General features: G+C 38.5%; 4 protein-coding genes across 14 annotated transcripts in view; 2 read left to right on the forward strand and 2 right to left on the reverse strand.

Annotated features, from left to right (window-relative positions):
• LOC129731240 (uncharacterized) overlaps positions 1 to 21,133 on the forward strand; it is an 86,029-nt gene extending 64,896 nt beyond the window's left edge. The window contains exon 6 of the mRNA XM_055691079.1: positions 1 to 21,133. This exon is cut by the window's left edge and continues 1,530 nt beyond it. The gene's annotated coding sequence lies outside the window, so the exon portion shown is untranslated.
• Positions 21,134 to 60,579: 39,446 nt separating this feature from the next.
• Positions 60,580 to 114,920, forward strand: LOC129731239 (uncharacterized). The gene is made up of 6 exons (XM_055691078.1): positions 60,580 to 61,957; positions 97,335 to 97,543; positions 97,624 to 97,759; positions 97,939 to 98,201; positions 98,438 to 98,570; positions 112,914 to 114,920. The coding sequence occupies exons 1-6, from the start codon at positions 61,894 to 61,896 to the stop codon at positions 113,063 to 113,065; spliced, it is 957 nt and encodes a 318-aa protein (XP_055547053.1). The 5' UTR covers positions 60,580 to 61,893; the 3' UTR covers positions 113,066 to 114,920.
• Positions 114,921 to 127,196: 12,276 nt separating this feature from the next.
• LOC129731238 (transmembrane protein 87A) lies at positions 127,197 to 139,633 on the reverse strand. 3 transcript variants are annotated; one of them, XR_008728986.1, is made up of 10 exons: positions 139,386 to 139,633; positions 139,037 to 139,097; positions 138,880 to 138,977; positions 138,628 to 138,819; positions 138,405 to 138,566; positions 128,814 to 129,097; positions 128,544 to 128,753; positions 128,217 to 128,488; positions 127,739 to 128,155; positions 127,197 to 127,647 (listed from the first exon to the last, which is right to left on the reverse strand). XR_008728986.1 is itself a non-coding variant. In XM_055691077.1 (9 exons), the coding sequence occupies exons 1-9, from the start codon at positions 139,485 to 139,487 to the stop codon at positions 127,935 to 127,937; spliced, it is 1,599 nt and encodes a 532-aa protein (XP_055547052.1). In that variant the 5' UTR covers positions 139,488 to 139,633; the 3' UTR covers positions 127,197 to 127,934. The 3 variants fall into 3 exon arrangements, 2 of the variants coding, with proteins under 2 accessions (XP_055547052.1, XP_055547050.1); XM_055691077.1 differs by having other exon boundaries at positions 127,197 to 128,155; positions 138,405 to 138,563; XM_055691075.1 differs by having other exon boundaries at positions 127,197 to 128,155.
• Positions 139,634 to 140,340: 707 nt separating this feature from the next.
• Positions 140,341 to 142,631, reverse strand: part of LOC129727289 (dachshund homolog 2) — a 109,991-nt gene continuing 107,700 nt past the window's right edge. For all 9 annotated transcript variants that reach the window (XM_055684971.1, XM_055684973.1, XM_055684969.1 and 6 more), the window contains one exon: positions 140,341 to 142,602. In XM_055684971.1, coding sequence (XP_055540946.1) covers positions 142,469 to 142,602 — 134 coding nt within the window. In that variant the 3' untranslated portion in view covers positions 140,341 to 142,468. The remainder of the gene's footprint in view (positions 142,603 to 142,631) is intronic.

A 142,631-nucleotide genomic window follows, 5' to 3' on the forward strand; every position in this document is an offset into this window, starting at 1 on the left:
TGTGTGTGTCTGGTGTGAATGTTAAGCAAAATTCATGCTTTGTTCTCGAACCGCCATCACTGGCTTTTACTGACTGGCACGGTGCCGTATCGCGACCGATGCGATCAGTAACGCCGATGTTTTTCCCTCCAATCAGGGCCCGCGTACAGGAGAGAAAAACAAACAGTACAATAACAACAACAACAACTACCGCGCGCAAAACGTCAATTTGTTTTTCCGCATATTATCAAGCGACGGCCCGGTAGGCACACGCACACAAATCCAGAATTCCAGAAAGGCGACCGAACCATCAATCGAGGCGGGAAATTATAGGGAATCCGTGAACGGTCCCGAACTGCTCGATCCAAGGTTCCCGTGATTGATTCCGTATGGTCTTTAAATATGGATCACGCACCGGCGGAGGTACTTTCCCGAAAAGAGCGCTACTAGCGCGCGTTAGTCAATCTTACTGGGAGGATTACCTGCGAACCAATTGTTTATGTGTATTTGGAAGGGCGCTGAAGGGTAACGCACTGTTGTGTGGAGCCGGAATATTGAATTTTTCATGCTTGATAGAATTCCGGCAACGAGAATCAAAAAAAAAAATTAGGATATCTTTTTATTTATAAACTATAATTGTGCCCAAGTAACAATCCTAATGCGATTTAGTGTTATTTAAATTTTATGGTAGTTTTATTAAAACATTACTTAATATACGGAGTTTTATCACAAGATTTTTTAAGAACTTGTGGTTTTTATTTATCAGCAGTTTCCAAGAGTGATTAAGGAACACTTGAAAAGTCCTCCGTAATACTTCTTCATCAATAAGTCTAATGAACCTGAGGAGCGGTTTTTAGCCCCACTTAATATCCCATTTAAAATACCTATGAGAAACTTCCATAAAACTTCATGAGAGTTTTATGATAGTTTTATGGTACTTATCTTTAAAATGAATCTATCTTGACAATGTGCCCAAAAATTGTTCTTAAAATCATTTTGTCTCATGAAAGAGAAAACATTCGTGAATGAAAAGAATCCAAAATAAACAAACATTTTTCAGCTCATTCAAACAACTTACTCCTTAAGTCAAGTCAACCTACATCATATTAAATCAAATCATTTAAGCGTGTATACTTTCGTTGTGAATAAGCATCAAAAAATGGTATGCATTCTTCTGCTTTATGCATTATGTTGCATTTCTTCATTTGGCTCATTCATGTTTTAAGGCCCTAGCCTATAACCGATTTTAGAAATTAAAAATATATAAAAGGAACAAGAAGTTTAAGCAATTAACCATGGGTTTGGATATAGCTTTCATTCCTATGAGTAATTCTTCCGGTGTCACCACCATTTGCTTGTAAACGTTGTTGAAATACTTCACTACATTATTATTGCTTGTGAGCTTTTGTAGCTTGCGTTTCTTTGGAGGTGGCACTGGATTGTCTTTCACTTCAGTATCAGGCTATATCTCCATCCGTTCGAGCTCATAATCAGCACGATGCTTGACTATAAACAAACAGCTGTCAAATGGGAGAGGGAGCTATCCTTGATAAAATTTGTTTGTCTTGAGAAGTTCAAACAAGTTTTATTCAAGCGCAACTATTCTTTCCCGAGAATTCAATAAGTAAATGCCAACTTATCGAGATACTAAAAAAATCTCATTAGTCTTGCACAAGAAGTTTTAGTTAGAAGCTGTCTTATGAAAGATTAATATAAAACCATCGACAAATATGGCGAACAGACTGCGAATAGCTCCGTCAAAATAATAGCCATTTGTAATTAAATAGTAATAAAAGACCGTAATTCTCAATGTTACTAATATTTCTGGCAGTTTAGTAGTGAATGTTGATCATGATGAACACAAAGTTTAGTAAAATTTTCCATAGTCAAGCAAACCTGAACTTAACGAAAATTCAGATATTTTTCTTATTTTCGAAATAAATTATTTATTTGGCAGTAATATCATGGCGCGTTGAAAATTACAAACTTTTGTGCCACATAACACGTATAAACTGAACATGGCAATTAAAAATTCTCATATATGAACTTGAAAATACGTGAAGATTTACTATTTTATTTAACAACAACGGTGACATTCATTTTTGAGAAGGAGTAGATCGATGGGGTTCGTTTCATAAATTGCTCTATGTTAATAATAAATAAACTCTGTTCCAAGCAAAATAAGCTAAAAAGAAGGATCGCGAACCTAATTTATAAAACTCTCGAAATTTGTTATAGTTTTTTCATGGTTCATAGTTTTTTCTAAATATTATGAGTAAATATCGATAAAAATATAGAGTTTTAAGGGAACTTTAGGAACTATTCTCGAGCACCTTCTCTAGCATGGGCCTCTTCGATTTTGTGAGGACTTTACGGCTGATTCGTAGCGGTTTGTGAGAATAATAAGATTTATGACCTGTTTTAAGGGACAAGCAATCAAAACTTCTTCAAGTGCATCGTAAAACTGATATTGTTACTTGGGGTGGATTAACTCTGATTGACAAAAAGTTACAGTAAATTCCATACAAAATTAGAACACAATTTGCTTCAAAGAATGAAGAAAGTTAGAGCGATTTGCAGCGCGCCTCGCCACGGCCGCATAAGCTAAACTTGAAACTTTACACGCGATTATCTCGGAATAGTTTTTTCCGGAAAATGACTTTGCCGTGATACTAATTGCGGGAAAACTACTAAACCGATTTCCTTCATCTTTTTTTTTAAATTTTCGTTATAAAATTCGCCGGTCCTTGAACGATCGCTTTTTGAAACATACAGTTACATTTTGCCACAAAAAAAAATTTTTTAATGCAATTTTTTGGGAAAAACGTTCCCGTTTGCACTAAAAACAAAATACTCATCAAAGCGATCGTTCAAGGACCCGGCACACTTCTAAACTAATGAAAAAATATGAGTTTTTTGATTTCGGTTGACCCACTAAGTCTCTGTCAGGATCACCGCAAGCCTCTGCAAAAAAATAGCGCTTCGGGGAAACAGCCATTACTGCAGTAATAATTGGTATATCTCAAAATCAAACGTATTTTTTTGTTGTTGATAAACTGTACTTTCAGAAAAATACTACTTTGATACAATGAAAATGGTGCTATGCACTTAAAAATAAATTCAAACTTCCCTCATTTTGCTCGACCAAAGAGGTATATAACCCCTTAAAAAGAGTGGAATACTGGCTTGAGTACCTACTTTACTTTACTTACTTTTACGGCGACAGACCGATTATCGATCCAATGCCGAATCCAGAATACGTCGCCATGTCACTCGGTCTTGGGCTGCTATCCTCCAATCTCCCCTAGCACATATTTCGCGGGCATCCTCGTCGACAGCAAACATCCAACGAGTGCGAGGCCTACCTCGATGTCGACGGCCTCTATCGGGATTTCTGCTGAATATAGTCATCGCTGGTCGTTCTTCCGGCATTCTAGCTACATGCCCAGCCCACTGCAACCTGCCGTGTTTTATCCGCCTAACTATATCCGCCGATTTGTACACCTGGTATACTTTATGGTTCATGCGTCTGCGCCAAACACTATTTTCTAGTTTTCCGCCAAGGATTGAACGCAAAACCCTACGCTCAAAAACACCAAGAGCTCGCCGATCGGCCTCTTTTAACGTCCATGCTTCATGGGTTGTAGAGTGCAAGTTTAGTACGGGTTTGCAGAATACGGGACCTCAACTGGTTACGTAATCCGTAGAAGGCCCTGTTTGCAGCTGCTGCGTTGTCACATGTCACTAGTGTACCCTAGTGTAGTGTAGTGTAAATGAATTCGTCGACTACTTCAAAAGTTTCCCCATCTAACACCACCTCAGCACCAACATCCGTCGGACTACCACGCTCTCTACCAGCCACCATGTATTTCTTTTTGGCAGAGTTAATGATGAGCCCTACTCTCGCAGCTTGCCTCCTGAGAGGTCCGAAGGCCTCTTCCACAGCTCTACGGTTAATACCAATAATGTCGATATCGTCCGCAAAACCGAGAAACATGTGAGACTTCGTAATGATGGTGCCGCTTCTTTGCACACCGGCCCTCCGTATAGCACCCTCCAATGCGATGTTGAACAATATGTTTGACAGCCCGTCTCTCTGCTTCAAACCATCTAACGTCACGAAGGAGTCCAATATCTTACCGGCTATCCTGACGCATGATGTAGAGCCTTCAAGGGTGGCACGTATCAGCCAAACTAGTTTTGTTGAGAAACCATGTTCGACCATAATTCGCCAACTCATAACTCATCTCTCTTTACTGTATCGTACGCTGCCTTGAGGTCAACGAACAGATGGTGCGTCTGCAGGTCGAATTCTCGAAATTTATCGAGGATCTGACGCAGGGTAAACATTTGGTCCGTAGTGGAGCGTCCCTCTCGAAAACCACATAATGCCCCGATAATTACTACAGTCCAGGCCTTTCTTGTAGATTGGATATATGAGACCCTCCAACCAATCAAAGGACAATTCTTCATTGGACCACACTCTCAGCATGATCCGGTGTGAAGCACGATACAGCTGTTCGCTCCCGACTTTAAAAAGTTCGGCTGGAATGACGTCCTTACCAGCTGCCTCGCAGTTCTTCAGCTCTTTCACTGCTTTCTAAACCTCGTCCATGGATGGTGGGTCCACAGCTTTGCCATCATCCTTAATCTGGCTTGAGTGTATCACCTATCACTTGAAAAATACAAACAGTTTTGAGCCGTTCATGTATGGTGAGAAAATATTGGAACTTCGCAAAAAGAAAAGGACTAACCTATAAAGAAGCAGCCCTCATAGGTCAATCTTCAGCTTAACACAAAGCCACGATCGTAAGGTTGACGTGAAACTACACAAAAGTCTTTTGACGATTGGTGGGGATAGCGCCAAAAAGACTTTTCAAATTAAAAATATAAGGAAGAAAACTATCCTTAAATGTTTGAAGCTTGTTTGACTATGATGGGTTTGGCTAAAGCCCAAAATAAAATATTTTAAATATACATTTTTGGATGTTAGCGAAAAAACAGTAGAGAAAAATGTTTAATCTTCAATCAATCACTTGATTGCCCCGATTAGAACAGTTGTCGAAATCGTAGATTTTAAAATGATTTATGTGAGGTAAACGCAGACTCGGATTTATGCTGCCAAGTTGGAATCATCCGTCTTACCATCCATTAGCACAATCATAAATTTGAGCAGAATCAGACTCCTGTATAGCCTAAAGTGCTACTTCAGACAGATGTTGCGTTTTGTAACTAGCTCCACCTTTTTGTTTAGTTTTGTTGTTTGCTCCAAGTTGCATTCCATGTTGGAAACCACCGAAAAAGGACCGATGAAGCTGTCACACATGCAACACTATAACCCGTATCGTGTTACGGTTTCGAACGACAAGCGATTTCTTCTTTTCGTTCTCAGTCACGCAACAGTTTATTATACTAATACAGCTGTGCGACTGAAGGACAACAAAATTCCGCTCTTGCTGACTGGTAACAGGCATGAGAATGAAGTTAGAAGTGTAATAGGTTTTTTTTTTCAAAACGAATTCAGCATTTTCAGCAGAATACAATGCAATACTTTTTTTTGAAATTTTGTGCAAATGTGGTGCTGAAGTGCTACGAAATTTTGATTTATATATGCGGGACTTATTACAAACTAGAGAGTAGCTGATGAATAGCGATCACCTGCGACTACCTTTCGCAAGTGGAAGACGTCGCACTGATTGTGATTGATGTCAGCTGTGTAGAGGCTGAGGAGGCGGCAAGAGCTACGAACGAAGAGCTCATTGAGATCGCTATCTCTGAGGTGAGAAAGGCACCTGGATCGGATGGAATCCAGAACCTGGCTATTAAAACGGTTATAAAGGCGGTCACGGGGCTGTTCAGGACGGTTATGTAGAAATGCTTAGATGACTGCCTCTTAACGGATATATGGAAGCGACAGAGACTGGTCTTACTGCCGAAGGCCGGGAATTCGCCAGATGATTCATCAGCATATAGACCCATCTGTACGCTAAACACGGTGCCTATGGCGCCTGTTGGGACTCCACTGACTTCGCGCTTCGGAGTCTTCACATGCCGGTATTCACTGCATGAAATTCCGGAAAATTATTTTCAAAATCGAGTGCTTGCTTACAACATGCAAGTGGGTTAAACATTCGTCCCAAGCTCCACAGAAGTACCGCTAGGCTCCATTCCGGGCCCGGTGTCGAAAAATGCCCTGCATTCGAGTTGGTGATCGCGCGCTCTGCTTCTAAGCTTGGTAAAGAACTGGACGCACCTCAGAAAACTGGAGGTAGCTCATCATGAGACGCAAGCGGGTTGGATACAAAACCGAAAAACATAGAGCTTTGGCTGTAGGATCACGCCTGGTTATCGCGGATCGTTCAAAAATTACAAGGCATCAATCGACGGGTCAACCACCAACCTGTCAGTGAAGCCCGATTCAATTTAGTTTAGTAGTTTGGTAATAGGTTTAAGAGGTGATGAGTGCATCAAGCACAAAATGGGATGCAATAATTAACGGTAGTTTCAGGGCGATAAAGGGCTGCAGATATAAATTTAAAACAAATGCACGAATATGCAGATTTACGAGAACGCCGCTAGTGGAGTACTTGTACTATCGTACAGGCTAGGGTTCTCGGAGTCTCATAATTTTTAAACAAGTAGATTTTATTGATCCATGAATGTAGAAAAATTGAAAAATCAAGCAATGCGTCGAAGAATAACAATTATTGTATGGTTATTGGCTCTATGTAAGGAAAGATAGATGGATTTGCTGCTACAGTTCCGGGTAGTGAATTTTTCCTTTCGATGATACTGAATATAAAAATCCGCTAGAGTTAAAGTCGACGAGCCGATAAAGTTTCCAGGCTAAATAGAATAATCGGGTAAATTTGTAGGGTCACTCCACGGAAGTCCACGCAATGCATAGTCAACAATTTATTTCTGTATTCGTCCAATTTTAGCAGCACTCTGTATTTGTTTAAAAAATTTTTGTTTCGAAAATTTGAGTCGGGAACAAACATTATTCACAGACAGGTTGAAGATAAGTGGACCGAGCACGCTCCCTTGCGGCACACCAGATGCTTTCCATGGTACGAAAGAGAGTTGCGATTGAATTTCAGTAACGTTTTCTCATTTTACGGGACCTGTTACTCATTTGGTACGCCAAATCGTTTTATCTCGATCTACACAACTCATGATACGTACAGATCACGACTAAATCTGAATCCTCCCAACCCACATTGATATATGGGAGAAAACAGATACATGATTAGACAACATCGGCCCTTAGAAGCGAGTCGCTTTTTTTTTTGTCGTGAGGGAAAGAGAGGATAGCAACAGGAGAATATAATGCAGACTGAGTATCAGCAGAGGTAAGGTGAGGTGATTGGGAAAGTGTGGTGGAAGGAACTACTTCGGCTGCGGTTAAGTTGAGTGGAAATAGAAGAGATTTACTGTCATTTACTCTCTTTTTTTAAACAAAAGAATCCTGATCATCAGCCAAATGAAAAAGAATAGATCGGGATTGTTCGTTTGCTGAATATTCTCCGAATAACTTGATATACCAGGTTGTGCACATCAAGAACTAAGTGTTGTGGTATACACTCACAACAAAAATATATTGTAAAAAGGTAGGCGAAGAGAGTGTACCAACAACGATACATATTTTTTCGCACACTGACGATGATGTCAGTGCACCTTAGGCTTGATTCTGTAATAATGAGATAAACTGAAAATGTAATAATGAGTGAATATCCTTAAAGATCTTCGTAGAGCTGCCGTACGAGATTAGCAGAGTTATAGCCATTGTACAGATTAATGGTAGAGTTCGAGGATATGTATGAAGTGATCGTGTAGGAAGTTCGACACGCACAACTGTTCCCTCCAGATGATAGCAATGTGGTATCGCAACTGACATACATTTGTAATTGAATTCATCTGTAACCAGTGTTCCACCGCCTCATTGCTTGTTAGCTTGCTACGAACACTTCGAGACAGCGCTTTTCTGGATGACAACTATGACTCGCGTAGGTCAGGTGAGAGCCTCTAGAAGTGAACACCAAAATATCGTAGCCACAAATGGAGAGCATAAACCTCAATTTTTTTTTTCTTGGTTCGTGAGCCTCGTGCATTTTGATACTACACAGTCGGGAGATTTTAATTTACAGTAACAATACGGGTGGTAGCTGATGGTAAATTGATTGGGCGACATCCATAAATTACGTAACTCAAAAAATCCAATTTTCGGACCCCCACCCTCTCATACGTAACGAAACGTAACGCCAACCCCTCCATAAAAATTACGTAACACTGTAAAAAAATGCTCATTAAAAATGCTAGTTTTTGGAGAGTCTCTGCAGAGATTTTTTGTTACGTAACGCTAATCTTAGAGTCAAGATTTCTTTTGTGGCTGGAATAGTTGGAGGTTGAAAGCGCCGGCGGATATGGTGGCGCCACTGAGTCAAGAGAATTGGAGACTTCCTAAATTCTATTCAATGTGCGTCTTGGCAAGGCTTCGGTGAGTCTTGCCGATGTTTTCGCCATGGAAGTGGTAAGAATTGGAAACCGGAAATGTGGCAGTAGAAATATGGGATTAGTTAAAGTGCATGCCTAAAAAGTCAGTTTGGCAAACTCTCCTTCAACTTCCGACCACAGGACTGAGATGACTTGAGCGGCAGGAAACAACACGTAGATGGTGATATTTGATATCTGAGTGGGGCTCGACTGTTTTGGAATGGTTTCTTGCTTCCATACTGCATCCCGAGTTTTGTGATGAGTGATGATTGATGAACGAAGTTGCTTTTAGCTTCTTCTTCTTGTCCTTGGCGTTTGGGGAACCCCGATTGTGACTTTCGATTTTGTTAATCGACGAACTCACGAAAGTAAATATGATAGAGGCCACCGCATGCCCCGGCAAGTCGGTGGCCCTCTCAGACTCTTTAAAGTTTGGCGTCTCTATTTTAGATGATGCGTCTTGGCCGCAAGAACTTTTAAACATTAATTTTGGCTAACCCGTCTGTAGCTCTACTATAACTGTTAGAATGTCAACCGTCCTAAACTACATATTCAATTGGTATAACCTAGAAGGACTGAACGTTAATCCTTCTAAAACAGTCAAAATTCCATTCAAAAGAAAGAGAAGGTATAGTTTTGCAACTCTCAAGTTGGGAAAAACACAGTTGGAGCTTGGGCATAAAATGGAACGACCATCTTGAGTATGCAATCTCCAAAATTAACGGTTTGCAGTAAGACAGATTTACTCGGCAATAGTGAGACCCACAGTAACATGTGCTTCGTTAGTATGGGACCTAAAAATGCACAAATACACCTTAGTTACTACCCAAGTAACACACAAAACATGTTAGAAAATAAGTTACAACGAAAATAGTTTTTTTCTATCTCTGTATGCCTGAAGGGCACTGGGTACTGAAATGCCACTGCGACATTCTTGCTGATTGTCTTTTGTGGCGGGCCCCGATTGCTGTGCACAGGTTACGGATTGTTCGTACTCATTGATGGAGTAGAACTGTTTTGTTGTAAACCTGTACCCCAATTAGGTACAACATAGTTGATGAAACTAATGACCTGCTTGGGATTGGAGCTCCATGCTTGGTATGGAGTTAAAAGGTAACTTCCTAAGAAGTTGTACCTAGAGGAAGCAAGAGCTTCGCAAGAGCAAAGCAAATGCTCTGAACTCTCTGGTTCAGATTTGCAGAATCGGCAGGTGTCGTTCAACACCACGCCGATTTTCTTTAAATGATAAAAAGCGGGACAGTGTCCGGTGAGGAGTCCCGTGATTATCCGTAGGTCACTACGATTTAGACTAAGTAGCTTTCTGGCGGTTCCAGGGTTCGGATAGATAAACTGTTTGCCTTGTCTACAACCCTGAGCCTGTTGCCATTGGGATACTATTTCTAGCCTTTCCCAAGTTAATAGTTCGCTTTTGATAGCGGAAATGGACGTACCCAGAAACGGCTCGGGACCAATAAACCGCTGAGCTGATCCCTGTCTTGCTAGGTAGTCAGCGTGTTCATTACCCTCGACTCCGCAGTGTCCGGGCACCCAAAACAGAAAAACTGAATTCTGTCGGGAAAGTTCCCGTAGAGTTTCAATGCATTCCCAAACAAGTTTGGAAGCGCATTTGACGGACTTAAGTGCTAGTAGTGCTGCTTGACTGTCCGAGAATATACCGATTTTCGCATGTCTGTAGTTGCGTTGCAGACATATTTTTGCGCAGATATATATGGCATAAACCTCTGCTTGAAAAACGGTGGGCCATTTTCCCAGGGAAAACGTTTCCCTGATACCGGGTCCGTATATACCAGATCCCGTTAGGGATCCCATTTTCGAGCCGTCCGTATAAAAACTGACGATGCCAGGTGGAAGATTAGGCCCTCCATTGTTCCACATAGAGCGGTTTGTTTCAATCACTCTATATGGAATGTTGGTCCTAACGTCCATCCAGTCGGAGACTGTGGTTAATAGCGGAGTTAGTTTGAACTCCCTAAGTATGCGAAGGTGGCCGATTTGGTCCCCTTCAAGTATGGTTTTCCTCCTTTGCAACCTTAGAGCGCCAAGCTATGCTTCCTTTTTCACATGAAGATGTAGAGGTAGTAGGCAAAGCATAGCTTCCATGGCTGCAGTTGGAGTTGTTCGCATAGCGCTGGTAACCGAAAGACATGCAAGTCTTTGAACTTTTTTGAGTTTGGCTTGCGCAGTCACTTCGTTCACCTTAGGCCACCACACTAGGGCAGCATAGGTGATTCTTGGTCGGGCAATGGTCTTGTAAGACCAGAGTTCCAAGTCTGGTTTCAGTCCCCAGGTCTTACCGAACAGAGTTCTGCAGGCCCAGATCGCTGAGATCGCTTTCTTAGCGGCATGATCCAGTTGTGCTTCAGATTGTGTTCAGTTTCTTGTCCAGAATAATTCCGAGATATTTGACTTCATTGCTGAAGCCCAGTCTAACTCCATTCAGTATTGGAGGAGTGATGGAGATCGTCCTTCGTCTGCTGAATGGAATTAGGACTGTTTTTAAGGGGTTTATGTTTAGACCCTCCTGTAAACACCATGACATGGGGTATTCAGAGCCGAAAGCTTGTTGAGAAGTGCGTCGACAACTAGTGACCATAACAAGGGCGAGAAAACTCCTCCTTGCGGGCATCCCTTGATCACTGACATTGTTACAGACGAATCTCCCAAGATTGCTGTGATCACTCTGCTAGAGAGCATTGCGTGTATCCAGTTCCTTGAAGTTTGGTCGATTCCCTTATGAGAAAGAGCCGTATCAATTGATGCAAAGGACGTGTTATCGAAGGCCCCTTCAATATCAAGAAAGGCACATAGCGCCGTCTCCTGATAACTCAGGGACTTTTCAATCAACGTCACTAAGCTGTGAAGAGCAGTTTCTGTTGACTTGCCGCTTTGATAGGCATGTTGGTTCCTGTTCAGCGGGCAGTCTTTAAGAAACTCATCACGGATATATTTATCCATTATTTTCTCCATCAACTTGAGAAGCGATGAAGACTTATGGGTCTGAAAGTTTTAGGTAGGGTTTTGTCCTTTCTTCCAACTTTGGGGATAAACACTACCTTCACCTTCAGCCAGTTATCCAGAATATGGCCCAGGATAAAGCTGGCTCTGAAGAGGTTGATGAGTTCGGACATGATAACTGCGGCCGATTTTTGTAGAAAGATGGGTAGTATGCCGTCTGGACCTGGAAACTTCATAGGGTCGAATGAGCTTAGAGCCCAACCTATTGAAGCTTCCGTGAACAGTCGACGGGTCAGCAGGATGGACTCCCGAGACGCCATATGTCTCGAATTGTCCTGCCGCAACCCATCACTATACAGTTCTTCGGTCTCTGTCGATCCAGGAAAGTGGGTGTTTATAAGAACCTCCAGCGTTTCCTTGGTAGTGACAGTGAGGCATCCATCCTCTTTTCTCACCTGTCCTAAACCGTTAGTATGGTCTTTGGACATCGCCTTTTGGAGCCGCGTAGCTTCCGGCATAGTTTGAATTTTTTCACAGAAACTAACTCTGGATTTCCGTTTAGCCTTGCGTAGCTCGGCGTTGTACTTAGTGAGGGACGCCCTGTAGTCGTCCCAGTTAGACGTCTTTTGCCCTGTTGAACAACCGCCTAGTTTCCCGACGAAGGTCACTAAGTTGATCATTCCACCAGGGTACGTCACGGCATACTGACCGCTGTGTTAGTGGACATTTAGCGTCGAAAGCATCCATGATTCTGTTTTGTAGATCATTTGCTGCCGAATTCAGGTCAACTGAATTTCGAATGTTGCTGTAACTGAAAGTTCGTGAATCGATCAGGTGTTCCTTAGAAGATTCCCAATCTGTATTCTTAGGATTTCTGAACAGCTCTCTTTTCAGAGGGTTAGCCTCTATATTAAAAACGATGTGTCTGTGGTCCGACAAACTAGTTTCATCGGAGACATGCCAATTTTTAATGCTTTCAGAAATAGAGGCGCTACACAGAGTGAGATCAAGGACCTCCTGTCTGATAGCGTTGATAAACGTGGGGTTATTCCCTACATTACATACATTGACATCGTTAGAAGTAAGGTATTCAAGTAGGCACTCACCCCTGGTGTTGGTGTCCGAGCTGCCCCCGAGCTGGTGTTGGTGACGGCTGCCAACAGCGGTTTGGCTGATTGATGGAAGTTGCTCTTCCTCACTGTTCGGCTTCGGTTGCAGCAGTCGATTGGCAACAGAAGGTCGTCGCGCACACTGTGGCGGTTTTTGACTCCGGGGGGTGCGACTTTTCGGTGGTTGATGCTTCACACTCTTGCGAGTCTTCGGCGGAACCGTCCGAGCAGCCGCGGCGTTGCGATGTTTGGGTGGTCACAGGGCACTCACGGGGGAGCATCCTGCGCATACCTTCCCAATCGCAGGGTTGCGTTTGGGTGGTTGTGGGGCACTCCCGGAGGAGTTTCCCACGCGAACCTTAAGCCCATTCGCAGGATCGCTTTGCCTGGGTGGTGGCAGAGTACTCCCGGAGGAGTTACCCGCACGTACCTTCCCTGACATTGCGACGGAGTTTTTCCTGCCAGTGACGTTCGGCCTTCCGCTTATCTTTCGGATGCGTGCTTTGCCGAAACCGTAGTGCAGTTCATTATTTCTACTCTCAACGAGTTTGGCCGATTCTTCGTCAATTTCCAGAACTAGTTCGACCAAGGTCTTTACCAATTTGCGGTTACAGACTCGCCACATTTTGGTAGAGAGATGGTCGTTCTGATTGTGGAGTGAACGAAGAATCTTCTCGTCCGGAGAGTTCGCACTGTCCGCGAAGTAACCGACATACCGTCTGGCCTTCGGCAGATCCTTCATGTGGTATACACGAAGTTGTGCTCCCTCCCATGGTACGAGAGAAGGTACCTTCCTTTCCAACCACTGCACTGTGTCGTTGTCGGCACAGGCAAGTTGCAGGAAGCCATTTTTTAGATGGCAACCGTTAAACTTGGGTTTGGTGGTTAGATTTTCCTGGTCCGCAATGTGATCGAGGATGGAGGTCCGGACAGCCTGAAGCTCGTCCGTTGTGAGTAGGAAGCTGGGGTGGGTAGCAGAAGTAACCGCAAGGCTTATAGCTCCCACCATGTCCCTATATGTGGCCTTCGGGAGCGGCTTCGAACCCGATGACCCCAAACCAGTGCCGTTCCGCAGTTTTTTAGGCTGTGGACACTTAGTACTGGTGTTTGAGGACACCAAGTCGTCCGACCGCTGTCGCTTGACGGCGACTTGGTTCGATTGAGCAGGCTGCTCTGTTGGAAGGAGGGCCAGCTTCCTGGCTTCTTCGTACGAGAGACCGGAGCGAAGATTTTTGCTCAGTCGCCGCCTTTGCGCATTTGAAAGTCGCTTGACAAGGGGTGCCGATGATTCGGGTTTCCCTTCGTCATCGGGCCTTGTCTGTGGACCGGGAACTAAGTCCATTTGACTTCCGTCATTCCCTTGTGGAGGAAGTAGGATTAAGGATGAAGCAGAGGGTCCTCCTTCCAGCGATTCGCTGTCAAGGTTGAAATCATCCTCATGCTCCATCTTCTCCGTTCTGCCCGGTGCGTTTGTTTTTATTGGACTACGCTCCGATGAGTCCATGGGTTCCGGCAAAGAAAGGCTGCCGGTGGCCGAATTTTGTGAAGTTTTGTCGTTCATAAAATTCCCATGAGTCGCTGGGTAAAGAAGAGTCCGCTGCATCAGTGACCCGCGTGATGCAGTAAGGGCTAATTACTGTGAAGGGTGCCCTGGTACTCCACAGGCTCCGTTAGAGGCTGGGTATTTCTTAAACCCCCCCCCCCCCACCACGTCATCCATCGGCACGGGTCGCATAACACCTTAGCTTAGGGGCTTTAACCATTGGATTTTACGCAACAGCCATGGTTAAGAGCTGTTGCAACCATCCTCCTTTACAGGGGCTTTGGACCCTCTGCTACAGTTCTCAATAATTCAAGTCTATTCGTAAAGGCTAAACTGAACCAAGAGAATCGTAACAGGCGGAGTTCTAAAAATAGTTACTATATTATATTATACCAAGTATATAGGTGTACTACAAGCGTAATTGAAAACTTGTGTCATTATATTGTGTTCGAAGTTGGTTTTCATCAGTAATTCAACCGAATTTCGAAAACAAGCCCGTTTTTTCTTGTTCTAGATATTTTTTAAATAACACGAGTTCAACAATAACAATATCCTCACTATGTCTTTTCGTAAGACATTAAATCATCTAATATCAACACTACGTACACGTAAATTGCTTCTCTTCAGGGCAAAGCATTCAGCAGCCACGGTAAAATTACTTGATCAAATTAATATTTGAGTTATTCGAACTATTTCTATATTTATTCGAAGCGGGTCAACATGCGCCATCTGAAGATAAACAAAACGCTTGCAGTGTAACCAATATTATTGTTATCGCATATCTAACTACGTTTTCTAGTTTTGTTAGATCTTATGTCCAAATAACGTTGAAACTATGCGAAAACAATTTCAATATTCAAGCGAAAGAAACAGCTCATTTTAATAGGTTGAATATTATTTTTTATCATCAATTTAGAATCAATCAAAACTGCCACTTATAAAAACGATTGTCGATCTAGTTGCACTGCGCAGACTCAACACATTTGCGCGTGTGCTGGTTGACAGTTGTCATAGCAGCAGATTTGCGCATTGCCGTATTAGTATTCGAGATGTATTTTGCCAATTCATCCTATCAAGTTGGCTTGCTTTCATGCAGTTATGTAATAGGGTAATCGCTCCATTATTCATTTCAACAGCTAGGTGCACCTATATTCATCTTATTTCTCTCGTTTGTCCAATTTACCGTCAAATTTCTAGAAATTGTGAAAGTAAATCTATTTGCTACTCGATTTTGTCAAGTTTTTGCAGGTTTCACGTTGAAAATATGGTAAAATTTTACGATAAATTGATCAAAAAGGCGTGATGAGATGAATATAGGTACTGAGATGAATATAGGTTACCCCACTTCATATAGTGTCGGTACTTATTTTAGTAGCCTTCATTTTTTGCGCTTTTCTGGTGATCTCCTCCTCTGTCACGACATTCGGACCGAGACGACTTTGATGGCTGGAACAAGTAATTATTGGAAGCGGCGGGTGAATTTTAGGCTTCCTGGATGCTGTTTAACGTGCATCTTGGTGAAGCTTCGCTGAAAACCCAAAATACGTTAGCAGGTGGATCGAACAGATAGAATTACTTGCATGCAAAATAAGGTGATAAAACTCTTCCTCAACTTTCGACCGCAGATTCACGATGATTCGAAAGGCGGAAACCAATATGTAGACGATGATACTCGGCACAGGCGTTTGGCTCGACTCAGCCGGAGTGGTTGAGAGCTCTCATAATGCTTTATTTACACCATGAAAGGACTTGCTTGTAGCTGCAGCGAAACCATAATCTGAATGAGGCGTTTTAGGGAACCCCGATTATGATCATCGATTTTGGTAATCGAAGAACTTACGAAAATAAATGGTACACCAATATTATATCTTATTGTGGTTTATAAAGTTGGTATTCGGAATAATCCGGGTGCAATAAAACACTTACAAGGCATTGTTCTTCCTACATGACTATTCATTTCATAACTATGGGATATGGTTTACAAATTCACTGGTTCAAAACATCCTTATTCTTCATTCATGTAAAAATCTCGTACTTTGCGCTTCACTTCATCCATTAGAATTTGTACAATCTCCTCGGCGGTCGCAACCGTTCAACCAGAGCCCAATATCTCTCGCTTTCGCGCAGCTGTAGTCAGTTGACTCCATCACGGTTCAAACATAATGACATGATGCCAAGTCAGGGCAAAACAATGAATTAATGTCATGAAAGCACTCGTTTTGATCAATGTCCTTGTTGATTGAGTCTATGATGATAAAAGATAAGCTATTTCTTGGGGAACTTGGCCATCTCTTTGTCCTGAAATACTCTTTCGTATCATTTCCGGCCATAACAATGTAATAAGCCAACCCTGGAAGTTGTTTGAAGGCTACCCCGACGCATTTTTCATCGTCCATTACGACGCATGAAATTGTTGTCGAAAAATCGCAATACAGTTTTCGAGCACGTGTTTTGCCGTCAAAATTTTGCTGATCGTCATAGTTGAAGACTTTCTCGACTTTGTGTGATTTCAAACCGTAACGCTTCTTTAGATTGCTGACCGAATCATTGGGACATTTCTACTTTTCGAGCCACAGTTCGGCTAGAGAGGTCTTATTCACCTTTCTGTTTGAAGAACCATCCGTACAACAAATTGTTTTGTCACTTTTTGGGTTTCCTTTCGACACTCAAAGGTTAAGAAAAACTTTTCAACACATTGTAGACTATGGTTTCATGTTTCACGTTTCAAAAAGTGAGGATTTTCGGTATGGGTAAACAAGGTAAGACCGCCCTGCGGGGTAAGACCGCCCACCGTAGTTTTACTACCAAGTTATAAAATAATTGAAAAATTTCTTTAACGTGTCTATTACAGTATAATTACATGACATTTTGCACGTTTTTCTGTTTTGATAGTGCACGAACGGTCGCAGAAATAATCAAAAACAACCTTTCAGCTGGCAACCAAACAATGCGCTATTGTTTTGCGGCAACGGGACTTAAGGTTTTTCAGTCTAAAAATCTATTGTTTTGTTCGTGAATATACGTTTAATCGCTTGCCTGAATCTATCTTCTTTCGGAAATATCGAAGGCCGTGAGTAATCTTGTAATTTTGACTACTTTTTCGGTCAAATATGAAAATGTTCCACTGGGGGTAAAGTCGCCCACTATACAAGGGGTAAAACCGCCACTAGCCCAACTGCTTGTTGTTTTACTTCAAGACCCAAATGCCTCGACACTACAAAGGGAATATTTACAGGATCAGTAAAGCAACTTCAAGCCACATAAGACATCGATGTTGATCGACCGTTTTCGATTTGGTTTAAGCTTTTCTAGTAATATATTTTAACAAGACTTATTTTTGAAAAAAGTAAACCTGTATGAAAATGGTGTTAAGGAACCAAAATAATTTTAGAGCCAGGACGGTGTGTTTGATAGGTATGACGTCTCCGGCAGAATTGAAAATAGTAGTTTTTTACTCTCGAAAAAAGTACACACTCTAAAAAAATTTAAAGAAAAAATATAGAAATAGAATTAAAAATATATTTGTTTTTCAAATTTTTTTGAAAAAAACATGTTTTTGCCTGTAAAATCTACAAAAAGTAAGCTAAAATTTTATGGTTGTTGGATCATGGAGTAATAGAAATATGAATAGCTTAATTTTTGTGAAGAATTTTTTTTTGGACGGTTTATTTGGTGTATGGAGTCGTTGGTAATTTTGTTCTTCAAAAAAAAAAACATAGAAACACATAGAATTGAAAATATAAATAAAACAAATAATAATTATTAGTATTTTTCTATACATAATAAGTCTTCAAAAAAATTATACAGATAGGTTTAATGAGTTTTAATTTTTAGCTTAAAAATTTTTCAATATCTTGAAAAACCCCAATTCTGAAAAATATATGTATTTTGAAAACCAAAAAAGTTACGTAAACATTGATTTGAACTTGAATAATCAGAAAACAAAATAAGTTAAAACTTAGAAAAAAAAAATTTTTTTTTAGATTTTTCACAGTGTATATTTTATTAAAAAAGAAAAAAAATACCATCTACAACTTTGTCAGAGACACTATACCAATAGAATCAACCGTTTCGGCCCTAAAAATATTGTTTATCCTCAAAAAATGGTGGGCGATCTTACCCCGCTGGTGGGCGCATGAAAAAGATCTGCACATTTTCAATGAATTTTTAAAATTAGAAAAAAAGCTGGAAAATAAACAAGAATATTTCAGTTCTTATTTTTTAAATGCGGGTATTGAATAGAAGAACCTCTTAGCGAAGAAAAAATGAAATTGCAGCCGCAACTTTTTTTTCTATAAACAGAATTGCTTAAGGGGGCGGTCTTACCTCGCTTACCCCTACGGCTGTACAAGATCCGTTCGCGCCCGTACTTTTCGTTCGTCGACGGTTTGACACATCCATGTCACGAACGTCATTCCCATACATTTAGCTTGAAGCCATTTTTCTCTGGCTCTCTGGCTCGATTTTATGTCAAAAGGCTGTCAGTGCTTTCGAAACAGCCGAATAAGCTTCGTTCATGCAAAATCAGCTGTTGCTGCAAGTGGTGTGTAGAAATCTAAAAAGCGAAGAATGTTTTTTTTGTTTCGTTCGTTCTCTAGATGTTGTGCAGGACATAAATAGATATGTCCAGACATGTTTCAACACGTTCTGGATCATAAATTCAATAATTATATTGATATGTATTCATTAAAACTTTTCACGCGAAAAAAATGTGCAACAGCCTATGCGGCACAATGAACGGAGCTTAAGATCATATCATTAACAGTAGCGCCATCATCATCGGCGGCGGCTTCAGGCCACAGTCGCCGTGACATGGGTCTGCGGTTTGAGCACTGTTTACGAAATGTCAAAACAAATCAAAGAAGGCGAAAGTATAGACCCCCAGTTATGTTCGACTGAAAAGAGTCGTTCATCGATTGGATATTGCTATTTTGTGCTCGGTTATAGGACTCTGCTTTCATGATTCTGTTTTCCGTAGTTCTACTTTCTGTGATGAGCCCATCAGGATCACAAAAACATAATTTATAAACTGTTAGTGACTAACTTGTAAATCAAGTTTCTGTGGAACATTTTCAGCAATTCGAAGAGTATAGAATCGGAAGTATATTCCACTAGTTTAAAAGTTGTTCACGATGAAAAAATTGCACGATAGGTTTGGTTGTTTCTTTTTACAAAAAAAAAGCAAAAAGTCAAAATATACCACAAAAGATCAAGACAGTTGTCGCATAATCTTACGAAAAAAAATCCACGAAACTTCCTCATGCAAGGGAAATTTTTTTCGAGTTTTTTTCTGTAGATTTATTAAAACACTGTGATAAAAGTTTCAACGATTCGAAATTCAATACTCGAAACAAATCACGGTTGCCATAATAACCGTTTATTTCGACTCTTTAACGGGCGACTATTAGAGCGTCCCCAAAATACTAAAAAGTTGCTTTCAACAAATTTTTCTGGTGTAATTATCATTCAATTTAGATAAGAAACGCTGAGTTGTGATGAAATATTCTGAAAATAAAACAAAACAAGCCTAGCTTCCAACCTGTTTCCTGTTATCATCAGATAAACTCATCAAGTGACATCAAATACCTCTAAACATATGATATTAATTGCCGAAAATTAAAATAATTCAAACATTTATTAGGTTTCACCTAACTAATGGGCACACATAACCTGGTTGGCATTTAATGCATACCACCATCAGCATTAGATGCGGCTCACATTCGTGAAAATATTTCACAATTTTTTCCCTTGTATCAAAATGCAAAATTCAGAGTGATCCGCACAATAAAAAACCTTCAATTCACCGTCGAAGCCCGCTTCAACGCTGCATATTTTATTCACATCAGATGGAGAAAATCATATCAATATCATTCGTCATTTAATTGAATTCGAGTGGTGAAAACCGATAAACCGATCGTACATTAATTATCTGATAGATTATGGCCAAACAGAATCATCAATCTACTCCCCCTTCAGCATGTCCCTCTTCGCCCCGTGAGCCGTTTTTCATACACACACACTTCTCGCGCAATCGATGCAAATGAAATCTCTATTTTATTTTTTAAAGTGCCCTCCGGCGAGAATCCAACACTATCGTGTTCCGCGCCATAATAATCGACCACACGGCATTTGTTGACGGGGTTTTACCTTTCATCCTTCTCCCAATCCACTTCTCCTCCTCGCAACCATGTTAGTATATTCTAATCCACCATTATCATATCAACACAAACATGCGACACCCGGCTTTGCGGCTGCTATTTTAGAAATTCAATGAATCGAATGATTTCTAACTTTTGGGTTTGCCGCCAGAAGCGCTGAAGGGGCTAAAGACGAACCGTATAAATATGAGCGCAATTTAAATCTCATCACTATGCATGGGAGTTCAGTTTTAAGCGGAGCGCCCGCAGGAAATTGCGCAACGGATATGAGATAGCGAAGGAAAACTAATTTTTTCTCCCCTCTTCCCCGGTCGTCCGTCCGCAGAATGTGAAACATCATTACCAGCGAGAGAAAGTATGCAACATATCGCGAGAAATCAGCAGATAAAACTACTGATTTCATATCACAACCAAACATATTGCCGATTAATGTAAGAAGTTAAAATTTCTCTAAGATGAAAACGCACGAAATTAAATGCGCAAAAGTGAAAATTATCAAAGAAAACTAAAAGTACTGATTTCTTTCGGAAAGCTTTTTGTATATCGCTGTGAGCAGGCTAAAATTTAAAAATAAAACCAGTGTTTCTCTAAATATTTAACAATCGTTCAGAAAAAACGTACTTATTTTTGATTTTCCAAAATGTACCCTTCGTTAAGCGTAAATCTGAAATCCAAATGATGAAGAGCGACCCGAGTGCCATGAACAAAAAAAAATCAAAAATCAAGCGATTAAACTATATATCAGATGAAGCGAAACATGATCACATCCCAAAAACTAGGTAACTATCGTGTGGAGCGAGAGAAAAAAAAATGCTTTGCAATCAAGCAAGCAGACAGAATCATTATTATGAATAAATATAAATGATTAAATCTAACTTGCGAAGACTATTTCCCCTTAATCCGAAATTCCAATCCGTACAGTTACTATGACTCGCTTTTCCACCCAACAGGTAAGTTTTTTTTGGTGAGAAAAGTGCCTTCTCTTGAACTCCAAGTGAGCTTTTTCGCTCGTTAGAAGAATCAATGCAAAGCTGCTGAACCATTGAATAAAAATTAGAAATCCAAATGCAACCAACCAAATCACGTACCTAACGATGATGACGACGACGACGTTGAGGATGAGAATAAGCCCGTCAGCCAGCCACAAGTTTAATAACTTTCGCCCACTTTATTTCTCCCATTCGGTTTTTCATTTAACCACATTCACCACTGTGTGCAGTGCAGTGCACTGGTGCTTGGTTGCTGGTTACTGGTACAGAACAAAAAAAAAACGTACTCCTCCAGTCCTATAATTACTGGTTAAACCTCGTTTATTTCGGCCAGTTCATCCAACCGACACGTTTCTACACGGGTGTTTTTTTTTTTGGTTACTGCACCACCCCAAATCCGGACCTTGATGCTTTCACGAAACAGGGAATAAGCCAAAAATGACGGCAACATTAGATGAGATGACTGGTGGTGGTGGTGGGGACGACTCCGGTTGGGGGGGGGGGGGGGGGGTGTTTAGAATCCGTTGGAATTATCGCTCTGTCAAGTGGGTGCATGCGTCGTTTGCTTGCGAAAAAAAAAACGATTTCGTTGAACCATCAAACTAATGGGATTCGAACGAAAAGTAAATTCTATACGTTTATCCTTTCCACCGTGTTACTTTGCTTTGAATATATTATCGGTCTGAATCTCGAGAAAAAACTGAAAATTTAGATTAATTCATAGGGGTAAAATTAGAGCTTTTTAACCGTTCCTGTGAATTCTGATTTTCCCAGCCGCATCGGAAGGCGTTATGTCTTCTGACACTTAAATTTTAGTTTTCACGTAAGCAAATGGAGAAACGACAAATCCGGCGTGCAAGTACTCTGCGGCATTTTGAGGCACTTCCAATGCTACTAGGGGCATCAAAACTCATATGAACAGAAAAAAGCTATAATCTTCATTTTTCCAGTGTGGGGCAGATTTTTTCCGTTTTTATTGATCGGCGTACTCGAGTCTTTGAAAAAGACGAGCTTCCTGCGGAAATTCGCTTCAACACAGGGGCAGACAAAAGCAGGTACGTATTTCTTGTCTACGCTAGCTTGAGCAATGAATGTAGACCTCTCCCTCCCGATCCTGACCCACCTATCCACTACTCTCCTGTCCCAGTTCAATTCACTCCGCGTGCCTGGATTAACCTAGATGAATCAGCAGATCCTCTTGTTGTCTTTTTACGGCTCAAAGCAGAACCGAAATGCAAATCTTAAAATATATTGCAAATTTTGAAAGAATAGAGTGCTTTTAAACAATCCTGAAGTGACTGTAAAATAATACAAAATCTACTCTGGAATTGGATCAAAATAAATCTAACAGATTGAGAAATTATTCTAAAATAATTCACAACTCAGTTTGCTCTAGACGGATTAAAAACTGTTCTAACAACAGTTCTAAAACGAGTCCAAAATTTTTGCGAAATGGACTCCAAGTCAATTCAAAATTGGCAGTAAATTAATAAAATGATATTAAAATGAGTACAAAAAATGTCCCGTGATCAGTTGGAGGTAATATTTTTATTGTTTTTTTTTTCGAAACGAAAAATTCATTAAAAAGTAGGTATGGACATGAGAACGAAAAACGTTTAATGGAAAAAAACCTAGTCGGACTTATTAAAAATCTCGCATAGTTACGATCAGAAAGACAAAACAAAAATGTAGCAGAAGCTGTTAGTTTGTTATGCGAAAAATCTCTCAGGTTGTGTTTTAAATATGATCCCGTTAGTTGTTAAAATAGCAGAAATTATAACAAAAAATATTTTACTAATATAAAACCCATATCAAACTTTGTTACTAACGTATCAGCTTTCTAACAAAATTAGATAGCATATAGAACAGTTTGATAACAACTATTGTTAGAAACAACAAGTTTTGATAGAGACGAAAAAAATGTTAGATTGGTTTTAGAAAAATTTCATTTCAGGATTTGTTTTTATAACTCATTCAGATTCAATTTTGTTTTCAACAGCATATGAAAATATACAAAATCATATCAATTTTTTTTGTTATTTGTATCTCGTGTTGAAAGAATTTTGTAATTTTTTAGTTATACTCTTCTGATCGGGGTGGCACATGCTGCACTAGTGTGAATGATTACAAAAAAAAACTACTTAAGCTACTAATTCACCCAGTGCACTGGTAAAACGACCCTTGCTATATCCTCACATCCCCATCTTTCAACCACTGCCAAGAACGTATGCATTACTAAATTTTAAACATTACTCATCAAATTATAAATTAGAATCTATTTTTAACACTAATCAAAACGAAAAAATGGCATTTCAAAAGCTCTAACCGGAAAAAATGTAAGATTATAGCTATTCAACCATTCCTATTTAATTTGGTGCCCCTTCTAGCTATTGCCGAAACGTATCAACTTGCATGAGAGTGTCGTATAACAATCACTCGCCGGGTTCGTCGCTTAAATGTTATGTTTATGAGGAAACTCATTTAAGTCTCTGAAAAACAAGATAATGGCTGACGACACCAAAATTCCCAGAAATAGTTAAATAGCTGTAATCTTCCATTTTTTCCGGTTCGAGCTTTTGTAGTGCACCTTCATAACTAATGAGACCTAATGAATTCAGTGGTTATCTATAAAAAATATATAAGTTTAAACCTATGCTTTTTTTTCTCTGTGTGGACTCATCACTGCGACCAGAGACATTTTGATCTATTGTGATATTGCCCAGGTGTTTTCTGTACTCCGCACTTCATATTATTGGCAGTATCACTATTGAAGTGAATGATACGCTTTTTTTTTAAATTTATATCCGTGCTTGTGTGTGAGAGTTTACCCTTACATTTCAAGCTTACTGCTCTACTATACCGAGCCTCTTTTCTATCCTACCAGAAGCAAAGCCGTGGTGCTACATTCCGATTCGGAACTTGACCTTCTGTTTACTAGACACAGACTTCGCAGCCAACCGTTAAGCGTACAGGACAATTGCGGGGCTAGCGCTACGATCCTACTGACACTAACAGTCTCTCCCGAGTCAAGACTCGAACCTACGACGACTGACTTGTTAGGCCAGCATCGTACCTCGAGACCAGCTGGGGAGGCTATCCTACCAATATCGCCAAATTACAATTGCCTGAACTGAGGCTACACCTAACGTTCCTCTCTGGCCAGGTTTATTCTCAGAGGGACTTATTATGTCAAGAGGAAGGAGTCTTATCGAAACCTCGTTCCTCGTGCCAATATCGCCATATACAATTCCCTGTAGAGGGTAAATATTTCTGAAATCAGTTTTATTATAAGAAGGACTTATTTTGTCAAGAGGAAGGAGTCTTATCGAACCTCGTTCCTCCTACCAACACCGCGTCACAATCACAATTCCCTGAAGAAGCACTCAATGCTTCATCTATGGTCAGGTTTATTATAAGCAGGACTTATATTTTTGTCAAGAGGAAGGAGTCGTATCGAAACCTCGTTCCTCCAGCCAAAACCGCGTCATAATTACAATTTCCTGAAGAGAACTGTTATACGTTACTCAGAACAGTTTTATTATAAGAGGGACTTTTTTGTTAGGATGAAAGTCAGCAAGGGTACTATAGAATTTAGCTTGAAGGAAGGGTATGTAGTAGAGAGCCTGAGAATGAACCCATGTTAAAGTCCTTTGACAACCAAATGGCCCGATTCTACTAAGATTCGAACCCACGACCGCTCGCTTATCAAAGCGGACTCTGTAACCTTGCGGCTACGAAGCTCTCTAACCTATGCTCTTGCATTCTCTTGAATTTATGGAAATACAACTTGTAACCAAAAACTCATTGGCTCTTATTTCCCCATTAACCATTTTGAATTTCTTTTAAAAAGAGTTGAATATTTAAAAAATTTCATAAATCTGGGGATTTGACAAGCATTTGCATTTAGTTTCGAACTCGTTAAAATTATTGAGCTGCTCTGAAATTCATAAATTGTTTTAATTTTTTTTTATAAAACCAATTTTACAACTTTAATTTACTTATTTCCTGACTTGGTAAAGCACGCGCCGCACTAGGAGCAGAAGGCAAATTGAGTTCTTGCTTGCTAGGTAACACGCACTCAAGCTAGCTGCTTCGGTCGACGACTCGGCACGTGAAGAATAAGGAATAGCACCAAAGAGGTAAAATCTCTTCGTTGGTGTTTTTATAAAGTTACATGGAGCGCGCGGTGTAGCCCCGATCCATTTTGCTTGCTTTTTTGCTTCGTGGCATCTCCGCTTCTTTGTACTCTGATTCTCCTTGCTATGTATATTACACGTTGAGCTAGCGCACAGTGAGCGCTGACGACGTTTGCGGGTGAATGGGTGACTATTTGTGTTGTTTTTAAAATTAAATATCATGAATTTAATGAAATGAAATTTAATGAAGTTCAATTAAATGAAGCAGCAATGCTCTGTTTAACAAAACCGGTGTAGCCAAGGATAGAAAAAAGCTCTCAAGTGATAATTGATCAGTAGACAAAACTGATTTTCTATTTCTGTTTTATAGTTTTAAAAGAACATGCGGTGAAAATTTTCCATCGCAACAGTTGAAATTACTTGGCTTTGTTTGTTTCGTTCTCACATTTGATATTTTTTTCACACGTGTACTGTCCACACGCGCGAACCAGGAGGCTAATTTTCTTCTTTTGAAAAAAATGAAGCAAGAATAAAAGTAAGGTGTTCTACTAGGTATTGCCCTTTAAGTATAGAAATCTTGATATAGAGTTAAAGAAACCATACGTTTCGGTAAATATTTCCTGTAATATGAGCTTTGAATTGTTTTATATTTTTAAGCCTTCAGCCAAACCATACAGTAGCGAATGATCAAGACACTATTTTGATACTTTCCGTCGTTTCAGGAAGCATAATCATCAATTATCAATTCACAACACGAGTTCATATTTCAAAAAATATAACAAAATTCCTATTCAAACTTGGTAAAGCCCGCACAGCATCTCGAGCAAAGCTTGATTGTAGCTCTGCTTCATAACCCACACGCACTAGCTCTAGGTGCTTTGGTTTTCACCTGTTAGTTATTAAATTATTGAATGAACCTCAGGTTCATATCGATTTCCAACTATTTTTAGTACTTAAAATGTTCGAGTGTACAACAATCGCAAAACAAATAATAAAGAGCGCATTTTATTATCTATTACTTACCTTACCAGTCAGCTCCAGGCCGAAGTGTCCCTTGCTGTTCGAAGAAGTCGTCTCCATTCAACTCAGTCCGTGGCTGCAGCTCGCCAGCCATGTCGTCTGCGGAGGCCCCGCAGGTCGTCTTCCACTTGATCGAGCCACCTTGCTCGCTGCGCGCCCCGTCGCCTCGTTCCAGTCGGGTTGTTATCAAGAACCATTTTCACCGGGTTGTCGTCCGACATCCAAACGACATGCCCAGCTCACCGTAGTCTCCCGATTTTCGCCGTTTGAACGATGAGTGGTTCTCCCAGCAGCTGATGCAATTCGTGGTTCATCCGCCTCCGCCATGATCCATCTTCCATCTGCACTCCACCACAGATGGTACGCAACACCTTTCGTTCGAAAACCCCAAGGGCGCGTTGGTCCTCCACGAGCATAGTCCAGGTTCGTGGCCGTAGAGGACTACCGGTCTGATCAGTGTTTCGTAGATGGTTAACTTCGTGCGGCGGCGGATTTTATCCGAGCGGAGTGTCCTCCGGAGTCCAAAGTTGGCACGATTACCTGCCATAAGGCGTCGACGAATTTCTCTGCTGGTATCGTTGTCAGCAGTCACAAGTGAGCCCAGGTACACGAACTCGTCTACCACCTCGATTTCATCACCGCTAATATGAATTCATGGCGGGAGGTTGACACTGTCTTCTCTGGAACCTCTTCCTCTCATGTACTTGGTCTTCGATGCGTTTATGGCCAGTCCAATTTTATTATCTATGTTACTTTTTATTTCATTTACTAGTTGAATATGCTGCTTATGTTGAACAGAAGGATGGTTTTCGTAAAACAAATGCAAATATGTCCTGTATTTTCGAAGTTATTTAAATACATTGGAGGGACATAACAAATTCGTTAGTTATTTTGCCACCCACGGATTTTTCGAAAAACCTTGTAAGAAATTCTAACCCAATGCACAATGGTCCAGAAACCAAATTTAGGGGGAAATTTGGGTCTAGAGCTCTATAGCAACATTTTAGAGAAAAACTTTCTTCTACAAAGTTGTTACATATGATAAAGCGCTCATTGAAAAATTATCAAAAATAAGGGTGACCAACATTTTCGCTGCAATCAAGTATCTAACTTTTTTATCTTTGTAGCTAGAAGTAAAAATTTTTTTCTACAATGTTATAGCTCCATTAATTTTAAGTAACTTTTTAGAAAAAAGTTTTTCTCTATCTTTGAAAACAACCGATTTATATTGAAAAAACATATTTTACGCTCTAACTTTTTTATTTCAAGTTTCATCTCAAAACTGTCTTTGAACGACTTTTAGAGCTTTTGAAGAGAAACAATTTGCGATGCTGACATCGTAAATATCTCAATTTTACTCAAAGTTATTAATATTTTTCATCAAAAAATATGCGTTTTTCATTTGTATGTCATTCTTTTTGGGGCAAACATAAAAAATATCTTTTGGTCTCATTTTGAAGGGCATACTTGACTCTTTAAATGGATGGACTTTTAGAAATATGTTATTCTTAAAATTTGAGTAAATTCAATTTAAAAACAAGCCGAAAATTTCAATAATTTTATACATTATGCATATAAAAGCACCCAGATTTATTTTTTGGTATTTTTTCTTATAACTAGACGTAATTACCTTTAATTTGACCCAAAAAGATCGAAAATCGATCAACTGGCTCAAAAGTTATGAATTTTTATAAAATTAAATACATCGAACACAGTCGTTTTTTATGGCCCCCCTAATTTATCAAATCTCAAATATCATCACATTGACTAACGTTTATAACAACAGCTTTTGATTTATAAAAGCATAATCTTGATTACAAATAGCATAGACGAAATGCAGTAAGCTCACGATCCGTAACGAAGGTGAATGATGTCACCCGTATTGCATTCATTGTTATAAATCAATAGATTTATTTTTTCATGCGAGTAAATATCACGCTGTTGAAATGATAATATTATTTTGGATAATTCAGTGTCGATACTGTAAGCAGTAGGATGTTGACACTAGCGGAAATCATTGTTACATCGTATACTCGTTTACTAAAAAGTTCAAACCACGCATCATCCAAGTTAGCGGATTTTTTTTTCTCGTTGATTTTGCTTTGTTTTCGCTGCTCTGCCGACAATTGCGATATTACGGTGGATATTAAGTATAATAAATGTCTAGTATTCCAATAGAACAAACTTTGTACCCGAAACCTAAAAAACATTCTTGAAAGAGCAAGACATGTTCACCATTCATTAGGGAGCCATATCAAATTAGAATTACATCAAAACGAATAAAGGCAATGCAAAATCATGTTCAATTACACAAGCAAACACTCACCCATCATCCCTCTGCAGCGGCCTCAGTCCAGCCGACCTGACGCACTGACGAGTGACGGTTCAAAACAGAACGAAAAAGATAAAACGTTCAAAGTGTCTCCCGGTGACAAACACAAGGTTACGGCACTGCATTCGTAGCTTCTTAGCTCTTGCGCTGAGCTGGGGCTTGCTACGAATGTCGCATGAAAAGATAATACGCTCGTGGTGATGGGTGCCTAGAGTTTGGCGATGTCACCGAGCGGCTCGGAGCGGTGCTTTTACCAAGTCTGCATTTCTTATAAAACTACCGATGACGATAATTTCGAAAGCAAACTACTATTTTTTGAGTCCTGTCAAAGTCACATAAATAAAAAGAAACATAAAAAGAAAAGCAAATATAGAGAAAGAAACAGAGAATTAGAAAAAGAGAGATACATTTAGAGGGGAAAAAATAAAACAAAAGGAGGAAGACAGGAAGAAAGCGTGCGGCCAAAAAAGTCAAAAAAAAATATGAGAAAGAAAGAATAATAATGGGAGGATACAGAATGATGCTTGGGATGAAGGTTGAAGGTTGGTTGAAATGGTGCGGATGTGGCGTGGTAATTTTAAATAACTGCAAAAATATTATGCTAAGCTTTAAGACATTTTATATGATTTTTTTTTTATTATAATTATATTCATAATCATTAGGAACTTTTGAATTCAGCGACTATTTCTCAAAACCAAAATACATCAAAACCCAAAATTTATTCTTCTGAATGTATGTAACGGTGTAGAGTTTTTAATAGAAAATGCCTCTAATTACTATAGAGATAGAAAAATCAAAAGAAGAAGAAACAGGAAGAGAAGGAAAAGGAAAAGAGAGGAAGGGATAGAAAAACAGAAAATTAGAGAAGGAAAGGAAGAGGGAGAGAGAGAGAGCGGATGAGAAAAAGGGGGAGTGCGAGAGAGGGCAAGCGAGAGGAGAGGGACCCATCCGAGTATGCAAAAATTTCTATTGTGTTTTTATAAAAATTGCTCATAAGTCCACCATCTTGGGTGTGTCCTCGAACGGAACAAGTAATAATCGGACAGCGCTATCAAAATATGGCGTTTGTGGTATGACTTCCCATTTGAACGTTTGTATGTAAGTGTCAACGACTTTGGCAGTATGAAGCCGAGCGTTGTCATGCAGGAATCACACCACATACGCAGAGCATGACTTTTGCAGCATGTATATGACCATATTAACGACGTAGAAGCAAGACCACCCAGTCCCCATAATTTTTTTCCATTGGGTTCCTGTAATAAATATATTTTCATCACCCGTCACGATGTAAAAAAGATGCCCAACGTCCTTTGGCTTCAAATCATAAGAAACCTAAGCTCCTTGCTTTTTAGTCATCTCCATGCATGCAATCTCTTGAAAGGGGTTGGAGGATACCTCCCTAAACCAAAGCAAGCTGTTCCTGCGTTTGGCATGAATCCTCATCAAGCAATTCTTTCAATTCTGCGTCTTCGAAGGTTTTTTGCCTTCCTAGACGCGGACAGTCGTCAACATCGAAAGCACTTAAAGCAGCATTTCCGGAAACTTTTTTCAACTCTCGATGCGTTTCAGCCATCGTTTTCTTTGAATTAAATGAGAAAAATAATACTTCCCGTAAATGCGGATTATTTTGCAATAAAATCTTTATCATGTCAAAGCAGTTTGTTTGCTATGTGTCCAAACATGGTTCATCACCTTTTAGATATGTCAAACTCACCCAGAATTTTCCTTTTTTTTGAATTTGTTTTTTCCAGTACTACTTCTCTAATTTCACTTTTTCTCCCAAAATTAGTTTTTTAAATAAACAATTTAGTTGCAGAAAAATTCTTCTAAAAATTTTTTTTAATATTTGACGCGGTTTCACGTTTTATTGCTGTGAGACTCCCAGCTAGTCTCGAGATACGATGCTGGTCTGTCAGGCCAGAATGATAGAAAGTACAGAATTACATAAAATTCTGTTATCATACACTTGAATGTTAAAAAGTGTATTTTTTGATAGGAATTTTAATTTTTTAACTATTAACGAGACCAATTTTAGAACACAAGTTGATACAAAAAGTTCGTAACAAAATATCAAGATTTGTTACAATCCTGATATTTTTAACTGATCGGGTATGCCAGTTTTGACGTAGAACTACGTTTTTCTTTAGCCTACCACATAGGGATGTAAATAGGAAAACTATTACCGAAAAGGGGACGAAATATGTCCCTTTTTAAATGGTAATAAATCGGTTTGTTTTCAACCGATTTCCTTCAGTTTTGCAGCAATTGTTTGGAAAACTATACACGCATCCACCCGAATGTAGAAAATTGTTGATTGATTATGCAAAGTATTGTATTGTATTATTAATATATTGTATTGATAATTGTCAAGCCTTGTTTAAACAAAAATTACGTCCTCTGATTGGTCGTTATATGATTGCTTCCCAAGCACGGTCGACAGAATCATATACCTTGAAATTGAAAACATGCTATTTGGCCTATATAAGAGCCTGTTTCTGCCGAAGCCGCTCATAATAGTTCTAGACAGCGACAACAGCTGTCGTCCTCCCCTAGCAGCAGCACTAGCCCTGTGGTTGGTCACCACGTCTCAGGAGCAGCGCGGTTCTTCTCAGCGTGCCTCGCCAGACTGCCATTATTATCCCGTGTTAGGGCAGCATGAAGATCGTCATCACCAAATCCAATTTTGAACAGCAAAATGCCTTTTTTCAAGGCAAATAAACAAGTCATTGAAAGTTAATAATTTTTGACAACGTAAGCAAGCATTCTGTGCGGATTCTAGCAATTACATCTGTCGCGGCCGTCTAATTTACAGAAGGTGAAATAGCTTCCACAGTGCATGTTGTCCGTGAATCTTAACTTCCCCACTGTTGAGGCAGCATAAAGGTTGCGATCAGCAACCGATTTTGAGCAACGAAATGCCTTTTTGGCGTAGAACTACGTTTTACTTTAGCATACCACACAGGGATGCAAACTGAAAAACTGGGACGAAATTTGTCCCTTTTCAAATGCTTATAGGTCGGTTGGTTTTCAACCGATTTTCTTCATTCTTGCAGCAATCGATTGGAAAATTATACACGCATCTGCCCAAATGCAGAAAAATGTTGTTTGAATCTACGAACTATTGCACTATAGAAAATTGTCAAGCCTTGTTGAAATAAAAATAACGTCCTCTGATTGGTCGCTTGCTTGCTGTGTGTGTATGATATGGTATCATGTGTGTATGTGTGTATGATATGGTATGATGTGTGTATGGTATAATGATATGGTATGATGTGTGTATGGTATAATGATATGGTATGATGTGTGTGTGTCTATGATATGGTATGATTTGTGTGTGTGTGTGCTGTGTATGGTTTTTAACTCGGCACGTTCTGCTAACTGCTGAATCCGGTTCACGAAATTCACAACCCTTCATTAGTAGACATTATAACTCATTACCCAAATAAAAATATTGGTTTTATCAATGTTTTATAGCGCTCAATACAGCCAAAAAAGCGCTATAAAACTTTGATAAAAACTGTTGTGTTACTAGGGTAATGAAACACTCAATGCATTTGTTAATAGTGTACGTAGTTCTACGTCATTTATGCGGTCGTGTCTTGGATACAACCTCCTACTTTTTCTTAAAATTCTTTAAAAAATCCGAATATATCATCCAAGTGACTGTTAATCGTAAGTTTAAAACACAGGTTTTGAATGATGTAAGTAGAAAACTTTGAAAGTCGTTGAATTTCTAATGTTCATGATGACAAGGTCAACAAGTTTATATCAATATAATTTGTTAGAAAAGTCATTACTTATCATTAGAAACTGAATGATAACACATATTTAATTTCCCTATCTTTTATTAATCATTAAACAGTTTTTCGAATATGTATTATTGACATAGGTTTGCAGAGATCTTTATTATAAAAACCTAAATTAAACCACCTAGCGGTCGGACTCAGCCTTTCTCATTCAAACTTATTATTTGTAAAAAAAGATTATTTGTAAAAATAGATTCACATGAATGCTTAAATCCAAAAAGGTATATTCACTCTTCGGGTTCTAAAATATTGATGTTGTAATTAAAGTATAAAATATGAAATTTGACGTAATGTTAGTGCTTCAGAAATAGCGAAATATAAGAAATGACTCTTAATTTGAACAATTTAATCACGAGCGATATCGGGAACGTTCAAATAGTACGATACCACATTTAAATCATGTTGAGGCCATATATATTGATCAAAGCAGCTATAGTGTTGAATAGTCTTTGAATTTCTTTTCTTTACAAAACTTTTGAACAGTATATCAAATTTTTATGAAGTTTGTTATTTGTAAGTTTGAGAGATGACTCGTTTGTATGACACTAGTTATGTTCAAATAAGTCGTGTAATACTTGAGATAATAGACTTTCGTTGTTTTACAAATTAAAACATAACGGTTGCTTAAGTTTGATTACAATCAGATGAAAAGGGAACGTATGGGGGAGCCAAACTTTTAAACCACGTGTTCAATCATAATTCATCAGTATATCCCTCACTAGCCCGTTCATCTGATATCAATATTGTTCAGATCGGTTGTGTAGTTTCTAAGATAATGAAGTTTCGTGATTTTCACATTTCAATACATTACAGACGAAGTTACAGTCCGATTACAGCAAAATTCAATAGGGTGTTATAAGGCAGCTAGACCTTTCATTTGACACTAATTTTGTAGAAATCGGTTCAACCATCTCTGAGAAAAGTGAGTGAGTTTTTGTAGTCTTCGGAATATGTTCCATTTCATAGCTGGATTTCACATTTTTAAACATAACAGGAAAAGTAATAATCCGTTCGCAAAAAAATCATTAGGGTCTTATGGGGCAACAAGACTTTCCATAGGACACTGATGAGATTAAACAGTTTCCAGAATACGTTTCTTTTCATAACTTCTGAACCATTTGTTCAATCTTCATAAAATTCAAAAGTTGAGGGTTTTTAGGTAGCCCGTTCATTTGAAACCAATTTTGTTCAAATTGGTTGTGTAGTTTCTGAGATATTGATGTTTCGTGATTTTCACATTTTGATACATAACCTCTGAACTAGAAATCAGATTATAATAAAATTCAATAGGGTCTTAAAGGGCAACTAGACCTTTCATTTGCAATTGATTTCATTGAAATCGATTCAGCCATCTCTGAGAAAATCGAGTGAGATTGGAAGAGCGTTACACACACACATGCAGAAAATGCTCAGCTCGTCGAACTGAGTCGAGTGGTATACGCAAGCTTAGGAGAATGACTGGAGAGCGACTGACGACTTTTCCCTCTCTTCACTCTAACAGCCTCATGCATGCGCTATTCATAAGAGCTCACATACAGCTACAGCTTAAACAAGGCAAAAAAACGGTGTTGTGTTGCGTACGACTGCTCATTCTTGCGCATGTATTTTGTTCGTTCAGACACGACAGCCTAGTTTGCTCATTTTGAGGATGTCCTGTTCCTGTTGACAGCCTGCTGATCGGCTGCGGCTGTCGTCGACTTGCATTTTTTCGTTTCTCCTTTTTCACAGACCGGTGGCATATTGAATACAAAGCAAACCGTTTCCATTGTTGATATTATTCCCCGCGTAAGAAAAAACGTGCTTCGCGCCATCTCTCTTTAATTCTTTCATCGGCCTTACTGTCGTGATCATAATCACCTGACATCCCGCTCGGATTCGTGTTAAAGGATGTCGGAAGATTATAGGCTGTCATTTACGACAGCTTCGAAATACCAACACACATATGAAGATGAAAAATAACAGTCCGTATGGAGTTGCATGTGTACTGTCGTCAGTTGCTGTCGAACTGTTCACCTAACGTGTGGGGAGCAGTACAATACAATGAGAGCCGGATCAGTTGAAAATTTGCTGTCATTGTCTTGCTGTCATTTTCATAACACTGGGTATACGACATTCGGCCCTTCTGAGCACTTTTATACCTTTAGTTTTTGCAGTGATTGCTATACCTTTCTAGGAGAAAGGCAAAAAGTGAAGTGATAGAAATGACTTTTAATTTCAACTTCAATCCCGAGCAAGGCCGCAAACATTGAAATAGTACAATATTAAACTTAAATGATGTTGAGGCCACATATTTTGATCGTAGCTATAGTTTTAAATAGTCTGCGGGTTTCGTTTCTTTCTATAACTTTCGAACCACATGTTTAAACATTATGAAATCCATTGTTTGAGGGTTTGAAAGCCCATTTATTTGAATTCAACTATGTTCATAGCTTCTGAGATATACGAGCGTTTTTCACATTCTGACGCAGCGCCAAAACTAAAAGTTTGATTACAATGAAATTCAATAGCAACCTAAGCGGCAAATAGACCCTTAATTTGACACCAAGATAGAAAGAATCGGTCAGACCATCTCCGAGAAAAGTGAATGCGAAAGAAAGGTGCACATACACACGTACACACCCACACACAAACACCTATACATGCATTTATGCAGAAAATGCTCGATTCGTCGAACTAAGTTGAGTAGTATATGACATTCGGCCATTTCAATCATTTTTCTACCTTTTAATTAGCCAGTGATCGTTAGGAGAAAGTCAATATATTTACTTTCATTATGTGATTTCACATTTTTATGAACAACGGACAAAGTTACAATCCGATTGCAATGAAATTCAATAGCAACCTATGGGGCAACTAGACCTTTCATTTGACACTAATTTTAAGAAAATCGGTTCAGCTATCACTGAGAAAAATGAGTGAGTTTAAACAACCTCAGGATAACTTTTCTTTACATAACTTTTAAACCATATGTTCAATCATAACGAAATTCAAAAGTTAAGGGTTTTGGGGACAGCCCAATCATTTGAAACCAATTTTATTGAAATCGGTTGTGCGGTTTCTGAGATATTGATGTTTCGTGATTTTTACATTTTGATACATAACCTCTAAACTAAAAATCCGATTACAATGAAATTCATTAGCAACCTATGGCGCAACTAGACCTTTCATTTGCATTTAGTTTTATGAAAATCGGTCCAGCCATCTCTGAGAAAAGTGAGTGAGAAAAAAGAGTTGCACTTACACACACACACACACACACACACACACACACACACACACACACACACACACACACACACACACACACACATACACACATACATACATACATACATACAGAAAATGCTCAGTTCGTCGAAAGTAGTCGAGTGGTATATGACATTCGGCCATTGGGACCACTTTTATACCTTAGGTTTTTCCAGTGATTGCTATACCTTTCTAGGAGAAAGGCAAAAATATTGAAATAATATGCAATAACGCACATGATCTATTTCTAATTCAACTATTGAAAAATTATTATGTTTCTACTTTTTCCCAACGAATCATTTCAACGGTCAAATTCCCCAACCGATAACAGGAAATGAAATCTCAGCTTATCTATAGAAATTTCAATTGGCCCTGACACAAGTAAAAGAGATTTTTAAGGCTGTTCGCACCTACGCGAGTTCTCATAAGCAATTGTCAATTTATGTGTAAAAACAAAAGCAAAAATATTCCCTTTCTTCACTTTCGCAAGTAAAAACCAAACCAATATCGACAGAGTCATCAGGGCCAATAAACACACTATCATGTCAACACAGTTCAGGACTAAACCCAGATTTATGCAAAAAAGAACAAACACAAATTCAAAAACCCACCTCTAGTTAGTGCACGTCCTTCGTGACCACGGCAGAGACAAAACGGGTCAACTAATCCTGCTGACAGCGCCTGTCACGCTAGTAAAGGTTTGTTTCCACATAATCACAACACGCTCCAGCCATTTGTATGAACCGAGTGCAAATTGGTTTACAGTTTTAGACTATGTTTTATTTTCTTTTCCTTCTTCACGGAAATACACGGAAGTATCAACGCGGTCACGTTACCCTTTCCTGGTGCCAGTTACGAGACTGTCCTTGTGCCAGCTTTAGTTACCCATTCATTTCATTTACTTAAGTTAACAAGATTCTGGTGGTTGGGGAGTTGAATAAAATGTACCTATAAAATAATTGCTTGTGGAAGTACCCCTCGTTGCGTAACAGTAGGCCCATGAGGTTTCTGTGAATATTACATCACAAAAATAGCTCACATTACCGTCCACGCCTACTGCTTAAAATAATGGAAAGCTTTTCACAGCTTTAGGCGTTTCAAAGAAATCCTAAGTAAAAACAAAACGGAGATGCGCTACTAAAAACAAGCTTAGCCGGAATCCCAAACAATGACTGTTAACGTTTTAACCCATAAAGCCAAAGGTTGCCTGTAAAGATCGGATATTGGAATTTCTGTTTTGATTTTCCTGACTGGTGTTCGATTTCTAGTTTTTCGAGTGTTACAGTTTTGCCTCAAGAATTTTGCTCTATCACTGGGAAAGCTTTTATGAAAATGTTTTTCCAGTGCCTCACTTTCCAGTGCAGAAAAAGATTAATTAGCGCAATATATTTCCACAACAGCAACTTCTTATCACGACCCGTCAACTTTTGGCACTCAAATTAAGACTGTGCCGTAAGCGTTGGCCGTTCCGCGTCTTACCGCGGCGGTGGGGCGGCATGTTTACGCAGCTGCAGTGTGCTTCTAAAGTTTAACCTCGAATGAGACGACGACGATGACGACGACAACGACGTCGGGTTGGCGGTTTGGCTTACTTGGATGCCAACACGAACGAAGGCGCTTACCAAGACGCATCTTTACCCAGGCTGCTTTGGTTTTCCCGGTTCGGTTCGAGTTTGCTCACAGTAAACACGCCAGAAGGCAGGCGAAAAATGTTTGCCTGGTTGTTTGCCGATGGTGGCAAAAGTGTGAAATATAAAAACAGCGAAACGAAGAAGACTCTTGCTACTTTCTGGCTTGCTGCGATGATGGTGGCGATGGGAAAATTGTTCCTCTGACGTGTGTTAGGTCGCTTGGCCATCGTCTCTGGTATCGCGCAGTGTCGCCGCTTGATGTCACCCAGTTTCCGGACCGGCAGGAAGCGACACAAGCACCAGTCCCAGCAGTCAACCGGCTGCACTGCCGAAGTACTTGGGAAAGTTGAAGCCCAAGAACGGATATTGAGCTTAAATCCGGAAATTGGATTACACTTTATGCCCTACCGCATCAAACGGAGCTTTTCCGAAATGGCTTCCGACCGGGAGCCATTTGAACGTCCTGGAGCCGATTTGGTCAATATTGGCTAACGGAGCTTACAAGTTACGCGCGTGGTGTCAACACATGGATAAACCAGTACCGCGTGTTTCGGTTTCAACAAAAAAGGTGGTCAGACGACCATATCATCAGCACCCCAGTTGCAAACCGGATAGTCTGTGACCAGTTAATGGAATGTGACTTACGGCAGCAGCAGTAGCAGCAGCAACAAACGCAGAACCACATTCATTTATCTCCATCGGAAGTGGACTCTGTGGCGATTAAGCCGCGATGAATTATGCCATAGATAAATATCCCATTTCGCGGGTGTCAGATTTCGGCTGATTGGTATTAAATTTTTAATGAATTATTATCACGTGTCACGGGCGGCATAAAAAAATGACAGTTCATTTTTTTACGCTTTGCTCGATTTGGCTTTTGAGTCTGTGCATCTTTCATCTGTAGTGGGGGGAAGGGGGGATGGGGAATAAATCACACCAAAGCAAGCTTAGAGCGTCAGGGTGTGAATAATAATGTATCGATTGCTTGCACTGCGCTTTGCACTCATATTATTAATGACGGATGCGGATGTGGACTTTTTGCAAAGTCAGTGAACAAACAACGAAAGAAATAATCTCGGCTGGATAGTAAAATAGTATGGATCCCGGGGAATTTTATATGCTTTATTATTCATTTCCTTTACTATACTCACGATTCACGATAACGATTGTCCTACCACGAACCATAAATTACATTACATCAAATATATTAAATACCAATATAGTTCACTTACGTGAAATTATGAAGACAAATTGAAAATGACAGAAGCGTTAGTCACCTTTTCGACCGCTAAGTGCGCCACTTCTGATTTTGTTCTACACGACATGCGAAATAGAGCAACTTTTGACAATAATATTACCCTAATGGGTACACTGAAAAAAATTCACATTTTATTGTGAAGTGGACTCGGCCGAATATTTTATAATAATAAAGTTCGCCTATGCATAAGGCAATCCATGGGTGGTGTTCCACGGTTTGTACGTTTGTCGACCTCCGACAATATTTTGAGTTGTAAAATGGCGACTTCCGGTGACTGGGAAACTGCCGAAAATGACCAAATACCACCTAATATGGGTTTTTTTTAAGTAGAATGACGCTCAGAGGCCAGAAATTGTCTCGAAATGCCAGTTTGAAATCCAAGATGGCGACTTCCGGTTTTTGAAAAATCAGACAAAATTTTGAATTGTAAGATGGCGACTTCCAGTGATTGGAAAAAAGAGGAAAATGACCAAATACCACCAATATGGATGTTTCTTTAACTAAAATGACGCTCAGAGACCAGAAATTGTCTCTGAATACCATTTTGAAATCCAAGATGGCGACTTCCGGTTTCTGAGAAACAGCGAGATATGACCAAATACCATCCAATATGGGTATTTCCGAAATCGTGATGATGCACTGAAACCACAAATCGACCTCAGACAACATTTTGAGTAGTAAAATGGCGACTTTTGGTGACTGGAAAACTACCGAAAATGACCCAAAAACAACCAAATATGGGTGTTTCTTTAACCAGAATGATGCTCAGAGGCCAGAAATTGTCTCCAAATGCCATTTTGAAATCCAATATGGCGACTTCCGGTTCCTAAACAACAGTGGCAAAAGACCAAATAACACTCATTATGGGTATTTCCGGGATTGTTATGATGCACTGAAGCTACGAATCGACCTCAGATAACATTATGAATTGTAAAATGACGACTTCCGGTAAATGGGAAACTGCTGAAAATAACCAAATAACACCCAATATGGGTATTTCTTCAACCGGCCGATTTCCATCCAATATGAGATGTTTCGATACCAGAATGATACACAGGAGCTAGAATCGACCACAGACAACATTTTGAATTCTAAGATGGTGACTTCCGGTTTCTGTAGAACAGCCGAAAATGACTAAATAACACCTATCATTGGTGTTTCTTAAACCAGAATGACGCTCAGGGGCCAGAAATTGTCTCCAAAAAAAAAAATAACCTAAAGGGACCAAATACCACCCAATATGAGTGTTTCTTTAACCAGAATGATGCATGGAGCTAAAAATTGACCTCAGACACCATTTTGAATTGTAAGATGGCAACATCTGGGAAACAGCCGAATACTACTGCATATGAATATTTCCGTAATCGAAATAATGTATAGAAGCCAAGCATTGACCCTGGACACCATAATGAATTCGAAGATGACCACTTTCAGTTTCTGGAAAACAACGAAAATAACTGAATACCACCTAACATGAGTGTTTTCGGAATAGAGGTGATGTACTAAAGGCAAAAGTCGAGGATGTTGTCATTCCGATAAAACCAATAATTTCAAACGATATAAACAAATCGCAAGATATCAATGAATTTGGAATGTTGAAAATTATTGAATTAAACACAAAAATAAGCGGGACGAAGTTTGCCGGGTCAGCTAGTAAATACATAAATATGCTGGTTAAAGCAAAGCTGCAAGTGATGAATATGAAGATTAGAACTCGAGAGCAAAAAATTCGGAGGGATAAAAAAAAACAAAAAATACTTTCAAAACGAAGAAAACTAAACATTAAATAATAGTTTTCGCATAACAGTTGTTATCACTAATTATGTTTGATTTGTTGAATATCTTTTATATATAATATAATAAAGCATTTAAACCAATTACAACATGATATGTATCCATACTTAAATTGTTAAATTGATAGAACATTCAAGTGTTATCTAAGCTAAAAGTTGCACAACAACCATATACGACTATTGACAACCATTGTGCGGTTTCTCCTTTCATCTTTTTCACGAGGTAATTGAAACATTCATTTAATTGTACACATCGTGGCCTGATTATTGAGCTTGAGCTTGACGGCCGCACATTTCGTAGTTGCTTCCCGTGATGGATCTGAGCTAGTGAAGTTACACAGGGAACCACGTATATAGCAACTTGGGATTAGTTTACCATTTACACGTCGTGGCCTGATTATTTGAATATTTCTTCTTCGTGCCTCGATAAGCTACATCTATTATATTATCAATATTCAACTCCCGGAATGGCGTTAGTTTTACATACAAACAATATACGCACGAAATCTGCAACATATTTTTTTCTGTGAAAGTATGAAATTGAGTCAACTAAATCTAAAATTGAGTAAATTCAGTTTCGTGTGTGAGAATGTCACACGCTCACAGAAAATCAACAACAATGCACAGTGATACAGTAAGGCAATGTAGGCGGACACGAGTTTTTCGATGCGATTTTGTGGTTTTAGAGTAAAATTTTTTTTTAAAAACTTGTTTCTTATATTTAGTCTATTTTTTATGTGCAAATGAAAATTAGGGTGGTCCTGAAATCGACTAAATGAAAAAACTAACTTTTTATTTGCATAAATAAATGTATACATTCATCGGCACAGTTGTAGATCAACTAATTTTAAGCAACTTTCGGTATTTCTTTACAATATTTATACAATATTTGTTCTATCAAATGATACCAAAAAATATTATTTATGTTTGCCCTATTTTTAAAATAGAAATAGTGAAAACTCTTCATCTGTATAATATATCGACAATGTTTTTTCGTCAAAATTGGCGTATTTTTGATTAAAGTTACCGAAGAAAACTTTGTTTTTAAATTTGAATTGAAAAAATAGAGCGAAAAGACTGTTTTTGGAAACCAAATTTCATGTCTACAAAAATGTTTTTTTTTTCAAAGTTACTTAGAATTAGTTGGTCTACAAGTTTGCCAAAGAATGTTTTATTTCGTTGATTTTAGGACCACCCTAATTTTCATTCGCACATGAATAGAGGACTATGTATAAGAAACAACTTTTTACAAAAACTATGGCTTTAAACCGCAAACCAAAATCGCAACGAAAAGCCTATGTCCGCCTAAATTGCCTTACTGTACCACTGTGCAATGAGTTTAGTTACCTTTTTCACCACAAGAGGGGGTGTTCCCTGTCTGTCTTCACGGGAATATATGGGAAATTCGAGAGTGAACTATATTGTTATTTTAAGATATTTGATTACATGAACCACATCGAAAAGTATGGGCACACTGGAAAGACGCTTGGCATTCGGCTGCGTTCGTTTGTTTGCATACCTAAGTTTATAGTGATTTTTCATCGTTTATTTTAAACAAGCGAGAAAGTTCACCGGAACACCGCAAAAGTGTTTTGCCGAAATGGTTTACTGAAAAAGGACTGTTGCTGAAAAAAATGACAAAAGAAGGAGTAGGTGAGTGTGAAAACAGTTTGTACTTATTTGAGAATCTTCCTAACCATTGTGAAACGTTTACCGCAAAAGTTCAGCATCAGTACGTACGTGACGAAGCAAAAAAGGTGAATACATCTGTATCAAACGCTGTGCGTGCTTGGAAGAACATGCAACAAGCAGCATAAGCCAACAAGAAGTCCGAAACAGACAACATCCGTTAACCGAGAGTTCGAAAATTGTACGACGAAATCGGAAACTATGGATGATAAACCCTGTATGATTATAAAAACTCTAACTACCAAGATCGCAGTTCTACATGGTAAGTAAAATGAAAACTCTCGAAAAGAAGGAGACGTCGTCTTACTGAAAATTTTGGGGAAAAGGCTACAGCATGACAAGTAAGTATGTATGAGTGAGACAAATTTTGCAAACCGCCTTACACGACTGGTAATAAAACTCAAACAGTTTGCGAAAAAAATTACTACCCATGAAAAAAATGGCAATGAAATGGCGAATATAGGGTATCGTCTGTTATCATCCGAGGGGTTTGTCCTATTATCGTCCGAGGGGTAAATGATATCCTGATAAGTGTCAATTTCTTGGATAATGGTTTTTTTTTTGGCAACCTTGTCAATGTGAACGTTTGCAACCTTAGTGATTGTTACAATTATTTTGGCTTAATTCATTAGTAAAACGCTTTTTCTCGACGTGATTTGCGCATAATATTGCTGACTATAAGTCTAGTTTCTGGTGACGTTAAAATCCTACTTCATATCAACGGGTGTTATTCTGTTACTACCAGTGATTTGGAATGCGATCTGCCAAACACAATAGCCGGCCGGTATCGATACAACGTTGTTGTTGCTGCAAATAGACATGGAGAAGAAGCTGGGTGGCGAGTGGCATTTGCCTATAAATGACTTGGAACCAGGGCGCTGTGGCTTCTGCGATGCTTTTTATCACATCGGCCAGCAATGTTGTGGATTCAACGGTCGTGCGCACAAGGATTTGTTCGCACAAGGGAAGGCAATATTTATTTGTCCCGCTTGTAAAGATGAGTTGGGCGGTAGAAGCATTCGTGCCTATTTGACCGAAAACATTCCGAATATGGAACTTTTTTATGCGTGTGTTACAGGAAAAAAAGGCCAAAGCACGATGCTCGCCGTTTGAATCGACAGCCACGAGCTACGAGCTTGTCAATAAGTCTGCTTTTATTATTTCCAAATTTACTTGTGTCACTTTAAATTATAGTGCGAATCCATGGTTCTTTCAGGTTTCTTGAAATTAATAAGTAGTGTCTGATGAATAAAGAATAAAACCAAATATATTAATTTCAAATTACTGCAAATTGTATAAAAAAGAATTCATTAAAATAAGGGTAAAACGTGACGGAATCAAAATAAACTAAAGTCTTTTCTGCGCTGGAATACGTAGCGCGTAAAAATCGGCGTAGAAAAATCGCATAAAATCCGCGTTGAAAAAACTTCATTTGCTAAACGTTTTTAATTATTTCTGTTAAATTCTTCCTAAAACGAATCAATCGCGTGTTCTTTCCACATGCGAATAGTGTTATTTCCACATGCGAATCGAATAGAAAATCAAGAAAAAATATAAAAAAGGTAGACTAAATCAGTGGATATTCAGAAATTAGATTGAGTGAACTGATCGAACACTCTAAATAAACGATTTGAAAATGAAAAACCAATAAAAACATACCACGTAGAACAAAGACTTTTGTGGGAAGTTGATTTACTGGCTTGATCCGCTTCCAAGATCATCGACAAGCGACAGACAGACGGACTAAAAGGGTCTGGGCCGCAGGTTGTGTTATTTCGGCCCAAATGTGCAACATTGTATTTCATGCAATTTACACAGATTCGAACAAAATATTATCCGACAATGAAGAAAATTTTGAAAGTTCATGCTACTGCCGCAACCCTGAAGCAAATAAATGAGATAACAAGTTGTGAACTTTTCACGCGTGAGTATAGTATCGCATATAGGTCTCTGTTCACGCCGTAGACTTCACCAGTTGGTCACAGAATCGGGTCTAACAGTTGAGGTCTAATCTGTTGAAGTTTGGCGTTGACCGTTTTAAAGACGCCACTTTTTTAACTGTAAAGATACTAGACAGTAAGTAGTTGAGTTCGGTATAGCTTAACAGAGGTGTTAAAAAAGTATGCCCCATTAGACTCGTTTCGTGTAACTTTCGTCGGGTCTGCGTTGCCTATCCATATCAACGTGAACAGAGTTCACATACCTGTTAGGCTTTTGCAAGTTACTGGGACATGCAGTGGGCGCGGCTATAAAGGGCATTAAAAAAAAATAAAATAAATGATGTGCTGACGAAATTCCCGAAGCAAACTACTCCGGGATTGATTGAACTGAGTTTTAGTAAGGAGACACATCAAAATTAATATAACTGACCCTCCAAATGTTTCCTGCTGACATATTTACCTACAGTTAAAAGGTTTTCAAAGCAGTATACTGCAAAAAGGCCCCTTTTTGAAGCTTTGATGGCTAATTCATCAGCCGAGACGGAGGATTCTATCTCTGTCATATAGTTGAATTGTAGAAGTATCGTCTCTGAAACCTGACTCACTTCAAACGCTGATCTTAACTTTCATTATTTCAATATTATTCGCCTTGATCGAGACAAGTGTTGTTCTTTCTATTGCTCTCATCGTTCCTCCCAGCGCACAGGTTGGACAACGGCTGCTCTTTGATTTAATAGAACTTTTCTCATGACTCGAGGTTGTCTTCTATTGATAACCGCTCCTTTGTAATCTAAAACCTTTGCAATGATTTCGACTTGACAAGTTTAAACAACAGGGAAATAACATGTGTTCCGAAACCTGCAGGACGTATAATTACTTTAGTTTTACCTCTATGTCCAACATCGCTGCAGTTGGACTAAATAAGATGATTCATGATCCCCGAGGTATTGGTTATTTGACTATTTTAATTTAAATTGCAAATGGATCAACTCGCACGCGATCAGATGATATTCCATACGACCTCATACGTAATATCTTTCAGAATTTATATGAGGAAAAGTTTTCAAAAGCGGTTGAGTCGATTCAAGATCATCCGCGAAATTCGATTTCTCTGCGGAAAAGACTGAGATAGTAGTTTTTTTTAGGGAGCAAGCTCAGCTCCAACTTCATAAATCCCTGATCTTGGTTGGACTCCAAAGACGCCTTGGTGAGGTTTTCTTATTAAATATCTGATAAAAAATACCAAAGAGAGAGAGTGAATTTTCTTTGCACAATAACCGAATTATAGTGGGAAGTTTATCCAAGAGATCTTATAAAGCTTTGCCAATTCACGATATTGTCTGTGATTGAACACGGGTGTTTGCAGTTCGTCCTAGGTTTGAAGGTTTTGGCTGGAGTTCTTCCGATAGAAGATCTGGAATCAATCTTTTCGTACTGTTATTGAATGTAAGGCTTTGAACCGTCCGGTGATTGTTGATGTCATTGTTTTTTAATCATATGTTCAAAAATTAATATTAATCCGATCCGATTATAGAAAAAAACTCATGGAAAAAAAACTCATGGAATCCCGGATCATTGAAACGTGCAACAGATCCCCAACTTATTTTTTTAATTAATATTGATATATGAACTGCGAAAAAATATTCTATACTAACGGATCACTTCTCGAAGGGTTTACTGGTTGTTACATTTCATTATTTCCAAGGTATTGACGAACCTCAGGTTCAAGGGTCTGAACTTTATTGCGTGATGTCTCAGCTTCAATTACTCCAATCATCCAATCCAATCACTTTAGATTTGACGCACATATCCGTCGCATTGGTTGCGAGGATAATACCTTTGTGCCTGTGTTGAAGGTTATCACAACACAGAGCGCGTTGTTTGGTCATGTCCTGTTCACCTTGATGCCAGATCTAAGTTAATGGCTTCCCTCCAGCTGTTTCAGTTCGCGATGTCTTGACCTTCCCTACATGTCTCTTATATATATTTTTCTGAAATCCATCCATGCCCAAATCTAGCCTCATTCCATTCCACCACCTATATCCCACAAAATGGCAAGAGCACAATTGGACCCCGAATCGGACATCTATAATAATTAGGATATGATACACATGGGTCAGAATTCGTGAAACGGATCACTAAAAATCGCGATGTCTAATTTTTTCAAATAAGTATTAAAAACTTCAAGAGTTTCACTCGGGAAGTTGGTTTTCCAATTTTTATTGAATTTGAGTAAGTTTTCAAGTTGTTATTGTCATTTAAAATTTAGGTCAAAATTGTTTTTGAAGAGACATAGCTTTGAGAATATAGCATCGAATTTGATGAAATTTTCACAGCAGATGCATCCTAAGTTGTAGTTTACGGAAATATTTTTTTTGGAGGAAAAAATATTTTTTCAATAGTACCTATTTGAAACAATATGTTGAAAGCTGGGATTGTCAATAGTAGTATTGCTCACTTGCTTCTCGCTTGAAAATGCGTTTGGTACCAACTTCGAAAGCCCATATTTTTTGATGAAAAAATAACACCACCACGAAATTTTCAGAGTAGTTTCGAAATTTCGTCAAAAAGACTTGTAATTTTTCCAGATTTTTCAGTGCCCCAGAACAGAGATTTTCAACATATTGTTTTAAATAGTTACTATTGAAAAAAAAATTCTCCATAGAAAATATTTTCGTAAACTACAACTTAGGATGCATCTGCTGTGAAAATTTCATCAAATTCGATGCAATATTTTTAAAGCTATGTCTGTTTAAAAACAATTTTGACCTAACTTTCAAATGACAATAACAACTTGAAAACTTACTCAAATTTAATAAAAATTGGAAAATCAACTTCCCGAGTGAAACTCTTGAAATTTTTAGTACTTATTTGAAAAAATTAGACATCGCGATTTTCAGTGATCCGTTTCACGAATTCTGACCCACATCCAAAACATTATCGCACGCTTAGCCTTGGGGCTAATAGCGGTCTCGATCAACTAGATTAGATGAGAGAATTCGTTATCGATATTGTTTTTGGCACATTTTGCATGTGTAGGATAAGTACAACGATACACCGTGCCCCAGTGCTGAGTCGAGAATATTTCCAGCTCGAAAAGATCCTCGACTCGATCGGGAATCGAACCCGATATCACAACCGTGTGGGAGAGCTAGCCGACCGACATCGCTAATTACAGAACCACGGGGACCACGATCCGCTATCAACAAATTGAAATGCTGCAGAACGTAGCATCGGTCAAAATAAAGATGAAAATCATCGGTTCCATGAAAATTAATAATTACTGAACCGTGTTAAATACAGGCATTTATCCGTCACTGCAACAGGTCTGGGACGTACGTCGCTAAGTATTTTGGAAACCCAGGATTTGCCTAGCCTAGTAATATGATGATCGCGTATGCTGAAACAACTGCTACTGCTGTAATGGCACCCAGTGTGTTGAACAGTATCCGAAAGGATCTCTGGGGCAGTGGATTGTGTTTTTCCGGCCCAAACATCAAAATGAACACAAATGATTCCCTTAACAGTTTTCTGGTGGTATTTTCACTTACGAATTAATCATTTTTGAAGCAGTTTACGGCTCAATGGCCTTTTCGGTGCTTCGATGGCTAATTTATCAGCTGAGATGGAGGATTTTGGTGCTTATTACGGGAGTCACTTCACGGTGAAATCAGAGTGAAGTGAGGACAGTCCTATTACGGAACTAACTCACGTAAGTGCGAAAAACGTCGCAAAGTGACATCTTTTTTTTTTTTTTTTTTTTTTTCATTTTAACACAAAAGTCTTTATTTAATTATTTTACAATAACTTGCACTTCCAGTGAGCAAAAAAACTTTTCAAAGGGAGTGCATAACTAACTCTAACAAAGATAAGGTAAATGTATTAATCTATGGTGGTTTGTCCAGAGAATCACGGCTGGGTCAGAGCCAACAGGGGCCCTCATAGTGCCTTGTTGCATACGTCCCGGTTGAACTAAGATGGCTGATCGATGGAATTGGAGCTGCTGGACTCGAAGGCGGATTCATTTACACGGTTCTGGAGGTACTGAAACTCCGACAGCTGATAAGGTGGCCAGTGGTGTAGAGGTACTAGATTATCGCGCATGTCGGTTTTAAATTATATATCGGTGAATCCTCGTACGTAATATAGATTTAACAGCTTCCTTGAATTTTTTCGCGTTTTGCTCCGATTTCAGTTCTCTGGGTAGAGAGTTGAAACACTTCCTGCTGAAATGTGAAACCGATCTCTTCGCCATTTCTGTTTGTGTTGGCCGCATAGGTAGAACTGTAGGGTTTATTAGTGGATATCTGTGTGATGGCCGTTCCAAATTTTGATTATGATGCGCTTTCTGGTTGTGCAGATTATTGTGAAGCTGGAGCAAACATTGGAGCTCTCGCATGGCAAGAACAGGTAGCACTGATGGAGGACTAGCATTGTACAAATACAGAGTTGAGTATAACCTCGGCTTTTTAAGGATGGCTTTCGGGCAGCAGTTTTGGATGGTTTGCAGGGGTTTCAAACGGGTTTTTGGTGCAGCTCCTCAGATAGAGACTAGGTATTGTAGCCTTGATTGGACAAACGCATGGTACAATGTTATTATAGTTCTGGATGGTAGAAACTTGGAGACCTTCCATAGTATGCCACACATTGATGTGGTATTTCGCTGTGACGATTTCACATGATCACTAGGGTGGGACAAAAAATAAATGTTAACTCCCATGCACTTTTCGTGTTCCTTATGGGTCTCATAAAACTGTGTAACTTTTCAGATCGATCGGTGGAACGCCCGATTTGCGCCCGATTTTTAAAAATTCCATACGATTTTATATGGGAAAATTCACTTTTTCAAAACTTATTCTCTAGAAATTCCCAGTTGGGTCCTAAAAATATATCGATACATGATATTTGTAGGAAATTTTCCTGGGAAAAACTCTTCTGAAGAACGTAAGGCGCTACGATGCTTGTAGAAATAGCTATTCACCCCAAACTGATTGAATGTCTGACGGACGGCTCACAATTGAAATTTTCCAGCAACACTGCTACAGCATGCTGCTATTGCAGACTTGCTTAAGCATGAGAAATAATTTCACGTGGAATTAGTTTCGAAGTGCTATTCACCCCAAACTGATTGAATGTCTGACGGACGGCTCACAATTGAAATTTTCCAGCAACACTGCTACAGCATGCTGCTATTGCAGACTTGCTTAAGCATGAGAAATAATTTCACGTGGAATTAGTTTCGAAGTGTGATTTTTGCACATATTATCTTCGGGGAAGCCTCGAAGATAAATTTAAGCGATATCATTTCTCATCACATGGTTGAATTTGCAACAGCAGCATGCTGCAGCAGTATTGCTAGTAAAATTCAATGGTGAGCCGTCCGTCAGACATTCAATCAGTTTGGGGTGAATAGCTGTTTCTACAAGCATCGTAGCGCCTTACGGTCTTCAGAAGAGTTTTTCCCAGGAATATTTCCTACAAATATCATGTATCGATATATTTTTAGGACCCAACTGGGAATTTATAGAGAATAAGTTTTGAAAAAATGAATTTTCCCATATAAAATCATATGGAAACTTTAAAAATCGGGCGCAAATCGGGCGTTTCACCGATCGATCTGAAAAGTTACACAGTTGTCATATGATCCATAAGGAACACGAAAAGTGCATGGGAGCGAAAAAAATAACACCATCGCTTTTTTCCCATACAACCGTGTCCCAGTCTAATGATCACTCCATGTTAATTTTGAATTCATTATTAAACCGAGATGTTTGAAACTTTCAACTTTATCGATCGTTGGTAATTCAACTACTAGATCATTTTGTAGTGGCATGCTATAACGTGGTGAGTGCAATAACATGTATTTTGTTTTGGATAAATTCAATGAGAGCAGATTTTCTTTAAAGAATGCTTGGAGTTTAACCAAATCTTCCTTCATTCGACGTAATATATTCTCAAGGTTTGCATCCTCGTACGATAACGAAGTATCGTCAGCAAATAACCGGGGCTTTCCATGTAGATACAGTTTGGGTAAATCATTCACATAAACGAGAAATAATAGTGGCCCAAGGTTGCTACCTTGCGGAACGCCAACCTTCACTGGGCGAAGTGGGCTGTTTATCCCGTTTACGCAGACGAATTGACTTCTCCCCGAGAAATAGCTACGAATCAGGTCATTTGAAACTCCTCTAACTCCATAATAATCTAGCTTCTTTAGCAATATATCATGGTCGATGGTGTCGAATGCCTTTTTTAAGTCCAAATAGAGAACTCCCGAGAGTTTCTTGGAATCTAATGCCAAGTATATCTCATCAACTAACTCACTGGCTGCAGTTAGTGTACTGGAGGCTGTCCTGAATCCATATTGATGACTATACAGGATCTTGTGAGCATTCAAAAAGTTCTGCAGCCTAGTTGCGAGCATTTTTTCTACAATTTTACTCAAGGTCGATAGTACTGATATTAGTCTGTGATTGTTAACGTCGGTTTTGGACCCAGACTTATGAATAGGAGTTACTCGTGCTACTTTCAAATAGTTCGGAAAGGTACCTGCACATATTGATTGGTTGAAAACGTCTCTAATCAATGTTGAGAAAGTCTGGTGATGGTCTTGGATGAATTTTGCAGATTTGCCATCTGGCCCACAGCTTTTGTTTGTGTTTAGGTTTTTTATCTCTATAACAACCTCTTGTTCCGTCGCGGGTCGTAGAAAAAACGAGGTATTAAGTGGCGAAAGCGTATTGTATTTGTTGATTTTTCGGCGACTGTTTATTGTTGAGGCGAGCTGGGGTCCAATGGTACAAAAGAAATCGTTGAATGCATCCGCAACCGACCGTCCGTTGGTTAGCCGTCCATTTATCGATAGTTTTATTTCGGATGGACGATCATCCTAATATTCTGTTCAAGTTAGTCCAGTTTTGTTTATGGTTGTTTGAGTGGAATAAGTTCTCGTCTTTTTACATTTATCCTTAACTTTTTGCACCATCCTGGATACGTGCGTCAAGAGCTCTCTGGGTCTTCTTTCAGACGGTCGTCGCTTACAGCCAGTGCATTTTTTTTTTTTGATGCGTAGAAGCTTCCAGAGGTCAAAACTCATTCACGGGCAGTGGCTCTTAATCCTCGCCTGTACAGTAACTTTCTTAGAAAATTTTTCTTTCAAAGCGCAATGTAAATCAATCACTTTGCGCAACCGATCTTCAGCGGATACGTATGTAATTTCTCGAACTGCAACCTTAAAGGCCTCATTAAGTTTGTGGATATTAACAATAGTCTTCTCTAGCCTACCCAGGCTGAAGGTCGATAAAATTTAGTAGTGGTCACTTATATCCGTTAAAATGGTTTCGTTAATAACGTTACGCCGAATCGCATCGGAACAAACTACATGGTCCAGGATATTATTACTTGCCGGTCGCGTGGTATAGGAATTTGTAACTTCAAAATTGTAACAGCCTAATAGACTACAGTACTCAATGACAGAGGGATTGCTTAGTTGATTCACCGGAACATTTAAATCGCCTACGACCACACAGGAAGTATCTATTCCTTGCGCCGTTAGTATTGAGTCCATCTTTGACAAAAAACGTCCAGAATCATAGGATGGAGGCCTATACACTGCACGAACATGTATGGGCAAAGCATTTGCACGAACCTTCAAGTACACATGATGCAAACCATCGTCATACTCAATTTTTCCCAGATTGGATTTAATAGCTTCATTTACATAAACAGCTAATCCACCGCCAGACGAATCAGAACGACAAGCAAAGGAACTACGGAATCCTCGAATATTATAAAGACTCGTGCGATCCTGTTTACGCCATGTTTCACCAATCACGATGATGTCTATATTCACCGTATACATTGAGAGAACGTCCTTGATTCTATCAAATTTTTCCAAACAATTCATTCCTCTGATATTTATTTGCAAAATTCTTAGCTTGTTATCATTGCAACTCACGTTTAAATTTTTATTTAAATCAGAGATAGTATGGTAGAAATAATTATTATTTGTATTATTATCAGAATTGTTATGTTATGATTTCTGAATAAGGTAGTAACGACATAGATAACTAAATTAAGCTTTAGATGCATTACACCTGTATACTTGTTCCAGGATAGGAGATGAGGACGCGGACATCAGACTGGATGAGGAATTTAATAATCTATTCGCTGACGATTGTTTCATAACTTCAACCTGCTTTTTACTGCTAATCTCCTCTATCTTTGCCCCATCTTGTCGTTTTATTAATATTCTCCCGTTCCTGCCCGGCCAGACGTACTTAAAGCCCATTGATGTTTGTAGATCCTTCGTCTCTCGATACAAGTCTCTGCCATATGCTGTCAATTCATATTGAATAACAACGCGATTGGACGATCCATGGAACGAATCACTCAGTTTTGATGCATCAAAAGGTCCATGCGATCTCTTCATCTCGAATTACTTCTCCTTGTCCTTCGCTGAACAGAATGAAACTAGAATTGAGACACCTTGGTTGCTACGATGGTGATTCTTCCCAATAAGGCGATGTGCACTGGTGATGGTATTTTCTTCGAGATCGCATCCAACAATACTTCCAACTTTCAGTACCAGCGCCTTAACTTTCTCATCATTCATCATAGGGATGCCCAATATGATAGCGTTGTTCGATATCCTGTCCCGGTTCACTTTGTCCAACTCCATTTCCAGTTGGTCCACCCTTGATGACAAGACGTCCTGTTTGGATTTACACCGCCCGACCTCTGCTCGAAATCTCTCATTCTCTAGCTCTAAACCGCTTCACTGCTTCTTGAAGCCATCAAAATTTTTCTGCAATACATCGAACTGCTTTGAGAGAAATTCCTGCGATTCTTCGATTGCTTTCGTCGTCTGCACCACCACATCAATTTTGTGGCAAGATTGCTCGAGCGCAAGTCTTAGGTGTGCGGATTCTTGTTTCGACTCCCGCACAGATTTGCAAGCAATTTAATTTCTTAGACGAGATCATTGTAGTTATTCGCACTCTGATTGCTTCGTGCAAATAGATCGGCGCACTCAGTGGAGCAGTAGAAAGGCCGCTTTCTGGCTTTATAAACGGCGTTTCCGCGTATGTTTTTACAGCGAAAGTGTGCTGATTTGCTGCAATGGACACACTCAATAGTTCTACCTGGATTCTCCTCCGAATTCAAGCACACGTAGCAAATAATTTTGTCGTCTTCTTCAGACATATTGGGAATAAACAACGAGTGTATGCGACTGTCGAACAATTATCTACTGCTTTATCACAACAAAACCCGATAGCACCAGCTATTGCCGCAATGACAATTGAATATTTTCGCCGCAAATTTTAACAACAGCCTCACTCAGTAGAGTATACCAGAAGATGTTAATGCTAATGTTTGGTGATAATGTTTGCTGATTTTACCTCGTACTATAATTGGTACCCTAGCTACCGTTCAGTAACTATTCGTAGATAAGCTATATCTGCGTGAAGGTAGTAAATTACACCAAATGTCAATATATTTCACGGAGCACACATCTGCCGTGAAATTTGGGTTATTATGAGTGTCATATCACTGAAGTGAAAACGGAATAAACAACGTTTTGTGTGGAATTATTTCACGACCATTTTGAACGGTGAACTGATTCCACGAAGAAGGGATGTCAGGAAAATTGATTGATTTGTGATCTAATGGTAAATATTGGATCCATTTTTCAGTAACAGAACGAAACAATATTCGATCCTTGCCTCAAAGCGGTCTATATTTAAATATTTTACCGATGAAAAAAATGCACGCTAGTTCATGAAATTTCACAATACCGAATTTTTTTTGATACCAAATGTCTTAAGGCCTAAACACAATGGATAAAATGCGGCTGCGTTTGCGGCAACTTGACAGTTAGCCCGTACATTTGCTGTCAAATTAACGTCAGCGCAACTCAAACGTATCCATTGTGTTTGGGCCTTCAGAAATGCAGATAACGTCAAGATCTGGTGTTATTAAAAAAACAAAACAGAAAAATCGGCGTTCAAAGACTGCGAAATTTTTGAGCTGGGAAACATTCTGATTTTGATTAGCTTTTCTTAATTTCACTTCACTGTCAATTTCAGTTCACGGAGGTTATTTTCTATCACCCGTAATAAGTAGAGATGCACCGAATAATAGAGTTGGGAAAAAGTTATTTTTGAAAATTATCGAAAATTCGGATGATCGAATAATGATTTGAACTCGATCTTGTCTAGGGTAATTCACTTTAATTCCTGAGTAATTTGGTCATGTTCTGTTGAATAATCGGCCGTCTGTTTGGCCGAATATTCGGCTCAACAGACGGCTGAATATTCAACGAAAAATGATGATAAACGGAGAAAAATTAAAAACTAAATTATTCTTAACTTAAAGTGGATTACCCTCGACAAGCTCAAGTTAAAACTATTATTCTGTAAACTAAAAACTCGGTACTTTCCACAAAAAACTTTTTCCCAGCCCTATTATTCGGTGCAACGCTAGTAATAAGCACCTCTATCTCTTTCAAAGAGTGAAATTGTGAAAGTATCATCCCCAAATTGATTGATTTAAAGTTTCAATTCATAAGTTGAAATGCAATCCGTGAAACTTAACTCTTTTCAAACGTTGGTCTTAACTTACATGATTTTATTATTATTCGCCTTGATCGACTCTCGGCTTCGGACTTTGGTTTCAATGTCATAGTTCTCGCCGAAGGCTGCAGTTGATCATTACCTTAGCAAGATTAGAGAAAATCGGCGTGTCCCCTGATTCTATCACCTGGCTTAGATCCAATCTCTCTGACAAACTTCTATATGTTAAATTCGGTTCCACTGAATCTCGGACACGTTACAATCTTTCTGGAGTGCCCCAAGGAAGTAATCTTCGACCATTGCTGTTTGTATTTTTTGTCAATAAAATCGGCATAATGTTTCCATCTGGTCAAATGTTTTACGCGGATGATAATCAAAAGCCCTTATCCCTCTTTTTGAAATTATTTTTTTCTCTGTTTTATTTTAATCCTCTTATATTTTTTATTCGTTGCTTTATGTGATTGTTTTTTTATCATTATTTCATTTCTTTCTGTGTTTTTATTTTTTAATGAGTCTTAGTTTTTGAATTTTTTTTCATCTCTTACTCGTTATTTTTTTATTTTCTAAGACTGGGAAATTAAAACAAGAGTACGATCTCGTGAATATAAACGGTGAATTTTAACAGTACGAAAACAGGGTACTTTGTCCAAAAAATTCTACCGTAAAATGTGGCGATTTTCTGGTTCAACTCTGCTGTTATTATCATGAGCAGCACAAAGCTCTTTTCGAAATTCAGAATGTTACTGCCTGATAATTTAAGATAATATTCTTTCATAGCGAATTTCTTTATCACCAGTACCAACCCAGTTTTGACATGGAGTCAACTGACCCAGTATTGACCTAAAACAGATAGTTGCACACCGTAACTTTTACCTGTTTTAGTACACCAACACAGTTTGTATCTGACATCTCTTTCTTACTTGCATTGTTGGAACCCGGATTGTTACTTATTGTATTGTATAGACTTTATTAATTTCTATGCAGAGCCGGATTTTGGTGGTGAGTGCCCGAGGCAGACATTTTAGTGAGGCGCTCTTTATTCAGAACTATAAGTGTAAATAATTTTAAAAATTGTGAAATGACTTCACGCTTTGCTGGAAGGTGACGATCGGAAAAAGGTCTTCACTTTGTCATTTAGTCTATTATGTCTTTATGTTGTGGAGTGGTGGTGATGGTTATATATCTGGCGTAAAAATTTGTTAAAATAATTTGTGTTTGCCAGGTGTGTGGTAAAGCTGTGCGAGATTTCGAATGATTTCGTATAATTTCGCAAAACTCGAAATTTCCCGAAATTTCGCGAAATTTCGGTTTCGCGAAATTGCCTAAAAATTTCGTTGAATTTCGCTGAACTCCGCCTAAAATTTGGCGAAATCAAACTTACAATTTCGACGATTACGAAATTTCGCGAAATTTCGGACCAAATTTCCGATGCACATTATTACATTATTTTGGTTTGTGCTCATTGCGACTATAAATTAAATTGAATATATCTCAACAGTTATCTGGTATACTATGTCAGACATAGAAGATTCAACTCTCAGCCGGTAATTTTCGTTTTTAAAGACAAAACCGTTACAACATGCGGGAGATATTTTTTATTCACGCAGAGCATAAAATTCATGTCATCACTGAAGTCATATTCGAGGAATATGAAGCCGTCCAACTGCGCTACAAGGTATCTAGTAATTTGTTTGTAGGAATAAATTTTACGCATCTTTTACGTACATCAAAATGTGGTTATATTTGCAGCGCACAAGGTTAAAAAGGTCACTTTTTGTTTTTCGTTAAGGAGGGCATAGCAATTTCTGTCAAAACTAAAGCTCTGAAGCTTTATCTTACAGGCCAAATGTTCTATGCCACTCGACTTGTAAAAATTTTAATGCGTTTATTCGGATTTCTCTGTGTTAGAGGACTCCTCTTCGCACACCGTAGTGTATTTAAATGTGTTTTTTTCAGATAGTTCATTGCTATCACTAGGCTGACCAGATATCATGCCTTATAGTGTGCAGACAGAGTGATCGATGTGTCAAGCAGAAAAAGTTGTAATTGCCTGAATTTTTAGTATTGTTTCAAAACACTCTGCTTTCAAAGTCAGCAAAGGTTTCAAAATTGCCAGGAACCTTATCAAAAATATTTTAAACGTGTTACCAAAAAAGTATACTTTATCAATAAATGAATAAAAAGCACATGGTTCGCTCTCGTCGAACACATAACTGAGAAATGTTTCTCTTGTTTTAGAGGACACAAAATTTTACAATGTCAAAAACAAGTTCAGATTATAGCATAAAAGCGATTCTGACTTTGCACTTGACGAATATACAAGGCAGAAGAAAAGAAAGGTTAGAAAGAACGAGAAATAAGAGAACGAGGATGATTACGAATAACTTAATTGAGCAAAAAGAAAACTATTTGTTTGTTACAACATTCCATTCTAACTGTTGATTGGTTGAAAGAATATTAATTTTTGGTTTGTTTCAAAGGGGCCGTTCCCAAACCACGTAGTCATATAGAGGGAGACGGGGGGGGGGGGGGGTGGTTATCAAAAGACCACGAAAAATCACGCGGGGGTGTGGGGGTTAACGAATAGACCACGTAGTCTTTTTTCTGACTTATAATTTATTATTGCCACTCAGTCAAGACGAAGCCTTCGCAATTTTTTAAATAATAAATTTATTTGATTAATAAGTGTCACGGAAAGTTTGAGAGTTGTCAGCAGTTAACTGTAATCAAATTTTTGAAACATATTTCAAATTTATTCGAACGAAGAAAAAATTTATTTTTGTTTTAAACTGGCTTTGCCTTATATGGCATTTACTGCTTTAGAATAATAGTTCTATTTTGCAATGCGTCGGGATTCATGACATTTTTCCTGGAAGTATATTTCAATACTCAACGACCGGTAAAAAAACAACGTTTTGGTCTTAAAAACAATATATAAGACCTGGATGTTCATGAACTGAAGGAAGAAAGAAGATGTTTATATTTTGTTCGACATTCAAAAACTTTGTAATTTATTTAAAAAAAACTAAGTTACAAATCCGATACCTGAAAATCACTAAAAGTAAGGTTTCACTTATTATCAACTAAATATTTTTCTAGATGATTTCTAGATGAGTATACAATTTACCATATCTATAAGCGAAAAGTTTATCGTAGATGATCAAATTACTTAAGCAAATTTTATTTATTTTGATACTCAACAACAAATTAAAAATCATTTTGAATATACTCAACAGAATAGCGTATTTTAAATTACTTTCAGGTAAGAAAATTGTTATATTTGTTAAAGACAATGAAATATTATTAAAAATTAAACAACCATTATCTATTTGTTATTTTGGCTTTGAGAAAATGATATTACTAAAAATTCTATTTACAATTTGCGCAATAACTAACAATCAGTTTTCTTAAACCTTCATTTTTTTATAAATTTTTCATACTTTATTGTACATATATGCAGAATAAGATCACAAAACAAAAGACCACGAAAGACCACGGGGGAGTAGGAGGGTATAAAAGGGATCAAAATATGACCACGTAGTTTGGGAATGGTCCCAAATGCATTTTATTATTTTTGGTTTCGCAGAAACTCACAGGGCATATTTTTTTAGGTCAAAATTATTTTCTACAACCTTACCAGAGACACTAGTTATGCCAGTCAAACAAACCGATTTAGCTGAAAAAATAATTTAATCTCAAATTGGGCACTCTGTGGGTAGTTAAAATATTTTTATAATCGAAACAGTTGGTTTGATTGGCATAGTGCCTTTGGCAAAGTTATAGAAAAAAATATTGTCCTTCCTAAAATAAACATGTTGTAAAATTTTTTTTTTTTGAAAAAATATAACTTTTTTTTAATATCTTCATCGTTTCGGTAATTTTTTTTCTAATTTTTATACAAAAAAAAATAAGATTTTCGAAAATAAGCTTTTTTATATTAATTTTAATTTTTCTTTTACATTAAAAAAATGAATTTTTTGATTTTTTTTTTATCGGAAAGATAAAATTACTATCTAATACTTTTCCAGAGGCGTCACACTGATCAAAAAACTTTTGGCTCTGAAAATTTTTATAATCACAATAATCCTCCCAAAATAGCATTTTAAATAGCTTCTCAGCCTATAGAAACGTTTATGCAAAGTTTAAGCCAAATCTAAAATGACAAAAAATATAGAAACTGGGACATTTTTTGTGGAACTGCTCAGTTAAAAAGTAATTTTAAGTTGTATTAAAAAATGTGCAAACATATTGAAAACTTTAAAGTTTACAGAATAGTTAACTTAAATTTCGTTTTCCTCGAATTGATAAAGATGTCACTTAGTCTAGTCTGACTAAACGGTGTTAAAGAAAATTCAATAACACTGGTCGACAAAAGCGAAAAAAAAGTTGCCCTAAAGCTCAAGATGGTTGGTTGCCCTCCAAAAGTTTCACAGCTTTTTAACCATTCCTGTAAATTTTGCTGCTTTTAGAGAATGCAGAAATGCATCCGAAGGCCGCCGAGGAATTGCTTATCGGATTCGTCGCTTTTACGTTTGCATAGGGAAAAACCCTTTGGAAAAGTCATCTTTGCTAGGGACACCAAAACTCACAGGAATGGTTGAAAACCTACCTACCATCTCTCATGTTTTCCAGTTCGAGCTCTAGGACAAAACTTGGATTTTGAATGATGAAAGTGCTATGAAAGAAGGATTACTAATTTACTATTTTAAACATAGTTGCATTCAAACCAAAAGAATCAGTTCAGAAGTTTATTAAATTATTATTTACAAAGACATTTCGAGTTTGACCTTTATATCATTTGTATCTATCGCGCTACTATTACCTGCAATATAATCTGTATAAATGAATGCATCAAGATTTCAGTTTTTAGCGTTTTTGATTTTCTCGACAATGTCGGTTTATCGATATCTGAATACCTACGTCACTCTTCGTCGACCAGGTAAGCACCTTGCGATCAGCTGCTGAAGGGTACTTCGTTAGCGTACGCTCCAACGTTTCAAATCATTGTAATGCTATGTTTCAGGAACATTCATTTTATTTTTCGAAATTTCGCGAAATTTCGCGAAACTTAGAGACCAATTTCGTTTCGTCTCGAGAACTCGAAATCCACCTTGATTTCGTTTCGACTAATTTGGCGAAACCGAAATTAAGGGTTAATTTCGTTTCGTTTCGTTTCGACACCAGAAAAGCCAGTTTCGCACACCCCTAGTGTGTAGCAACAAAAATGTGATGTGTGTACCAATTAAAATTTTTTATCAATTATCAGAAGTTATGCTCGATTCATTTTCACTTTCGTTCGCATGAATTTTTGACCGTGGGAGTAAAAGTAGACAGACCTGTTATAAGCTCTTCTAGAATCGAACAGCTGGATTGCTTCATATTTCGCAAAATAGAAAACGTAGGCACCAGCTATTGAAGCCATCTTCAAGCCTTCAGTATTTTACCTCCTCCCTCCCACAGTCCTCCAGACCCGTTCGAGTTTTTCACTCCAAAACCGGCCACATCACATCTGAAAAGCGCCACTTCCTTCGCTGAAACACTGACAAGTGCGACAAAGACAGCACACACGGAGCCAATTCCGACCGAGCCCGAGGCTCGACACGGACCTGATTCTCCCAAAGTTTTCCCACGCTCGCTCTCTACCTCTCTATCTCTCGCCAAAAGCACACAGCTTCCACCCTGCGTAGGACGGCGTTTCGTGCCGCGCCTCCTCGCCCCACGGACATCCTAATCCAATTTGACGGAAATCTTTCCACTCAGCTGTGGAAAATTCTGTCGCACGCGGGAGAAAATTCCCGAACACCGTTCTTTTCGCTCTCTCCGCTCTTAGGATCCGAGGAACCGAACGTCACTCTACAGTGCTGCTGCTGCTGCTGTCCGTTCGCCGTGTGCCATCGAGGGAAGGCTCATATTTTTCACCCGATCCGAGATCAGTTTGGTGTCGACAATCATCGGAAGGGATGGAACGTTTGTGTCGCGCGTGTACTCGCTAGGATATGTGCCCTTTCTGCTTGTCTCTTGGCACCAGTGAGTGAAAAGTTCCACTGAGTTGGCTTCCGAAGGCTAGGGCGCTAGGCGCTTGTGTTAGGCCTAGCAGTGCGCCATCGGCGGCGGCGAAGAAGAGCGGTAGTGCGAACAACAGAGGAAAAAGAAGAACGTAGAAAAAAAAAACAGCACACGATATCTGTCGGATTCCATTGTGTGTGCCATCGGCAAATATATCTGCTGATCTGTGCGGCCGTCTGTCTAGCTAGCTTTTCACCAAACCGAACCGGACGACGACGGTGTGTGGTGAAAATCGATATTTTCCTATGCGCTTAGACCAATTGGGGAAGCACGGGGAGAAAGAGGAGTTCGCAACCTATGGTGGCACATTGTGCGAAAGTGATTAACAGAACAGAGGAAAAAAGTTGCGATTCCCTTCGAAGAAGGATGTGTCCAGCGTTTAGTGAACGGGTGGCAAAAATCACTTCGCGGATGAGGGAGTTAGAATTGACCTTGGATTATGCGTTGTGAAGAATTGGTGCTTCCGGGTGTTCTTCTTGTCGAACCGCAAGACTCGATACATACACGACAGAGTACAAGTTGTGAAGTAAGTGACCTCTAATCAGATTTGCGCGCCATGTAGGAAATGTGAACACTGCGTGTTATCGACGTTGTTCTCACCGGATGTATGAACCTGCTACTGTGTGGAACGTCGTTCGTCTGTCACTGTTTCAAAGGTCACGGAAATGTTTCGCTGGATTAATGCTTTAAGTTAAACGTTCGTACTTGCTCGGACTATTTGAGCGCGATTGTGTGCGGGGTTTGGTGCTGGCGTGGAAAATCATTTCCAGAAGAGACTTGCGTGACTCAGCAGAGTGAGAAGAAAACAAAAAAAAAATACAACAGAAAAGGCAGTTGGGCGGGAAAAGTTACCTCCCGGAGGAAGTTCGCCTCTATCGGAAGGGCAAGTAAAAAGTGTACGAAATAAAAAAAAAACATGAAGCGCATTAGCTGCCGCGGTTTGCCAATTCATGGTTCGGGGGGCGTTTGAAAGAGTGTGGCCCCAGGTAGCTTAGAAAGGAAGACGAAAAAACAGATTCACCAGTTATACAACAGCCAGTCCCCGTAGTACTCGGGCCGGGCAGACAGGTTCCATCAACGTCAACACGCCTTTGCTGCCACTGCTGCTGCTGCTGCTGGTGAGCTGCGAAAAGTGGCGAACGTGCGGAACCAGAAATGGAATTCATGCAGAGGAATATAATCATATCGCTTTTGATCTTCGTGCTCGGGCTGGCAAAAGGTGAGTGCAGCACAGAAAAAGGGATTACAATTGGAAACGAAACGCGTGAGCGGGCGCACGGCGGCTAGCGCAAAAAGTAGCAACGATTCCGCGAAAAATTCCCTCACCTGTCTGCCTGCTACCTCCCACTGAAACCGGCGGTGGTATCGTTAGTGATTATGTAATTAGTGCTGTTTAAGAAGTTGTACTAGATGAAATGGACGGACAAAGGGGCTGACGGGGGAAATTCCTTCGTCGTCGTTGCCACTTTTGCACAAACGCGCTCACGGGCCTGTCTGTGCGATAGCGTCGCTCGTGTCGTCAATAGGACGATTGTTAGCAAGATTATTACCGCCAGGGAATCCGATTAGTCGGGCAAAGCTAGGATAAGATTAAAATTAACTCACTTATCGTCTGCCATTAGGAAGGCGCAGTAAATTTCCACAGGCCCGGTTTAAATTACCTACCACCGCGTACCTGCCGCGTTTGGAGTCCGTTTGAAATGGGAACTCTTCGAATGATAATTTCGCAACAGTGTTTCACTTTGTGTCAGAGTTCTTTTACTATGTGAATTATATTGAATATTTGGCGAAATGGAATTTTGTTTTAGGGACTAGTTTAACTCAGCTTTTATTGGTGTTTTGATTTCGATATTTCACGTGAGAAGACGGAATATCAAAAAATACTGGAATTCAGTGTACTAGAATAGTTTGTTATTCAAAGTAGTTTATGAAAACAAACATAAATATTGTTGGCAATGACCCATTGACATGGCGACCGTGACACATTTTATACCAAACAATATTTTGAGAAAGGCTCAACGTTGCTTCGAGATAACAACTCTATCTGAGATTATGGTTAACCGTAGACCTACATTGAAAAATACAACCAATCTAACGTTGGCGGGCCGTTATCGACCATAATTTATTTTATTCTTCATTCGAAATAATGTTATAAATAACTGTGAGTGTAAAAATCAAAATTGCAACAAACTATGGAAAGTAATATCCATGAAAATCGCACTACCATATTGTGGGTGGAAAGCGACCCAGTCTAACCAAAAAGTCTCAAAATTGAATATCCCTACTGTCAACTACTAGCAACAAACATTTGAAGGTGTTTTTTTTTCGATGCCTCAACGTTCAACCAATAAAATAAAGGAATTTCAGCTAAATATTATAATCGACTTTGGAAATTTCGACACATATGAGTCAGAACTAGTTAAACGGATTACTAAAACCGCGATGACTAACTTACCAAAATTTGCGCTATCTTTATTTTAAGGCAATTTTAAATACTGATGCTACTTCTGAATGATTTAATAAATTATAATCGTAGCACCTCTCCCAGTACTGTCACGGTCGCTATGTATAATCACGAATTTCTAAGATGAAAATGATGGAAAATATGAAAAAGTAAGAGTTGGAACCCGTGAAGCGGATCACGATGTATATAATAAAACCTCAAAGATTTTACTCAAAAACTCTATTCTCCAAATTTCATTGAACTTGAATAGGTTTTCATGTTATTATTGACATTTGAAATTTTAGTCATCTTTTTATTTAAAAAATAGGACATTTGAAATTTTAGTCATATTTTTCATTTTAAAAAATAGGCGAATCGAATTTTAATCAACTTTAATAGCCGGTGCATCTTAAGTTGTTATCCATAAAAATATTTTTTTTTTGAGGGTTTTTCTTTTCATTAGTAATTACATAGATATATGAAAAGTATTATAAAAAAACGAACTAATTCACCTAGTGGTGCCATCTAGCAGCGAAAAATTGTCAGCAAGTTTTCAGGCAATCGCTACTTTCAAGGAAGAGATCTTTAATTTCCTGATGAATCATGACTTGATTACCGATGAAATTTACAACTGGAAAGTTACGGACTTCAGCGAAGTTGTTCATAATGTCAAGTAAAGTACGGAATTCCGCCACTATGTGGTACTAGTGTGCACGCAATTCTTCGTATTTTGATCCTGATTTACCAATACTACGATTTCATACTCCTAGAAAACTGTGGTCTTCAGCAAAGTTTTCCACATAGCCTTCTGAACAGGTTTCCTATAGACCGCAGCAGATGAGTGCAGTTCAAAATTTTCGAAGCTACATGCTAGTGTGCTGCATTGCGGTCGATTTCAAAACAAACTGTGTATCAAATAAAATCTCTCCACCCTCTGAACAACTTTGCTGAAAACGGCAACAACCTACATGGTCGAATATACGAGGTGAATAACTACATGCACACTAGCGCCACGTTGCGGTCAAATTTCAAACAAACTGTGCACCAAGAAAAGCTTTCACAAGTTTCTGAACAACTTCTCTGAAGACCTCAACTCACTAGGTTGTCGGTATCCGAGATAGAATTATATAAATTTGCTCATATGAGATAATGATAAGCTTTTCGGGGTGCTGCAATATTTAAGGGGTGATATCCACCAACCAAGAAAAATTTATATCCACCAACCAAGAAAAATTTTTTCTTGTCATTTTTTTTTATTGGTTTAAATCATGCTAAAACTATCCTAGAATCAAAATCTACATCGCCCAAGTACTGATTTTAACTTAAAATTCATTTAAATCAATTTTTACCGAACAACTTTTATGTTCCAAAATAACGTTTTTCGTTTATTTTGGCGATGCTCGTTTTTTTTTTTATTTTCGAGGCTTTGTAAACTAGTAGAAGTGACCTATGAACGATTTTGTGAAGTCGATCAGCCATCCTCGTTGTTACGTTCTTTGTTTGAGTTTTTCTATACTTTTTAATTGTGAGTTATATTCAAAAGTACTTATATATGAGTGACAAGTTACATCACATAAAAAAAGAAGGAAGAGGATAGTAAAGCCCAGGGAGGAAAACTTTACGACGCAGGGATAGCTAACTGAAGGTAAAAAAAATATTAGGGGCTTTGTTATTGCGATTGTTAAGTTTTATAGCATTTTGAAACTTTTAACCCGTTTTTCTCAAAACCATGTTTTCAAAATCGGCGAGCAGTAGAACTGAAAAACTTTACATCCGATTGACTTGAAATTTTAACTGCAGCTTCTTCATTAGATTATCTAGTGAAGTACACACGATTTTAGCGATTGATTAACAACAACAAAAGTTATAAACAGTTAAAGTAGATTTTTTTTTGTCGAAAAGCATTTTTTTCCCAAACCGTTGACATTTTGCGAAGAAAAATTTTAAAAATATAATTATGTGTCCAAGAGTTGCTTAATCCAATGATATATTATTTATATAACTTACATCTCAAATGTCCTCAAATAAAAATCATGAAAAAGCCTTGTTCTTTTTTGGGCAATTGGTGGATATTATACTTAGAACTGGGTGTTGCAACACTCAGTGAAGCGATTTCAAACTAATGGCAGGTAGTGTATTTTATTACCGAAAAATGCGTGAAATAGCCATGAAAAGAATGTGGTCCCCTGTGGTTCTGTGGTTAGCGATGTCGATCGGCTAGCTCTCCCACACGGTTGTGATATCGGGCTCGATTCCCGATTAGGTCGAGGAACTTTTCGAGCTGGAAATTTTCTCGACTCAGCACTGGGGCACGGTGTATCGTTGTGCTTATCCTACAACATGCAATGTGCCGAAAACAATATCGATAACGAATTCTTTCAACTAATCTAGTTGATCGAGACCGCATTAGCCTCCAGGTTAGCGTGCGATATTGTTATTGTTAGCCATGGAAAGATCACTAAATCCATAGTTCTTTAAATAAATCCTTGATATATGCATATATGTTGCATTTCACTTATGTTGAGTTAATAACAGTTGAGAATATGCATGTCGAACTTAAAATATCGTTTTAAATAATTATAAGGAATTCTCCAGAAAATATGTTTCAAATTCATCACGATTCAAATATATCACGCGAAAATATTTTTAAACGTGATATAGTCGACGCGTAATTGTATTTGATATTTTTATTTTTATTTTTCTAATTTTCAATACATTATAACATAATTTTTAAACATTTTTGTTTTAAACAATTTTCCTCAAAAAAACTATTTTCAAGGACTACAATTCAAGGTGCATCTTGGTGCAGCAATGAAAGTTTCATTCATTTTCCTAGATACGCCTATGTAAAAAATACTCAAATTTTTTAATGTAAATTTATGTTAAATTCACTTAAATTGAATGAAATTTGGGAAAACTAGTTCCTGAGTGATTTTTTTTGTTTTTCGATATTTGAAAAATTAGACATCGTGATATAAATGGTCTGTTTCAAGAATTCTCACCCGTAGTTTTATTATTTTATTTTTCAAAACCGTTGTTCCAGCGTGATGGTGTTTAAGGAGGCGCAACGAATGTTATTTGTTCATTTAATCAATCAGGCAGAATCACTCTATGTACATGGCGACCGATACAAAATAATCAAATTTTATATTGGAACAATGTTCTGAGGTACCGCTTCATCTTTGGTGAGCACATTTTCCCATTTCTGCCTCATCTTTCGACAAATGTAATTAAATTCGGTAGCTGATAACACTAACTTTTCAATTGTTAATATCAGTCGAAAAATTTTATTTAAAATTTTTTGTTTCCGAACCCTATGTAAGGGTACTAAAATGAATTCATAAACCACACATTTTTTTATATTTTTCATCAATTGTATCATCGGAGCTAATGATGCTACATAGCTACCATAGCGGCACATAGAGAGATGCTATGAATATTGGTTATATATCTTTAAATTTTCCTGAAAATCGAAAACAAATTCACACTATCTCAAAGTACCTTCTTGAGAATATTTTTTCAAATTTTCATAGACATTTGAGTAATAGAGAACAAATTAAAACGTCTCGTTACAGCCTCCTAAGCTAAACCTAAAACTTTATACGCGATTATCTCGGAATGGCGTTTGTCAAAAAATGGTTTTACCGTGTGTTACGATTACCGAAAAGTTATTAGGTAGTTTTTATTCATGTTATTTCTAAAATGTTTGTTATTAACGTTGTCAGTTCTTGAGTGATCGGTTTTTGATGCATAAAATTCAATCTCCCGAAATAAGCGCTTGTTCGGAATGGTTTGAATCAATCCTCAGTAACCATTTGTTGTTTCACACTAAAAGCATCAGTTCTACTGATCAACAAGGTTTTCATCCTGACCGCTCTGTGACAACTAACTTACTTTGCGTCTCGTTTCGAATTGTGTCTCTCACATTGAAATTGGAAAACAGGTTGATGATGTACAAACGGACTTGAAAGCTGCATTCGGCAAAGTTGACCATCGCATTTCACTCGGCAAACTCTCAAAAATGGATGTCTCTGAAAGCCTGATTAAATAACGGCAATCATACCTTTATGGTAGAAGTTTGAGCGTAAAACTAGATCCTGGACATCCCGACAGTTTACAAACACTTTCGATGTTCCCCAAGGGAGTAACCTTGGACCATTTCTCCTTGTATTATATTTTAATGATGTTGCAACTCGTCTTGAAAGTGGTTTAAGCAATTCTTCGCTGATGATTTAAAGATTTTTGTGGTTGTTGAAAAATTACCCATTGTCAAAGCGGCAAGAATTGTCATAAATTTTCATCAACGTCAATAAAAGTGCCGTTATTTCGATTCATACTTAAACAATCGAATATATACCTCTAGTTAGTGTCAACGAAATTAATGACCTAAGTGTACTGATTGTCGAAAAATTGACTCGGGTCACATCGAGCCATGTCGTCAACTTGAATTTCTGACGAAAGCATCAAAAGATTTCTCTGATGTGCATTGTTTAAAATCATTGTATTTCGCAGTAGTAAGATTGACAGTGGAATCATCAGCCGTAATTTGGACGCCATATCAAACTATTTGGATTGAGAGGATTGAAAAGCTGCAGAAGCATTTTTTTCGATTCGCACTCCGTAGATTTCCTTGAACGGATAGGCTGAATCTTTCTCCATATGAACACCGTTGCAAACTAACTTACTAACTTATTACTTCCCTTGCAAAAAGAAAAAAAAATCATGAGGCAATTGTTGCAGCTAAAGTAATTCTTGGAGAAATCGACTGCCCAGCTCTTTGAGTAAGTTTCCTTTAATGTCAATTAAATACTGGTAGGATTATATAGTTTAAAATTCCATTTTTTAAGAAGGTAATTGTCGGATGAATTAACAATAAGGCTGATACAAATTTCGAATTCTTTTATGTCCAAGGTTAACAGAGTTAGCGAAGGGGGTGGCAAAAAATAAATAACACCGAGACGAAAAAAAAAAGAAATATCTTTGATCAAAGACGACACTCTCGCTGTCACTGGACTTGTTTGTTGCATTTATGCTGTCGAAAAACCAAAGAAATGAACAAAACGGTTTGAGCTTTTTTTTCTTCCCCTGCCAATATTCAAGATTTTTGAAGGGGGGTGGCATAAAATGAAAATAAAATTTGTAACAGCCTAAATAACCAAACATTTTTTTTAACAATTTTTGGCGTTCAAAAACAAGATTTTTTGGCAATATATGTATTGCCAATATATGTAACGCTAAACTAATGAAATTTTATGAGTGCAACGATTTCAATTGACCTCCATCGCAAACACCGGGAGAAAACAACCATAACTTCACTAATAATTGATATTTTTCTTGAACTCATGTTGTTTGTTGTTGTATAGAAAACTGCACTTTTACAAAACTATAACTTAAATACAGTAAAAAAATAACTGCGCACCTCCAAAAAACATGCTTGCCTCATTTCTTTCGAGTAGAACGATGTATAACCACTAAAAATGAAAGTAGAGCAATATTTTTTGTTTGAATTCAAGAAAAAAATTACAAGATCTCTCTATCATATGGCGACCGTGACAAAACAGTGTACTTTTATGATGAACTATGTTCTAATGTTATGCTCTAGGTAGCTTTGGCGTACCTTTTTTTTAAGCAGGCTCCATCATTCGAAAATTTGTAAATAAATTCAGTAGATAACTGTGCCAACTTTTCTTATCTCAATATCATTCCACTAGTTTGCAATTTTTGTTATGTTCTATAGTCAACCCTGCGTTTCGATCTTGTATATGCTATTTTTTCATTAATAGATGTCTTGTCACGAAATATTACTGTAGTGATAAAAAAAACTACGTTTAAATTTGGGTACCGTAAACTGGGGTGACTTTGATCATTTTTTTTAATATGTATATCTTAAATATTTTGAATATGTACTGAATACAAAACTGTTTAATATTTTTCAAAAGAGTACTATGCACTGAATAACATCCAGTTACTACTTCAAAAGTTAAGTAACGATTCAGCTGTTTTTATATATGTTCTTAAAACTGAAACTTTACTGCTTAACAAATTTGAACAGTCTAAAACGACTTAAACGAGTTAATAAATATGAGAAGCTATTTGGAAGCCATTCAGTCAAAGATTCATACAAAACTTTTAAAATATTTATGAACGATTGTCCACGGAGTGTAAAGGGGATCTAAAATCACCAAAAACTAGTCCATGAGAATATTGCTCATCCAATAGTCCACAGTTACATATTACGTGACGCCCTGGGCTGTCGTTAAGAAAAAACATGTGATACACTGTTGAGATTATTGGGACTCAAAATTGTCTTTGAGAAAAAATATTGCAAAAAAATAATGAAAATCGTTGTGATAATATTTTTTTATCTTGAGAACTAATCTGGGAACAAAGTTAAAAAACTTTACGTATCGCAGCTTGTTGTTTTGTAACTGCTCGAACTGATTGTTTGTATGCAATGAAAATTGCTCAAAATCTAGTTTATTTTTTAATTCGTATTTGAGCATGAAAAACACTCTTTGAATAGCAGGAAATACACGAAAAGTGGCAATATAGACATATCTAAACACAATCAGGGAATATTACGACAAATCCCAAGCTATACGAGCGCTTTTTGTCACAAATTCAAAATAGAGGTAAAGTGATCAAAGTCACCCCAGTTTACGGTACTGTAAAACTTTTGTTGCGAACATATTTTTCTCAATCAACTACAAAAGTGCCTTATAAAAACACAAAAATGACGCATGTTGTGTGCATATATATTTTCTTTGAAACTAATGATTCCATATGGCGACCGTGATGGTTATGCAACTTATTTGGATTAATACAAAATTTAAAATTTTTATTTTATGATTTTTTAAAATAAAATAACTTGAAAAAGGGGGCTTTTAAACTTTTTGACTGTAAATAACTGCTATAATCATTCGATAACAATTATTCTTAACCCAATCCGCACGAGAGTCACGAATGAAATAACGCTTTGGTCTCAATATTGTCCCTCAAACCTTTTAGAAAAAAAGGGGCAACAGTTTATGTAGCTGAGTAACTATTACGATTTATAGAAAAACTTGGGTGAATTTTCTCACAAAAGTCAGTCAAGTTTTCCATCAAAAAACATTTTTTTTCAATTTTTGTCTCTGTGACAATTGAATTAGAATTTACAAGTTTTTCTCTAAAGAATCACAGACCAAATTACTTTGGAAGCTAGGGTATTTTTTCATTCAGTAGTCACGGTGATAATTTGAAAAACAAAAGACATGTTGTCCAGAGAAATAGTTTTTTCAGTTAGTTACTGTGACTTTCGAGAGGAAATATATAACAACAGTTTTGTTTGTAAGAAGGTGTGACCTTTTGAAAAACTTATCTTAAACTGAAAGTTATCAGCATTGTCACAGTGATTTTGGTAATCATCTCTTTTGGTTTGAGCTGAATATCAGGAAAAGTAAACATCAAGCTTTGACTGACAAATATCACTGTTTAATCACCGTGACTTTTGTCAGGAAATATATGTCAAATGTTGTGATCTTTAAAAAAAAATATATCTTATTAACATTGTTACATGAATTTATGTAATTATCTCTTTTCGATCAAATAACAAAGAAAACATTACTTCAATATCACATATTCCCTCCATCCAACGTTCGATTAGTATTGGCTCACAAGAGTCTCCGTATCAATTGATCTTTATTAAATAAGCTATGATCATTATCGAGAAGAATGAATCTTTTTTTTTTCAACGGTCACCAAAAATAATTAGTGACGAATTCCTATAGTTTTTTAATTCATCATAATGGGGGTGTTAATTACTGAAAGCGGTAAAAATATGTATAATAAAAATATAGCATAATATAATTTATACATTTTCCTCGTAAACTTCATATATTTTGTAACAATATTATAACAGGGGTTACATTAGAACAGACATATGATTAAAAAGAGGAATGAATATAACATTTTTGTGTTTCTGAAATATTCAAAATTTTCCGAATTTTATTGAAAACCTAATTTTTCTGAAGGCGCATGAAAATTTTAAGGGGTAGGCGATATACTTTCACCATAAAAATGGAATTGTATTTGGAAAACACTTTTGGCATTTATCGCAATTCCAACTTCTTGTGTGTTATCACTTTATATGTATACATTCAGTCATTTCTAATTTCCATCAGCGAAATAAAAAGAATCTAAAATAGTAATGGGAGTTGGTCACGAATGAAATAGTTTATTCTGGAACTTTGTCACGAAAAATATTCATGAATGTATTGATGAACATACGACTCGCGGTGACAATTTCCAACATAGGAAACGTTTCTGGTTTCTCCTATAAACATCACCAAGTTGTTAATACGAAAAAGCAGAACATTCTAACAAACCACTTTGTGACAATTACCAAAAGTTTGTATAAGGCTGTAAGCCCCGCCTTTTCGACGCTTTTTCAGCATTCCTGACCATTTACAGAAAATATTCTTCGTACGAATATGAATTTTCTTTTAATAATAAAACATGCCATTTGTGCGGACTGGGAACTGTATTAGAATGCAAAACATTCTCGGCAACCTGATATTTTAGGAAATTTTTAAGAAAATGTTCAAGCATTTTTCTATCCTGAATTTTTACCAAAAATTTGGTTATAACTTCAGGTTTTTTTCAAAAAACTCATGAAACATTGAACTCTTGTTTGATTCGAAATTTATTATATATTCGTTTCGTGTGGATTTTGGTTACGCAGTCTTCAACAGACTCATACGAGCGTTTACTACCGCCTGACGGTTCGGCCTCTTCCAAAGGAAACGATTGAAAAAATATTTATTCTTAAAATATCATCTATATTTAAAATGTCTGTTTTCTGTTGGATGTGATGGTTTTGTTTATGCAGTTTATCAACATTAAAATTGAAATAGTTTGAGCTTTAATGTTCTTGAGTCTGAAAAAAAAAATTCCGATGCATAATACTCACTTTTCTAAGTCAAATACGAGGGCAATGTTTTAATCCTATCAAAAATAGTGGATCAACTTTTTGCATGTCTTCGAATAATTTTTAATGGATTTCCTCAGTTGAAACATTTTCTCTCTGACAGTACTACGAATGGAAGCAAGAAAAACCTTGATGAAGTTCAAAAAAAGTTTAGAACATAGCTTTTCCTTCAGGCCATCAGCTTCAAAAATATTTTCACCAACTTTTCAAACGAGCTTTATTTCGGAGCGAATGATCACTTATAGTTAAAAAATAAATGATGAACGAGATTTATTTCCAGAACAGTAAATCAACTAGGCATGCACAAAACGTCTAGATCTGTTGTTACCTGGAAAACATTTTCTTTTTCGACTTTCTAGGAAGTGGTTCGAGTGGTAGAGCTTCAAGGCGGTCAAAATTCAACCTTTTTGACCAATCAAGAAAATGCAGAATAGAATTTTCGAAGCCGACATTTTTTTATGCAAAATATCTTAGAATGGCATGAAACGTCGAGATCTGGTAGATAACATCACATGTTTTCAAAACAATCGACTTGCTGGAATTCTCAATTTCTGATCGAAGCACCAGATCGCGATGATTTCTGCATTTCCAAAACATTTGACACCAACAACTTCTATTTAGAAGATTTCATCGTTATTTTCATTAGTAAAAAAATGTTACTGTGACCTTTTTGACACTCTATTTTGAGCCATTCGAGCTCTGAAAAAACGAAACTTTTGGGCCCTGCCACCAAACAAAATTCAAAGGTCAACATTTTCCCATACATTTCACTGGCGCTCTAACGCCTGCCTTCTTTTTTTTCGAATCGGTATTATCTATAATTCTTCATCTACTATCCATTGTATCACCCACGTAAATTGTTGAACTGATTGATATGTAGACAATTCAAAAACTGAATCACCTTTCCACTGCTTCATCCGATAACAATCGTGAGCTTCGTATGATCGAAGTATAATTAAGCAACTTCTTCTATTAAGTAACCTATTTCTATGTAGCAACCAGCTCACTCTAGTCCATTGAACTCCGTCTTTTATTTCTATCATCATCCATGTGGATTTACATCCATGTACTTTACAAGTCCTTTTACCGATCTATTTCTTTATATCGCCTCCTGTCGGTCTCTCTAGCTTCTGATACCTTATTTCACCCTTCCTCAATTTCAGGCAGTTATTCCAACCGTTAATGTCTATTTGATGTGCATTGATACCGAAATTGGACTTTAAAACTGTTCACCAATTTATATAAAACTTGTGATTCGGTTGATGCAAGAACAACATAAAAATCCGATGATTTATTACTCAGGTATCGGAATCTAAGACCTTATGTGAGTTGCAGGGATAATATCCATTTGTATCCATCAAATTGAAAGTATTCTTATGTTAAAAAATTTCACCCTTGACCGAGTTTCTCTAAATAGATAAGTACCTAATCAATTTTTTTTTGTATACCTAATATTGATGCTCGCAAACAATTCACATAGCGGGTTTGTTCCATTATTTTATCCCCGTCCATATACGTATCTCACTAACATTGACAAAAAATAGAAAAAAAACTCTTATTTTCTAACTAAATAAGTCTACAAGTCCAATGATTCGGATTCTTTTTTTTTATTTTTTTTTAAGGGGGGATTTGTTAGTAGCTTAAGTATTTATGATAAATATTAGTAAATAATGAGTATGTGTGTCCAATCACAAATGGTGACTTCTCAACACTGTTAGAAATTTGTAATTTTAATTGTTAGGATTTGTTTGCTTTCGCAATTAGGACTTATCATTCGTAGGGATTTAAACCTACTTGTCAGAAAAGGGGAAGTAAACTTACAACTAACCTAATTGCTAACTTATTGGCTATAAAGAGAGCTTATCGTAGCAATTGAGGATTGCAACGATTTTTGTCGAAAATTGTTAATAATTTTATTTGACATAGCTTCTAATGGTTCAACACCAGTAAGTCTATGTAATTCGAGTGTACCAAACCAAGGAGGACGCTTCAAAATCATTTTCAGAATTTTATTCTGAATCCTTTGGAGCGTTTTCTTCCTTGTTGAACAGCAACTTGACCAGATCGGTACAGCATAAAGCATTGCTGGTCTAAAAATTTGTTTGTAAATCAAAAGTTTGTTCTTTAAACAAAGTTTAGAATTCCTGTTAATGAGAGGATATAAACATCTCGTATATTTGATGCACTTGGCTTGTATACTCTCAATGTGCTCTTTGAAAATAAGTTTTTTATCATAAATTAGTCCCAAGTACTTAACCTTGTCGGACCAACTTAAAATAACCCCATTCATCTTGACAACGTGATTATTGTTTGGCTTGAGGAAAGAAGCCCTAGGCTTATGCGGAAAAATTATCATTTGAGTTTTAGAAGCATTGGGAGAGATTTTCCACTTTTGCAAGTAGGAAGATAAAATATCTAAACTTTTCTGCAATCGACTGCATATGACACGAAGACTTTTTCCTTTTACGGAAATGCTTGTGTCATCGCAGAACAATGACTTTGTGCATCCTGGAGGCAAATCAGGAAGATCTGAAGTGAATATGTTGTACAGGACTGGACCCAAGACTGAACCTTGAGGCACACCTGCTCTGACAGGAAATCTATCAGATTTTGAATTCTGATAGACAACCTGCAGAGTTCGATCAGTAAGATAATTTTTTAAAATTTTGATTAGGAAAATTGGAAAATTAAAAGTTTGCAATTTCGCAATCAAACCTTTATGCCAAACACTGTCGAATGCTTTTTCTATGTCTAAAAGAGCAGCTCCAGTGGAATAACCTTCAGATTTGTTAGCTCGTATCATATTAGTAACTCTGAGCAATTGATGAGTTGTGGAATGCCCATGGCGAAATCCAAACTGTTCATTTGCAAAAATTGAATTTTCGTTGATGTGTGACATCATTCTGTTAAGAATAACTCTCTCAAACAGTTTACTTATTGAAGAAAGCAAACTGATTGGTCGATAACTTGAAACTTCAGCTGGGTTCTTATCCGGTTTTAAAATGGGAGTAATTTTTGCATTTTTCCATAATTTGGGAAAATTTGCAATTTTGAAGCAGCAATTGAAAATTTTCACTAAAAAAATCATTGTGCTCTCAGGGAGATGTTTGATTAGTATATTAAAGATTCCATCGTCACCAGGTGCTTTCATATTTTTGAAATTTTTAATAATTGATTTAATCTCATTCAAGTTAGTTTCAATTATTTCTGCAGGTAAAAAATTCTGGGAAGAAATTAAATCAAATTGACGTGTGACTTCATTTTCAATTGGACTCACAAAATTCAAATTTGAGTTATGAACACTCTCAAACTGCTGAGCAAGTCTTTGAGCCTTTTGTTCATTGGATACAAGAAAACGTTCACCATCTTTTAAAACTGGAATAGGCTTTGGAGGTTTCTTAAGAATCTTCGACAGCTTCCAAAATGGTTTTGAATATGGTTTCAATTTTCAACTTTAGTCTCAAAATTTTGATTTCTCAGAAGAGTAAATCTATGTTTAATCTCTTTCTGTAAATCTTTATAAATAGTTTTAAAAACAGGGTCACGAGAACGTTGATATTGACGTCTGCGGACATTTTTCAAACGAATTAGAAGTTGAAGATTTTCGTTGGTTATTATTGGTGAATCAAATTTCACTTGAGCCTTTGGAACAGAATAATTCCTGGCATCAACAATTGCACATTTTAATGCTTCCAAAGCGGAATCAATATTCACTTCGTTTTGCAAATCAAGCTCATTATTGAAATTTCTCTCAATATAATTTTTGTATCTTTCCCAATTAGCTTTGTTATAATTAAAAACAGAGCTCATAGGGTTTAAAACTGATTCATGTGATAAAGAAAAAGTTATTGGAAGATGGTCAGAATCAAAGTCAGCATGTGTGATCAAATCACTACATACATGACTTTGATCTGTCAGCACCAAATCAATTGTTGAAGGGTTTTTTACAGAAGAAAAGCATGTAGGACTATTCGGAGACAAAATAGAATAGTATCCTGAAGAACAATCATTGAATAAAATTTTGCCATTGGAATTACTTTGAGAATTATTCCATGAACGATGTTTAGCGTTAAAATCGCCGATTATGAAAAATTTCGAACGATTTCTGGTGAGTTTTTGTAAATCACCTTTAAAATAATTTTTGAGCTCGCGTGTGCATTGAAATGGTAAATATGCTGCGGCAATAAATAAAATCCCAAGTTCAGTTTGAACTTCAATTCCCAAAGTTTCAATAACTTTCGTCTCAAGATGGGGAAGAGCACGATGTTTGATTCGGCGATGAATAACAATTGCAACTCCACCGCCGGAACCCTGAATCCTATCATATCTATGAACCACGTAATTGGGATCATATTTTAATTTTATGTTAGGTTTCAAAAATGTTTCAGTAATAATTGCAATATGCACATTATTTACTGTTAAAAAATTAAAAAGCTCATTCTCATTGGCCTTCAATGAGCGAGCATTCCAATTTAATATTTTAATTGCTTTATTTAAAATCATTGCTAAATTTTAAATTAGAAACAATTTTAATAGTAAAATTTGTGCCTATTTGAATGGCTTCAAACATTGATTTTGCCTGCAACATGGCGTTCATAAGATCGAACATTGCCTGTTGCAAAAAAGAAAGTTTACCTGCCGTAATAGGCCCCAGGCAGTTGACATTAGAAAAAATATTTTCGGTAGCAATATTAGCTGGAGTGATAGGTGTACAATTATTTTCTAGCATGTTTTGCTTACCCATATTAACGGTCATTTTCGAACTACCAACATTAGGCGGTAGAATGTTCGAACTACCTGTAACCTGTGCATATGTTAAACGGGTATGCAAAGGAGTAGGTAAACTATGCGTCACTGGTACGCTTGGAGAATTTTGTTTTGAAGATGGTTTTAATTGAGAAATTGAATTTTGTTTACCTTGCCTTGCCTTAACAATTGCTAAACGGACTGGGCATTGATAAAAATTTGACATATGGTTGCCGTTACAATTCGCACAGCGAAAATTTTTACTCTCTTTCACAGGACATGTGTCCTTTTTGTGAGAAGAGTCTCCACAATTAAGACATTTTGGTCCATGTTACAAAATTTGGAACCATGGCCATAACGTTGGCAAGTACGGCATTGGGTGATATGCTTTTCACCTCCGCCATACTTCCTATAAGTTTCCCACTTTACACGCACATTATACAAAGCATGTGCTTTTTCAAAAAATTTTAAGTTGTTAACCTCATTGCGGTTAAAATGAATTAAATAATTAACAAGGGAAATTCCAGTTCTCTGACTGTTTTCGCCTCGTGATTTTTGTTTCATTAGAATTACTTGGGTAGGGGCTATGCCAAGTAATTCTGTTAAAGTAAGTTTGATCTCATCAACGGTTTGATCGTTGGTGAGACCTTTCAAGACAACCTTGAACGGCTTGGCGTTCTTGGTGTCATATGTAAAAAATTTGTACATCTTGTCAGTTAAATACTGAACAAGACGATCACGACCCTTTACTGAGTCGGCTAATAAGCGGCATTCACCTCTACGGCCAATTTGATAGGTAACTTTAACGTCAGAAACAAACGTTGAAAGTTCCTTTTTGAATATATTAAATTCAGAAGAAATAGTTACCACAATAGGTGGAACTTTCTCCTTTTTTAAAGATTTTATATTTTGTATAGTTTCATTATTGGTAACTTCCATTTCACCAGCTTCTTGCTCAGGCAAAATATCAAAAGGATTGTCACTACAGACACTCGATGTGTCAGAAAGAGATGCCTCTCTTTTCCTCCCCGCAGCGATGCGAGGTTTCTTTTTCCGTCCAGCCATTTCAGGTGATACGAAAAAAGTTAAAACAAATGTTAAATTCAAAAGTAGGTAGTCTTGAGAAAGACTGATAGGAAATAACTTTCAGGTAGTCTTTAAAAGACACACTGACAAAACACAAACTTTGAAGCTATAGGCAGTCAAAGACCAGTCCACAAGCAACCGAAAAAACGTCTGATCTGTAGGACAGTTCAAGACGCACTGAATCGGATTCTCTTAGTCTTCTTTCGGTTTCATATAAACCAGGAAAGCTGTCTTAAAAGCTTTGAATTTCAGTTCGATCTAATGTTTAAGTTCAATAACGATGTTGAAAAAGTCAAGGTGCTCAGCCCTAAAGTGAAAGATAATGTTATTTATAGCATTTTTGTAGAACATGTCGACTTTCTAATGCCAATATTTCAGCCCCTCAAAAAAATATCGAGGATCTTTTGTCATTTACAGTTTTTTTTTTATTTGTGTTTTGAAGGGTTTCATCTAAAAATTATGAAAAAAAATTTTTTCTGTGTTGTATAATGGGCTCTGTGAGTCCAATCACGGAATGTGATGCTGAACTAAAACACGCAACATATTTTAAAACAACCCCACAAAAATAAAACCATATCTGGAAAAAGTGGGAATCGAACAGAATAGCGAAAAGTGCAAAAAGTGCATAAATCACGTTTGGGCAACCTGTAAACAATTTTGAAAAAAATTGAAATGTTCTACAAAAATGCTATAAATAACATTATATTTCAATTTAGGGCTGAGACTTTTTTAACATCGATTTTTTTTTTGGCACACCCTAATGCTCATGTGTTTTACTGCGTTATCCTTTTTTATCAGTTTAAGCTCTGAGACAAATCCTGTGTGAACCAGCTCAATTACATTGGTATCGACGCAATTTTTTGAACTATGGCCGGTTTCTAAACAGTATACAGTACTATTGTACTGCAAACAAATAAAGTTGATTTCGACAACACGTCAGTTGTTTGAGAATGTACAACATCGCGGTGGTTTACTCTGTCATCACATGAAGCGTTTTATGTAAGGGTTTAGACATCAATGACCGTGCCAAAGTCAAATTGATTTTTTGTGCCAATCAAATCGTGTATTCGATTAGATTGTTATGATGCTACCGTTAGGTAATAATAATACGACACTGCCTGTCTTGATAGATAGTGAAAGTTGTTGAACAGTTTCAAGGTCGAATGTCTGAGTACAACGATCAACGTCAAGAATAGACGGTGACAACCAATCCAATTCTATGCCAGCTTAGAAGTTTAACAGAATATTCTCGTCCTCAGAAGGTTAAAGTATGTTTACTTCCGTCAACCCAGATCAATTTGAAGTTCCAAAGGAATAGAAAGCCTGTTCGAAAAGTTTGTAACAATCTCCTTCCCCAATCAATTTATTTATTTGAAACTGATGTCTTTGAGAAAAGAAACGAATATTTCAAAACAGCAACCCTTTTTTCACGAATCTCATTAAAAATCTTTTGCTTTCGTTCGCCCTTCTGTAGGAGGAAAAACATCAACTGCAAGTTGATGAATTATCGTGGTACTTGATGTGGTAATCTCTCCGGTCGAGATTGCTACAGATTAGAATTTAAATAAAAATGAATTTTGGACTCGCCTTGCGATCTTTATTTATTCACTATTATTCCAGCCTAATTAAGTAATGATATACGTTCCGCTTTCAATCTCCTGATAAGATCACAATCAATGTCTGTTGCGGGTTGGATAAATCAAGGTTAGAAATCTTCTTTCACATCAATAACCTGTAGATGAGTCTACCGATAAAATAGGATTGATATGTTAATTTGAATGTTTAGTTTCTAAAAGATAAATTAGGTATTCTAATCGATTGAAACCGTACAAAACCAAATCCATTTAAACAAATAAAATTTTTACTGTCATATAGATTGGGGCAATAATAGCATCAATAATTTTACATGCTGGATTCTCGAAATCTCACATTTTTTTTATCTTTGAGCTTTAGAAAATAAATTACCGAACCAACAAATTGGGAAATCACTCTGTCCACTGAATCATTTGCTCATGTTATTCAATCATTTACCAGATTGCTCATGTAACAATGAAATAACATTGACTCAAGAATTGATCCTTACAGTACTCTTTGAGGTATCACAGAAGAAAGCAAATCTGTCCTTTTTGCGTTGAATCTGCAACCTGTAATGCCGCGAAAGTAGCATAGCGATCATGAGCAACATATTAAAATAATGAACTTCGCTGAATTAAGTTTTTCCCAGTAACAACTGCAAGTCACTGAAAAGTATTTTAAGTTAGTTTTCTGTGAATAGGTACCACAACGCTGAGTACACCAAATAATTGTAAGCTTACTTCTACAGCCTCATCTGAACGAAAATAACTGCATTTCAGTGAAAATAAATCCCTACCAATATTCAGATGTCTCAATCGAAACTGATGATATTCTGTATTCATGATTTTTTGCTGTAGTGGGTCAGAGCAATCAATACAATTGCTGAATATGTTGAAGGCGAATATGCGTTGCAAATATGTGCGTCTCTGGTGTAGGGGTTTAATCGACATCGCTGATCATACGGTGGTAGTCTTCGAGGCTCAATCCAAGGTAATCGTCATAGTGCGTAGCGAAGAAAACACCTTTGTATCCTTTGTTCCATGTGAATGATTTGGGCTTCCTTATGGGGTGCCCAGATTTGAACAACGTATTCAAGAATGCTTCGCACAATCGAGCAGTAAAGTGTTTTAGTTAAAAGCATACACGTCGCTGAAGTCGCGAGCATTTTGGCGGATGAAACCGAGCAGGGTGAAGGATTCACACGTTGTCGCATAACACCTTAGCTTAGGGGTTTTAACCATTGAATTTTACGCAACAGCCATGGTTAAGAGCTGTTGCAACCATCCTCCTTTACAGGGGCTTTGGACCCTCTGCTACAGTTCTCAATAATTCAAGTCTATTCGTAAAGGCTAAACTGAACCAAGAGAATCGTAACAGGCGGAGTTAGGCACACCGGAGTAGTAGGTAAACTCCTGGGATAGAGATGTATTAAACTTTACTTGCAAAGTTCTTTGTTTTATGTAACGGAGGCTCAAAACAAGAATCATTATGTCTGGTTTGTGAGACTATTAATCAAATATTTTTTGTCACCGAACAAGATCCTAAGTTTCAGCTCAATGCCACCAGATCTCCCAGATGGTCTCGAGGTAGGATGCTGGCTCAACAAGCCAGTCGTCGTAGGTAGTCTCGGCTCGGGAGAGACTGTTAGTGTCATTAGATTCGAAACTTTTTTGCAATAAATCACTGCAGTATTAGTGATTTTTTTTACTTAATTTTTGAAATAAATATAATTGAGTGATAAGGCGTCGTACACAAATTACGTAACGCTAAGAATCTAGATTTCAGACCCCTTCCCCCCTATATAACGATAGGTGACGTTCGACATGACTCCCCCCCCCCTAAAATTACGTAACGCTAATCAGCCTGACCCCCTCCGAAATTTTCAATTTCGAGCAAACATCACAGTTACGTAACTGTCTCTAGTACCCCCCCCCTCCCCCATACGTTATAATAAGTAACGCAGACTCACCCCCCTCCACCCCCCTTCATGCGTGACGTAATTTGTGAACGACGCCTAATTGGGTTTCCTATGTCGTAGCTATGATTGCTGCTGATATTTTTACGCTAAAAAACAAAATCCACAAACAAACCACCAGAGGACTAGAGATAGTTCCATTTAGTTTATGGTCAAAAAAATTATGAATTTCTCCCCATTTCACATTATTTAGCGATTTTCGTGCTGAAACGTGTGTAACAACAAACACCGCTCAGGATACTGTTCAAATTGAACTTATCCTAAGTGAATATTGTCCTACAACTGGTATAATTGGTATCATCTTTTTCTTGTGATTTTCGTGGCAGAATCCATATAACATTATTCTACGTTGAATGTTTTGCTCAAATATCAATTAATCCGATGTTCAAATGGCGCTGGTGTTTTTTTTTTTTAAGTTGTTCGTAGATTGTATAATTTTTCGGGCACAAGATTAAGCGGCAATCGTAGGAAACACGCAAATATAAGGAAAAGAGGGCAAACTAGAACCTTTTTCGTGACCTAAACAAGATGATTATCACCAATAGTTTTTTTGACCAATTTTACACAAGAAATGCTATATTTTAGGTTGTCAGCCTAGCGGCAATTAATCAGTGGGGTTCCGTTTTTCCCACTGTGCAATGTGTTGAAGGTCGAGAACTTCTGTACCGTAAAACAGGGTAACATTAGTCATTTTTTTTTTCATATTTTTAGAACCAGTACTGGCATCCTTAGAACTCGAGAAGTTAGTTTTTCAAGCCCTTTGAAAATCTTGAACATTAAAAACATTTTTTTTTTGTCGTTGTTTCAATTTTCCTTATTTGGGGTAACTTTGATCTGTTTCAATTTTGAATAGTTTAAGAATGATGTTTAGAGACGCTTCCCGAATTGACATCACGTTCTCCTTGACTGCTCTTACTGCGGAGGATAGTCCTGGCCTTGCACCTAGCCGCGGTATGTACTGCGAGGCATTTTTATGCCACATGTAATTTTACCTTTCGATGATGAAAAACGTAAACGTTGGTCGCGAAAGTTGGCAGAAGTATTTCGTAAGTCAGCAATCGTTGTAAAATGTTTGTGTTCAGAAAACGTTGATCAGAATGTTGGATGTTGTTCAGAATGTTGATCATATTTTTTTTCCCGTGTTCTCCGTGTACTTGTACATCACGTTTGTTTACGGTGCTAAGAATTAGCTATTTTTCGAGTGTTATATTGTTTGCAAGCCGCCGAAGTGTTTCTTCAAACGGCAATGTTGTGATTCGTGTCTGTTTGATCGACTCGAAGTGCCTTGCTAAGGCAATCCAAGTGTGTTTTGCCGGTTTTTAGTTTCGGTGAAAGTGCAGTGCATTGTTTGTATTTTCGCTTCTCGCACTACCGTCACGCTCATATTTTTCAATTGAAGCGACATCTTGTGGTTATTTTCGAAAACTGAAATATACAGCACGGACACACACCTCATATAAAACGGACCATGGATTCAAACTGCTACCAGTGCTCTAAGCCGATCAAAACTATTGAGGTGATTCAATGTAATGGTTTTTGTCATCAATCTGCGCATTTAAAATGCGTTGGTCTGAAAAGACCTCAAGTCGACTTCGTGAATGAGCAAAATAATATCTTGTGGTTTTGTGACCACTGTATTGCTCAATTGGAGTACATAAAACAAAATCCCATGAAAACGACCCAGGATGTTGTAGCAGTTGTTTCGGATGCCGTTCGCGAGTCACTGTGTGAATTAAAGATAGAGCTTCAAGAAACCAAAGAGCTAACTAAGACATTAGTCGACAAACATCAGTCCAATGATTCCGCTGCTTTGGGACGCACTCGCACTGCTTGGCCAAGCATTAAGCGCACTCGTGATACGACACCTAAATCTCGCCCTGATTTGAAGCTTGTTGGAGGAACAAAATCGGTCGATATGGGAAGCACAATAGTAGCAACTGTTGCAAAACCAGTCGAAAAATTCTGGCTTTATTTCTCCAGAATTGCTCGTCATGTTTCAGAAGCAGATATTTCCGAGCTAGTAAAACAATGCTTAGAAACTCAACAGCCAATTGATGTTTGGAAGCTTGTGCGTAAAGATGCCGATTTGAATCAGTATGCTTTCATTTCATTCAAAATAGGAATAGAAAAGGAGTTGAAAGATAGAGCACTTGACCCATCTGTTTGGCCGAAAGGAATTTTCTTCAGAGATTTTGAAAATTTGAAAGCTGAGCGGGATTTTTGGGGATCTGCGAAAATTCCACGAATCGACGTTGGGACCCCCCGGATCGATGCAGTTTCAACGCAACATTAAATTCCTTCTTCCACCGAGAGCTGACGACAACGGAACGCACGCCATATCGCATGATGGAAGCCTCTGAGCCACCCGACACAGTCGACAACTATCGTTCTTCTTCGTCTTCAGCAGTCTGTTCCGGCCATCCACGTCGTTCCGTTCCTGTGTTCGGAGTTGGTGAAGAGGCTATCCAACTTGCTCGCTTAGGCAAGTATGATTTTATTAGAGCTTCTTCGTGTCCTGAATTTCATCCAATTTGCAGTGTTGCTTCATCCCTTAATTAGCGATTTACGGAGACCGAAACAGTGCCATCCTATCGGATACTGGGACGCAACGAAGTTAGCATTATGGAAACCCCCAAGCCCTCCTCCACTGTCGAGCCACTGCCGCCAGCGATCATTAGCCGTCCCGGTCCAGTGCGTGGGTGTGGTGAAGGGGTTCTCCAACTCGCTGTAAACGGCAAGTACCCGTTTAGTTTGAACGCTTTCACCGCTGGCGAAACTTCCGCTTCTAGGACTGCTGTGATTGGTAATATAAAAATTTACTACCAGAACGTGAGGGGATTACGAACAAAAATAGATGATCTGTTCCTGGCGACGCTTGACTCGGAACACGATGTTATTGTTTTGTCCGAGACATGGCTGAACAGTGAAATAAACTCAGTGCAGCTATTTGGAACACAATATAATGTATGGCGCACTGATCGTGATGCAGCTAGATCTGGAAAAATGCAAGGTGGTGGTGTCCTTATTGCCGTATCAAACCGATTTGCATCCAGGCGCAATTTGTGTACTCATGACGAACTTGAACAGCTTTGGGTGAATATTAACTGTCGGGGCAGCAGCATTTGCATTGGCGTCATATATCTTTCTCCCGATTACTACAATGATTCTTTTACCGTGCAAAAACATATAGACTCCGCACTTGAAATTTCGTGCTCGCTCCAGCCGCATGCAACTCATTTGCTCTTTGGAGACTACAATCAGCCTGGTATAACCTGGACACGTACAAGCTCGGGCTATGCTATTCCAAACATTTCCGAGTCTACGTTTTCTGGAACTGCTTCTGCTCTTCTGGATGGTATGTCGCTGCTGAATATGTTACAGATGTGCACTGTCACTAACGATAGGAATCGAACGTTAGATCTCTTATTCGTCAATGAGGAATCGGCACCGGATTGCACTGTCGTTGAAGCTTGTGAGCCTCTACTAGAAATGGGTTCGCATCACCCTCCTCTATTGGTCACTCAAGCATTTCCGCAACCAGTTGATTTTGATGATACGCCCGAAGATAGGGAATTTAATTTTGTCAAAGCAGATTTTATTGCACTAATTGACTCGTTACAAGCAATCAACTGGGAAACGGCACTAAATCATGCTATGGATGTTAATCTTGCTGTAGAAAGACTCTCAACTATTTTACTTCAGCTGTTCAGTCTTCACGTTCCAGCTCCTCGTCCCAGACCGAAACCACCCTGGTCTACTCAGCGGTTGAAAAAACTAAAACGTCTGAGAGCAAAAGCACTTCGCAGATACACACATCAACGGAATCCCTTGACAAAGCGAGACTTCACCCAGGCCAGTAATAACTACAGAGCATATAACCGTATCCTTTATTCACAGCATATCCTACGTGTACAGTCAAACCTCAGAAGAAACCCCAAAGGTTTCTGGGCTTTTGTGAATGACAAACGTAAGGAAAGCGGGCTCCCTTCGAAAATGTTTTTAGAAGGAGAAGTTGCAAACACTCGCGATGGCATCTGCAACCTGTTTGCCAAGCACTTCTCTAGTGCATTCAACGCATCCCCTGCTAGCGCTGTACAGGTAGAAAATGCTCTTCAAAACGTTCCAAACAATGTAATGAATCTAGGCAATGTTCGATTCATCGACGATGATATCATGCTTGCAATAAAGAAATTAAAGTCATCTATGATACCTGGTCCAGACGGAATTCCTGCCAGTGTATTTAAAAAATGTGCTACTGCCCTTTGTGCTCCATTAAAATTAATATTAAACCAGTCGCTAGCGCAAGGAGTATTTCCAGAGCGCTGGAAAAAATCAACAATGTTCCCAGTTTTCGAAAAAGGGGATAAACAAAATACAGCTAACTATCGCGGGATAACTTCATTATGCGCTGGGTCCAAACTTTTTGAAGTATTAGTAGGAGGCGTCCTGCTTCGCGAAAGCAAAGCGTACATCTCGGTAGACCAACATGGTTTCTTTCCTGGAAGATCTACAACAACGAATCTGCTACAGATCTGTTCTCATTGCATCAAACATTTGGAAGATGGTGCTCAGGTAGACTCTATTTACACGGATCTCAAAGCAGCATTCGATCGCGTGGATCACAACATCTTGTTGGCGAAAGTTGAGCGGCTGGGTGCAACATCGAATCTGGTCGGCTGGCTTCAATCTTACTTAGTTGGTCGTACTCTGTCTGTGAAACTAGGAAACAGCGAGTCATACAGTTTTGTAAATTTGTCGGGCGTGCCTCAAGGAAGCAACCTTGGACCGCTGCTATTTTCTTTGTTCTTCAACGATGTTTGCTTTGTCATTCCGCCAGGATGTAAATTAATCTACGCCGATGATTTGAAGATTTTCCTCGTCGTCAGATCTACAGCTGACTGTGAGGAACTACAGCAGTAGATTGATGCTTTCTATAACTGGTGCATACGCAATTGCCTGACAGTTAGTATCTCCAAATGCTCTGCGATTTCATTCACCCGTAGAAAAAAACCAATCCTGTGGAGTTACACAATCTCTGGTCAGCCGCTTGGAAGAGTCACTGTAATTAAGGATCTTGGTGTGCTCTTAGATTCTCAAATGTCCTTTAGAGATCACTACACGAGCATAATTGCACAAGCGAATAGGAACCTAGGGTTTATAATTCGAATCGCCAAAGAATTTTCAGACCCATATTGCCTGCGTTCATTATATTTTTCCCTGGTGCGGTCGGTGCTAGAAACATCTGCTGTTGTTTGGTGCCCCAATGCGGAGATTTGGAAAAACAGAATTGAGTCAGTGCAAAGCCGGTTCATCCGTTATGCACTACGTACTCTACCATGGAGTAACCCGAGTGAGCTTCCTCCATACATTGATCGCTGCCGTTTACTGGATATGGACACTTTAGCAAAAAGGAGAAATATATCGAGAGCTGTTTTTGTGGGAAAACTTTTCGCTGGACAAATTGATGCCCCGGCCATTTTCTCTCAACTCAACATCTATGTGCCTGCGAGAAGCCTGAGATCATGGAACTTTCTACGACTTGACTACCAACGTACTAACTACGGCCAGAACGAACCTATAAGGGCGATGTGTGACGTATTCAATAGATTTTTTGACTATTTTGACTTCAATGTAACCATAGACGTTTTCAAGAATAGGTTAAGACGACTCATGTAGTGCATAAGATAGTTTAAAAATGTTTCATGTGCTTGTTAGATAGTTTGTATTGCTGGAAATCTGTTTGTTAATGTTGCACTTTGTTCTTTGTTTGTTATTGTTAGTGTATCAACATTTCATTAAGACCACTGCGGGTCAGATGGAAATAAATAATAATAATAATAATAATAATATATGCTCTATCTATGCTCTAGCCTCTTACGTTCCTTCTCTAGCCAAGACAACATCCTGGCATAGGCTATGTTGTCTTAGCTAGAGCGTAAAACTGGACTTTCTTCATAAATATAAATTAATTAACTGTAAATGTAATAAATTTGACTAAAATTTGTTCTAGTTGATTGAGAAAATGAAATAATCAATTTGGAAAACATGTCAATGAATACGAAATGTTCGATATTCGACTAGTATGAGTACTGAGAGTAAGAAATATAACGGTCAAATTAATTTTAAAATTTGGTCATCAAAACAATAAAAATTTTCAACCAATACAATATTGTTCACACCTCGAATGACACAAGACCAAGATGTTATGCTCAAATTCAGCAAAAGTAATCACGGAGCAGTTTTATTTAAACTATTCATGAGAAGGGCTGAACTGATCAATGTTACCCCGCTGGTCAATGATACCCCGTTTTACGGTAACTGAAATCATTTCGAATAGTTTGTTAATATTTCAATTTTGTGACGTTTCGCCTGAGTTTTTAAACCAAAAAATATAGCAAATGGTCTCGATAGTTCGAAAAATAGAAATAGTAATCAGAACATGTTGCTTGTTAAAAAAATAAAATTTAACTTTTTGCTTGGTGGCATGTGACTTTGAACTATCAAACTACTGTTATGTAATTTTTCATGTTTGATTTCAGACTTTCTTATTTAATCCAGCTCACACATCAAAAAGTCTTTAAAACAAACAAAAAATCATAAATAAGCACTAAAAGGACAGTGTTAGATTGCAGGGATACCAAGTTTTCGAATAGTCTAAAACATTTTTGTTTTATTATTTACAAATCAAAGCAAAGCAAAGCCTTGGTGCTAGGGGTACTGGGGGTAAGCCCGGCCCCCTAAGGAAAAGGATTCTTTAGTAGCACTTGATGGCGAATATTATTATGTTTCTGTCACAGAATCATTGCCCAGATTGTTTTCTACAAGATTTAAAGGTTTTCAGTACTTTCAAACTGTTATTTTACAAGGAATAGTGAAGTTTTGGAACTAAGATAAAAACGACGTTTAGCAATCAGTGCGGGTGAAACCAGCACCCCAGGGGGGTAACACCGGCACCTAAGTTTGTTCATGAATTTACTCGAATTAACTGAACCAATTTGAATTCGGAAACCGCCAAATGAGAGATCTTACATTTTTGTATGTTACTGTTGAATTTAGTTGTTGTCGGTTAGCTGGTGCTGGGGAGATTGCCGAAACAAGTTCCGGTGGACATTATTTATAAACAAGGAAAGAATTTGATACTCGACAAGCCTATCATGTGACACTTCAAATCATATTATTAACTAATTTAACCAAGCCAGGATCACATTGACCACATTGGAGAATATTTTAAACACCACCGGGAAAGCGGTCAGTTTTGTGACTTGATTCAGTATATTTGACACCTCCAATAACCCTTGGAATCATTCATAAATCACAGAAGAGCTTGAGTGCATGGTTCTAAGCCGATTAATTAATTTATTTAGCAGCAAAACATCGGTAATAGATGAGAAATATGTGTCATTAACATCCAACTAGCCTCAGACCATGCCGGGCTTACCCCACTCACTGGGTGACGGTGTTACCCTTACAGCACACATTTTTTTAAAAAGAGTATTTCTACAAATTTATCGCTTCAATTTACCTCAGATCGAATTCCTGTGATTGCTAACAATACAGGCAATAAATTGTAGAGCAAGAGTATTTCAAATGAATAAAAGCTTAAGTTCCACTCACGAAAAATTACATCCGTTTACGCATCAGCTGCGAAGCGTATGTTTTTTCTATAGATAGCCTAGATTAATCTCAGAACGATTTTCCTAAAATGAGCACTAAGGGAGCTGCGTAACCGCAAGGTTGCAGAGTTCGCTTTGTCAAGCGAATTGTCGTGGGTTCGAATCTTAGTAGAACCAGGCCATTCGATGTCAGGAAGGACTTGAACATGGGTTTATTCGCAGGCCCCCACCAGTTACCCTTCCTTTACGCTGAAATTTACAATACCTTTGCATGACTACTTCTTAACCCTTAAAGGCGCACGACGTTAAAAAATCATCTGAAAACATAAAATCTATGTTTAACAGGTTTACTGCCTTAAAACTAACCAATATGCATAAAAAAATTGAAAGATTTACTTTTTAATGAGCAAATATTACCATGTTGTTTTTAAACAACACTGTGACTTTATCGCAGAATAAAGTCTAAACAATTACTTTTGTTAACAGTAACTTTAAATTTGACCTTTTGTTAGTATATTTACTGATAATTCAGACATTTTTACTAACCACTAACCTTATTTTAAAATTTATTTTCAAAAACAGTCACCACCAGTCGGGAATCTCGCCATGTTTTTTTTAGTTTCCGAGATTTTGACAGCAAAAATAAAAACAAAACATTCAAATACAGTACCTCCAGCTGTTAAGTTTTCTTCGTAAAAGTTTAGAGAGCTGTTCTAATGAATTATATTTCTGAAAAATACTAAAATACGTATATTTTAAAACGTTTTTAGTAGTGTTGTTTTAAAACAACATTGCGCATTTAAGGGTTAACAAAAAAATTCCTCTTATCAATGAAACTGGTCACAAGGACGCACGACGAAACTTCTCCAGGTAATTATAATTGGAAATATTTGGCAGAAGGAACGAGGCTCGGTATAGTAGAACAGTAACCGTGTCAAAGGAAAAGATAACATGACATTACTCACAAGCACAGATAAAAAAAAAACAATTATAAGCATCCCACTTCTCAAAAGCGGTCTTGCTAATAATAAAATTGCAGGATACAGCAGACACCTGGGCATATCTCATAATAGATCAACGATTCTGGTCGCAGTGAGGAAGTCCATACAGGAAAAAAATGAGCAGTAGACTTTTTGAATAGACTCAACAAAATTTAGCAACCCTTTTAACTGCTGACTCAAGTTTTGCAGACTCAGCGATATTGATAAAATAGAACAATTATCTAGAGAACATCCACAACAAATTTCACACTCTAAAGCAAAACTACATACCATCGTCAAACCGCTTTTCCTAGGCATTAACCGTTGAATAATATCCGCCACACGCCTTGTCCTCTTATTCACATGGCTTTCCATATTCTCTCTTCATTCCTACAATAATTCAAAGCATTTTGATCATTTTTTTAGTTGTAATACTTTTGAATTTAAATTAAAATTACCGGAGCAATGTTTATTTTTATTCAAAAAATTTTGATCTCTCAGACCCAATGTTCGGAGATTGTTATTTCTAATGAAAGAACTCGTATTGCAAAAGCAAAATCTTCACAAGAATACACGACGTTTCAAATAGATATGCACGATATTATGTTGATGATGATGATGATGATGGTCCCACCTCATACCCCTACATCGGTTTGAGCTGGTCGATTCATCTAAGTAAGATATTATATAGAGTCATACAATGTAACCAGTTGGCAAACAAATAACGGACTGGTTATTAATACAGACATAGTAACCCTTCAAAAGAATACCAATAATTTAACAATGAGTATAAAAAAACGATTTTCCAATACCATCATGGATCCAAGGCTCATCCAGAACGTTTCCAACCCGAAAATTATCTGGACTTGGTTAGGAATTGAACCTAACATTTAGGAGTGTTAACTAATCAGAATTGATTCTGGATAACGATCCGAAACTACGAGAGAGATCCTGTGATACTATAGTTCTCGATAACGAGCTTTACAGTCCACAGGCGAACCCAAGCCTTTTCAGTTTTTTCTCCCAACCCTAGTTCAAAATCGTAAAAACAGATAAATATCAAAAATCAGAATAACAGCATATTTGCTATTTCATACCAAAAAGCAACTTTCCAACCCGATATGCTTTTTGTTTCAATTTCAGGGGTTTAATCCTGATGTACTCAATATCCAGATTGTCTATGTCAGTCTACGCGCGCGTGGCTCAAACATGTTTAGTCGACTCTTTTTTAAACTCTACTATTAAATATTATACAACTAATTCAAACAAAAATCCATCATCATCAGTGAACATAATAGCTTAGTTTACCCAATAAATTAAAAAAAAAATTACATAAATTTTACAATCTTCGTCATTAATTTACAAAAAATTCTATATAATCTGACTACAAAACAGACTTTATGTGTGAAATACAAAGCCTTTTAAACTCCGCCATTGTTGCTGCACGTTTTACCTGTCTTGGCATCGAATTGAAAAAATTTATTCCTTTGTACAACAGAGAGTTCTGTGATCTTCCAAAAAGAAAATTTGGTGTTCTAGCATCATCCGCGTTTCTAGTGTTGTACCTATGAAAATCACTTCCCCTATCAATTCGATTACACAAATATCGAGGCAGCATGTTATTAAAAATTTTATATAGAAACACCATTGTCAGAAAATATACTCTTTGCTTCACAGAAAGCCATTGCAATGCGTCCAGCATAAAACTCGAGGAAGTGTATCTATTACATCTTAATATTAATCGCATAACTTTATTTTGTAAGCGCTGCAGTCTCAATATTTGTGTATTGTTTGCAAGAAATAATATGGATGGGCAAAAATCTATATGTGGTGAAATGATTGACTTATAAAGACTAATTTTACTACTAACAGTCAATTCATTTTTCAAACGGCACAGAATACCGTATTTTTTTGCCATTTTCTTGATGACATTGTCAATGTGAGACTTAAAAGTTAATTTGTCATCAATAATCGCTCCAAGATACTTTATTTTGTTTACGCGATCAATCGTCTCACCATCAATTGCAATATTTACGTCTGGTCTGGAGTTGGCAGAAGAAATGATTAAGTACTTTGTTTTGCTAATATTTAATTTAAGCTGTTTAAATTTCAACCAATTCGCCAGATAATGTAAATCTTGATTTAAAAGTGCCACAACGTCATTAGGATTCTTAGCCGCAATGAACAGAACAGTATCATCAGCAAATAAGTTGATATCGCAAAACCGAAAAACTCGCTTCATGTCATTAATATAAATAATGAACAAAATGGGCCCTAAAACACTTCCTTGCGGTACACCAAGTGTATTAGCAATGGAATCCGATTCAGAATCATTAAAACGAGTTTTCTGAGTTCTAGCACACAAATAGCTCTCAAACCATTTGTATGCTGTCCCTACCATACCAAAGCGCTCCAATGTTTGTAACAATAAGGGCCTAGAAATTGTTTCAAAAGCGCGTTTTAGATCCAAAAACACCGCAAAAATAGTTTCTATAGCCTCGATTTTTTCTTTCCATTTTGCTAACACCAGATTTAAAGCAGACTCACAAGAGTGTCCCTCTCGATAACCTGATTGCTCTGGGATTAGCAAATCATTACTATTTAAATAATCCATCAGCTGGCCTTTCACAACTAGTTCTAAAATTTTCTCTAATGTGTGCAACATATTAATGGGGCGGAACTCTTCGGCTTTATCCGTCCCATTATTCTTGGTGACAGGAACCACAAGTGATTCCTTCCAAACCTGAGGCACGTGCCCTGTTTGCAGTGATTCATTGATAAGGTCCAGCAGATCGACATGAAAGCAATCTTGTATTACTTTTGCGTTGACATTGTCGATACCAGCCGATCTCTCAAGAGAAAAACAAATATCTTTCAACTGTGCAAAAGTAATAGGATGAAAACCAGAAAAATTACAGTTATTATGGACCGGCTGTATTATTTCGAGAGGTTCGTTGACCAAATCAATACTCTGATTGATCGATTAAACACTATCAACGAAATAACTGTTGAATTTACTTGCAATCACTCGCGCCGAATGTTCTTCTAAGCCATTAAAAGTTATGGTTTGCGGGCAACTATCTTTACTTTTTATTAATGATTTTAAAATTTTCCATAACTCTTTGCTATTATTTTGATGTTGATCAATCTTCCGTTGTATATATTCACATCGTGCCTTTTTCAAGGTGCGTGAGTATATATTCCGCGCAGCGGTGTACCTATTTCAATCATTGCTATCATTACTTCTGCAAAATTGTTTGTACTTTTTATCTCTTTTACGTTTTAAACGCAAAAGTTCTAAAGAGTACCAGCTGTTCGAATTAAGCAATTCAACACACTTTTCGGAAACTAGGCTATTGGTACACTCTTTTAGCGTGTTAGTTAGAACAGCTGCTTTATTGTCGAAATGCCCTGTTATTGGCTGAAAATTCAGACTTCTCGAAACAAGCTGAGACATTGCTTGCTTCGAGTATCTATTCCAACACTTAATTTTTACTATATTATCACGGTTTTGATCATTCTCAAGTACAACACAAATTGTCTCATGATCTGTGATTTTATAATCGGCCTCAGTGAAAGAATGAACATTATCAAAATTCGAAAACACGTGATCAATTAATGTACGAGAGTGTCTGGAAATTCTTGTAACTTGAAAAACCGTTTGTTGTAAATAGAAAAAATCTGATAATTGCCTCAATTGGTTCGAATTTGGTTTATTAAGCCAATCGATATTAAAATCGCCAGCAATAACATTTAATTTACTCAAGTCAATAAAATTATCCCACCACTTTTCTAAAGTTTCTAAAAAACGCTGGTTACTTGTACTGGGGGAGTGGTACACAATTCCAAAATTTCCTACCGTCATGCCTCCTTCAACTGATATTCCTAGGAACCAATTATTTTCAAAAGATTCGTTTAATCGAATATTGAATTTGATTGATTCCTTGGCGTAAATAGCAACCCCACCAGTATGTCTGGAATGTGAAAGGCAAAAAGCAACTTTGTAACCCGGAATGCTATACTGATCAAATGCATCAGCTTCCACTATATGAGTTTCCGCTAGCAATACTAACATTGGACGTGTTGTTTCCACAAGATGCCGTAAAGCAACATAATTTGTAGATAAACCAGCAATATTCAAATAAATCATTTCTAACTTCCTTTCACATTGCGTTTTCTTCAGCTGCTATTTACTTAACAACATGTTGCTCTTTTTTTTCTCAAACAGTCTCCGAAATACTGGACACTGTGTACTATATGCTGGATGTTTAGCGTCCAAATTTAAATTGAAGTCTTTATTAGATTTTAAACAATTTACGCAGTTAAAATCAATTGATGAGCATTTCGATGTCTTGTGCTGTGCACTGCATTTGAAGCAACGTAGAACATTAATGGCCTCTTGAACAGAACACCTATCCCACCCAATGCTTACTTTACCAGCAGACATCAGGCGGTCGAATGTGTCCCTATCAACTTCAACAATTGTATTATATTTATTGTATTTGAAGCGTGAATTTTCAAATTGCGCAATAACTTTGACTTCATTGATTCTGATGCCATCATTTTGACTTTTCAATAAGTCAATTAAGACTTCGGGGGAATATTGATCACTCATTCCCACAATTTTCAATTTTGGCTTAGCGTTTGTAGGAATAACAGCATTGTACCTTTCACCTAAATTGCTTTCAATGTTTTTTTTTCACGTCTTCAATATTATCCCCTATTGCACACTCAGCAATTATCGAGCCAGCTTTCCCGTTCCTAAAGTTTCTAATTTTGTGTACTTTCGGATCCAAATTTTCTTTCAAAAAATTCTAGTGTCTTCACTAGATTGAGAAGACTCGACTGGTTTAATCACAATGACCGGCCGAGTCTTACGGTTTTCAGCGCGCTTTAATTTATTTACCGTATTCCCTATCGATCCCGCTAAAACATTCGCGTATGTCGGAGATTTTTGAGAAAAAACCTCGTTATCTTGCATAATCGCGTCTTCAATCGGTTCATCATATTTATTCGAAATAATTTTTTTTCTTATTGGGAATAGAGTCCAGTTCAGAGTGAACCGTTCTCTCAGTTCTAGATCTCTTTCTATTCATTGGCACACTTTTTTCTCGATTAACATTTTCGATTACTTCTATTTTGAAATCTTCAAGCTTTTTGGCAACATTGGCTTCAATGCATGCCATGCTCTCACGAAGAGAATTGCTGATCGATTTCAAAAAAGTATCGATACCGTTAGCAACCGCGATGTTTATCTTAGTTTCGATTCCGCTTTGAGTATTTGTAAGCGACTCAGAGATAGATAACAAAGTACCCATCATCTTTGTCATCTCACCACTCAAAACATCATTTATCCCGCCATCATCTTGTGCCGATAAACATGCAGCACGTTTAAAAACAATATTCTCATTATCGTTAACGACTTTAACCGCTTTTTTAGTGAGCGGTGTGCAAACTCGATGAAATCGAGACTTGCACTTACCCGCGCAAACAACGGGATCATCGCTAACACGAACTATATTACCACATTTTGCACAGTCCATATCAAACGCACAAACAACCGCCGGCTGGACTCGTCCAGCAGCAACGGCGAAAGCAAAAGGCAGCGAACAATGGAAAAATATAACAATAAATATTTCACCCAGCAGCCGTAGCGTCTATGTAATATAGACGCGATGGTCGGCGCTGACACAAATTAAATCAATAAAAGAACGAATAAATCGAAAGCATGCAAAGACACTTCTACTTATCCGTTTAGGTATCCAATTTGGCCGTGGGATCACTAGTACTAGATCACCTGAAGCACTTGATTTCACACAAAAAAAAACTTTTTAATTGAGACACTAGCGGTACACAAGCTGCCATGTTCACCGTATCACCACCATTTTCCTCGTTGTTGCGAAGGAAAAATGTCTGTGCCTCTTTCACACAAATATAAACTGTAATTAGTCTTAATAAATTAAAATTGTACTAAAGGCTCGAGGATGCATTGAAGTTGGAAATTTTTCATCAAACGTCTATTATTACTTTTACTTCAAAGTTTCGGTTTCTTTTTTTTTACACGAAACTCGTCTGAGGAATAAGTATGGTTTTGGGTTCAAATAATTAGTACAATTACTTTTTTAATATCTCCCAGATTCTTTTTTTTTTTTCAACGCCTTCTGCAACAAAAATCTGCTTATCAAAATTCAAAATCCGCATGTATTTTTAAAAGAATGAAAAATTTACGACAGTTCAACAATGTACAAAGTTTTGAAATTTAGTTCCATTTTCTGAGAGCCCAAATAATAATCACGCAGCTCTTTTACTGCCAACAAGTTGGTTTGTAAAGAGCAAAACATTCAACCTTCCTAATTTTACTTGAGAATATTTTGAATGTGCAAAAACTTTCTGCTTTTTAAAAATGTACTACGCGTGGCTTGTTTCGCCATTATAATCGGATTGGATAAATTAATTGTTATTATCACAAAATATGCTATATTTTAATTTTATTATCACAAATGCCATTACAGAACCATTCGATATCAGCCTCATCAAATTAGAAACAAAATAGATTTTATCCATTCAAGAATATAGCCCAATAAATTTAATCTGGCACGTTAAATGTTGACTCTACTTTTGTCATAAACATCTAGTTTTGATTTTAGAATGCATTTCGTAGCTACTCATAAAATGCTGATGGTTTTCTAGATTACTCCAGCGATGTTTTACTCCCTCAAGCCTTGCATGATTTGGAATATGGGACGTATATCCCGCATTACATATCTTTTCCATAGGTGCCCCAAAGTTCCATCCGTCTCGAGGAACATTTGTGGCATCTTTAAAACCAAATCAATGCAGCCAACCTTATCTAATTTGTACAAGGATTTTTTCCCTAACGAACCTATTCTTTTCCTATCTGAACAAATAACAAATCTTTGGTTACGCACTGGAAGCTTTTCGTTTGAGAAATCTCTCGAATTTCAAATTAGAGAAACTTTCCCTTAACCTTTAAATTAAAACCAGCATTACCGCGCGTACAATTAATAACGATAAAATTCCGTAAAGATAGACGTTGATTAATGGTGCCGTAATTTCACCCAGCGCACTTGCATTTGTAAGGCACTCTTTACCTTTACTGAACGAGCGCTTCTGTTGCAGATAATAGCATAGAATAAAACTGTTTCCACCGCACTGAATAATGTCTCGAATTCCATCACCACATTCACAGACATTTGCTTCTGCCTGCGGCTGACGGAGGTCCGCATTCCGAATCATGTGGCCAAGAACAGCACCGTCCAGCTCGAGTGTCACTTCGACCTGAACGGCGAAGCCCTGTACTCTGTCAAGTGGTACAAAGACGGTAACGAGTTCTACCGGTACGTTCCTAGAGATAATCCACCAGCTCAGTTCTTCCTGCTGACGGGGGTGTCAGTTGATGTGAGTATCAATTACGGCTGTTCTCCGTTGCTCTCAGATTATTAAAAATTTCCCCCTCTCTCTCACCCTTCAACATACAGCTGCTGAATTCGACTGAAAATCAGATAGTGCTGAACAATGTAACTTTGGCTTCGTCCGGGCGGTATCGCTGTGAAGTGTCCGCCGAGGCACCCTCCTTCCAGACCGTCTCCAGCCACGGTGACATGGTAGTGGTCGGTAAGTGATTGAATAACTTTGTCGCAATCCATCACGACAGAGTTGTAGGTGTGTTGCACAACCATGCGTCTCCATTAAAAACCTCTCGCATGGTGACGCATGGTTTTTTACTGTTCCAACTAAGCAAATGTGAATTTAATTTTTTTCTCTGTTTAATAATCAAACAAACAAAACTACAGCCCTGCCGGAAACGGATCCAAAAATCACCGGTGGAAAACCACGCTACCAGATCGGTGACATGGTGCGAGTGAACTGCACATCGGGCCGGTCGAAACCGGCGGCCAAGCTGACGTGGTTCATCAACGGCGAGGTGGCCGATCCGACCATCCTGCGCCGCTACGACACTGTGATAACTGGGAGAGAAGGCCTAGAGACTACAATTTTAGGATTAGAGTTTCGCGTACGGTTGCGGCATTTCAAGCGCGGCGATATGAAGCTGAAAGTGAGTGTCGTTTGCAATGCCATACCAGGCTGAGAACGGTGATCCTGTTGCTGGGTGCGAGTTTGCGAGTGCATCATCAGCATCACTGTTGATGCTGCTGCTTTTAGACTCGTCTCTAATACTGTTCCTGTATGTATGGTAGCAGACAAGATACAGCAGCAACAGTAGACTGACTGACGGCGGTCGGTAAATTGAAGTGCAAGTGATGTAATGTCGGTTTTCTATTTACTTCCCAGTGCGTAGCCACGATAGCACACGTGTACTGGAAGAGCAACGAAGAGAGCGTCGAGGGCGATAAGCAACCGAAACCACCGGCACTAGAGTCGAAAGAGACACTCCATCCGAATGGTTCCCGGGCGGACCGGCAAGGTAAGCAAACAGTTTTCCGGGTCTATTTTTTCCTTGCTTCCTTCCTGACTGCATCCTATTTATTCTTTCCTGGTGGGGGGGGGGGACTTTTGTGTCGTTCTACTGCCTTTCATTGTTACAGTTTTTTTGTGTCAAGTATGAACGATAGTTGTGCATCCGGATAAATAAAACATTGAACTTGAACTAGAGCTGCCAAGTGAGATTGCTGGCAGTGGTGATCCGTTGGATACACTATTGAGTCGAAGTACAAATACTACAGCAGAATGATGTTATTTTCATCATGACCAATTTTCTTTAGTCAAAAAAGTATTGAATTTGCTGCGATCCAAAATATGAATTCAGTAATTTGACCAGTTGTAATAATTGCGTTTATTTACGGTTCCCATAATTTTATTTTGCTTATTTTGTCTTTTTAGTTTTTTCATACAATAATTTAAAACACCCTCACGACAGTTTTGAACTCCAAAAACTAAAAACTTCAAATGAATGCGACAAAGGAGTCAAAAAAGGGGGGTGTCAGTAATGGCAATACCTTAAAGTTGTACCAATTATGGCATGAGTCAGTTATGGCTCATTGTGTTCAAATGGAGTAGACTAAGACAGGCTAAGCTACCCTATGTCGAATATGCCTTAAAAACCGGTATCTATAAAAATCCGAAGCTTAGTATTGTTCTCATACTAACAAATTTGACCATAACTTGTATGATTCAGAAGAAACAATAAAAAATTAGATCTGAATAAAACTGGCCGTTTCTCCGACATTCTAGTTACATGCCCAGACTACTGGTCCCTACCGTGGTTCACAAACCTTATTCTCGCAAAGGAAAGCCTCTTTAATAATTAACAATGATGTCGATAAAGTCCCCAGAACCTAGGAACATGTCAGACTTCGTAACTATGGTGTCACGTCTCTGCAAGTACAGCTCCTTCCAATGCGATGTTAAATGATAAATTTGACAGCCCTGCTTAGATCTATTCAACGTAACGAAAGTGTCAGATATCTAACGGGTACTATGACGCATGATGTGAAACCGTCAAGGGTGGCACCTATCAGTTTAATTAGTTATGTTGGGAAACCATGTTCGAGCATTTCTCTCAACTGAATCGTACGCTGACCCAAAGCCTGTGAACAGATGGTGAATCAACAAGTTGAATAGTCGAAATTTATCGAGGATTTGTCGCAAGCTGGACATTTGGTCCGTAACGAAGCGTCCCCCTTGAAAAACACATTGGTGTTCGTCAGCAAAGCTTTTCTGCAACGGTTTCAGTCTAAAGAACAGAATGCGGGAAAGAATTTTGTGAACGGTATTGAGAAGAGTTATGCCTCGATAATTACTTCAGTCGAGGACACTTCTTCATCCAACCCCACTCTCAGCAGGATCGGTCCCGATTTTGTATAGTTCGGAAGGAGTGCCATCTTTTCCAGCTGCCTGGCAGTTTATCAGCTCTTTAACTGCTCTTTTCACCTCGTCCGTGGTTGATAGATCCACAGCATGTCCATCACTCTCAATATCAACCCTGCTCCTTTCGACCTCTCTGTCTTCCTCGCCGTTCAACAGCACACTAAAATGTTCTCTCCAACGCCTGGCCACCTTTGGTGCAACCTCCTGTCTTTGCAAGAACATGATGCCAATGATGACGTTTCTTCCGGCGATGGAGTCTTTTCTCAGCTTCTCTAGCGCGATTCTTCCATCCATCACTCACTGGCACTCAGCGTCAACGTGGACGTGTGGCTATCGCAGTTGTACCTAACACTTCTCGCGCTATGGTGTAGATCGTACTGTAGATATATTTTCACTGTTCGTTTAGGTCTCTTTCAACTTCCGTTCACCATCTTTCTGCGAGTACTCTGCAGCCACTCCTCCAGTTTAAAATCGCTGGATGTTCAACTGTATCTTCCTCGTTTTTCTGGATTCCAATACATTGGATAACCGGGCGTGGATCTTGCATACCACGAGATAGCGTCCGAGTCAGCGTTTGGTCCACACCTTACCGGCCATCGATCAGAACATGGTCGATCTTAGAGCAGGTTCCCCCATTTGGGTGTCTACAGGCATGCTCCAAATTATTCATCGTACAAAATAATCCATGCCTATGGCTGCAGTAAAATGATAAGCCTCAGGCCAGTAGCGTTCATAGTAGAAAAGAAGCTTATCGATGACGATCTTGATGTCATGTTTTGGACACTAACTGTACGTCTTTTCAAGGAGATCAAGGAGACTGTGCGCATCAAGGCCATACATTTTCAAAACACAAGACCCAGTTGGAATGGTGATGGCATCCAATAAATACGGTACGCAAGTTTCGACCAATATTTTAGAGATTTTTTGCAGTTGTTTACTGGCGTCCCATAGCCACTTAGGGTTGTGGGTATTGGCATCCCCCGTTTAATATCGTCACGATTTTCTCAACTCCTTCTCTCCACGATTCTCTGTATATGCGAAAAGTACTGTATGGAATCCCACTTTCTCCGTCAGCGCTCATTGTCATTTTCAATCGACAATCGTCAAGTGATAGTGACGCTGTTAATCTTCGCATTCAAATGAAAATCATTCCTTTTCTTTTCAAGCCCTTTAGCTGTCAAAATAAAACCAAGAGCATTCGGTTCTAATTGATAAATTGGCCGCCGATTCTCAACATCGATATACGGTCAGTGATCTGCCCCTACTTAATGACACGCTTCATCTGTTTCCCAATTAGCACGAAACCGACTCCTCTTTTTGCTCTCATGCCGCTACTGTAGTAAATGGTACAGTGCTGTTTTGATTTTATCGCAATCAAAAAACATCCTCTCGTCCAACGAAACTGTGGACTTGGTGAAATGATAAAAATCAGTATTTTTATTAGATTCCAATGCTATTCAACAGGAAATACTAACCTCCATGATTTCCTCGAATCCGCAGTCTTGTTAGATTCACCGGAAAGTGTTTTTTACCGTGATAAAATCGAGACAATCACTGTAAACAAATGAAATGTCCACAAATCTGAATTGTCCGAAGGAATTCGTATTCGATACCCCACCTTGCTAGGACTGCGATAGCTGATCTGGTGACGGGGCTGCCCTTTTAGGGGCCTACGTATTACAGAAGACGAAGCGAGCAACGCACTTGTCTCTAGTCACTTACAAGGCGAGCAAAATGTTGTATTAGGGAACACGACTGAAACTTGGCTAGTGACAGCTGAGTCATTAACGAGTCGAGTAGTTTCGTAGTCGTGCTACTCGTCCAAAATCCAGCCGACTCGTCATCTGTAATACCAAAATTTGACAGCCAAGTAATTGCTCACCGCCCCAAACAGCTTTTTTAAATAACACCAGATCTCGATTTTTATCCTTTCTTTTTCATCAACTGCCATATCATCTTTGCCATTTACTCCTTGCAATAAATTTTCGTTGGTGATTAGAAAATTGATCTGTTTCTAGTTCGTCTTGTTACTGAAAAATAAATCCAATATATTTTATCTGTTAAATAAGTAGTATTAGATAGGATTAAAATTAAAAATTTGTTCCAATTATTTTGCCTCTTTGTATGCAACACGAATGATACGTCTGAAATTCAATATATGTTTTGAGATACACCCTGGCCCCTTTAATTGGCTCCGTGAAACATTAATTTGTATTGTGCCGTGTCAAATAAATGTTGTGTGAACAAAAAAAAACACCCTGGCCTGGAATGCTCTCCACTTTGCGTCAAAAAAATTTTAAGATAAAAAACAATAGGTGCTGTTGCTCGAGATCCGTATAAATTCAGATAAGTCGATCCCCATGAAAGATCAGTTTTTATTGCACCCGGTCACCAAGCAGAAGCTCTGTTGGTTAAATAAATTAAAAAGATTGTCGTCTCGGCGGATCGCGATCGTATACATTATCGCGAGTGGCCGCATTCGTTATGCAAGTCGCCCCATCTTCGTGAAATTATTTCACCGATCAAAATGGTCGTGAAATGAAGCCACGCGAAACGTAACTTTTTCCGTTTTCATTTCAGTGATATGACACTCACAATAACCCAGATTTCACAGCGGATGCACTTTGCGACGTTTTTCTCACCTACGTGGGTCCCGTAATAGGGCTGTGTTCACTTCACTCTGATTTCATCGTGAAGTGACTCCCGTAATAAGTTATTTTTAACATTGTTTTTTCATTTATTTGTGTGATTTTTGTCATCCTTTCATTGCTTTCATTTTCTGTTATTTTTTGTAATATCTGTCATTTTTTTGAGTCAAGTCATTTTTTGTCAATCCTGGTATTTTTTGAACTCTTTTACTACCAGTTTTGATTTTTTTTTTTGTATTTTTTATCTTTTCTGTCATACTTACTGACATTTCTTTTAGTCATTTTTGTCATTTATGTTATTTCATGTCATTTACGTGATTTGTTGTTGATGAATTTTTTGTCAGTTTTAACATGTGCGTCATTTGCTATCATTTCAGTATTTTTTTCAGTTTTGTAAATTTTGTCATTTTTGAAATTTTTATCATTTATTGTGATTTATGCAGATTTTTTTATTTTTGTTTTTATTTTTTCATTTGTCATGTTTTGTAATACAGGTCGGACTCGATTATCCAGTAACACGATTATCCGGAATTCGATTATCCGTAATTTTAGACACGATTATTCGGAACTTAATATTTTCGGTGTTCGTTTTTGATTTTCATTGCGAAATTTTAACTTTACCATCCTGTCTAGCATATTTGTTACCATTTATGTCACTTCCGGCATGTTCGAGTTAAGTGAAAATAATCAATGCCCAATTTATTTTTTTTTTTGCTTCTCAAGATTTTAACCCATTTCGCCTCAGAAATAATTTCTGGTTACGCCACTGTATCACACAAGTGAAATAAAAAAAAGAAATATTTCTTTTTTGTTCGTTAACCGGAAATTTGAATATTTTTTTGTGATTCGATTATCAGGAAAACTCGATTATCCGGAATGAAACATTTTCTGATGTTCCGGATAATCGAGTCCGACCTGTCATTTCTGTCATTTTTTTGTTTTTGATATTTGTCATTCTTGTTATTATTTATAATTTTTTATTATTTTTTGTCATTTTGAATCATATACTGTCAGTTTTTTCATTTTTGGTGACATTTTTGCCTTTCTCCTAGAAAGGTATAGCAATCACTGTAAAATCCGAAGGTATAAAAGTGGTCCCAATGGCCGAATGTCATATACCACTCGACTCTTTTCGACGAGCTGAGCATTTTCTGTATGTATGTATGTATGTATGTGTGTATGTGTGTGTGTGTGTGTATGTGCAACTTTTTTTTCTCACTCACTTTTTTCAGAGATGGCTGGACCGATTTTCATAAAATTAATTGCAAATGAAAGGTCTAGTTGTGCCATAGGTTGCTTTTGAATTTCATTGTAATCGGATTTTTAGTTTAGAGGTTATGTATCAAAATGTAAAAATCACGAAACATCAATATCTCAGAAACCACATAACCGATTTCAATAAAACTGGTTTCAAATGATCGGTCTCCAAAACCCTTAACTTTAAAATTTCGTTATGATTGAACATATGGTTCAAAAGTTATGTAAAGAAAAGTAATCCTGAGGTTGTTTAAACTCACTCATTTTTCTCAGAGATGTCTGAACCGATTTTCACAAAATTAGTGTCAAATGAAAGGTCTAGCTGCCCCATAGGTTGCTATTGAATTTCATTGTATTCGGATAGTAACTTTGTCCGTTGTTCATAAAAATGTGAAATCACATAATAAAAGTAAACATATTGACTTTCTCCTAACGATCACTGGCTAATTAAAGGTATAAAAGTGATCCAAATGGTCGAATGCCATATACTACTCGACTCAGTTCGACGAAACGAGCATTTTCTGCACGTGTGCATGTATTGGTGTATATGTTTGTGTGTGGGTGTGTACGTGTGTGGCTGTTTTCCAGAAACCGAAAGCTGTAAAATCGGGTTTCAAAGTGAAATATGGAGTTTACTCCCGGCTTTCGAGCCCGGGATAATGTTCCTGAAAAAGTTAAAGGGTATGTGCTTGATTGCACAAACGTAGGCTTGACGTGGGACTATTGTGGGTGTAAAGATCTAATTCTGCCATAGCAATAGTATATGATACACACCAAACGTAAAATACCATACACAACAATCCATGAACAAAAAAAAAACACACACACACACGCTACTCACACACACACACACACACACACACACACACACACGATACTCACACACACACGCTACTCACACACACACACACGCTACTCACACACACACGCTACTCACACACGCTACTCACACACACATACACACACATACACACACACATACACACACACACACACACGCTACTCTCACACACACGCTACTCACACACACTCTACTCACACACACACGCTACTCACACACACACACACGCTACTCTCACACACACACACATGCTACTCACACATGCTACTCACACACACACACACACACACACACACACACACACACACGCTACTCACACACACACACGCTACTCACACACACCCACGCTACTCACACACACCCACGCTACTCACACACACCCACGCTACTCACACACACCCACGCTACTCACACACACCCACGCTACTCACACACACACGCTACTCAAACACACACATACACACGCTAACGCTACTCAGACACACACACTTGGTATTCGACACACTATACCTACACAAATTACTATCGGCAGCATCCAAACGGCTTCCAAGTCTTCCAATGGTCCCTTCCAACGGCTTCCAATGGTTCCCAGTGCCGATCACGTCCAGTTTCGGGCTGTATTCCAACAACGATATCTGAATTAGATTACCACTGGTGGGGTCCAACTCAGATCGAAGGGAAGCCGAACTGTTCGCTTTGACGGTCGACCAGGGAATGAGCTTCTCTCAACACGGAATGTCTTTTTATAGCGTCACTCAGTGTGGGAAACTTGGGTGATTGGGGGAAGAACCAATCACGTGGAAGCATCACTGCTTACTTTCTTCGTCGCTTACGTTGGGTGATGAATGCGATGCCAATTGGCTGGCATTGCTAGCCAATGACTAAATGCGTGAAATCATTTCGTCAATGTTTTTGAAGTCTGCGTTAGGGAAATATACCAATCGTATGAAAAATGTATGTGGATATTCGACCTTCAAACCTTCCCGCAATTTTCACGGAGTAATAAGAAAATGGTAACTAAAATTATCATGTTATACAAATCTTGTATGTTTTAGCTTTCCAACGGTATATTAACTATTGAAATCGGAACAGTTGTTTGAGCGCAATTAGCATCTAAAATCTTCCATTCCGCCAACCAAAAACGTTACATGCTCAATCCAGTTTTTCCAGAAGGTACCTCAGTATAGTGAAGAAAGACGTAGTCCCACGTCAAAACATTGGTAATGTTTGTCCCTTTAAGGTTGTTTTCCAGAAATCGGAAGCTACTAAGTATCTAGAAATTTAAAATGGCGTCTTAAGTTGATTTCTGGCCTTTGGGTGTACCGCTTCCGCAATACTCATAATGGATGAAGTCGGCATCTTCGCCATCGAAATACCCGGATTAGGCAAAATTTAGTCATTTTAGGATGTATTGCGGTAACCAGAAGTAGTCATCTGGATTTTTGCGTGATGTATTCGAAACATATTTATTTCATTATATTTGCATTGTTTAATGTATGCTTATATATGTATGAATGTTAGGTTTTTAATTTTAATTTAATAATGGTATAGTTGTGCTGAAACCAGCAGAAATTTTCAAGGAGTATTTTTTCTCTTAAATCGTGTAAATCTATTCTAACATATAATAAGTTTGAATGAGAAAGGCTGGGTCTGACCGCTAGGTGGATAAATTTAGGTTTTTAGAATCTTATCATTTGGTGTTAAATTTTTAATTTTTGTTATTGATTGGTTTTGATTATTGTTTAATTTTTTTGCTGGATTTGCCATTTTAGTTATTTTTTGTCGAATTCCTGCCACATTTTTGTCCTTGCTGATATTTCTATCGTTTTCCATGATCCAAAATGAAACAATTTGTGTCAATCTCTGTTATTATTTTTACTTTTTGTTATTTTCCATCATTTTTGTTTTTTTTTTTTGTTATTTCTGTCTTCAATATTTTCATCATATGCTGTCATTTTTGTCATTTGCCGTTATTTTTTTAAGTTTTGTTTCAATTTTCGTCATTTTTGTTTTTTTATGTTATTTTCTGTTGTTTATGTCCTTTTTTTCAATTCTGACATTTCATATTTTTTTGTGATTTCTGTCAATTTTTCTTTTTTTTTCTCGTTATATTCCATCATTTTTCGTAATATATGTCAATATTTTCGTCATTTCTACCATTTTTTTATTGTTGATATTTCTATCATTTTTTGTTGTTTTTCTCATTTTAGGTCATTATTGTTATTTCCTGAGACATTTGTCATATCTGCCATCCATCTATATTGTATCTTTTGTGATTTTTGTTATTTTCGTAACTTTCTTTAATATTTCGTTTTCTTTTTTTTGTAATTTTTTGTCATTTTCTTCAGTTTTCGTCACTTGTCATTTCTACCATTTCATTTTATGCTGACATTTTTTTAACTTTTTTGTGATTTTCGTGACCCTTTTCTCATTTTGCGTCATTTTTTTGTTATTTTCTGTAATTTTTGTCTTTTATTTTGTTTATATCGTTCTCTTTACTTTTTGTCATTTCTTGTTTGTTAGTTTCGTCATCTGTTGTCATTTCTGTCATTTTTTCAGGTTTGTCGTTTTGGTTATTGCTGACATTTTCACACACATTTTGTTATTTGACATTTTATTGCAGTCATACCTCGATATAAGGCAACTTTATTTTTATTTTCGTTACGTTATATCGAGTTACGTTATATCGAAGCAAAACAATTTTTTTTTTAATGTATGCAAGAATGTTAATGGTTACTCAAAAATGCGCGAAAACCTATTTTCCGTAACCTATCAGTATTTTTGAACCTTTCTTATGCCCATTTAGAAATATTTTCAGAAGCAAAAAAAAATATTTTTTTCAATTAATACTAAAGGTCACTCAAAGATGCGTGAAAACCTATCTCCCATCACCTATCTGTATTTTTAAACCTTTTTTATGCCCATTTAGAGAAAATTTCAACAAGCAGAAAACATTTTTTTTTTCAACTGACGCAAGACTGTGAATTATTACTGAAGGATGCGTGAAAACCTATTTCCCATCACCTATTAGTATTTTTAACTTTCCTTATGGACATTTTTGACAATTTTCGTATTGGTTTCATTGGTTTTAAAACTTACTACAAACATTTTTTTGAAGCAATTTATAACCCAAAAACAGTTGCTGCATCATTTATTTTCAATTTCGATACACTTTAAAAAGTTACGTTATATTGAGGTAAAAGTTACGTTATATCGAGTTACGTTATATCGAGGTATGACTGTATTTGATATTTTCTGTAAATTTTGTCCTTTTTGCTATTTGTGTTATTTCTGTCATTTTCATCCCTTTTTTCATTTCTGACATTTTTTGTTGCTATTTGTGACCTGTTGTGAGTTGTTGTGATTTCTGTTATTTCTTGTAATGTTTGTCAGTTTTGAAATTCTGTTATTTATGCGTCATTTTTCGTTATTCTTGCAGACATTGTCATCAAGTTTTGTGATTTCTTTTCTTTTTGGTTCATTTTTATATTTTGTAATGTTTGTAATTTTTTTTTTATTTCATTTTCAACCTTTTCTCCATTTTCTGTCGTTTTTTTTTTCAGTTGTATCGTTTTTATCATTTCATATAGTCATTTTCAATTTTTTTTATTTATTTTGATTCTTATTATATTGTTTTCTTTTTTTTTGTCATTTATTAAATAAATATATATATACATATATATATATATATATATATATATATATATATATATATATATATATATATATATATATATATATATATATATATATATATATATATATATATATATATATATATATATATATATATATATATATATATATACATATATATATATATATATATATATATATATATATATATATATATATATATATCATTTTCGTCAGTTATGTCATTTTCGTCAATTCTACCATTTTTTGCCCTCTCTGACATTTTGATCATTTTTTGTGATTTCTCTTCATTTTGTGTCAGGTTTTTTCTGTAATATTTTGTTATTTGTTTTTATTGTTATTATGTTTTGACATTTATGTCATTTCTGCCATTTTTCGTCCTTGTTAACATTTTATCATTTATTGGGATATTTGTCTTTTTTCAATTTTTTTTGTTATTTTCGTGTAATTTAAATTAGTTTTGTCATTTTTATTTTTTATGTCACTTTTCGTCACTTCTGCTAATTTTCGTCTTTTTTGGCGTTGCTACCATCTTTGTTTTTTTTTCTGATTTTAGTAATTTCTTTTCCTTTTTTGTCTTCTTTGTTATTTACTGTAGTTTTCATGTCACTTTTGCAATGTTTTATCATTTTTGTTATTTTATTGTATTTTTTTGTCTTGTTTCATATTTTGTGATTTTTTTTCACGTTGTGTGATTTTCTGTATATTTTGTCGTTTGTGTCTTTAATGTCAATCCTGCTATTGATTTCTTTGCTGACATTTGAAAATGTTTTGTTTTTTTTTGTGTCAATTTTCGTTGCTTTGGTAGTTTTTGCCAGTTTTGTTATTTATGGCATTAATGTTATTTCATGTTTTGTCAATTTTTTGTTATTTTATGTTTTGTTTTTGTCATTTCTGTAATTTTTTTTTGGGTTTTGAATTTTGATTATTTTTTGTCGTTCTGAATCATATTTTGTCATTTTTCGTGCCATTTTTTAGCATTTTATCATTTGGTGTTATTTTTGTCATTTTTGTTATTGTTTGGTTTTGGTTATTGTTTAGTTTTTTGCTAGATTTGTCATTTTTGTTATTTTTTTGTCATTCCTGCCACATTTTTGTCCTTGCTGATATTTCTATCGTTTTCCATGATCCAAAATGGAACAATTTGTGTCAATCTTTGTTATTGTTTTAACTTTTTGTTATTTTATATTATTTTTGTTTTTTTTTTTTGGTATTTTTGTCTTCAATCTTTAACGCATGTAAGCTCGGCGGCAAACTATGGTTATAGCCGAATTCTGATACATCGTGACGGAACATTGGGTAATCTTCGCAGGGTGTGACGTCACACATGTACTGTCATTTTTGTCATTTGCCGTTATTTTTGCAATTTCTGCCAATTTTTGTTTTAATTTTTGTCATTTTTGTTTTTTCTGTTGTTTGTGTCCTTTTTGTCAATTCTGACATTTCTTTTTTTTTTTATTTTTTTGTTATATTCCATAATTTTTTGTAATATATGTCAATATTTTCATCATTTCTACCATTTTTTTGTTATTGTTGATATTTCTATCATATTTTGTTTTTTTTCTCATTTTAGGTTATTATTGTTATTTCCTATGAAATTTGTCATATCTGCCATTTTTCGTCTTCGCTAACATTTTTAGCTTATATTGTATCTTTTGTGACTTTTGTTATTTTCGTAATTTTCTTTTTTTTTTGTAATTTTTTGTCATTTTCTTCAGTTTTCGTCACTTATCATTTCTACCATTTTGTTTTATGCTGACATTTTTTTCATTTTTTTCTGATTTTCGTAACCTTTTTCTCATTTTGCGTCATTTTTTTTCGTCATTTTCTTCAATTTTTGTCATTTACTTTGTTCATATCGCTCTCCTGATTTTTTGTCATTTTTTGTTTGTTAGTTTCGTCATCTGTTGTCGATTTTGATTTGTGTGATTTTTGATTTTTTTTTTGTTTATCTCTTATCATTTTATGTATCTGTAATTTTCATCAGTTTGGTAATTTTTCGTAATTTCTGCCATTTTTTGTCTTTACTGACATTTTTAAATTTTTTTGTGATTTCTTTCTCATTTTGTTGCATTAATTTCTGCGATTTTTTTTTTCAATTTTTCGTTATTTTCTGTAATTTTTATCCTTTACGTTATTCAATGTAATTTTTGCTACTTTTGTTGTCATTTTTTGTTTTTTATTTTTGGCCACTTTTGTCTTTTTTAACATTTCTGTCATCTGCTGTCAGTTTTGTCATTTGTTTTCAGGATTGTCATTTTTGTGTGATTTTTTGTTACATATTTTGTTATACTTCGCACTATCATTCATTTTCGTCAGTTTTGTCATTTTTCGTCATTTCTGCCATATTTTGTGTCATTATTATTATTTTCTGTTATTTTCGTCATATTTTGTAGTTTACAGTAATGACTATCAGTTTTGTCATCTTTGGAAGCAGAGGCAGAAATGAAATGAAAATGGAATTTCAGCTATTTTTTGTGTTATCTGTGATTATTTTTTCATTTGTCATTTATATCTCATCTCATTTTCGCCATTTTTTTATAGTTTTTGGTTGTTGTTATTTGTTAACTTTTATAATTTTTGTTTTTTGTTGTCATTTTTGTAATTTATTTTTCAATCTTGTCTTTTTATTTTTCGTTTATTTTTTTCATGTTTTGTCATACTATGCAATATCTGTCATATTCGTCAGTTTCGACATTTCCTGTCATTTCTGCCATATTTTTATCATTTTAACATTTTCGTCATTTGCATTAAATATTTTCCTACTGCGTTTGGAAAATTTGTTCAATTAGCAGGCTAACACTGATGGTCACCTAATTTTGTAATTGCATTGTCTCGGATTGAAAATCGGTATTTGCGAACACGGCATTTTTCTGTTCATTAGTCCAAAATTACGACCAATATTCTAATCACTTCAAATGAACTCTTTACAGAAAAGTGCTACTTGTAGTGGGTTCCATAACCGAATTTCAGAGATACTGCTCAAATAAAACATCAAGAATTGTGCTAAAGTTTTAACTTTTCTAAAAACTTTTTAACCTCTTGATGACCGAGGGGTCAACAAATTCGAATCAACAAAAATTGCTTTATCATTTTTTCTCCAATCTCAACATTCCTTATGTGCATTTATATCAAATTTGAACTACCTTGTGAATCTAGTGGCCTAATTTCAACGAGAATTACTCATTTCTTTTTTTTTTGTAATTTTTGTCATTTTTCGTCACCTATTTGTTTTATCCTTGCTAACATTTTTATCATTTTTAACAATTTTTTATTTTGTGTAAATTTTTTAGTTACTTTCGTGTTTCTTTGCCCTTTTTTTATATCTTTTGTTTATTATTATTATTCTTTGCTGTTATGTAATTTCAGCTATTTCGTTTGTGATTTTCTGTCGTTTGTTATTCTTTGTTATTTTTGGTATATTTGTCATTTTTTTTTTGTTGTTTTGTGTGGTTTTTATTCAATTTTGTCATTTTCTATCATTTCTGGCATTTTTAACATTTCTTACTTCTTTAGCACATTTTACACTATTCTGATAACTTTTACATCTTTGACATTTGTTGATACTTCTCCCACATTCAAAACTTGTGTCGCAATTCAATACGTTATATTGACTTAGGGGTCATCCACAAATTATGTAAGGGTTCAGGGGGAGAGGGGAGGTATCCAAATTTCTTACGAATGCTTACGAGGGGGGAAAGGGGGATTCGAGAAAATCTTACGTGAGATTGAAAAAATTAAAATACAAAAAAAAACTTACAAAACTAAAAGAAATAAAACTAGTTGAACTATTTCTCGTTGAGATCTTAACAGTTGAACCTTGGGAAAGCGTGCAATCACCTTAGCTGAATTATTGTCTATTTCACCTCGTTCACTTAATTTTTAGTTTTATTGACTTTATCATGATATTGCCTGAATTGGTTAAACTGTTTTTTATTTTCTTCACAAATACGCCATATGTAGAAAAACCTTCTTCATGAACAAAGAAAATCTTATATAAGATTTATGGGGGGGAGGGTGGTGACGCGAAATCCTACTAAGCCTTACTATGGGGAGAGGGGGGGGGTCTAGAATTTCGAAAAAAAGTCCTTACGTAATTTGTGGATGACGCCGTAGAACTAACAACTTAAAGTTTTCGAAAATAATCCCAACATCGTCAAAGACTCTGCGTCGTAATAAAGGTATTACCAAATGTGAACAAGTCATCTTTTTCACTAATTATAAACAATACAGCTCTCAAGATAATAATATTCTAATTACAACTGACTTACAGCTTTATTTGCCCCGATCCATTTGGCCGTCGTTCATGTTTCGCGCAATAAACTACTCCCTAATCCAGATGCCAAATGAATGTCAACCTCCTGCAAAGAGGCAGTTAGCTAGCGACCGCTAGGATTACAGTTGACCTTTTGCCGCTTTTCTGCCATGGAACACCACAATAAGGACAATTTTTCTTCTCTCTTTTTTTTTTGCTCGTCTCATCCTATCTATTTTCCTCCGTGCCCTGGACGCTCGCCCGCGCACATCGCAAACACAGAAAGCAACTCCAGTTCCAGCAACCATCGGCGGAGATTTATGGCCGGTGCCACTGCCAACGTGCTTCTGCTGCTCCTCCTGGCCCTTCTCAACTCGTTGTCCACGTGCTCGGCGGTGTCGCCTCCGCCAAGGTCCTCCCCGCTTGGGAGATAACTTCATCCATTCACGGCGCTGGATGGAAACAAGAAAAAACTATCAGCATCTCGGCGTTAAAGTCGCTGCCGGGCTCTGACTAGCTGAAGGCGAATCACGTATCTTAGTGGCTTTTATATTACGTTTTAGATTTTAATGAAGAAGTAAACCCACTTCCAGTCCCTCCTCCTCCACCCTCCCGGAGTCCGCTTAGTCGCCCCTCCTCCCCCCCCCCCTCCTCGGGGTATTGCTCGGGGGCTAGGCAAATCTAGTGCCCCGGAGGGGCGGGAACAAGGCAAGGGATGCAAGGGATCGCGAGCAAACACTTTTTAGATTAAATTGAATGCCAAAGATATAAAACGAGAAGCTGTAAATTTTGCGAGATTACTAACTGAACGGAACCATAGGCGAAGGGATCGTGGAAGAAGAAAATATTACCGTGTGCCATTGCGAGTGAAATTGTTAGAAAGAAAGAGCGCGAAAAAGAATGTAAAAACAAACAAGAAAGCACGCGAAAGGGATTCCAGCTGTAAGATAGGATCCTGTACATACTTAGGTGTAGAATTTGTTTCTAAGTTTTAACAATATATCCCGAGTTGGACAACTTCGGAGGGAAGTTTATTTTAAGTTGCTAATTTGGGAGAACTAAAATTTAGACAAAAAAAAAACAACAAAAACAAGGTTGAAAACATCGATCATTAAGCGGTCTCGCAATTAATACATGTCAATTTAAGAAAAGAAAAAAAAAGTTAATGCTAATGAAAGATGAACAATGTTTCTATAAAAAAAAAATGCAGTATTACTTATCGTTGAACTAAACTAACACAAACAAAACTGAAACAGACTAAACTAATTCGTCATATCAGGTGGGAATACGCGTAAATACACACACTCACACACTTTTTAAAATACTTATTTATGTGACGAACATTTCGCTCTTAAACTTTAAAAAAACGTATTTATCGTAAAAGAAAAAAAACCAACAACTTCAACCGAATCAAAGTTGTTTACTCAAATTCAATGTGATTTTTTGAAAAAAGTCAAACAAAACGCAAGGTCTAATTTCCTTCGCTAAGTTTATAATCAAGTAAAATCTATGCGAGAAAAAAAGAGATAAAAACAAAAAACAGTATTATCGAATGAATCGCCTATCATAGAGGGAAGAACTGGTCAAATAGAATAGAAAAACGCCCATCCGCGTGCATCCATCATCATCGGAACTCAACCGAACTGTGTAGCGGGAGCGAGAAAGAGCGAAAGAGAAAGAGCCATATCAAATTGTACCCCAACAGAACCCTCCTCCAGTTTTCTCACATCTCACATAGCAACAAAAATATCTTCGAAAGAAAAAAGCGTATCATTTGTTGTTAAACTCGACGAGAGAAAAATAGCAACAGTAATAAGAAAATATCATCAAGACTTTAGAAGACCGTACATACCTATAGAAGAATAAACCCGAGGAAAGTGTTTTTGTTAGTCCAGAAAATTTGAGGAGTTTATATCGCGATGCAGCAAATGACATCGTTATGAGCGTTTGAGTTTGTTATCGCAAGAATGGCGCGCGTTTGTTAAGCCTTTTGGTTGGCCTTTGTTTGACGTGAGTGAAGAGAGAGCAAAAAAAAAAAAAACAATGGAAAATGATGAGAAAAAAAAGATTATAAAAAAAAAACATTTGTTACAATTCGATGGCGGGATAAAGTAAATACAACAGAGATTGGTTCACTGGAAAATACGTCGAAGGAAAGACAAGAAGAAAAAAACAAATCGTTAGACGTATCTTAGCGAATAGGATTGATTAATTATTGTAAATAATTTTCATATGAATCAGATACGATTTAGTCTATTTTAATAAATGTATAAATTCATGAACCTTTTATGCGTGTGTTTGCTTTATTATGAGGTACAGACAAATCGGGTGAGAAAGGTAAGTTGTTCTCAAATAAAAATGATGACCTTTTATTTATTTCCACATCTATCTATTTAAAATCAAATGACGAAAGTGGCAAACCATACAAAAATTATTGAAATACTACAATACACGAATAAGAAATTGACAGAAATTATATAAAATATAAAAAGTTTTAAAATGATTAAAAACATGAACAAACAACACAGGACTGCAGAAAATAGAACAAAAAGTGATAAAAAATAACAAGAGACACAATAAATAAAGACGGAATAATAAAATACTGCAACAAAAATGAATGATAAAAATATTAAAAATAACAACAGAAAATACAAAAAGAAGCAAAAAACGACAAAAAATGAGAGAAACTGATTAAATGAGAAAAAGAGAAATATGACAGAAATGACAAATAATGACACCACTAATAACAAAATATGACAAAAAAAAACAAAAAAAAACACAGAAAATGACACAAATGACAGAAAACAGAAAAGAGCAGAAAATGAGAGAAACGACAAGAGACAGAAAAGTTGATTTATTTATCAACGAAAACAATGACAGTGGATGATAGAACCGATGAAAGAGACTCCAACGTAAAAAAAACATAAAAGACAGAAAACGTCATGAATAGCAAACAAATAACAAAATGGTAAACTGAGAAAAATGACAAAAAAAATCAAATTAAAATGAACACAATATACAAAAATTACAAGAACGATATATTTTGAAATAGATTAAAATAAACGACAATTCAAAGTATTACCAAAATTATGAAAAACAATAACTACACATAAATTATGAAAATAACGAACAACCGAAAAATGACAAACACACAATAAACGGAGAGATGATCGAAAATTAACGAAACGAAAATTAACTTCAAAAAATTACGTCACTACCAAATACCATTTCGATAAAAGTTAAAATCAATACATTTAAGAGCCAGTTCGCGATGACCGCAACTAGGTCTTGTTTAGAGATTCTTAAAAAAAAAATAGATTTTCTCACGCATCTTTGAAACGGCGCATTTTTCTAATATATCTAATGAAAGTGCTTGAAGCGAACTACAAAACGTATTATTCAGATGTTAACTCTAGATTTGTTGGTGAGAGAAAAGCAGCTGTAAAAACCACCATTTTTTTAGAAAAAAAACATGTATTCTCGACCCTGTATTCCAATAACCCTCACTTTGTTCCCTTCATAGAGTAGAATGAACGTGCTAATCTTCAAGAAAATCGATTCCGTTTACTCAAAGTTATAGCAATTTCACGTTTTTAGCAGTTTTTGGACATCACTCTTTGGTGGGCTTTTTAAAGTTTCAGTCCGAGCGGAGAACCTCGATATCACCTTCTTTGTGAAGGTGACGAAAGGTGGCTGTGAAGGACGAACAAAACTGTTGTAGTAGATCTTTCACTTCAAGTTTGCCCAGAAGTTCCCGATTAGACTGGGTGGGTTCGCCGACTTGAGTACCACATTGATATTCAACCGCTCGAATACCGTGTCTTCGCTCTTATGGTATATCTTGACGAACGACGGAACTTCCGGCAGGCACTTCGTACTGTAAATTTTCTCGTTCACGATCAGTCCGGAGCAAAAGAAGAGTGGTTTTGATATCCCCTTCTCGCTGATTGCAAGCCACAGTAGCACCTTCTTGGGAAACTTGGTGTGCGAAATCAACTTCAGCTTGGAGCTCACTTTCTTCGTGGGGGAAGCAAAATACGAAGTACCCTGCCAGTCGTTGCCATCCAAGGTGAAATACTGCCAAGGACAAAAACGACATCATGACATGATAACGACAAAATGACACAAATCTACTACTGGGTCTCTATTGAACATTATCTTTATCGGTCGTGTCTGCGTCATACTCCATTTTCTTGTTTGCCACCGAGTGTTCATTGTAGAATTTCTACGTTCGAAGACGCCAAGCACACGCCGATCGGCCTCTTTCCACGTCCACGATTCATATGCGTAGAGAATATGATCAGAATATAAATTTTATGCGGATCTGCATGCCCAAAGCCGGCTACGCAATCCGTAATAAGCTATATTCGGTGCCGCAATCCGTCTCTTCACCGAGCGTCGCATTCCGTTATCAATCACACATTCCGAATGTATCAAGATAGACAAATTCATCAACCACTTTGAAAGTATCCCCATCCAACACCTTTGCAGTATCAACGCCCGTAGGATTACCACGCTCTCTGATAGCCATCATGTACTTCGCTTTTTTTTTTTTTAAAGGTGGCGGGGAAATCTGCAAACAGACACCTGAGAAGAGAACTCAGGGTGTGGGGATGAGACTAGGGGAGAGATGCTGGGGTAGTTACACTCGCCCAGGCACCTACTGATCCCTGTCCCGACCCACTAAAACCCCTCCAGTCTCCAGCCCTGGTCTTCCCGGAACGACGGTTAAGTATTACGTCGGGGAGTGGCTTTTGTGCGTGATGCACCCTCTTTACTCTTGTAACCTCCTAGCTAACTACCTGGAGACTGGTAATTAGCTACCACTGGCGTGTTGGTGGTTGACCCACCACACACGTTGCAGCTCCAGAACAATCTGAGAGGCGGCCGCACAGACCGCGTTCCAGATGTCCGGGTCTTCGCACATCCTCCGGACTAGATTGTCCGGAGTAGTGCCAGGCCCGCTCACAGCCTTCATGTTGCTCCTCGCTCTTACGAAACGGGGGCATACGAAGAAGACATGCTCAGCAGTCTCCTCCTCCTCCACGCACTCGGGACACATGGGGGACACCGCGTGTCCGAACCTGTGCAGATATTGCCTGAAACAACCATGGCCTGACAGGATTTGTGTCAGGTGGAAGTTCACTTCACCATGTCGTCTCCCGACCCAGCCGGATATCTCCGGTATGAGTCGGTGCGTCCATCTGCCCTTTGTGGAGTTGGACCATTCCCGCTGCCAGCGAAGCATCGAGAATGACCTTCTGGTACCTCGTATGCCCCTTGTGTCACGTTGGTCGAAACACTCTCTGTCCTCCTTGATGGCGATGCTGATAGGCATCATGCCGGACAAGACACAGATTGCATCGTATGACACCGTACGATACGCACTCGCAACTCTCAGGCACATGAGCCTGTAGGTACTTTCCAGTTTACCACGGTAACTGTTAGTACCTAGCGCTCTGGACCACACTGGCCCACCATACCTAAGTATGGACGCAACCACGTTGGCAAGAAGTCTTCGCTTGCTGCCATAAACCGCTAAGCTATTGGACATCATACGAGATAGTGCTGCAATAGCCGATTAGGCCCTCTTACAGGCATAGTCGACGTGACTCCCGAACGTGAGCTTGTCGTCCACCATAACCCCCAAGAGCTTCAGGGATCGCTTCGAGGTGATGGCGCAGTCTCCGACTCTGACCACCGCCTGTTGCTCCGATTTACGGTTGTTCACAACCGTGACCTCCGTCTTATGATGCGCGAGCTCCAGTTTCCTGGAGCGCATCCAGTCCTCGACCTTGCGTATACAGTGCGCGGCCGTCAACTCGACCTCCTCGATAGACTCGCCGTAAACCTCCAGCGTTATGTCGTCTGCAAAGCCGACGATCACAACCCCTACAGGGAACTTGAGTTTCAACACTCCGTCATACATGACATTCCACAACACCGGGCTCAGGATAGAACCTTGCGGAACTCCTGCGGTAATTGGGACGCACTTCTGACCCTCCTCTGTGTCGTAAACAAGTACTCGATTCTGGAAATAATTTCCCAGAATCTTGTACAGCGACACCGGTACATGGATGCTCCTGAGCGCGAGCGCCTTCGGCAATAAGACCAGTCTCTGCCGCTTCCACCTGTCCGGAAAGAGACAGTCATCCAGGCATCTCTGCATGACTGCCCTGAACAGCCCGGGGGCCGTTTTTATCGCCAGCCTGATCGCCAGGTTAGGGATACCATCCGGTCCCGGTGCCTTGCTCACCTTTAGGGATTTGGCGATCACGATGAGTTCCTCATTCGTAACCCTTGCCTCCTCACCTGCCTCGACACGGCTGTCGTTGCTCACGGATTGGATGCTCGGCAGGTTGGCCGACCATCTCTGGTCTATGTCTGAGATACTGGAACGTCGGACGTGAGACTCGACTGCCGGAGGCCAAGGACTTGGCACGTGGCGTGGAAAGAGTCCCTCGATGATACGCTCCAGCATCGCTGGTGATCGCTCTGCAGGCGCCAGCGCGCCTTTAGTCTTGGCCATTACGATCCTGTAGGCGTCACCCCACGGATTTGTATTGGCACTCGCACATAGCCTATCGAAGCATCGCACTCTTTAGCATCGATCTTGCCGAACTGAATGCTGCGCGGCGCTCTGTCCTGTCTTCTTCGTTTCGCGCACGCTGCATCCTCCGTCTTGCACGGAGGCACGCACTGCGAAGGTCGGCTATCGCGTCCGTCCACCAGTAAACCGGTGGCTTTCCATTCCTAGGTTGGCGAGTCCTAGGCATGGTGGCGTCGCACGCCCGCGATAGCATAGCAACTAGTTGGTCAGCAGTCGGGCGGAGCCAACTGCCCCCCTCGCGCTCCCTTCTCATTGCCTCTTCGAATACCTCGGCATCAAAGTGCGATGTCTTCCACCCGCGAACGGTCGGAGTGTTGGCTCTACCCGTCGCTTGCCGCCTCTCGTTGTTGTCTACACTATAACAGACCGCCTGGTGGTCGCTATTAGTGTAGCCACCGTCTACCCTCCAGTTCTTGATCAGTCCTGGGCTGGAGAACGTCACGTCGATGATCGACTCCGCACCATTTCTGCTAAATGTAGTTTTGTTCCCAACGTTGGCCAGATCTAGGTTGAGCTTTGCAAAAGCCCCCAACAGGATCTGGCCCCTCTGGTTCGTGAAGCGACTTCCCCACTCAACAGCCCAAGCGTTGAAGTCGCCCGCCACCACCAACGGCGTTAGGCCCGTTAGCTCCATGGATAGGAGGTCGACCATCTGGGTGAACCTTTCGGTAGACCAACGTGGCGGAGCATAGCAACTGCAGTAGAACACTCCGTTCACCTTAGCAACTACGTACCCTTCTTCTGAGGTTGAGACAACCTCCTGAACCGGGAACTTGCTCGTCGTACCTATGGCCGCCAAACTGGACTTATCCGCAACCTAGTTACCGTTTCCGGGAGGGATCCGATATGACGGCGATGTCCGACAACGACTCAGTGGCTGCTTGGTGTAGCAGCTGCTGAGCCGCGAAGCAATGGTTCAGGTTCAGTTGCGTCACCCTTACGCCCGTGGTTTCGCAGCCGGCTTACCGGCTGGGCACCTGGGGTCTCCCATAAAGTGTTTGGCGTCCCGTTTCCCGGAACATACCATGCACTTGGGACTCCCCACAGTCCTTTGCTTTATGGCCTGCACCTCCACATCGCCTGCACAGCTGGCTCCTATCGGGCCCCTTGCAGGTCCAGGACTTATGTCCGCCCTCGAAGCACCGGAAGCAAATGTCTGGTTGCTGTAGTATGCCCAGAGGACATACAGACCAGCCGACCTACAACTTGCCCTCTTTCAGGGCCAGGTTAGCGTCCGCCGACGGTAGTTGGAAGGTAGCTATCTGGGTCCCCGCCGGACCTTTGCGGAGGCGGATTGACTCCTTAGCCACCTCCACCCCGCACTTCGCTTTTAGGGCTTGTGCAATGTCGCACCCCTCAGTGATTTCTTCCAGGTTTTTAAGCTGGAGAGTCACTTCTGAGGTGAGTGCCCGCACTTGCACCTCCTTCCCTAGGACCTTTTCAGCTACCGTTTTGTAGGTAGCCCCCTTGTTCTTGGCGTCCTTCCGGAGCTCAAGTATCATCTCGCCAGTGCGAGATCGGCGGATACTCCGCACATCCGCCCCCAGATCCTTGAGCTGGGTTTCCCCCTCATCTTCTTCAAGACTTCTGAGTACTTCGACCCATCCGTCTTGAGTATGAGGGCATCACCCCTACTCCGCGCCTTTTTGACCCTTTTTGGTCCTCTGGCCGCTCCGCCATCATGTCGCGTCGCACCTTCCCGACGCTTCCTACCCTCTACGGTGGTCCAAGGGTTGCCCGTAGCCTCCACCTGTGCCTTTCCCGCGGTGGACCTTGAACCGGTTGGCGTGTGTTCCCGTGGGAGTAGCACGACCAATCGTTTCTTGGTGTTCCCGGGGGCCGTTTCCCCCGGGGACTGCCTCGTTCGCTTAGCGACCTGCCCCGTGGAGCAGACCGACGCGAACGAGGGGGCGTCTGTCTGCACCTCTTTAGATGCAGTCGCCCTCCCGGTCCTGGCCGCTTTCTCGGCCGCCTTCACCCGAGCTACGAGTTCTTCGTGCTCCTTTCTGGCTTCATCAATGGTGCTCCGAAGCAGGAGGAGGCTCTGCTTCAGGTCACCAGCGATGTTTCGCCTGTTCGCCAAGAACTCGATTATGGCATCGAGTTGTTCAGACAGCGCCGCCACTCTTGGCCGCGTGTCCATACACCTTTCGACGGCCTTGACTAGCAAGGGACCGTCTACCGAGATGTCTGGTGTGGACACCGACGGATTCGCCGTTTTTCCACCTCCAGACTCCGCCGCATCCGTCTCCGCCTTCTTCTGCGGAGACTGCTGGATGCCACCTCTTGCGAAGGGATTTTGTAATCCCTCCGCACTCGTCTCTTTCGTTTTGAATGTGTTCATCTTGATGTTAAATGGGTCCCCCTTCCAGCCGCTATCCTTGTCCATGGTGGAGTAGTCGCCTATGTGGTCCCATGGTGGTCCATGCCGAAGCAGTGAGGTCATGGCTAGGGTAAGCAGTCATAGCGCCTTATGGGCAACTACGACTCCACCGACCGGCGCAAGTCAGGAACAACCATCTGATCCTACTCCTGCCTGATTCCCACCAGGCAATAGACTCGGAACGTACTGGAAGGCCTGCCAGGTTTTATGGGACGGAGACCCCTGCACCGGGTACCACCTCGCCATTTCAAGCCGTTGTCACACTTTACTAAGGGAGCTCGATGCAGGTGCCAGCCCGAGGATGCGGTACCATTCCGAAATCCAGCTCATATCCGTTCACTACGCTGCCAGTTGCCATAATCGGGACCTTACTGGCATCAGTCCCGATGGGCGGGTAAGTGCTTTTGGGTGTTGGGAGCGGCTCTATTCGCTCCGTCAGAGGCGCTTCCGGGTGATTGTGGCTTTTGCGAGGAGTCGACTGTCCCTGGTCCGACGCTCACCACCCCTAGGCGACCTCCCGCTGCTGGTCCGGGACTGTTCGGTACTGTCAGTGGTCACACCTGTATTGTGCGCCCTCGACGATCGCCACACGTCGACCCGTGGTGGCATGCAGCTCTGCCGTATGTACTTCGCTTTGGCAGTGTTCATGGTAAGTCCAATTCTCGCAGTATCCCTTCCGAGAGCCGTAAAGGCCTAGTCTACAGCCGCCAAGGGTCGCAGAACAAAGCATGAAACTATGTTCAAGCATAAGCTGCCACCACTTGCTGCGCGTATGCAAGTTATGTTCTCTAAACTTGTCGAGAAGGTGGAAATCTAGTCGGCTGTAGATACATACCTCACTAATCAAACGAAGGCCTGCGTGGCCTGTATCTAAGACGCCATTGTACTCGATCCATGGCTACTCGTCGCCATTTTTACAGGCTGCGTAGACTACGGAGATCTTCTTCCACTTGGCCGATCCAGCGTGCATATTAAGTCGTTATTCAAAAGCATTTTGACATCCTTACGATATGGCCAGCCCACCATAGCTTACCGATTTTAGTCGTACAGACTATAATGGGTTCCCCAGCAACTGATGCAACTCGTGGTTCATTCGTCTTCTCCATGTGCCATCTTCCATCTGCACCCACCGTAGATCGTACGCAGCACCATTCCGTTCGAAAACCCTTAAGGCACACTGTACAGTGGTCCAGAAAGACAATTTAGGCGGACATGAGCTTTTCGATGCAGTTTTGAGGTTTAAGAGATATAGTTGCTTCAGAGAAGTTGTTTATTATAGTTGGGACCTTATTTTGGTATCAACGTAAAATAAGGTGGTCCTAAAATCAGCGAACTAGAAACACTAACTTTTTTATTTAAAAAGATAATTATACGCGGCCTTCGACAAAGTTGTAGCAGAAGAAATTCTAAGCAACTTTGCTTTAAAAAGTTTTTTTGTATCTCTAAATTTGAGTGATTTAGAGACACTTTTTTTAGGGTGGTGCAAACAAAATAGTTTTTTCGCTCTATTTTTTTCAGTTCGAATTTTTCAGCAATGCTGTCTTCAAAAAAGTTTTAGACCTTCAAAAGATGCAACTTTTAACGTAGAAATGTCGTGAATATCTTTTGTTGGTAAAAAGTTACAAGCATTTCTATTTTCAAAATAGGCCATTTTCAAAAATCGATAACTCCTGTGGTCGCACTTGTAAAAAATATTCTACGATACCATTTTAAAGAGCAAACATTGATTTTTACAATATGCAAAAACTGGACACATGTTATTTTTTTATTTGGAATAAACTGAATTTTAAACTCTTCTGTTTTCCAGTTAAAATGAAACAATTTAGGCGGACATGAGCTTTTCGATGCCATTTTGAGATTTTAGAGACATAGTTGCTTCTGAGAAGTTGTTTGTTATAGTTGGGACCTTATTTTGGTATCAACGTAAAATAGGGTGGTCCCAAAATCAACGAATTAGAAAAAATAACTTTTACATTTGAAGAGATAATTATACGCGTCCTTTGACAAAGTCAGTGCCTTAGAATATCAATGTTTATTCATGAGTAGATGAATTGAATTAATCACAGTGTCAGCAGATTTTCTAATGCAAATCAGTAACCTATGTTCATTGCGACGATGCATGAATATCGTTTCTCATATTCAATGACAGAACAGTAGAATGAATATCAAAGGCCTAGTAATGATATTCAAAGAAGCTTCGGTGATTATCAATCCAAGTAGTGCAAATCTGTTCAGACGCTGTACACTGCCCAGTACAGTATAAATGGCCGAATAAGGGTAATTTTGATTTTCACTATTTCGATATGATTTTCATTTTTGACGATTAAAAATGTCAACACGAGTGTTAAAGTTTATCTTGTCGGTATTCATCGGTTGTTTGGTATCGTGAATATCAACGGTCGCATGGGTAGTATGATTATCAATATGAAGACGGCTGAAAATCGCTGCTTTTGAATATCATGACAGTGAATATTCTCAGCACTGGACAAAGTTGTAGCAGAAGAAATTCAAGGCGACTTTGCCGAAAATTTTTTTCGTATCTCTAAATTTGAGCGATTTAGAGACATTTTACCAATTTTTTTAGGGTGGTGCCCAAAGAAACAATTTATTTATTTGGTGTTTGTAAAAAAAGCGAACATTTTTCGGCAACGCTTTAGCTCAGAGTGTCTCTAGTATTTTCGACATAAACCCTCGGTTGTGGCTCATAATTCAACTGATGTAGAGTTATTTTACAAAATTAAACAAGGGAAATTTCGAGCCCAATGGTGAAAAAAATACCCGGTTCAGTTTTAAAACGAAGAATCATTCATGTTTTTATTTAACAAAACTAAGTATTTGATCAACTACCCGCAGAACAAAATTCATGGTATTCAATGAGTTTTCAGATAACATTATGTTTCAATAATAAATTTATGCTTGTCATGGTGTTTGTGGTGCTATCTTATTGTTTGTCGCTTACTAACTAAAGGACGCGTATAATTATCTCTTCAAATGTAAAAGTTACTTTTTCTAATTTGTTGATTTTGGGACCACCCTATTTTACGTTGATACCAAAATAAGGTCCCAACTATAACAAACAACTTCTCAGAAGCAACTATGTCTCTAAAACCTCAAAATGGCTTCGAAAAGCTCATGTCCGCCTAAATTGTCATTCATTTTAACTGGAAAACAGGAGAGTTTAAAATTCAGTTTATTCCAAATAAAAAAATAACATGTGTCCAGTTTTTGCATATTGTAAAAATCAATGTTTGCTCTTTAAAATGGTATCGTAAAATATTGTTTACAAGTGCGACCACAGGAGTTATCGATTTTTGAAAATGGCGTATTTTGAAAATAGAAATGCTTGTAACTTTTTACCAACAAAAGATATTCACGACCTTTTTACATTAAAAGTTGCCTTCAAAAGAGTCTAAAACTTTTTCGAAGACAGCATTGCTGAAAAATTCGAACTGAAAAAAATAGAGCGAAAAAACTATTTTTTTTGGCACCACCCTAAAAAAGTGTCTCTAAATCGCTCAAATTTAGAGACACAAAAAAACTTTTTATGGCAAAGTTGCTAAGAATTTCTTCTGCTACAACTTAGTCGAAGGCCGCGTATAATTATCTTTTTAAATAAAAAAGTTAGTGTTTCTAGTTCGCTGATTTTAGGACCACCTTATTTTACGTTGATACCAAAATAAGGTACTATAAACTATAATAAACAACTTCTCTGAAGCAACTATATCTCTTAAACCTCAAATTTGCATCGAAAAGCTCATGTCCGCCTAAATTGTCTTTCTGGACCACTGTGCACTGGGCCTCCACGAGCAAGGTCTATATTTCATGGCCATAGACGACTACCGGTATAATAAATGTTTTGTAGATGGTCAACTGTTTTCCGCAGTCTAAAGTTGACGCGATTTCCGGCCTTAATGCGTCTTTTCGCCTCTCTGCTAGTGTCGTTGTCGGCGGTCACTAGTGAGCCCAAACCCACAAACTCATCTACCGCCTCGAGCCTCTATTTTTCATGTATTTTGTCTTATACGTGTTCAAGACTAGTCCGACCCGATTGGACGCTGCTGTCAATGTCAATGTCGTCGGTGAAGACAAGTTACTGGCCAGATTTCCTGAAGATCGTACCACTCGCGTCTATCCCCGCTCTTCCAAGAACACCCTCATGACAATGTTGAACAGCAGTTCCATCACCCTGCGCCACAACCCTCTTTGAGATTCTAAAGGACTCTAGAGCGTCCTCAAAACTTGCACTGTACACATTACCTTATTCAATGTCGCTCTGGCCAATCGCGTAATTTTGTCCGGGAACCCGTGTTCGAGCATTATTTGTCATTATTGTCATACGCCGCTTTGGAGTCGATGAATAGGTGGTGCGTGGTTCTGGAGTACTTGCCACAGTGCATAGATCTGGTCTGTGGTGGCGTGGGACCCCATGAGTCCCGATTGCTCGATTTGGTTTTCTGTACGTTGGTCAGGTGATCTCCATGTGGCTTTGTGGATATCTTTGCGGGATAGGGGTGCTGGTTCGACCTACCATTCCATGTAAGCTGCATAATTTATGTAGCATTGACTATTGTCGTTCCATAAGGCGTGAAGGTCTGTACATTATCTCTCGTTCTACCTGAGCATTCATGTCGCCGATGACAATTTTCACGTCCCTCCTAGGGCAACCAGCCATCTTATGAAGTTGACTTTTAATCAGTAAACCATTTCTTCCTAGTTAGGGTAATGTGTTTGAAACCGTTGTCTTGCATGAATTGCCGTTTTAACGGCATCTCCCGCTCCTCGTACGGTAGCATAACGTCTTATAATATCTGAGCCTTCGCTCATCTTGTTGATCCAGTACAGAGGATCAACTCCGTACCAGAAGAGGCACCCCTAGACCTCCGTGTTTGAACGTTTTTGTGGTGTACTGTAGTTTGAAGGCGCAGTCCATCGGACGAAGTACCAGTTTTTTTTTTTTTTTCATCAGAACCAAAGGAATAGCAATATCGTGCCCGACACCGATCGACTCAAACGGTAATTTTAACACCCTTTTTCCGTTTGTAAGAACCATTAGTGTTTTGCCCCGAGACGCGTCGCGTTTTATGTTGTGTGAATTGAATATAACAATACAAAATATAAGATTATAAACATTTTTTTTTATAATCTTAAATTTTTACGATCAGAATACCGTTTACTTACCAAGCAGTCCACACCAGAACTAATAGCTCCTTCTTGAAATCTTTCGTCCGTTAACAATTGAAATGTTGGTAACCTTCGGTTGCTGATATTCGACACGATCCGATGAGGTTCGTATCGAAAGATATCCTCAGGTCTCCTCGAGGATACAAATGGATTTTCACCTTAACTTGCATGGCAGAGCATCGAAGCTTTCGTGGAAAATTTCTTTCATGCAATCTTGCATGCACAACTTCTGTAACTTAACCATAATAAGCTGCGTACCTAAAGCTGAATTTCTACCTAAATAGACTGCGTACTGAAGGATCCTTTGATTCAATAAAAATCGAGGCTTTTCTCACCTAACTTGAACTGTTCAATTCTATGCAGCTTCGGACTACAAAATTTCTAATACGCCTTTATTTGTTCATTTTATTCATACTGATCACTACGACGTATCCGGTTTGCTATATACAGGAGAAATGAAACTCTATTTATATATTTTAAACAAACTGCTCTAAAACTGTAAGCAGTAAGGTATGTCATAAAGTTAACCGTTTTTTTTTTTTTCATCCTCACGGCATACAATAGTTCTGCTTTTGTCTAATTAAATTCATCGATACAAGACTTTAAGCTTCTTGCACTTCACCGCTATCCTAGGTCCACTATTGGTTAAACACCCAACCAGTCGTTAAGTTTGCAAGTATCCTAATTGAAATGGATAGGAATAGTACTGCGAATCAGCTTCAGTCGGAATCTCGACTGAATTAAACTACAACTAGGCTCTAACATCATTAGCGACTGACGCGGTAAACAGCAGTTACTTCTCTTAGGCTTCACTCGGCAAGAAGTTCACGTTCGATAATGTACTAAAAACAAAAGGAAATGTTAGGAGAAATACTAATCTGGACGAACGTAGATGCACGAAATTGAATACCAAAGTGAAAAATAAATTCAAACCTAATAATTTTCGTTTCCCACACTTTGACTAGCGCGTTTGCTTTTCTTTCTTTTTGTCTATCCTGTCTGCTACTGGTTAAAAGCCATCCACTAAAACCTACCGCTAAAAAGGAGAAGTTTCGGTCCAACAGTCTGTGCAGTCTCTGCGGAAGAAAGTTCATATTTGCTCTAAACGGCGCGCGGCGATTGCTCCGCCTTATTGCATTTTCGACACCTCAAACTTGGTGTTGACGATCTCCTCGTCCGAATCAAGTACCGGCAGGGCAGCCTCGGCAATCGCGGCCGGTATATTTTCCTCCACCCACTTGAGGTCATCCTCCTCGGTGGTCGGACTTTTTGCGTTCGGTTTCGGCGATGCACTGCGCGCTCCCCGCATCTTGACACCGTACGCATCGGACACAAACTGCTCTTCCTCATCTGAATAATTTGATTTGGTTATTAGTGTATGTTATTGTTTTAAATTTCGCTACGAACTCACCATCATCTTCATCCTCGGGGTTGTCCAGCAGTGGCGTGAATGCATACCGTTGGTTGTTGTTAGTTGGTCGCCATAGAATCATAATTACGAGCAGCAGCGTGGAGAACAGAACATGCCAAAAGGCGTCATCTACCCACAGCTCCTTCCAGTCCGATAGGCACTCGGTAAGCCGGTGCGCTTTGATCGAGTACAGCATAAATATAACCGACGCCAGCACCGCGAAGATCAGCGTGTTTGTAAAGTGTCGGTACAGCGATAGTTTGACCATGTTTCTGAAATTAAAAGTTTGGATTACTAGCTCTCATAGTGTACTTGATATAAAGATACCTTCGCAACCGCAATGTTCTGGTGGTCTGCACGAGCGACGTGAAAATCCACCAACAAATGGCTGAATCTAGTACGGCTAACGGAATGCTAGCCACTAGCAGCTGGTCGTTTTTGGTGTGCATTATTCGTAGGAAGCTTTCGACACAGGCAAGCACTAAGTACAGTGCACCAGTTCCAACAACACGATGCAGCATTGGCCCCAAGCGAGGTCTAACGAAAAACAACGTTGAGGTTAGTAATTCTAAAATACTATGGAGAAAAGAATCCTACTTCACAATTCCAAATCCAAGTGAAACGATTATCACTAACATCCGGGCCAGTGTTCGCTTTCCACAGGAAACCCACTCGGCAAACAGGACCATTCCTTTGACTGACACTCCGGTCGAGTTGATGTTCTGATATTCTTCGTAGAACATGGCCTTCTCCAGCATGCCCAGCAGGATGACTCCGCCGATCCAGAACTGAATGCGTAGCAGATCACGCCACTGCAGAAACGACACTGTAAGCCAGATTATGCCGAGAACCACGTACACCAGACACATCGTGCCGTAGAACTGTAAAACAAGAGAAGGAAGGATAGATTTTTAGTTTACTTTATGGGGAAAATCGCCGTTTGATCAGTTCATTCAGATTTGCATAGCGTGAGGGTTCTTTACGTGACAATAAAAGTTGTTCTGATGCCAAAAACATTTAATTAATAGACAATAAGAGAAATAATCTAATTCCAAAATGATATGTAAATATCACACATTTAATTTCTGTGTAATTTGTGTAATTCTCATTGAAGGTATTGCGACAGAGAGGGTTCACTGCTGTCAAATTTCAAGCTTAGCTCGCTTGCAAACTGTCCCTCAAACCATCACAGAAACTGCATTCTGTAATCACAGTGAAGAACTCTCATCAAAATCGTGATCGTATTGCATGTGGTTGTTTCTTTCTAGTAGCAGCATATTTGGCGTCGAAAGTTCAGCATCGTGAGGATCATCCGATACATGCGTCAATGGTCGATTATTGATAAGATTCATTACCTCGCATAGTGTTGTTAGTAGAACTAAATCAGAACGGTCCCAGCACCCGCCAAAATGAGGCGTTCCAGGTGGTATAAATGACCATTCTACTCCTCTCACGCTCAATGTTTCCTCTATTTGATTCTCGTCAAGCTCTTACACCGGCTTTTTCAATTCTTGGTTTGCTCCGGTAAAATTGGTCACGTTGTCAGATACAATCTTTTTTGGAACTCCATGGATCGCCATAAAACATCTAATTGCCATCATGCAGCTGCTCGTATCCAGTATCCAGAACCACTTCCAGGTGCACTGCCCGACTCATGAATACGCCCAACCCAGCGTTTCTCAGGTCGTCGTCCAACTTCTACGGTTAAAGGTCCAAAATAATCGATCCCTGTATGAGTAAAACAAAATGGACGAAGTTGTCCGCTCCGGTGGCAAGTTACCCATCTGGGCCACGCCTGGTTTGGCACGTAACTCTCTGCATCTCACGCATGTTTGTCTAAATTTTTTAATTTGAGAACGGACCTTAAAAATCGGTTTTCGATGAGTCCTTGATGAGCATTTGCATTGTGGAACGTACGTATCAACAAGTTGGTGAAATTATGATTGTTCGGTAAAATAACAGGATTGTTGACATTGAACGGTTTGTCCAGATCTTGAATGCGGCCTTTCATTCTTATGACTCCATTGACCAATATGGGGGAGTACGTGAACAATCGACTTGACCTTTTCACATAACCGGTTGTCCTTAAATTGTGGACCTCGTCGTGGAATGTATCCATTTGCACTTTTTTATACCACAGGTTTTTCACCTCCTCCGTTGATTGAAAACTTCTTGGGTTTATTCTTTTTGGGAAGGCCAACAATCTTTCTCATCTTTAAATAATAAGCTGTCGATCTTATTAAACGATTGTAGTCCGAAAATCTAGCAATATCAGGTAAATCCACAATTTGCTCAATGATTTGAAAGCATACTGTTTCTTCTTCATCTTGAAATTCATCATGATAATTCACACCTTCGCTCATTGACATCGCAACGCAGTCTTGACTCGGCCACTCGCTTCGGTCATGCTTCAAAAAACCTGATCCACTCAGCCATTCTTCAATACTTACAAAATTTGACTTTGACTTTGTAGGTAAATCTGCAACGTTCCAATTGGATGGAATCCAATTCCACATTGCCGTATTGTGTCCATTTTCCTTATGTTGCCAATTCGAGATCCAACGTAGGCGTTCAGCTTTTCTCTCACTGCAGGGTTGATATTTGTTGACACTCTTGAGTGAAAGCGAAAAAAAGGATCCATAAACGTTATTTTTTTACAATCCTTTCAGAGTTCTCCCTTCCCGTTTTTTGCATGGAAGTGAACTGTCAAAACACCTCATTATATTTCATGCGATGGAAGCAAGACAACAAAATCAGTTTATCAGTCAACGAAGATTGTCAAGGCATTGGTCAGTGTCAATGAAAAAGTGTTTCAATAAGGTTCGTTTGGTTGAGTGGACTGTTTGTTTTTCTTTTTCGCTTTGAAGTGAAGATCATTTGGTTGGATTTGTCGTCAAATTTTATTCCATAACCGTGAACGATGCGCGCGATCTATTTCATTTGAGCATAACAGCACGTTACTAGGACGAAAATCTAGTGTATCTGAAAGAGTGCTGCGATCATTGGAAGTGAAAATTGAAAATGATTGGCTGTAATTTTCGGAGAATTTTGCTGGGGAGAATTACTTTTATCAGCACTGCTCTTGTGCATAACTAAGCAAAACAAATTTTCAAATCCGTCCAAAAGTGTGTTGACGTTACTTCCACCAATAGTTCCTCCTGTGCCACCTTCACCAGCTGACTAGAAAGCACACATCCTTGCGATTTAAGTCTAGGAACAGTCTGTGATTTGATCTTTAAACACTGTCAGCTTGCACTTCGCAGTGGATGTTCCAAACTCGTTTTCGAACATTGGCCAATCCATGATGTTTCCCGTGAATTGTAGTAGATCTCTCACATGCTGATTTTGGAGGGCCTTTAAAGCTTGGCATAGAACCTCGTTAGTACCGGTGGCTGCTACATCATATTGGAGATTCTCTGAACGGCCAGGACGTTCAGGACGAACGGGGAAGTCAGCACAATCAGGACGGTCAGGACGAATAGAACGATTAAGGTGAACAGAATAATGTTCGGACTCTTCCAATGCGTTCACCCAGTTTTGACAGTCATGAACACGCCGTAGTGAACTTCAGCATGAAGTATCGGAACGGGAGCGTAACTCGTTGATTTGGATTGTTCAATTGTGCTTCTTTCTGAAAAATTCAGCTTTTTCTGCTAGCTTTTAAGCTCTAGCTACTTTTGAATTTTTAACTCTTCCAAACGCTGCTCTGCTACTATACGGTCCTGCTCTAAAGAGACATGCCATTCCTCTTCTTCTAACTTCTCGACGAGTTCTAAGGCACGGATTTGGCTTGCATTGGTAGCTGAAGATCTTCTACTTCTATGCGATACCCTGCTACCACCACTTATGAAAACTTCATTTCGCACCGTTACGGATACATCGTTGACTTCGTTGTTGACACCACCAGCAGCGTTTTGCTCGCCAAAAATATCTTCAGGGTCAACGAAAGGCTGCTCAAATGACTCAATTTGCCTTACCGGAGTTCGTAGTATATTGTTGTTTCGTGTAAGGGTTGGTATTTCGTAATAATATTACAGAAGGGTTTTGGAGACTATTCCTACGGTTTCGAAGGACCACTGTCAGCAACCAGTATGTTGCGACAGACTATTTTGACGGGGCAACTTCACGACCAGTTAGGATCCGGACAAGGGGACGAAATCTGAACCACAAACTATTTTTTACTCGACGAATAAAGTTTGAACAAATCTTGAAGAGCTTTTTATTTTATGAACTAGTTTGTTTCAGTGGTTGTTAAGAAATGAAAAATTTTCCCCACTCACCCGTGCATGGCTTGCTTGTCACCAACAGAGACAATGGCTTTTTCCTGGTTCTCTGCTGAATATAGTTTTGGCGGCTCTCTCGCATGACATAACTTAGAACTTTACGCTAAAAAAAACCAAGAGCTCGCCGATCAGCCCCTTTCAACTTCCTTGCTTCATGGCCGTAGAGGTCCACGGGAAAAATTAGTGTTTTATAGCATGCTTGTCTTTTCTCCTCAGAAAACCTCTAGAGTGCAGGAGAACATCTTGCACTGCCAAAACAACTGCTCTCACACTAAAGAGCAAACCAACGCACATGCTAGAAGAGAACGACAGACGATTTTTATCTGGTGAGCTTCCTGAAGGCACCGCGGTGAAATCTGAAATCTCTCTCTTGCGAGACAATGAACTATGATGTACTTTCTCACACGTATGGACATCACGCACAATGATTACACAGCAGAGCTATCTGCGGTGCGTTTTACAGTTTGTTTCTTGAACATGGTAGATGAGGAAAAGAGATTGGAAGAAAAAAAATAGACTGCGTTGCTCGTGCCGGTCGAGTTTACTCTGGTCGAATTCGTTTCGCGGTGTAGCTACACGAGGACTACACTTTTGCCCGGTATGTTTTTTTTCACTTTCCAGACTACTCGCCAGTGGACACTGTGGTGTACTTCTAAGTTTTCTCTGTAGAGTGATTCACCCCTCTTGTTTCTATCAGATGTGGGGTGAGCTGGAAGTGTGTTTGTATCTCTGTAAGTTGGTTGAGACACTTTGGAGTGGAGAAAGAAGCGGTGTGGTAAAAGAATTTGCTACACGCAGGCACATACTGAATGGGAAGAGCGCGGTGAATTTTTTCTCCACTCTTTCCACATACTGAGGAGAATGACAAGCATGTTTTGTAGAGTGCAAGTTTAGTACGAGTTTGCAGACTACGGGACCTCAGCTGGTTACGCAATCCATAGAAGGCCCTGTTTGCGGCTGCTATCCGCCTTTTTGTCTCAGGCTAACCTCGTTGTCACGTCACCAGGTAAATAAATTCGTCGACTACTTCAAAAATTTCCTCAGCTAACACCACCTCAGCACCAACATCCGTCGGACTCCCACGCTCTCTACCAGCCACCATGTATTTCGTTTTGGCAGAGGTAATGATGAGCCCTACTCTCACAGCTTCCCTCCCGAGAGATCCGAACGCCTCTCCCACCGCTCTACGGTTGATACCAATGATGTCGGTATCGTCTGCAAAACCGAGAAGCATGTGAGACTTCGTGATGATGGTGCCGCTTCTTTGCACGCCGGCCCTCCGTATGACACCCTCCAATGCGATGTTGAACAATAAGTTTGACAGCCCGTCTCCCTGCTTCAAACCATCTAACGTCACGAAAGAGTCCGATATCTCACTGGCTATCCTGACGCATGATGTGGAGCCTTCAAGGGTAAGGCATGTATCAGCCTAATTAGTTTTGTTGGGAAACCATGTTCGACCATAATTCGCCAACGCATAACTCATTTCTCTTTACTGTATCGTACGCTGCCTTGAAGTCAACGAACAGATGGTGCGTCTGCAGATTAAATTCTCGTAATTTATCGAGGATCTGAGGCAGGGTAAACATTTGGTCCGTAGTGGAGTGTCCCCCTCGAAAACCACATTGGTAATCAACAACAAAGGTCTCCGACAACGGCCTCAGACTATGGAACAATTACTACAGTCCAGGCGGTGGCCTTTTTTTGTAGATTGGACATATGAAACCCTTCAACCAGTCCGAGGGCAATTCTTCATTGGACCACACTCTCAGCATGATCCGGTGTAAAGCACCGACTTTAAAAAGTTCGGCTGGAATGCCGTCTTTACCAGCTGCCTTGCAGTTCTTCAGCTCTTTCATTGCTTTCTTAACCTCGTCCATGAATGGTGGGTCCACAGCTTTGCCATCATCCTCAATCACCATCCTGCTCCTTTCGACTACGCTGTTTTCTTCACCATTCAACAGCACACTAAAGTGTTCCTTCCAACGCCTGGCCACTTCCGTTCTATCGGTAATCAGGTTCCCCACCCTATCATTGCACATGACAGGGGCTGACACGTTCCGGTTCCTGATTCCATTTATCTTCTTGTAATAGCTTCATCGTGCCTAGAGAAGCAACTTTCCGCCTCCGCAAGAATCCGCTCCCAATGCTGTCGTTTCGTCCGGCGATGGAGTCTTTTTTCAGCAGCTCTAGCTCCCCGGTATCTTCCTACGCTCTGAAGAGTCACAGCCGTGGCTAACATGTGAACTCTGGCGCGGTTCTTTTCATCCGTCGCTCGCTGGCGCTCAGCGTCAAACCACTCATTGGACGTGGCTGTCGCAGATGTACCCAACACTTCTCCCGCTGTGGTGCTGATTGCACTGTGGATATGCCTCCACTGTTCATTCAGGCTACCTCCAACTTGATCCTCGATCCGCTCATCAACCTTCCGCAGGTACTCTGTAGCCACTTCTCCAGTTGATAGCCGCTGGATGTTCAACTGTATCCTCCTTGTCGTCCTGGATTTTAACACGTTTGACAACCGGGCGCGAATCTTGGATACCACGAGATAATGATCCGAGTCAACGTTTGGTCCTCTGAACGACCTGACGTCTGTAACGTCTGAAAAATGCCGACCATCTATCAGGACATGGTCGATCTGGGAGCAGACCTCTCCATTTGGGTGTCTCCAGGTGTGCTTACGTATGTTCCGGAGTGCAAAATAAGTTCGACCTAACATCAATAACATCCAAAAACTACAGACCATCAATCGCTACGTAATCGATTTAGGAGCAGGCTTCTCTGTTTGGATACCATTTGGATTCGAATTTGGAAAATAGAAGCTACATCCGCCTGGCCAAGGATGGAAAAAATCGTATCGTGGCCAAAGATGGAAAAAATCGTATCGCATAACAATCATTCGGGTATCATTTCTGAACGTGCTATTCATAAGCTTTCAATCCTAGCAAACTATTGTTATTAAAAATTACACATTCTCACGCATGCAAGAGATAATTTAGAGGAAAAAAATATATGGTGGCTTTTTTTTGATGATTTTGTTTCAGTATTGCCTGCTTTACGCGGAGCGAGCTACATATAGCGAGTGTTTCGCGAAAGAATCGTAAACGATTGCACTCGGGCGGTGGCAACGATTTTTTCAAATGTTGGTTGCTTGTAGGCGGAATTCGGCTAGTCCACGTCGTGCTTTCACCGTGATATACCTCGATATACCTCGATGATTCTAGGTGATTTCAAATATTACATGCTAATGCACCATGCTACATTTTACGTAAGCATTAATGATACCTATTTGCTTCGGCAAGCAAACAGTTGAACGCAATCAAACGTTCATTTGGATTCATAATTTTGTATCACTGGCGATAATCTCTCGAAGGTTCTTGTGATACTGTTGAATGCAAGTGAACTTGGATACAATGAATATTATCGTGTTTGAATCATTCAGTCTACTTCTATGGTATTCGGAGCTCTTAGAAACGAGAAACAATCAGCGACGTTACTATGGAAAATTTGTACGCGAGAGAAAATAATTGGATGATAGCTGATAAATCAAAGAACACCTTTGCATGAAATATTGCTAGTGAGTTAACATTTCCTTGCTGGTGGCCGTGGCAAAGTATATCAGCCTCCAATGACCGGACGAAAGAATTCCTCCTTCCCAACGTGCACGTTTGCATCTCCGTTGACGACTTTTACGTCATGTTTAGGGCACTTGTCATAGGTTCGTTCCAGCTTCATAGAACTTTTCTTCGACGTCATCAGATTTGTAGTTTGTCGGTGCGTAGGTAATTATTAAACTGTAGTTGAAGAATTCCCCCTAAACCTCGACACGCATATACGGTGGGGGCTCTTAGATGTTCACAGGTGATTTCAATTATCTGCCTTAGTTTCTCTTTATCACCATCCAAAAAAAATAATTTTTAATGCAAACGTGAAATTCGTGCCGCTTAATAAGACTAGGGAATCTAGTATCCAACGCAAATTCGTCCGGTATACTTTTGAGGGCTTTCCTGGGATAACTTGGATTTACCTCGGTACGAAAACCGCTGATGCGGGAAAAAAAATATGTTAAATTCAAAGTAAAATCTGGTAAAATATGATGAATCCTGAAAAATTTTAAGATTTGATCAAAGCTCCGGTAAGCCACAATTGCAACAGAAATTTTAGATTTGATCTTGTGAAAGTTTGAGTGACGGGAATTGTATAAAGGTTAGCAAAAGTAGAACCAAATTTCCAAAAACACCTTCGAATTACAAAGAAGAGTAAGACAAAAGATTAACTAAATTTTCGAGAAAAAGGCAAAATACAATCCAAAATTTCAATAGCTTGGAATATTTTTTAAAACGGTCTAAGAATTAAGAAAAAAGAAATTTAAAATGTAAAAAAAAATCGTTGAAATAATGACAAAGAAGGGCAATATAAATAGTTGGCTTCATCCACTAAAGGAATAAAAAAAAACACACCACTTGTATTTTTTGACGTAGAGCTCTGTCCTTCGCTACCGCTATTTGTAAAACAGTGCTATGTAAAATTTGGGTGTTTTCTTGCGTTTACGGGAATGAGTCCATTTTAGTATGCTCTTCAAGAATGGCCCATAAAAAATTAGGGCTTGTTCCACACGACCTCCATTTTTTTTTGTTCTCTGGATGTACTACATCTCAATTATTAGCATACCAGTCCTAGGTTTTCATTCGCATATAACTCCTCCTCGAAACCATTTTCAATGAAGTTTAAAGTGAAATTGCCCTTCATAAAAGGTATCCATTGAATCGATTCAACAATTCGGCTAAGCCCTCCATTCAGATTCAGAAGCGATTTCTTGCTGCTGCTTTAGTGTAGTATTATAGAGTTTCCAAGGTGTGAACGGAAAGTATTCCGAAGCAGCTTCACCGAAGCCGATTAAATTCTTGTCGGAAATATCGTCTTCACTTCAATAAACCTTAAGGCATTGAAAAACGGACATTTTCGAACACAAGTTTTGGTGAACGTAAAATACTTATAACTCGGTTAATTTTCAACGAATTTCTACCGTTTCCGCAGTAACCGATTGAAGAATGAGCAACGCGTCAACAAATTATAATTTCACACGTTATCTCTTGAGCAATGTTTTAAACGCTTCAAGTTTCGATTTATCAGAGCTGAAAACACGAATACCATCCAACTTTGGTTTTTTCTAAACTGAGATTAAATCCGGAGGCCGGAATTCGACCCCAGGCGCCATTTTGAATTCTAAAATGGCATCTTTCGGTTCTCGGAAAACTGAAAATGGCCAAAAGCTACCCAATATGGGTATTTTCGTAATCACAGCCGATAATCGAACACAAACGCTATTTTTAAATCCAAAGTGACAGCTTCCGGCATCTGGGAAAGAGCCTATTACCTAATATGAGTGGAACTGTGCAATCTTGTTACACTGTTGTTACACAGTTGCGAAAAATTTTTGATTGATTTATATTTCTTTTTTTATCATTACAATCTTTTGTGCCATAAAGCATCAAGGAATTGTCACAAAAATGAATCGAGAAAAATGAAAGGTGTTGAATCCTTGAAACATGTAAAGACTAGCAAGTATAGTACAGTAGAATAAAGTTCAGCAAAATACTATGTGCAGCAAATAATCATAGTGTAAAAACACTCTTCAATAAATCGATTAAAGTATATTCTGTCTGTCTGAGTTATCAGATAAGAAAAATAAAGCCTCAGCTCTATATGCAGCCTTCAAAATTTGTTACTCTATATTGTCAGTAATACCAAGCCGAACTGAACTCTATCAAACTTCAAATATACTTAAATGACTCAAAACAAATATGGCCGTCTGTACTCTCTAATCGTATTCTTCGGTGGAAGCAAATTATCTTTAAGTCCAGCAATGATTCAAAATGAAGGCAAATAAAAACATGAATCTTACCGGCAAAAGTGGCCAATCCACCGCAGATAGATAACCCCTGTCGGATTTCATCTCCACATGAACACGAGCCTGAAATTTTACATCCGACTCAATTCTGAGTATGAAAATGTACAACCCATCTTTGGTGATGGTGAAAATCGGCTTCGGTTCAGTTACTCCCTGCTAGAAGAATAATTTTGAGATAATAAAAGGGGCAGACACTTAGGTAAGAAGCAGAGCGTACCGTTTCTCGACGAGACTTTCCATTAATATCCGCTTGTTCGACTGGTTCCTTCGACTTCACGCTGGGTTCCTTCAGCTTTAGCTCCGGCAAACTAATGTGCCCTCCCCGGGTACATTTCTCCTCGTAGGGACCCGCACTGACCTTCGACTGGTTTGGCGATGAGAAGAATGCTTCGTACTGTGGATTGTAGGACTGCAGTAAAAAATAAGTCAGTTAATACAGAATTTAAAAATCGTGAAGTAATTTTCTTACATTCCGAACGTATTCCTCCCAACATTTTAGCTCCAGTAAATCCCAAGAAATTTTCAGCGGTATTGATGGTAATTGTTTGTCTTCCGGTTCGCAGTTAACTGCAACATTAAACGATAATAAATATTCTAAGTTGAAAAAAGCAACAACAAAAACTTACTCTGCGTATAGATTTTGAAGCCAGCAAAGACCGACTTCGGAATCGGCATGTAACGACCATCCTGACAAGCAAACAAATGAAGTATCGATTAATCAAAGCTCGAGCGATTGTGATAGCAAGTAGAAAAAAAAAACACCATTGCTAATATGAGTCACCCACAAACAAATAGAAGCCTTCGCAATGATGAGTTCTAGCTCACCTTGCCATAAGTAGGTGCCGACGATGACTATTAACCGGTACTTATAACATAAATAACTGCGTATGTTGACTCAAGCCAGGCAACGAAATTTGCAGACGTGTTTGTTTGTGGCACCGAAATTAATGATCGATTCACACCGCAACAACTTACCATCGACAGCACGAAGTCCCATTTGCCCTGCTCCGGGAAGGCCACCAGCAGGCCAAAGCAGGAACAGAGACAGCAGATAAAGATTAGCTCCGATCGGTTCATGTTGCACGTTTTATTGTTTTTCCACGGAGAAGAAAATCCAGGAAAAAAGCCCCGATGTGCCACCGTAAGTCACATCACTTCAATACTTGTCCACTTTTTTCATTTTTTTCTTCTTACGAAGAAATCAAGCCGCAGTGACGTTTTTGTGACAACCCATCAAAATCAGCTTTCCGCGGAGGTTGTTGACAGTCCGAGGGGTGCGAAGATTAGTAGTCGACGTGTGAGCTATCCAGTTTTCAGTAGAGGAAATAGAATCACGGCCCGAAACGTCTAGTAAACAATGCTCGTCAAAATGATATTCAACATCTGTTTTGTTTAGTATACAAAAAAATTCGTTAAATAGTTGCAAACAAACCAACAAAATGATTGTACTTAACAGACTTAACATCAAACACCCCTTCGACTATTTTACCCACTGAATTGTGGGGCGCAAACCAGCTAGCTGGCATCCCGCCATGTTTCGAGGACTAACATCTCAGCGTGTGTGTAAACGAGATAGCATATCACCGCCACTTTTCATACGCATAACATAGCAACTGTCAATGGGGCCCGCAAATTGCGGATCCGCAGTGATGTTAGCTCCTAACGGAGCAAAGCAAATAAGATAGAGATGCCAGCTAGCTGGCGCAAACGGAACGAAGATGTTGGGTGGTACTTGCATACAAGAATGTTGCACGAAATTATTACACCGAAACAAGTAGCATGCTTTAAAGATTTCAGATGTCTGGAAATCGCACAAGAGAGTATGGAGGGAAGTTTTTTGTTTCTATAGCAATCAGAAAAAAGGGCGTCACCTAATTTTATTCATAAGAAGCTGTGATATATCCAACGGTTGAGCTTGAAACGACAAACGTAGATATTTTTTGGTATTTTATTTGACCATTCTAATAGCACAGAGCATTCAATATTACAGCATTTCTTGTTGTGTATCTCATAATTTATCATAAGTTATTACCTTTTAAAAAAATTACTTCTTGCTGTGTCTCCTTTTTTTTCATTCGACCATTCCAAGTTGACATGTTGTATTGTTTTTGCTTTCGCACTTGACTGCTCACCAGTTTTAACAATAAGCCCCTAAGAGTACGTATCAAAAAGATAAAATTAAATAAAACAGACAAATTATTCGTTGCGAATAATTTAACGAATACTGCTGGGCGCGAAATTCGCCTAGCTTTGCTACTGAACATGCAGCTTTTTCATTCCACTTGTAATTATGTTTATTTAGCCAAAAATGCCTACCCTTTCTTACTTTCCTTTCTTCTCTTTTTTCTTCGTATTGGTTTGAATGTCTGTCATATGTCATATGTACTTATTTGTTTAATTATTTTATGCGTTTAGATACAATGTGTTGCTATCTTCTATTCCTTTCCTCTGATAAATAACGCCTGTGTCTGTGTGATGCTCTCAGCTTACCAGCTTTAGCTTCTTCGAAATAATATAAAATACATAAAGCAATAATAAATAAGTCACGATCTGCTAGCTCGCTCTATTTTGGTTCACATTTAAATGCGGAAGAGAAACTCATGGAGATATGAAATTGTTTTTTTTTTGTGCTCGAGTAGAAAATAAAATCCAACTACTTAACCAATGGAAAGTAGTATATTAGTAATACTCATCAATGTTAGAAGTTTTCATTTAATTATGGAGCTGAACACAATCACTATCACTAGATTGTGCTCTCTGTTTTTTTTAATACTCGCTCAATAGAAAACAATTTGGATAAATTTCCAATTTTATCTGGAAGAAATCAACTTGGAAAAATACTAAGTACTTTTCGAGTGTGTGCGTGTATGTCTATGTGTGTCTCTGTGTTTGCGTTTGTGTGACATGAACGGACATTCGTGAATGAGCTTACGTGTCTAATTAACCCTTATCTGCTTTCAAAAAACACAAAAACTATCATTTATATTCACAATGCTAAGTTTGCGTTAAATATGTTTCTGTTTATTTATCATTTTAGTTATTATGACTTCTAGCAGTAACTAATTTACAAAGTACAGTACGGTTTCGTTTTGAGAAAGATCATGCAAGGTTTATTCTGCTTGTTGTTTTGCTTCAACTGTAACGAAGAAAGTTTAATTTTAATTACAAATAATTTATTGAAGAAAAATATATGGCTGACAACACTTCGTGTACTGCCAGTACGGCAAAGTAATTTAAATAATCATTTGTGCTAAGTTAGAGTTGTACTAAGAATATTTTGCTTCGCTTTTGTCTTGTTTTTTTTTCTTTCTTTTTTTTTCTGCTTTAAATTTGCTCAATATTTCCACGACTGATTTACATCATTTTATCTACTTAACATCGAGTGACCACAACTAAATTATTACATACTGATTTTCGATCCACGTTTGCCATGAGCTGTGAAAGCCATTATTTTACTAAAAGTATATGTTTGTGTGTAGCTATGTGTGTGTGTGTTTGTTTTGTGTTGAGATCTTGCTGCATACTATTTCACAATGGATTCATTTGCTGACTGTTGTTTGTTTGATTTAAGTTTTTCTTCTGATTATTTTTTTGCAGGTTAAAGTACAGATTTGTCTATCATTAAAAACTTGTTTTTTTCTTTTTATTTTCAGTTCGAATGTCGTATTGTTCCTCTGATAGAAGGACATATAAATCAAAAAGCTGTGTATCTGTGTGTCCTTGTTCGCCAACGGTGCAGATCGCGTTCGACTGCACGTGTTCCAATTTGCACGGTGTATCATTTTTTCTTGCTCTTCCTCGGTGTGATATCAAATAGCTTGTTCACGTTCGTATCCTTTACTTTTAGTATAACTGCACATTCGATTACCCGATGGTAGTAGGCCAGGCAAACAGCGAGCGTTGCTATGCGTTGTTGTGCCTGCCTGCCGGTAGAGGAGCTGCCGGCCCATCCAAAGAAGTGGAAGTAGAAAAAGAAGAACGAGTGCTACTGCTGCTGCTGCTGCTGCTTGTGGTGGTGATTTCGAGAGCGATGGAAAGATTAGCCATAATTGCTGGAACTAAGTGGCACTGGTGTAAAGAACAGAGTTTTTGTAATAATTGGACCGATCCTGGAGTGGTCCTTTGACGCCTTCGCCTTCGGCGGCCTGTTGTCGCACTTTGCGCTCGAGTTCCAACTCTTGAGCCAAGGATTCTAAAGATGAGAAAAAAAGAAGAAAAAAA

This window comes from Wyeomyia smithii, chromosome 3, assembly GCF_029784165.1.
Source record: "Wyeomyia smithii strain HCP4-BCI-WySm-NY-G18 chromosome 3, ASM2978416v1, whole genome shotgun sequence".
In the NCBI taxonomy this organism is placed as follows: domain Eukaryota; kingdom Metazoa; phylum Arthropoda; class Insecta; order Diptera; family Culicidae; genus Wyeomyia; species Wyeomyia smithii.

Coding starts and splice junctions, on each gene's coding strand:
- LOC129731239 (XM_055691078.1), top strand. CDS start 61,894: ATGGAATTCATGCAGAGGAATATAATCATATCGCTTTTGATCTTCGTG. Junction 97,760..97,938: donor CGGTGACATGGTAGTGGTCG/GTAAGTGATTGA, acceptor ACAAAACTACAG/CCCTGCCGGAAACGGATCCA. Junction 98,202..98,437: donor GCGGCGATATGAAGCTGAAA/GTGAGTGTCGTT, acceptor TTTACTTCCCAG/TGCGTAGCCACGATAGCACA.
- LOC129731238 (XM_055691075.1), bottom strand. CDS start 139,487: ATGAACCGATCGGAGCTAATCTTTATCTGCTGTCTCTGTTCCTGCTTT. Junction 139,098..139,385: donor GGGACTTCGTGCTGTCGATG/GTAAGTTGTTGC, acceptor TTTGCTTGTCAG/GATGGTCGTTACATGCCGAT. Junction 128,754..128,813: donor CTTGGATTTGGAATTGTGAA/GTAGGATTCTTT, acceptor GTTTTTCGTTAG/ACCTCGCTTGGGGCCAATGC.